This window comes from Schistocerca gregaria, chromosome 4 (assembly GCF_023897955.1).
Source record: "Schistocerca gregaria isolate iqSchGreg1 chromosome 4, iqSchGreg1.2, whole genome shotgun sequence".
Lineage (NCBI taxonomy): Eukaryota > Metazoa > Arthropoda > Insecta > Orthoptera > Acrididae > Schistocerca > Schistocerca gregaria.
This window is the reverse complement of record NC_064923.1, coordinates 239627610-239771788: the sequence shown is the minus strand read 5'-3', so window position 1 is coordinate 239771788 and position 144179 is coordinate 239627610. Positions and strand designations below refer to the sequence as shown.

The 144179-nt window shown below is 42.1% G+C and overlaps 1 protein-coding gene across 1 annotated transcript; it reads left to right on the top strand.

Annotated features, from left to right (window-relative positions):
* Nucleotides 1-75517: 75517 nt before the first annotated feature.
* LOC126266827 (senecionine N-oxygenase-like) lies at nt 75518-123961 on the top strand. Its single transcript, XM_049971381.1, has 7 exons — nt 75518-75805; nt 96198-96336; nt 100888-101006; nt 104019-104196; nt 108881-109031; nt 115059-115222; nt 123289-123961. The coding sequence occupies exons 1-7, from the start codon at nt 75606-75608 to the stop codon at nt 123589-123591; spliced, it is 1254 nt and encodes a 417-aa protein (XP_049827338.1). The 5' UTR covers nt 75518-75605; the 3' UTR covers nt 123592-123961.
* Nucleotides 123962-144179: the final 20218 nt, after the last annotated feature.

The window sequence follows — 144179 nt, the reverse complement described above, 5'->3', positions numbered from 1 at the left end:
ATGGAGGGCATAAACTCTAGACGAAGGCAAGGATTTGAAACGTCCCCTTAGAAAAATTAATGAACTACTGTACTGATAATCCTCTTACATTATTTGATTTGCAAACAGCTGAGCAGAACCGAACGTACTCAGACATTTCGCTCTTTTCCTATTCTGGTCAACACTAAAGTGACACAATATTTTTAGCGCAACGCAATCTGACTTTTAATAATCCCTACAAAAGAATGGACCTGACTAACAATAACTGCCACCTTTCACAAATCACTTACCTCACAAAAATCTTCGTTACTCGAACGAATGCAACACAGCGAGCGCCACTACTGCCAGCTAAATAAAAGATTCAAACTACTAAAGGCACTACCTACTGATAGGAATAGTTAGCAAATGAAAGATTTTGATACAGAACGAACAATGTATTTACCTTAATAGTATTCAAAAGTCATAATATTTATAGCAGTTCATGACATCTACTCTTACAAATGTACTGTGTCTGAGGGACACATGTCCAGATCATCCGCTGTCAAAATTCCGCCATCTCTCTCCCCACATCCACCACTGCTGGCGGCTCACCTCCAACTGCGCAACGCTACGCGCTGTTAACAGCCAACTGCCCAACATTACAATAGCCAACAACAATGCAAACCAGCCAAAGACTACACACAGCACAGCCAGTGATTTTCATACAGAGCTCTACGTGGCGGTGGCGTTACCAATATCAGAACCTAAACAGCCTACTTACAGATTGAAATAATCCATGAAATAATTGAGGACGTAAGTTGTAAGTGGTACGATGAGATGAAGAGATTGGCACAGGAGAGAAATTCGACGCGGGCTGCATCAGACCAACCAGAAGGCTGAAGACAAAAACAAGAAAAGTAAAGTCCCCTTGGTTCATCTGGGCAGACAGATAAGAAGTTATTCAAACGTGTCATCTATGGCCCGTGGCGCACCACAGTTGTCTCACTGCCGGTTTTTGATAGCGCCATTTTGCCATGTCCTGTAGGATACCAGAAGTCAGACGTTGCAAGCTGTGCACGCCAACAGCCATATGTCCGATGGAGCATGAAATGTGATTCATCTGGTAAGGCCACCCACAGTTGCCTCAGCACCAGTTTTGTATAAGGCCATTTTGCCATGCACTGTGTAAGTTGACCGTGGCGGTGCACGAGCAGTTTACAAACTTAGCCATTTCGGAAAGGCTTCCACCATTCGTCCTAAGACCAATGACTTTTTGGACGTCAAATCACTCCGTTTCAGCGTTACAGCAGTGACTCCATTGTCTTCCGCATCCCCCCGCCCTCTTACATACCCTCCACAGCTGGAACTGTGAGTGGGTTTCGCACGTTGACGTCAAACACAGGCGTTGGTCACGTTAATGTGACTGGACCGTATAATTAATGTCGCATTGGCTACAATTTTCTACGTAGGTGTAGATAATAATCGTCGTTTTTGCGTAAGGTCAATGGATGGATAGGGAAATATGGCACCAGCCAGCAAGTAAAGACTGCCCCTTTGTCCTACAACAAGTAATTGAATAGAAAATTGCTAAGTACTAACCGGAAAGTAATATTTCACCCGTAAGATTATCATTTTAAAATGTCTACGTCACATCTAACTATTTGTCAATGACTAGCCATTCTCTTGCATTGCCTAACATTTATTAAAGGACTCAAAACGTGTTGTGCAATATCTGTGAACTGAATACTCAATGAAGAGTAAACTATTCGACATTTAACAAACATGTTTTAGTTATCGCCGTACCAAACTGCCAGAAGAAAATATTATCCGGTGACATGGAATGCGCTAACGATCGCCAACTATAGACTCCTTCACTTCAGAAGAGCTTCTCTCGCTGTCAGTATCTTCATCTACTTTGATAGCGAAAGAGGAAACAATTTTTTGAATTCCACATTCCAGTCAGGAAAGATCTGAATCATATCTTACAGATCGTCATAAACAATAAAACGATTAACTGCAATGGAGAGACATAACATCAGATGATTATTATGACTCAGTTCTTGGGTTATCACTAGTTTCCTTACATACAAGGTGAAGCAGAACCCTACTGGCAAAATTACGGAGGGTATTCATTGATCTTTTTTGAGTATTTTGGAACAAGGGATGCATAGTCTCGTGTGACTCTTTATCAGTTATTGCATTTCGTGTCATTCCTTGAGCACCTTTGTCTTTGTACCTGTATTTCAATGAAAATAACTGTGTTACACAGCAGATGTTTACAGTGTACACGGTCTGTTTGGATGGGAAACACTTATTCCATTTACTCATGGTACTTTCTATTGACAACCTTAAACCCCACTTCATTCTTCGACCTATTTTTTTCTTTCTTTTTTTTCGCTCGGCTTAGTTTACTGTTTTGTATCTATGATACACAGGTAGAGTCGTGCAAGGGTGCTCTGGAATAGCGACGCAAGGACGCTATGCTGAGATGCTCTCCCATTGGCGACAACCCCATCACACTAATTTTGCATATAATTGAGAATTGTTACATTAATCTGGCTTACAGAATTTGTCACTGTTAGGAAGGTGTTTTCCCGTAAGTAAAGCCAACAGGGGTGGTAAGTTGATTTATAACCACATTAGCCTTCAACGAGTCATCAGGGACAATGTGTTCCTTACATCAAAATTCTCAGAAATTATTTCTGAAGAAATTTCTAGATTTTAATATCGGTGGAGTTGTGGCTCACTTAGTACAAGCAACAATTGTTTCATGTTATCTCCTACTACACAAGCTGTACTAGACTACTCATTTCACTAAATAGCCTTAGAGTAAACATTGCTGTTCGTTCCAAGCTAGCTGGACATATGAAAAGAATTAAGATATTCAGTTTCCAGTTCTTACAGCACTGTAACTTTGAAGAAGTAAGGATGAATGAAAGACAAACTGGCTTTTGATCTTTTAGAAGTATGGATAACAGCAGCTTCCAGATCTTGAGTGAATAGAAGCGAAACTCATCCGACGCTGTAGTTCATCCGAAAGATGTTACAAATGATGTCGAGGCGTTGTGCACAGCGGGCAGTAAATTCACATAATTTTCCTCGAATTGCAAGCACCATGCTATGTGGTATATGGACAGGAACATTAATTGTGGTGGTGCAGAGTACGTAATATTCCAAGTCTTGTTGCTGTATAGTTTTTGTGTAATTATGTGCTTTAATTACGTTACTGGGCAGACCTGATAGTTCTGACCTCAAATCAGGAGAAGTAGCTCCAGATAACAACACCACTATCTTCAGTCTTCGCTATCATCACAATACACAGGCGCACACACACACACACACACACACACACACACACACACACACACACATAAGCAAATACCGTAAACCAGGTCCACACCTGAAATCCATTTCCATCACATCCATCATTTACCTGTGACAGAGTTTGGTCATCCATCCCTCCACATTCTCTTCCCTGTCTCCCTACATCTCGATCCTGGGGACAGTTGCCCAGTATTTGTCCCAACAAAATTGCAGGGTAAGTCAACAGGGCTGTACAAAAGGCAGACCTGCGGACCGTCTGTTTATATACTGCGTGCCACAGAGCGACTTAGAAATGCTTCTCATACTGACACAAGGAAAGTAGGCAAAGAGGAATAGAATTATGGCTTTGTAACACTGAGTTGGGTTGTACTTTTACTGTGATGCGATCTGACAAGCCTGGCTATGATTGACTGGCGTGAGATGACTTCCCAAGCTGATTAGCTTTCTTAAATAAACTATGTACACTATGTGGTCAAAAGTATCCGGATGCCTGGCTGAAGATAACTTACAAGTTCGTGGCGCCTTCCATCGGTAATGCTGGTATTCAATATGGTGTTGGCCCAACCGTAGCCTCCATGACAGCTTCCACTCTCGCAGGCATACGTTCAATCAGGTGCTGGAAGGTTTCTTGGGGAATACCAGCCCATTCTTCACAGTGCTGAACTGAGGAGAAGTATCGATGTCGGTCGGTGAGACCTGGTACGTCGGCGCTCCAGAACATCCCAAAGGGGTTCTATAGGATTCATGTCAGGTCTCTGTGCAGGATATCCATTACAGGGACGTTATTGTCCTTTAACCACTTCGCCACAGGCCGTGCATTATGAACAGGTGTTCGATCGTGTTGAAAGATGGAATCCCCATACTCGAATTGCTGTTCAACAGTGGGAGGCAAGAAGGTGCTTAAAACATCATTGTAGGCCTGTGCTGCGATAGTTCCACGCAAAACAACAAGGGGTGCAAGCCCCCTCCATTAAAAACACCACCACACCATAACAACATCGCCTCCGAATTTTACTGTAGGCATTACACACGCTGGCAGATGATGTTCACCGGGCATTCGCCATACCCACACCCTGACATCGGATCGCAACATTATGTACCGTGATTAGTCACTCCACACAAAATTTTTTCCTTTTCAATCGTCCAATGTTTACGTTCCTTACACAAGCGAGGCGTCGTTTGCCATTTACCGGCGTGATGTGTGGCTTATGACCAGCCGCTCGATCATGAAATCCAAATTTTCTCATCTCCCTCCTAACTGTCATAGTACTTGCAGTGGATGCTGATGCAGTTTGGAATTCCTGTGTAATGGTCTGGATAGACGTCTACCGATCACACATCACGACGCCGGCTGGGGTGGCCGAGCGGTTCTAGGCGCTACAGTCTGGACCCACGCGACAGCTACGGTCGCAGGTTCGAATCCTGCCTCGGGCATTGATGTGTGTGATGTCCTGAGGTTAGTTAAGTCCAAGTAGTTCTTAGTTGTAGGGGACTGATGACCTCAGAAGTTAAGCCCCATAGCGCTCAGAGCCATTTTAACCATTTTTAAATCACATTGCTACCCTCTTCAACTGTCGGCGATCTCTGTCAGTCAAAACACAAGGTCGGGCTGTACGCTTTTGTGCTGAACGTGTCCCGTCGCGTTTCTACTTCACCATCACATCGGAAACAGTGGACCTAAGGATGTTTAGGAATGTGGAAGTCTCTGGTACAGACGTTTGACACAAACGATACCCAATCACCCGCCACGTTCGAAGTCTGTGAGTCCCACGGAGCGCCCCATTCTGCTCTCTCACGGTGTCTAATGATTACTGATGTCCCTGATATGGAGTACCTGTCGGTATGTGGCTGCACAATGCACCCAATATGAGAAACGTATGTTTTTGAAGGTGTCTGGATACTTTTGATGACATAGGTTGTGATTAATGGGGTCAAGGCTAACACTAGGATGCTATAAAGGTATTAATCACAAAAATAAGGAAATTGCAAAATGGAATCTGTACAGTTACAACATTCAGTTAATCCGTTTGGCCAGAATAAGATTAAGATTGGGAGAACACCTATCTGCTTTGCAAAATTCGCGGCCATTGTTTTCATGTCAGGAAGAATAAATGCTTGATACTATCTAGCCTCATTGTCAGTAAAAACCTCTACTCTGACAGCATAGTGCTCAGAGAACAATGTAGTTGTAAGGTGTCAGGCAAATCCAACACCTTCCATGAAAACCCTGACATAATAAGCAAATCTAGTAGTATGTCACATAGCTACGAATAAATCGTGACATTAAATTAACCAGAGTAATACGAGTAACGAGTGAGCAAATGGAATACCACAGACTAACACAAGAATGCCTAAATTCATGTCGTACCTTCCCACCGTGAGGCAGACGCAGTTCCGAGGGGAGAAACGAGGACAGAAGCCGAGAGCAGAACTGTGTTAAGCTAGAAGGCCCTACGATAAGGGACAGACACCCACGTCGGCAGCCTTCCTCTAAGTCTACCACACGCACGTTTTAGCATGAGACTTTTTCTCGTCTCAGGTACGTCAAGGACCACCCCCCAGCCCATGTTAAAAGCTAGAGCCCTCCAGAAGAACAGTATAGATCTTACGATAACGCTAAAAGGACCACACCAGCTGCAGGTTTTAGCGTGAGACTTTTTAGCGTCTCTGTGACGTTGCAAACTTTATAAACATTGCCCCACCACGAAAAGTATAACGTTTCTCATTGGATAGACAGAATTTTTGTAGGCGGAGCTTAAGGTTAACATTGAGACCCTGATTGGTCAGATGAAAACATAGCCAGATAGTTTTTTTAAACTAACTTCGGTATAATGTAGTAAGGAGAAGTTAGAGGAGAGTTAGTTCCGAGACGGCTAGCTGGATGGCTGGTGCGCCGGCCGCTGTCGCCCTGACGCTGCCTAAACACCGACAAGGTAATGAACGCACGCGTTGCCTCATTTTTGAGCGCATAAGGCTTCACTCAGAACTGCAGAAGACTCATCTTTCAACCCCTTTTTTGCGTAATACTAGTGTCGATCGTTAATTAAAACTCATGGTGTTTACATTTGCCCCTTGAAGTAAACATCTGAAACGCGATGATTTTTCTGTTATATAGTTATTGAGAAGCCACATCAGCCACTGTAATTTACAAGTTAGATAAGTAACTAAAGATAATTGAGGGTCACTGTAGACCATTTTGATAGTTTTCTCTTTTGTGAAACTTAAATTAAACCTAGATTATAGATGTTATATGGCATAGGTCATCCTTCGATCCATTGTAGAACTTGGAAACCCATTCAGGGAATATTCGTTCACATTTTTGTTGAACGCAGTTGGTTTTTACCATCCTGTATTAAAACATTTCCTTTTATCAATAGTGCAATTTATAAACGATGTTTTGTGAGTAGAATAAAACTATCAATGGTAAGCTTAACTGCTTTTTCTTCGTTATTTTACCAACTAACTCAAAATAGGAAAGCCTTGAACCCTTTCCACTATATTTAGTTAGTATTAAGATTCTTTTACAGGGAGTGCAGTGGAGCTGACGCTGAGATCATTAAGTATTTGGTTATATCATCGCTAGTCTCACTGAACTCTTCTGAATTCTACATGTCATGTGTGGTCTGGCGTCTCCTTACCAGCGACAGGTCCCAGGTTCAAACTAGTCAATTCCCTAAAAAACACTCTCAGAGCGTCGTTGCGCGAAAGTGGTAGGGAGACACGATATAGAAACAGACACCACCATGAATGTTTAGATAGTGGAACTGAATATTTATCGTTATAATAACCTATTTCTCAAGCTGTCACACATTCCTCACCATAAATAATTGAGTGGAGAGCACGCATAGCATGACGGTCTGTGCAAGGCTTCAGTCGCTGTGGAAAAAAAGTATGATGTGCAGATGTGAATTTACGTACTCGGAGAAAGCCTGATTGTACCTACAAGCTCCGGCGTTCGAAGCTACTCAGGTGCAGAGTCAAGACCAACTGCTTGCACACTTGCCAGGAGCAGACAATTGGAATGAAGTGCACGGTCTTATGTGACCACTCTGGAAGGTCTAAAGCTCGAAGAAGAAGCTCCAATTTTTCATCTGCTCAGAGAGAAACAAAATGATGCTGCTTCAAGTGGCACATCGGCACTTTCTCACACTAAGCTTGAGAGTGATCGCAGGATCTTTTGCCAACAATCATCTCAAACAAATTATACACTCTCCAGTGATGTGTGTCGGCTGGGCACATAAAAGTCCCGACACAAATTCTGCCTCAATATTAGTAAATCCCAGTTCAATGATGTGGCCTCTCGACTCAACCAGTGACGACCTTCGATACAACTCGATTTCTACCAATTCTTGCTAGGCTGAAACCTCTGCCAAACCCCAAGCAGTTCATACAATTTATTGAGGAAGTTTCTTGAACGATTTAAAGCAAGATTCACCCAAATGACTTTGATAATCACAAGGCCTCCTGGATACACTGGCGGGAAAGTGCTATTCGGTGTGGGAAGAACTCTTAACTGTTGACACCTAGGAGATGCATTCCAGTAGAGCTGAAAAAACTGCAGGCAAGTCTTTTTAGATAGCTATCTTTACTGCCCCGTTTCAACTTTCGCCCACGCCCATGACAAAGAGAGAAGACACTGGCTGAGGCGCTCCCCACGACGGATTTGTGGCGGACTGTAAAATTCTGCCCTTCAGCCGCTGAGAAAAAAAACTCCCTGCTCGCTCCCAACCTGCCCAAGGTCTGCTACCTCCTCAGACTCTCTCACAAAAATTACTTTGTCAAAGCTTGCAGTACTACAGTTGTTAATTTCAGGCTATCCAATGTCAACCAGTACGATTACTAAACTGATAACCCTACCAATCTGTGTATCGCAAATGATATAAATATGCTAATCTAATCGACGAAATTAATTACGTTAATTAGGAATTAGGGAGGCAAAATTTCGCAGCCTCGTAGTTTCGAAGAACAGTGGTCATTAGAGACTAAGCATAAGTCCGGAACAAAATATGTTAAGCAGTGGACAGTACGATGTATCCATCACGTCAACTGTCTAAAAAGATGCAGAGAATCCACTTAAATATGAGATATCCTTCCCACTTCTCCCGCAAAGAAGCTCGTACTTCCATCAATCAAACTATAAGAAGCTTCACATTGACGTAGTGCATTAATCCTACAAACAGCGATATGGCCTGCTCTCAGTTAACTCACAGTCATGATCTGCCACAAACAAGGGAACACCACCATTGTTTTGACACGACATGGTTTTTAGTACATTCCAGCTACATATTCCTATTGACTAGTCGATTTTCTTCTTCCTGTACTTTTCAAAGAGTCTCTTCTGGACTCTGGACTCCTTGGCGGTCACTTAAGCAATTTGATGAACATTCGCAACAATCTGTTACCATTGTACTCGCTATGTTCATGGCTAGATTATCTAGCTTTTAGTCCTATTAATAAAAAAAAACGAAATTGAAACATTTTATTGCGCCCATCGCTTCTATTTACTTTCCAGTCAGTAAAGATCATTTTCGGTAATCGCTTCGATACACAGCTGTTGAAATTTCGTGTTATTGCCCGCAGAGAAAAACCTGAAATGTGTTGAATCCTGGCGTACTTAATTGATCGCTTTGATAACAATGGCAGGTAAGAAATGTGCATATATGGCTATAACAATGGCAGGTAAGAAATGTACATATATGGCTCTGCTACTTGTCTGTTGCATAACTCATCCACATGTACCATGAGGTCTCACCTTTCAGCCACATTCTATGTCGGATGTTTTCCCCGTGTTCTGAAAAACCCTCACGCAGTTTCGTATTGTTGGTCCACAATAACATATCAGATTGTTTGTTTCACTCTATGTAAGACGACTATGGGTTCCTCCTATACATGTTTCCCAAGACTAAAATCTTTTCTTATTTCGGTCAGCCTGTTTTCAGTTCGCTTCCAGAAATGTCATGAAGACTCTGCAGCTATATTTTGACATTAAAATATGGTTTATCACTAACAACAACTGAATAGCTTTTAAAATCTTCATGAATAACAAAGTTTTCTTTTGGAAGCACTGCCAGATGTTTCTCTTGATACACAGATAAATTCTCCATGGTAAACCTGGTAAGTGCTGCAGTTATAACCTGATTGCTATACACCTTATGGTAAGTAATCTTGATTACATTAAGAACTGTTGTGCACAGAGACTTTTACAAGGAGGAATAGGAACACAGTAATCAGTAGCAGCCCCACTGTTTTTTTTTATTATTCTTGAACATCCAGATTCCAGTAAAAAATAAACATCTTCAGTGCTAAAAGAAAAGGAAATTACATAATTAGATTTTTTTACATCAAACAATAAATAAAACAACACGTTACCCGATAGTAATAATTCATTCTAGTCAACACATCATTTGGGTGAGTTAACATCCAACAACCTCGCAGCAGTACACGTCACCATACGACTTTGTACAGGCAGAAGGAAATTCAGGTGGTTGGTTACAAGTAAAGCAGCCTAAAATTGCGTCGAACAGTATTAGTAATGCCCTGTATATTAAAAAAATACGTAACTAAGGTTCGTTTCAATGTAGTAGTTTAAAACGCCTTCTTAAATAAATAAGGTCAGCAAATACATTTGCCTATTATATTTAAAATTTATCAAGATATGCCGATTTACAATGTGTTTGTCGTATATTAGTGGTGAAGCGATCCGCGAAATGGTGTGCAAAAGATCATTACTACGTTCATTCATCTGTCCCACACAGATTGTTAAATCACATTAGAAAGAAAATAATTTAATAATTTTTTAAGATCGTCTAGATTAAATTCAGTTCCACAACAATTTCAAATTCATCAGAAGATAAACTGTAGCACAGTCAGTTGTATCATAGTTACTAAGTGCTCCACCTAAATAAGTAAGGTGAAAGAAACGTAATGAAGTTTATACAAATGGTTTTCATGAAGCCCTGTTACCTTAAGGTCAACATGAAAGGCTAATTCATCAGGTACATTTAATAGAAGCACACAAATGTCCTCTACTGACGTAAATTTCTAAAGTAACGTATGGAGTTGTTCCAGTTGCTGTCTGCTGCATGCAAAGAACGATATAACAAATTGTCTTGTATCTCGCCTTCACTGTTCTGACATACTATCATGCTTTGTTTCCCATGTCAAAGGAAGGACAAAATTTCGATATTATGAGACACATATTGTGCTGTGTGAATGTTACATGGATTTCTACCCCAGCCATGTTCTATAGTTCCTTTCACATCCTGCAACGCCATGCGCTTGCCTCACTTTCCGCAACCATTTACATTCTCCCACAAGGATTCTTTACCAACGCATCAAATTCCCGTCTCTCCTTATTCACACTCAACACTTATGAACAATATACACTATCCGCAAGCCCGACTCCAGTAATCCTATAGTTTCCGACTTCTTTCAAATCCTGGTATGTTGTCACGCCTTGAGCAACCTACAGCTATTCACTCTCCCCGTACTCTCCCAAAGAAATTTAACCATCTTTGTTTCTCAGATCATGTATTCCACCCCAACGTTTACCCATCTTTCCAGCTATAATTTCTCCCCCTCCCCTCTTCAGAGCTATCTCTCCTTCCCCTTTCCAACCTCTCCACATTTTCTTTCCGCCGTTTTTCTCTGTTTGATTTTCTTTCACCTCCTCCCTTTTCCTTAACAGTTATTAGCCTCACCCATATCTCCCTCTACTCCACCCCTCTTCTGTCTCAACTGTCAATCGTATACCATGGATACAATGCACCAGTCCTCCATCCTTATACCATCCTTATACCATCACATTCCTTCTTTCTTCACTGGCCAACCTCATCCCGTTCAACAACAGACTCCCTATCCCAGGCTAGGTTCTTCCAGTTTAAGTTCCGAGAACGTGCTTCTTTTATTTATCATTATTTTGGCATCATGTTTTAGATGTTTTTATATGTGTTCTTATTTTCTTTCGTTTTACCTTTATTATTACAGTCTTTAACTACAAGTGCGAGAAGTCATATTTCTCACATGTGTAAAAACTTCCATTTTATTTTCACCTTTAGAAGGTCTTAAATTCATAATAATATTTCACCTTTCTGTATCTCGGTTTTCGTCTCATTTAATGTTTATTGTCAGTTGCCAGAAGAACGAGGTTTACTGTACCGCTAACAGCCCCCTACCCGCCCCCTACACGCACTGCCCATAATGGATGTATGAGGTTAAAATAACAATAAAGCCAAAAAATCGATATTAGTCAGCCTAATATTTATCCCTTCTACTCTCTTCACCACCTGCCCCACGTCACATAAGAACTCTTCTCTCCTTCTCCGTCTCCACCCATCCCCTTTCTTCTTGTAACCACTAACCTACCCACCTACCACACCACTCCTCACCCTCTGTATTTCTCAGTCTCTGTATTTCTCACTATCCAGCTCAACTCCTGCCTATCATCTCTTAGTTTTCCTATCTAAGAGAACCCTACCATTTCACCCACACCCCTCAACCCTATGGAACACTTTCACTCCTCCGAAAATACTTCTCATCCAGTGCAGGTTCTTCAGATTTTAAGTTAGCTTTCAGTATTTCAGTGTTGTGTTTTATTTATTTTTTTAGAAGAATTTCACCATTCTGCGATGTGTTTCTAAAATGTTTATACTTACATTTTTAGCTGTGTAGCCTTGATTTTTATTTTAAAATGGAAAGCAGCTGTAATATTTGTTTCTCATTCTATATTTCTTCATTCACTTGACAGAAGAGAAGAATATTTTACCGCTGTGATACCAAACTCCCCCGCCCCCCGCTTCCGCCCCCCCTCCCCCGTCTGTTTGGGGTGAACGGAATGAAATAACAATCTTCTCTTCTTATACGTGATTAGGCCCTGTGGACCGCTCGCTGCTACAAGTTTCCTCCTGCACTATATTCTGTCCATTGCTGCTATCCGTCATCCGCCCACGTGTATTGATGCTTGGTTTAAATCTTCATGGAGGCCATCCCTCCAACGCTTATTGAGTCTCCCTGGGGGTCTGTTTCCTTTAGGTGTGAAATCCAGGAGCTTCCGAGGCCATCCGTGATCTTCCATCTGGGCCACATAGCTGGCATACTGCATTCGTTTGGCTTTAACAGTTATTGCTATGTTGGGCTGCTGGTTGTATCTGATCCTCCATTGTCCTGTATCTGCATCCACAACCGGACCGAAGATCTTCCGAAGCACTTTTCTCTCAAAAACGAGGAGCTTCTGGGAGTCGTGTTTCCAGACACTCCATGCCTCACAGCAATATAGAACAACAGGCTGAACAAGGGTTTTGTATAGTCGAATCGTGAAGTGTCTGGTGAGATATCTGAACCGAAGCAGTTGTGCTAGGCCATGGTAAGATCGGTTTCCTGCTTGTATTCTGGCATTGATCTCTGCTTCACATGACGAGATCTCAGTGAAAAGTTCCCCTAGGTATTTAAATTCAGGCACTCTCTTGTAGAACAGTCTGACTTTCACCACGCGTCGTAACGAGGTACTCTGTCTTGGCTTCGTTTATGTTTAGCACAAATTTGCTGGCAGCCTCCTTTAGTGCTCTGGACACTTGCTCCCAGTCCTCTTCTGACCTATGGAGTAAACAAACGTCGTCGGCATAGGCTATGTATGCCATTCCCTTTCCTACGATTTCAATCCCTTCGTTCTCTAGGAAGGTCTCGCGTACGATCTTCTTGAAGGTAAAGTTGAACAGGACAGAGGACAAAGCATCTCCCTGTCTGAGTCCTGTCACAATTTCAAATTCCTCAGATACACCACTGACCATCTTCACTTTGGCACGTGGTTCGCTCAGACAGATCTATTTCAGATTGATGAGTTTTTCTGCAATGAAATAACAATAAAGGGAAAAAAGGGAAACTTCACTATCAATACAGTCTTGGGTCGTAACGTCTCCTGCCGAAAAGCAGGAGACACTTGAAGAGCCTTCAAAACCGGCTGTTCTTTCCGAACACCTGGCCAACGTGCAAGCGAACATCAGATTACCTCAGATAGCAGTATATCGCAGTCTCCTCCAGGAATTCCATGAATCGGTCTTCTTAGCTTTGTGCAACATCTTGACACCTCACCTCAGAGAGTGGAGGGTGTGTCCACCAGGTGGGCAGGCAAACTGGATCTCTCAACTATACCCCGTTTATATAAACCTACACACTCACCAAACCTCAAGTTTTCTTCCTGTCTGATACAGTACTTTTATTTTATTTTAGGACTGAAGAAAGCTATTTATAGCTACAATCGGGATATGCAGTAATAATAAAAAACAGTGTTACTTCTGGGTTGCTATTCTTCCTTGTATTAAGTATAACATACATTCACTGTTACACTTTCATCACCAGAAACATTTAAATAAAACCATAAAAGAGAATTTTTGTACTCGGTAAAAGTACAGAACAGAATCCTAGCTAATGAAAAGACTCCGATTCAGATAAGTGATTTCTTGAACACATTTATATTAGCATTCTGACTATTTGGCTACCAGAAATCATTTGTTTTGGCATTGAACAGAAAAGAAAATTTCGATTTGTCGGTCATTTTCATATCCAGGTCCCCTTAACATCACTTCAGTGGTCACACAGTGAAAATGATATTGCGATACATCGCACTCTGAAAGAAACCGTGACATATCTCAAAAATACAGTACTTGAGAAAAATCGACTTAAAGAATTCTATAAACCTTATACCGAAATGTGTATACTTCCTTGAAACTTCAAATGAAAATTTTTGGAGGTAAGTCCCATCATATTCTGTACAACAGTAAAATGGACGTGTAGCTATGTTTTCGTCGAATATTAATTAGTTCTTTGAGTTGAGTCACTTTTATTGCTTTTCTAGAAACGTTTTTCTTTTCGTTGAGACTCCCCCTGTAATACTTTTGCCATATTTCCACCACGAATAATACACATTTTCCTTACTTGCAGTAATATAAGACGACAATCAAATATCCATCAGGAAAAATAAGTAGTTTAGGTAGAATGAAGAATTAAAAGCAATTTGAAATTGTATTATTAGACAAAAACCAGATGCAAAATTATAATTTATGAAAATTAATGCAGTTTAATAAATAACACCCATTAGGTACAACTTAAGGAACACAGTTTACGAAAACATGAAATCATAAATGGGTTTATACAGTGTCGGAATACTTTTCATCAGGACAAGGGGTTCAGTATGATTCCTCTTCGAAGCAGAAATCTACATTTTTCCTAGTATGCTGTAACGGGTGAAATATCATAGTGTTTACAACGGTTGTAATCGTCAAAACAATGTCTGTTCCTTCAGAATTCATGCACGTCTGAAGGACATAGTAAAATACAGACATAAAACACAGACACTGTATAAACACAGACACTGTAATAATCAATGATATGATACATTACATTCAACCTACCTTAGACATGAAAAGTGTAACAACTGAGAATGTGCTGCTCTTCTTGCATGACATGCCAGTAGCAACGTTGAAGGGACAGTGCTCTTTCAGTGGCATTCTGTAACACGCCCTGGAGTACTAATAGGGGCGGGGGACACTTAAACTGGTTGTCGTTCCTTGACGTGCATCCTGTCCACACCACTCACCTGATAATCCCGCGGCGGTCGTATTGTCCTGCTCCACACTGCTGCTGGCTTGCCTGAAATTATCTATCGAAATACGCAAGCGAGTTATGGAAGCCAGTCAACATCAAAACACAACACTGTTCTACGTCTGGTATGAACAACTATATTCTGAGACGATAAAAGGAAGTCGCAGGTTGCCCTGTTTACATTCTAATTCAGAATTGTTATCCCAATTAATGGATGATTAACAGTCCGCAATATCACTCAGACTAGCGTACGCGTAACCGACACGACAGGGGTGTTTGTCGACGATGCGGAAGCCGCATGAGCGCACGAAAGTTCTTACGCTTGTCACGCATACACAGATATTTGGTGCCAGTCCTCCTTGACACTAGTAATAATATTTTAACACTGTTCACAAAGTTAAATTTACAGTTGACAGTTCTCGGTTGTACTAGCGTGCTCGTAACCGTTGCGGTGCGGTGGATTATTGATAATGCGCGAACGTGATGATCGAACGCACGTCCTCACGCTCGCTACCAGACACTGGCTCTTAAATGCTCTCTTTCGTGGTAAATAGTATTACTGATTCACATTCGTTCATTCTGGGAGGCCGAACACGGCGGGGATGATTGATACTGTACGGCACGACACGCAACGAGAGGACACACGAATACGTTATCGGTGGCACTGTTCATCTTTTAATTACTTCTTGGCGCACTTTCCTCTGAATCATTTCCACTTTTCATCACCTTGCTGTAGTAGCACTTGCAGCAACACTTCAACTTCCATACTAACAATGCCTCTCACATGCAGATCTATCCACAACAACAGTTCAGTGTCCCGTGCTCGACTCTGCAGACGAGGCTGCCCGAAAAGGTATTCCACAAATAAGCCAGCGATATGACAATACGCTTACAATACGACAAAACTTACACAAATTGCTCTAAAGCTGACAAATTTTGAGATAGAGATGTGACGTTTTTCATGCATGTTGCGACACTTCACACGTATTTTTCAGTGACATTAACTAAAAGTTGCCTTTTTTTTGACTTGCTGCAAAATGTAAACTTTCAAGGCCTTAAATGTCACACTTAAAAAGTTTTGGGCTGTTATGCCGTGGTCAAATGGATTTCACACTTAAGTCCAACGTTTTGTCGCTATCTGCGAAGGACATTTTCTGGGTGGATAGCAGCTTCTTCGAGAGTCCGATTAACAAGACAGGGTGTGAATCGCACACTCGAAGAAGCTACTGTCTACGTTGAAAATGTCCTCCGCAGATGGGGACGAAACAATGAGGTTCAGGGTGAAGTCCACTGGACCACAGCATAATAGCCCAGATCATTTTTTTTGTTTTTCATTTGTTTTCGACTTGATTCGCTTTTCCTACAACGGGTGCGATAATACAACTGGAAACATTCCTTCGAAACAATGGTAGCTCGTCGGTCCCCGAGAAGAGTTGTACGGCAAAACTGCTGTGCTTGCGGAAATAGGGTAGCTATCCACTTAGCGGCAGAATGCTGAGCGCAGATGTAGCAAGGCAGAACGCTTGGGGCATTTTGCAACAGCGAGTCACGGCGCGACGTGGGCGACGGGGAGTGGCCCAGTGGCCATGTTTAGCGCAGGTGAGAGCAGGCGCGAGCAAACAGCGGGCGACGCGACGCGACAACAGCGGCTGGCGGCTGGCGGCTCGCGGGCGGCAGGTAGCGGCGCGCTAATTTCGGGCTTGCGGCCGGGCCGAGTGTTTGGACGACACGGCGCGCAATCAGCGGCGCCGCCCACGCGGTTGCACAGCGCGGTGCCGGCAGGAAATGAAACTGCGCCGGTACACAGCGCCCGGCCCGCTCCTCTCATCCGTTTTTCATTTCGGACAGCGAAATCACATTCCTGCAGCGGCTGCACCGAGCCTCTGTCATAACTTCCCTTTTCGATCCCTGTCGTATACCTTCGGGAAGTACGCATTCGGCGCTCATTTTTTTTTTTTTTTTTTTTTTTGAAAACCTGCTCGCTGCTCGTAATCTAAGTAAAAATTCGGACCGTCCATTATCGTCAGTATTTGTTCCCACTCTGAAGAGGAACAAAACATCTGACTACGTCTCCTGCAGACCTACTTAATATCCAGAACTTCAGGACGAGCCGTCCGAAGTACAAAGTGGAAAAAAATAATTTCTTACTCGTTTAAGACAGACGCTAATGAAAGCTGTTACACCGTCGAGCATTAGAGCTTTATTTATCAAACTATGTGTAGATGTGTTTCTTGTTATTTATTTTCATTTCTTTAGAGCTATCCGTCGTCTGACTGGTCTGATGCGACTTACTCACCTATTAAATTGGAATAAACACAATTTGGAACTCTTAAAACAAGTTAGTTGAGTCATATTTGCTCTTAGAATCATTGAAATCGTTGGGAGAGGCAAATCAGTAAATTGACATATTTTGCATCTATGCATCCAATGAAGTCTTTAGTAAAGAAAGGCTTCTTCATTGCGACGCCGGTCCCCAGCGCGAATCCGCCCGGCGGATTAGTGTCGAGGGCCGGTGTACCGGCCAGTCTGTGGATGGTTTTTAGGCGGTTTGCCATCTGCCCCGACGAATGCGGGCTGGTTCCCCTTATTCTGCCTCAGTTACACTATTCCGGTGATTCTTGTGCAAAACACTTTCTCCATATAAGCGTACACCATCATTAATCTGACATGCAAACATTGGGGTTACACCCGTCTGGTGTGAGATTTCCCCCCCCCCCCCCCCTGGGGGGGGGAGCGTGGGGAGGTGGGGGGGGCGAAGGGTCCACTGGGGGCCGTACCGCAAAGTAACACTAGGTTCGATGTGGGGCGGCGGAGGGTTGAGTGGACTGCTGTAGCCTATTGCGGGGTTCTGTAAGAATAATATGTGTTGGTCACCCACTATCATCTTGCAGACATCAGTTTAAAGAGTTGGGCATTCTGACTACTGCTTCACAGGATATTTATTCCATCATGAAGTTTACTGCAGGATGGAAATGAGCGTGTGGCATTGTTGCCAGGGAGGTCCCATCCGGGGAACTTTGGCCAGCGAGTGCAAGTGTTATTTCAGTCGACGCCACATTGGGTGACCTGCGTGCCGCTGGTAAGGATGAAATGATGATGAGGACAACACAACACCCAGTCCACGAGCAGAAAAAACCTCCAACCCGGCCGAGAACCGAGCGCGGGCTCGCTGCATGGGAGGCAATCGTCTAACTACTCAGCTAAGCAGACAGACTTTCTATTGCAAATAATGCACTACAGGATTTGGAGTAGAATTTAAAATCCAGGGAGAAAAAACAAAAACCTTGAGGTTTGCCGATGACATTGTAATTGTGTCACAGACACCAAAGGACTTGGAAGAGCAGTTGAAAGGAATGGACAGCGTCTTGAAAAGAGAATACTAGATGAATATCAAAACAAAAGAATGAGGATAATGGAGTGTAGTCGAATTAAATCATTTAATGTGGATGGAATCAGATTAGGAAATGAGACACTTAAAGTAATAGACGTGTTTTGCTATTTGGGCAGCAACGTAATTGAGGATGGTCGAAGTAGAGGTGCTATAAATTGTAGACTGGCGATGGCAAGGAAAACGTTTTTGAGGAAGAGAAACTTGTTAACGTCGAGCATAGACTTAAGCGTCAGGAAGTTTTTTCTGAAAGTATTTGTCTGGAGTGAAGCCATCTATGGATGTAAAACATGGACGATAAACAGTTTAGACAAGAAGAGAATAGAAGCTTTTGGAATGTGGTGCTACAGAAGAATGCAGAAGATTAGGTGGGCACATCACGTACTAATGAGGAGGCATTGAACAGAATTGGGGACAAGAGGAATTAGTGGCACAAGTTGACTAGAAGAAGGGATCGGTTAGTATGACACATTCCGTGGCATCAAGGGACCGCCAATTTGGTACTGGACGGAAGTGCGCAGGGTAAAAATCGTAGAGGGAGACCAAGAGATGAATACACGAAGCAGATTCAGAAGGATGTAGGTTGCAGTAGTTAGTCGGAAATGAGGAGGCTTGTACAGGATAGAGTAGTATGAGAAGCTCTTCAAACAAGTCTTTGGACTGTAGACCACAACAACAATGATCCACTACAGATGAAAAGGAACAATGAGGTAGATAATTACAATACCAGAAGGAAAAACGACATTCATTACTCTCCAGTAAGTTGTTTTCAGTACAAAAAATGGTTGTATTACTTTTCAACAAAAATTTTGATCACTTACCTAGTGATATAAAATATCACTGACTGCAAAGTGAAATTTGATAACGAGCTGTAAAAGCCTCTCCTTGACGATTCCTTCTATTCCGTGGAAGAATTTATATTACTCTATTACTGCAGTCCAAGAAAGGTAGTGGGTAGAAATTACTAGCTCACGTCTCTACATTTTTTCTTCTTTTTGAAAAATCAGCCTTAGAAACTTTCAGAATGTAACCGTATGTAGAAATTAATACGCAAAGTGAATGTAAAATGACTCGTTCAACATCATTACGATCCATCGCGCAAAATGATAGATGGGACATGTAACTCACTAACTGTGCCTACCTCTTCGTTATAGAGTACCACTTGAATCATAAGTCCTTAATTATTTGTTCGATGCATTATTATGACTGTAGAACCACATTATTAAGTATTCATCTACCTTTACATACCATTACTGACTTACTCGTTCAACAACACAAAACTCTTTCCCTGTGTCTTCACAGTCAGCCTGTGGTGTCGGCATATATACTCGAACTGTCGTTGTTATCATCGGTTAGATGTCGATTCTCATGAGAACAACCCTATCACCAAACAGCTGACAGTAACTTACTTCCTGCACTACCTTCCTGTTCCTCACGAATCCTACTCCTGGTATACAATTTTCTGCTCCTCCGTACATTCGTTTCATCAGAAATCCTTACGTTGTTCCATTTCACTTCACTGACCTGCATTAAACCGGGAATGAGCCTTTGCATTTCCCTTTTCAGATTATCTAGCTTCTCGAACATATTCAACCGTCCGGTGTGATTAATTCGGAAGCTTCTTTTGCGGTTGAAAGGTTATAACATTTTCTTCAATTAGAGGTCATAGACACAGCCCGATCAGGAATAGGTCAGGGGGCATATCAATTGAAGAGGAATGAATATCTCTAAAAAGGGCAACCACTGAAGCTGGGAAGATACACGTAAGTACAAAGAAGTAACTGCAAAGAAACCATGGGTAACAGGAGAAATATTTCAGCTGATCGATGAAAGAAAGAAGTACAAAAAGGAGTTCAGGGAAATCCAAAACTGCACCAGGTCACTTAAGAATGAAATAAATAGGAAGTGCACCGAGGATAAGGCGAAATTCCTGGATGAAAAATGTGAAGAAATCGTAAAAGAAATTACTGTCGGAGGACTGATTCACCATGTAGAAAAATTAAAAAAAGCAACGGTAGTAACATTAAGAGAGCGACGTGAACTCCACTGTTAAATGCAGAGGAGAGAGGGTAGGTGAAAATAGTACACTGAAGGCCTCAATGAGGGGGAGGATTTGTCTGATAGCATGATAGAAGAAGGAACAGGAGTCGATATGTGCGAAAAGTGGCAGTTGACCCTAAATAACGAAAAGTGTGAGGTCATCCACATGAGTGCTAAAAGGAACTCGTTAAACTTCGGTTACACGATACATCAGTGTAATCTATAAGCCGTAAATTCAACTAAATATCTAGGTATTACTATTACGAACACTTTAAATTGGAAAGAACACATAGAAAATGTTGTGAGGAAGGCTGCGTTTTATTGGCAGGACACTTAGAAAATGTAACGGACCTACTAAGGAGAGTGCCTACACTACGCTTGTCCGTCCTCTTTTAGAATACTGCTGCGCGATGTAGGATCCTTACCAGGTAGGACTGACGGAGTACATCGGAAAAGTTCAAAGAAAGGCAGCGAGTTTTGTATTATCACGAAATATGGGAGAGAGGGTCACAGAAATGATACAGGATTTGGACTGGAAACCATTAAAAGAAAGGCGTTTTTCGTTGTGACGGAATCTTCTCACGAAATTCCAATCACCAACTTCCCCCTCCGAAAGCGAAAATATTTTGTTGACACCCACGTACATAGGGCGGAACGATCGCCACGATAAAATAAGGGAAATCAGAGCTCGTACGGAAAGATATAGGTGTTCATTCTTTCCGCGCGCTATACGAGATTGGAATAATTGAGAATTGTGAAGGTGGTTCTATGAACCCTCTGCCAGGCACTTAAATGTGATTTGCAGGGTATCCATGTAAATGTAGATATAGGTGTAGACGTAGAAGAGATAGGGGTTCCAGTATTAGAATCAAAATTTAGAAGAGCTTTGAAAGACCATCGAATAATGGAAAACGGATAGATAACATTCCATCAGAACTTCTAAACTCACTGGAAGTTGCAACAAAATGACTCTTCAGGTTGGTGTGTAAAATGTATGAGTCTGGCGATATACCATCTGCCTTCAGGAAAAATCCACATACGTCAGAAGATTATAAGAGCTGACAAGTGCGAGAATTATCAGACCATCATCTCAACAAGTTGCTGACAGGAATGGGAAAGGAAGTGAGAATGTCTTAAATGAAGGTTATTTTGGCCTTCAGAAATGTGAAGACACCAGAGAGGCAAATCTGACATTGCGACTATATGGGAGCAAGACTACAGAAGAATCCAGATACGTTCGTAGGATTTGTCGACCTGGAAATGCTGTTCGACAATGTCAAATGGTGCAAGATACTCGAAATCCTCAGATAAATAGTGGTAAGGGATAGGGAAAGTCGTGTGATGTACAATATGCACAAGAGCCAAAAGGGAATAATAAGAGTTGGACACCAAGAACGAAGTGTTCCGATTAAATACGGTGTAAGACAGGGATGCAGCCTTTCGCCAATACCGTTCAATTAAACTTTGAAGAAGCGATGACGGAAATAAAAGAAGGGTTCAAGATTCGAATTAAAATGCAAGGTGAAAGGATATCAATGATAAGATTCTCTGTTGACTCCGGTATCATTGAAAGTGAAGAACAATTACAGGATCTGCTCAATGGAATGAACTCTTTAATGAGTCAGAGCATGGATGATGGTAAATCTAAGAAAGACGAAAGTAATGAGAAGTAGCAGAGAGAGTAGCAGAGAGAATCTTGGTGATCACGCAGTAGATAAAGTTAAGGAAATCTGGTACATGCTCGGCAAAATAACACATGAATAAATAAAATAAAAATTAAAAAAGAACTTGGTGCATGCACTATCCTTAATGCAATGGTCTCCAAGTGCCAGAGACGTAGCTAAATCTTTTTCCATTCCTCCACCCTCTTTAAAGCTGTTGGCAGAAAGTTTGTGACTGCTTATGTCGGAAGTCTTTGGCCGCCGTTGCTAATGCTATATTTTTTGAAAATTTATGTATCTGATGGCTTCAAAGCTTCACGCCAGGACGTGTTGTTATTAGTCAAAGACACAACCCTTTTTTCCTTCTTTTCTTTGATACATTTGGTCTGGGCGGACATCACCTGACATCTCTTCAAGTTTATTGTCGAATACCTAATTCTGTTTTTTTTCTTTTTTTGTTAATTACGGGACCGTTAGACCACAACAAAACATCTGCAACATGTACACATAGCTACTCGTAAGTACGACATTCAATTAAGCTAGTCTCGGAAATGTAATTAATTAAAATACCCTATACATCTTATTCTCCTACTCTATTCATTACTAACAACCAAAAACTGTCTTAGTATCATATCCCTATATTTTCATCATAAAATAACAAAAGATCTTACTCTGAAGCAGACATAGCAGCGTTAGTGTACTAATTGGAGGAATGGGTTCGTCGTATGGATGGAGGACCTGAATAACTTCATTTCCAGCAACGAAAGACCTGTTAAGAAGCACCTATATTAACAGCAAAGTAGTCTTACATCAAGGTCAATAAGAAAATCATTAATCGTGTGCTTTCGCTCAATTTATTAAGATATCGTCGACCACCACATGTACAAGAACTGGGAAACACTGGGAAAATGTGCGTTTTACAGAACATCGATAAGGGCTGTGAAAAACGTACTGACATCAAAGAGCGTAGCGGGTATCGGGAGCGGAACCAACAAGAAAAACCACAATAAATGCATGCTTGAACATAAATGCCTATGCCAGCCAAGCCTGTATGTTGCACTGTGGTATCTGACCACAAACGACACCTGTTCGAAGTTCTCATTACGTTGAAAGTGTCGGCCGTGGTCGAAAGGAGTTCTACGTAGTTGTTGTGACTGAGGAAGTCGGGATGAGGAGTACACTTAGTACGGAACGTCAAGGCCACTCACTATAATGCCACTCCTTAAACACAACAACTACCAAATCAATAAATCCACAATTTAGTCAAAGATAATATTTATAAAACAGCTAAGAGACAATCATGACGTGGCCATCTTTCAGACAATACCAAAATATCACAGATAGTTTGCTTCTCAAAAAAGGTAACAAATTACAATTACGAAAACTGACTTAAAGAGATGAGCCACAGAGATTTCAATACTTAAAGGAACAATAAATTACAATTAGAAAGTGATTTAAAGAAATGTGGCACAGATAATTTATTTAAAGGAGCAATTAATGGCAATATGAAAGCACACCAGTTCGTTAAGGACCCAAACAACACAAGCAGCACAAAATTTACAATTTAATACAATTCATTACCAAGCAAATAAAACACACACACACACACACACATATATATATATATATATATATATATATATATATATATATATATATATATATATATATATATATATATATATGGCCATGACGCCAGGCTGCCCTGGGCGAAAGGTGACTTAAAATGACGGAAGCAGCAGACCAGCCCTCCGAAACAACACCTAAACCCCGGGACCCAAGCGGGAGTCACTTCCCATTCGACGGCACGTCACAGCTTCTGTACACCGAAGCGGAACGTGGCGTCGCTCCCACACACCCCAAGTCGCAGAAAACTGGAACACAAACACAGCGAAGAAGACACGGCAAACACCAACCAAACATCAATTAATATAAGATATCAATAAACAACAAGTAAATGTAGAACCAATGGCTCTTTTACTAATATTGAGTAAGTGCGTCCAAATAAATTCCTACGTACAAGTGATTACCTTTTATAGAATACGAGCCTTTACTAATATCTGAGTGAGTGCTTTCAAATAAGGGTACGAGTATAAGGCTTTACACAATACGAATCCTTACTAATAACTGAGTAAGTGCTTTCAATAGAAGTGACCCAAATTTTACAGCAATATACAAGGTACGTCGATTTGAAGGCAATCAAAATACTCTGAAAATGTCATACAGACGACACATAAACTTCTGGATACTGTTCCCTAAAAACCAAAATATAACACGCACCCTCGAGCTAATCAGCTTCATAATAGTAATCAAACCAGCATATTTTTAAAAAGAAATAGTAGCTCCCGGTCCCCATGCGGTTACACCTTCTGCCGGCTGCTCTTACTTCAACAACACGTACATTAGGGCAACCAAGCAGCAAGTACAGTCGGTGCAACGCAAATCGTTCAACGAATGGAAAGCACCAAACTCACTGACACCTTCGATGGATATCGTTGTTAGAGATGGTCTCCAGGGATGGGTCTCTCCGAGAAAACAGGCACCAAAGCAATGCGACGAACAGCGCCCGGAGTTGAAATCAGGCAGGCTCACCACAAACTAGCGACCGCCTTACGACGTAGACTCGCCGTGGCGCTGCTGGCCAAGCACGCGTGTTTTCTCTTTCGACCACGCGAGCACGTCCTTCGGCCTCGTAGCGAGTGCAACACCAACTGCCACGAGCGCGAAAACACCCACGAGATCACAACAGAGGCAAAGATCCTAGTACAGCCGGGTAAACGATAGTGTCGCGCTAAAGGGCTGGTGTGCCAGAAAAGGCGCAGCACGGCTCAGTTGTGAGTACATTCTGTCTGAGATCAGTGCATTCAATAGTGACCAGGTTGGGTCTCATGTGGTTAATGCTTCCATAACAAAGGTATACCGCATGCAGGTAAAGCGGAAATACATCATCCGCTAAGTCGAAAGTGAGTAATCGTGATGGACGGTAAGTGAAGAGGATTGCGAAAAAAAATAAGAGGACGTCAGCTGTAAAACTGCAGAAGTGAATAATGCACTATAGAATGTCGTCAGCTCTGAAGCAAAACGAAAGAAGATACATAAGCAGAGAATTGCACGCCAAGATGAAATTCCAGAGCCTCTCATCAGTGAGACAAACGTCCGTAATAGGAAAACCTGACACCGAAACCAGAAAACCTGGACTATGGATCAATGGAAGCAACTCAGTTGGTCCGATGAGCCTCGGTTCATACTGTTTCCAACTTGTGGTCGAGTTTACGCTTCGTGTGGAACATGGCGGAGGTTCGTTGACGATTTGGGCAGCCGTATCGTGGAGTTCCATGGGCCTCGTGGTGGTTCCGTAAGGTCGCAATAACGACAGGGATTATGTCACCATTTTAATTGGTTGCTTGGTTAGCTGTTGATTTGGAGGATGGGACCAAACAACGAGGTCATCGGTCCTATGGGGTTAGGGAGCGATGGGGAATGAAAACGGCCGCGTCCTTTCGAAGGAACCATCAAGGCGTTTGCCAGTAGCGATTTAGGGAAATCACGCAAAACCTAAATAAGTATGGCCAGCTGTGTGTTTGAACCGTCGTTCTCCGGAATGTGCGTCCATGTGCTAACCACTCCACCACCTCGCCCGGTGATTACTTTGGCTGATGAAGTCTGTTCCCTGGTATGATGTTTGTTCCCCAGGATGATGCACGGGAAGGCTTCTGTCCAACAGCTCGAATCGTCCAGGACTGGTTTCCTGAGCACGCCGATGAATTTCCGCATTTCACCTGGCCACCACATCGCCACATTTCAGTACTGAGCTTTTGTGGCCCACTTTGGAGAAAAGTGTGCCTGATCGTTAGCCACTTCCTTCATTGTTACCATAACGTGCCACTATCTTGCAGGAAGAATGGTATAAGATGCACTTTAAAACCACAGAGGACCTATATTTATCAGTTCCGAGAGACCAGAAGCCGTTGTGAATGGCAATGATTTTTGTACAAGGTATTAAGAATGGCAATGTCTTGTGTTTTAGTCCACCAAGTGTGTCTGCAAACAGCAGTGTGGGACCAGTAACAGTTCACCGTCCGTTGAAGTGCAGGCAGAGAGTACAAGCTGCCGCACCTGAGGAAGACAACTAGGTCGATCGTCGGAATATCCTGCATAAAACTCAAATGGGTGAGCAGCACATAATTAACCAGTCAAGCGGGGAAAAAGAGGCAGATGTCAAGAAGATCATTGCTACTTTTCCGGAATGAGATTTTCACTATGCAGCGGAGTGTGCGCTGATATGAAACTTCCTGGGAGATTAAAACTGTGTGCCGGACCGAGACTCCAACTCGGGTCCTTTGCCTTTCGCGGGCAAGTGCTCTACCACCTGAGCTACCCAAGCACGACTGACGGCCCGTCCTCATAGCTTCACTTCTGCCAGTATCTCGTCTCCTGCCTTCCAAACTTTACAGAAGCTCTCCTCCGAACCTTGCGGAGACATGGCTTAGCCATCCTCAAGGCTGAGGCTAAGCCATGTCCCCGCAGTTTGGAAGGTAGAAGACGAGATATTGGCAGAAGTAAAGCTGTGAGGACAGGGCGTGAGTGGTGCTTGGGTAGTTCGGTTGGTAGAGCACTTGCCCGCGAAAGCCAAAGGACCCGAGTTCGAATCTCGGTCCGGCACACAGTTTTAATCTGACAGGAAGTTTCAATGTTACTTTTGTTCTCGGAGCCAACATCTACCACTATATAACCACGAGGCGAGAAAAGAAAATACCGAAATTTAAATTAGCTCTGCACTCGTTACAGCCTCAGTCGTCATTGAACACCCCCAACCATATATGCTGAGGTGACAAAGGTCATAGGGTATTTCCTAATATTCTGTCGGACCTCCCTTGAAGCGGAAAGAAATAATTAACACAGATAATGCTTATTGGGAGACGAATTAAAGTTACAAACAATTATTCACACATATTTATAATACTAATGAACTCTATTCGTAAGTAATAATTAACAAATAAATACAATTTCTTAACAGACCTTAGTTTGATATGCGTTTTGCGTCCGCAACCTACAGAAGTCAACCAAACAAAGGTAAAAACAAAGGAAGACAAACGCAGATAATAAAAGGTATTTACAATTATCATTGTCGTTGTATGATATACATCGATATGTCGAATTACATCATAAAATATTATATAAATAATTAATATTTATGATCGCTTTGTTTTATTTCACTGTTTTCCTATTTGTCGAATAGATAATGTTTATAACTAGAATGAGATTTTTACTCTGCAGCTGAGTGTGCGCTGATATGAAACTTCCTGGCAGATTAAAACCTTGTGCTGGACCGAGATTCGAACTCGAGACCTTCGCCTTTCGCGGGCATGTGCTCTACCAGGAGAGCTTCTGTAAAGTTTGGAAAGTAGGAGACGAGGTACTGGCAGAAGTAAGGCTGTGAGGACGGGGCCTGAGTCGTGCTTGGGTAGCTCAGTTGGTAGAGAGCACTTGCCCGCGAAGGCAAAGGTCCCGAGTTCGAGTCTCGGTCCGGCACACAGTTTTAATCTGCCAGAAACTTTCAATGTTTATAACTGTTAGAGGCATAATTTCCTCCGGTCGCACTGTAGCTAAAATTTATCTCGTGGGTGTTACACATACTCGAGCCCTAACATCAGTACTTATGAACTGAAATCGAGACTTATTTGAGCAGGATATGGTTTTCCAGTGGTCTGAGTCCTACCTATATCGTCACGAGTCCAGAAGAGTCACTGCAGGCGATGTCGTACGTCCCTAATTGATTTCTGCGGTTATTTCACTCAGTGCTGCTTGTCGATTAGCGTTGAGAACTCTACGTAAACCCCGCTGCCCTCAGTCGTTAACATAAAGCCGTCGGCCACTGCATTGCCCTTGGTGAGAGGTAACGCCTGAAAGTCGGTATTCCAGGCATGCTTTTGACACTGTAGATCTCAGAGTATTGAACTCTCTAACTTTGTCCGAAATGGACGGTCCTATGCGTCTAGCTTGAACTACCATCCCCCTTTCGTCTGTTAATTCCCTCGTGCGGCCATAATGACGTCAGAAACAATATAGTCACGGAGACATGAAATGAAGTCATTTGCGTAAGTCAGATTAGCTCTGCACTCGCTACCGTCTCACTCGTCATTGAACGTACAAACAATATAGAGCTGCTACCCCATCTCCCTCTGTTTCACTTACAAATAAGCTGTAGCGGATCTTATTTTTCTCATTTGTTACATAATGAAAACATAAAATCGGCAGGTCATTTATTAGCCTGAACGCCACCCGACCACACCAATACCGTGTTGACGTGCGCATTAGACTGGAACGAAATAAGCGGTGATAAATATACCGAAAGAGAGAGAGAGGGCGAGAGATGAAGCCAGAGATGCAACCGCACCGAAATTTTGGCTTTCGCACGCCCGCGGCCGACGCTACTGATATACCGGCTGCGGCGAATTATGTGGACAGTGTATTTAATTAATGCTCGGCGTTATCTGCGGCATCCAGCGGAGAATGCGCGCTATCGGCCGGCCGCGTGTATGCGCGCGCACACGGGGCTTTGCCGCCGCCGCGATAGCGATAACAAATTGCGCGGACCGGCACCAGATGGCTCTCAGATCGCATCTGCCCCGAAATTCGCGCGTCCGCCGCCGCGCGCGGCACCGCATCGCATCGCATCGCGTAGCGGCCGCTGTCACCCTGCCGCAAATGCAGATCGGCTCTTCGGCTTTAACGCGCGAGCCGGTAATCCGCGGGACGCTAAACGCGTCAGCCGCCGTTGTCAAGGGATAAAGGAAGGCAGCCACTTCACTTCACTTTGACACACACGTTTCGGTACGAATGTGTTGCTCCATAAATTCGGAGCCGAAAATAGAAACACTGCTGCTGGTACGTTACGCGCAGGACCGAAGGGCAATATACAGTTTTTCACCATAAACTGATCGAACAACTTAGCCTACAGATCTATTTTATTATTTCATTTTTACTGATTGCCATCAGAATTGTTGCAATTTAACTTGCTTCAAAGACGATACCACTTGCAACACTAAGTTCACTTCGATCGCTCACCGATAGATCTGTACCTACAGATTGGAAAATTGCGCAGTTCGCACCAGTGTTCAAGAAGGGTAGTAGGAGTAATCCATTTAACTACAGACCTATATCATTGACGTCGATTTGCAGTAGGGTTTTGGAGCATATACTGTATTCAAACATTATGAATCACCTCGAAGGGAACGATCTGTTGACACGTAATCAGCATGGCTTCAGAAAACATCGCTCTTGTGCAACGCAGCTAGCTCTTTATTCGCACGAAGTAATGGCCGCTATCGACAGGGGATCTCAAGTTGATTCCGTATATCTAGATTTCCGGAAAGCTTTTGACACCGTTCCTCATAAGCGACTTCTAATCAAGCTGCGGAGCTATGGGGTATCGTCTCAGTTGTGTTACTGGATTCGTGTTTTCCTGTCAGGAAGGTCGCAGTTCGTAGTAATAGACGGCAAATCATCGAGTAAAACTGAAGTGATATCAGGTGTTCCCCAGGGAAGCGTCCTGGGACCTCTACTGTTCCTGATCTATATAAATGACCTGGGTGACAACCTGAGCAGTTCTCTTAGACTGTTCGCAGATGATGCTGTAATTTACCGTCTAGTAAGGTCATCCGAAGACCAGTATCAGCTGCAAAGCGATTTAGAAAAGATTGCTGTATGGTGTGTCAGGTGGCAGTTGACGCTAAATAACGAAAAGTGTGAGATGATCCACATGAGTTCCAAAAGAAATCCGTTGGAATTCGATTACTCGATAAATAGTACAATTCTCAAGGCTGTCAATTCAACTAAGTACCTGGGTGTTAAAATTACGAACAACTTCAGTTGGAAGGACCACATAGATAATATTGTCGGGAAGGCAAGCCAAAGGTTGCGTTTCATTGGCAGGACACTTAGAAGATGCAACAAGTCAACTAAAGAGACAGCTTACACTACACTCGTTCGTCCTCTGTTAGAATATTGCTGCGCGGTGTGGGATCCTTACCAGGTGGGATTGACGGAGGACATCGAGAGGGTGCAAAGAAGGGCAGCTCGTTTTGTATTATCGCGTTATAGGGGAGAGTGTGGCAGATATGATACACGAGTTGGGATGGAAGTCATTACAGCATAGACGTTTTTCGTCGCGGCGAGACCTTTTAACAAAAATATTTTGTTGAGCCCAACCTACATAGGTAGGAATGATCATCAAAATTAAATATGAGAAATCAGAGCTCGAACAGAAAGGTTTAGGTGTTCGTTTTTCACTCTCGCTGTTCGGGAGTGGAATAGTAGAGAGATAGTATGATTGTGGTTCGATGAACCCTCTGCCAAGCACTTAAATGTGAATTGCAGAGTAGTCATGTAGATGTAGATTCCGCCAGTGCGAACGGTATTTGCTTCGTGATACATTACCCGTGTTAAAATGGACCGTTTACCAACTGCGGAAAAGGTCGATATCATGTTGGTGTATCGCTATTATGATCAAAATGCCCAACGGGCGTGTGCTATGTATGCTGCTCGGTATCCTGGACGACATCATCCAAGTGTTCGGACGGTTCGCCGGGTAGTTACGTTATTTAAGAAAACAGGAAGTGTTCGGTCACATGTGAAACGTCCACCACGACCTGCAACAAATGATGATGCCCAAGTAGGTGTTTTAGCTGCTGTCGTGGCTAATCCGCACTTCAGTAGCAAATTGCGCGACAATCGGAAATCTCAAAAACGTCGGTGTTGAGAATGTTACATCAAAATCGACCGCACCCGTACCATATTTCTATGTACCAGGAATTGCATGGTGATGACTTTGAACGTCGTGTACAGATCAGGCACTGGGCATAAGAGAAATTACGGGACGATGACAGATTTTTTGCACGCGTTCTATTTAGCGACGAAGAGTCATTCACCAACTGTGGTAACGTAAAACGACATAATATGCACTGTTGGGCAACGGAAAATCCACGATTGCCGCGACAATTGGAACATCAGCGACCTTGGCGGGTAACTGTATCGTGCGGGATTGTGAGAGGAAGGCTAATTGGCCCCCATTTTATCGATGGCAATCTAAATGCTGCAATGGATGCTGATTTGTTACATAATGGTCTACCGATGTTACTACAAGGTGTTTCACTGCATCACAGAATGGCGATGTGCTTCCAACATGATGGATGTCCGGCACATAGCTCGCGTGTGTTTGAAGTGATATTGAATAGCATATTTCAAGACAGGTGGATTGGTCGTCGAAGCACCATACCATGGCCCGCACGTTCACCGGATCTGACGTCCGCGGAATTCTTTCTGTGGGGAAAGTTGTAGGATATTTTCTTTCGTGATCCATCGACAACGCCTGACAACATGCGTCAGCGTATTGTCACTGCATGTGCGAACAATAGGCAAGGCAATTGAGAGAACTGTCGTTACACGTATTGCAAATGCATTGAGGTAGACGGACACCATTTTGAGCATTTATCGCATTAATGTGGTATTTACAGGTAATCACACTGTAACAGCATGCGTTCTCAGAAATGATAACTGCACAGAGGTACATGTATCACATTGGAACAACCGAAATAAAATGTTCAAACGTACCTACATTCTGTGAACCTACCTGTTACCAACTGTTGGTCTAAAATTGTGAGCCATATGTTTGTGACAACTACAGCGCCATCTATCACAAAGCGAAAAAGGGATCCTACTAAAACATTCATATTTCTTTGCGTACTACATGAATATGTAATAAAAATGGGGGTTCCTATTTAAAAAAAGCAGGTGATATCCGTTTGACCTATGGCAGCGCCATCTAGCGGGCGAACCATAGCGCCACCTGGTTCGTTCTTTGTAGTTTTTTCGTTTGACGCTTATATCGTAAGTTATTTGGCCCGGTCACGATCAATGGACCAATATATATATACACTCCTGGAAATGGAAAAAAGAACACATTGACACCGGTCTGTCAGACCGACCATACTTGCTCCGGACACTGCGAGACGGCTGTACAAGCAATGATCACACGCACGGCACAGCGGACACACCAGCAACCGCGGTGTTGGCCGTCGAATGGCGCTAGCTGCGCAGTATTTGCGCACCGCCGCCGTCAGTGTCAGCCAGTTTGCCGTGGCATACGGAGCTCCATGGCAGTTTTTAACACTGGTAGCATGCCGCGACAGCGTGGACGTGAACCGTATGTGCAGTTGACGGACTTTGAGCGAGGGCGTATAGTGGGCATGCGGGAGGCCGGGTGGACGTACCGCCGAATTGCTCAACACGTGGGGCGTGAGGTCTCCACAGTACATCGATGTTGTCGCCAGTGGTCGGCGGAAGGTGCACGTGCCCGTCGACCTGGGACCGGACCGCAGCGACGCACGGATGCACGCCAAGACCGTAGGATCCTACGCAGTGCCGTAGGGGACCGCACCGCCACTTCCCAGCAAATTAGGGACACTGTTGCTCCTGGGGTATCGGCGAGGACCATTCGCAACCGTCTCCATGAAGCTGGGCTACGGTCCCGCACACCGTTAGGCCGTCTTCCGCTCACGCCCCAACATCGTGCAGCCCGCCTCCAGTGGTGTCGCGACAGGTGTGAATGGAGGGACGAATGGAGACGTGTCGTCTTCAGCGATGAGAGTCGCTTCTGCCTTGGTGCCAATGATGGTCGTATGCGTGTTTGGCGCCGTGCAGGTGAGCGCCACAATCAGGACTGCATACGACCGAGGCACACAGGGCCAACACCCGGCATCATGGTGTGGGGAGCGATCTCCTACACTGGCCGTACACCTCTGGTGATCGTCGAGGGGACACTGAATAGTGCACGGTACATCCAAACCGTCATCGAACCCATCGTTGTACCATTCCTAGACCGGGAAGGGAACTTGCTGTTCCAACAGGACAATGCACGTCCGCATGTATCCCGTGCCACCCAACGTGCTCTAGAAGGTGTAAGTCAACTACCCTGGCCAGCAAGATCTCCGGATCTGTCCCCCATTGAGCATGTTTGGGACTGGATGAAGCGTCGTCTCACGCGGTCTGCACGTCCAGCACGAACGCTGGTCCAACTGAGGCGCCAGGTGGCAATGGCATGGCAAGCCGTTCCACAGGACTACATCCAGCATCTCTACGATCGTCTCCATGGGAGAATAGCAGCCTGCATTGCTGCGAAAGGTGGATATACACTGTACTAGTGCCGACATTGTGCATGCTCTGTTGCCTGTGTCTATGTGCCTGTGGTTCTGTCAGTGTGATCATGTGATGTATCTGACCCCAGGAATGTGTCAATAAAGTTTCCGCTTCCTGGGACAATGAATTCACGGTGTTCTTATTTCAATTTCCAGGAATATATATATATATATATATATATATATATATATATATATATATATATATATATATACTTTTGCCGCAAATATATTTTCTCCACAATTCAGTTAAGTACTTCCATGTTGGTTATTCCATCTACGCATCTAATTATCATGTCGTATCTACCAGTTTGATGAGGAATGGAACCAGGGGGTGTGGGGGATGGGAATGGGGTATGGGAGGAAGTCGAGCATGGTTTTTGTAGAGTAAGGAACATCAAATGGATGTGGGCTGTAGGATATGACGAGCCTTGCAGAGAGACTAGCGTAGAGCACCGCCAAAAAAAAAAAGAGCCGTAAGACCACAACCACAAAAAGTTAAAAAAACAAAACTGTGACTGGATATCAGAGCTGTGCATCCGGGACTTAAACCAGGATCCTCCCGTACGTGTGCCCAGAGTCTCAGCCTTCGCGAAACCTCCTTGGGCGCAAGGGAATAACGCAGATCAAAGAGTTGTCATCCGCCCACTATTTTTACGGCCAGATACATACATGACAAGTGGTTCGCGATGGAACGAATTTGAATGGAAGCGCAAAACGCATTTTGTGAAATACAGGGCATTAACTTGAACGAAACGGCCGCAGGCTTTCATTTATCGCCCGGAAAAGGACTCATCTGCTGACTACACACTTTCCATTGCAAAACACGCCCAAAAAATCAAAGGACCGTTAATGTGCGGCTGTGCCCCACGGCGCAGCCCTCTTTCCATTTCGCTGCGGCACGCAGCACGTGCATGTCGGCCGTTGGCATATTAGTGTTATTCATCGACACCTAATCACGTCGAGGTAAAATCCGTTCCCTCTCGTCGCGAGCATGTTATGGGGCCGTAAATCTGTGTGGTGCCTCATAAAGCCATTGCCCTGATGGACGTTGTAAAAACGAAAGGGCTAAAAAAACTGTAGCGGGTCGAAATTAAAACCCATTACCGGGAAAATTAACTTTCGTAAATGCCTTCGAAAATAAACTGCTTCGTGATTTATGGCCGTGGCACTTCATGAGGTCCCCATCGACAAACATTGCATTCCATCTCCAGCACGGTCACCAGGGAGCAAGATCGGGGTCCTAACTTCGCCCGTGTGAAGTTATTAGCCCAGTTACGGCGTTTCCCTCCCCACGAGCAAAGACCTAAAATGTCTTTCACGTATTCCGAAAGAGTTGTGGAAAATTTTATCGTATTCTGCGGACTATAAGGCACACCTTAATTTTCAAGCAATTTAAAAGAAAACAACGTTTTTACCAGTAGATTGCAAAGTCCGACTAAAAAGAATCTTAGATTATAAAACCTTACTGACCTTTAAAATCTCTCAAAATCGTCTTCTGCACTTTTTTGGTGTGGCCGAGCGCTTCAGTCTGGAACCGAGCGACCGCTACGGTTGCAGGTTCGAATCCTGCCTGGGACATGGATGTGTGTGATGTCCTTAGGTGAGTTAGGTTTAAGTAGTTCTAAGCTCTAGGGGACTGATGACCTCCGATGTTAAGTCCCATAGTCTCAGAGCCATTTGAACCATTTTTTTTAACTTTCTTCTTCTCATTCTCCTGCCTTCTTCTTCGTCTTCTTCCTCATCGACGTCATCGTTGTCTACTCATATAACATGATCTTCATTGCCATCGACAGCATTATTTATGCCTCACTTCTTTACAGATTTAACAACAATGTTTCCTTACGCTCTAGACCACTACTATTTTATCCACTGACCCACTTGTTTGGTTTTAGGTCGTTTTAAAGCTCCGTTCTACGTGAATTCATGTTCGGTTTCATCCATCATCAATTTGTTCCATCCCTCTCTCATATATGCTTTAATTTTTATCGAGACATCAAGAGGTTGCAGTTGTGAAGTAAGTCTTCCCGGAGTAACAGCAAGCTCTGTATTTCCCTGTCTCAATTTCACTTTCACAGAATTTTTCAAATGACTACTAAACTGATCTAGCACAAGAAGAGAACTCTCCTTATATGTAGCACTTTTCCTTTTCTCCCACACTCTGTTAATCGGTAATTCTTACCAGCCTCGTCCATCCAAGACTTGTCATGAACGTGAACAACAACACCTGTCGGCATTTCAGAAAGTTTGGCATTGTTTTACGCTTGAAAATGGTCATTGGATTAAGAATAGTACGTCAGAACCACATGAAAGGACAGCAGTGTAGTGCATTTTTTCCAATCCACTTTTTTTATACTTACAGATTTAGCACGTTTCATGGCAACAGTTCTGTTACTCGGCACATCAAATGTCAGAGGAGTTTAGTCCATATTCGCTATTTTGCTTAGTTCCACACTTGCTTTCTTTCGATGTCGAATAATAAATCAATGGAAAGATAATATATTCTCTTCACACTCTTGTGGAATTTTCTGAGATATTTTGGTGTTCGATCGCATGTTATTGTAAGTTCATGACGCTTCATACACCTGTAACACCAACCAACTCCACCCTTAAAGTCTATCAAATTGCTTCGTAGTTCTCAGAAGTGCCGAGACTCTTTCAGGCTATTCTTGTTACCGCAGTATCACCTTGTGTGGACGTGTATAGGTGTGAAAAGTACATTATACAGAGACAGCATGTCATAAAGTCTTATTGCTGAAACAATGCTGGCTAAAAATATAGTTTGGTAATCACAGAACCCTCCCACTAACCCTAGAACTCTTGCCATGTGTTCATTACTTCAGTTAAAATCACTTTTATGCCTCAGTCCGGATACTACGTGCATAGTTTGTGGTAACTTTGAACCGCTGGCTCTCAGTAATGTACAATGACATCAAAAAAAAGTTTCAAGGTGCCCTGACATCATCTTAAGAACCTATGATAAACATTTAGACTATCTTGGAAGGTTGGAGGAGAGGTACTGCCAGAAGTAAAGCTGTGAGGCCGGGGCGTGAGTCGTGCTTGGGTAGCTCAGTTGGTACAGCAATTGCCCACGAAAGGCAAAGGTCCGAAGTTCGAGTCTCGGTCTGTCACACAGCTTTAATCTGAAGTTTCATCTTACATAGAAATTATAGAAGTGATAATCCCCACAACTGATTCTTTTGTTTCCCAAAACTTATGGTTTTCTGGGTATATCTTGACAACGGATACAAATTTACGAAGAAAGGAAAATGGCGTTTCTAAATGATTATCTAAGAAATGAACAGTTCAAATTTCAGCCTTTTGCTATGATTAGTTGTTGAGATAACTGTAGCCCAGAATAAAGGAAGATTAAAACTTGACGGTTGCGGTTTTCTGCATAGGTAGTGTAGTTATGAAACTCTGTTTCCCAGCAACAGATAGTGATACCGAAACATTTTTCGTAATTCTCTGAGAATATAGTCTCCAGAACGTAGGGTAAAAACTTCGATTATCTGTCAAGAACAGAAATTATATAAATGGCCACCCCAATAATTATTATTTCTTGTTACAAAAATTCGTGGTTTTCCAGAGTGTTCTCACGGTCTGCCCACGAACAAGTGTGGTTTTCTAAGTCATCCTACACCACATCTAATGCAAAAGAACCTACCGATTTGTCCAATTGTCCTGTGTTGGAATGTTTAAATTTCCATGCTATACTGTAGGAGAGCTACAGTTCTCTCAACAGGTGTACAAATGGTTGTCAAACGACGAGCTATCCAAAACACCTGACTCCTTATCTCTGTGATAAATATAACCCAAGATACGAGCCCCCAAAAACGCATTTTCGCGAGCAGTTTTTTTAACGCCCAGTATGTTAATTTTGGTATTTTGTGGCCTTTCAGTCTTGTAATACGTTCATCCCAGTAGCTCCTGTATTCCTTAATCTGTTCATTTCAACTTTTAGCTCCCATTTCTTTTCTGATATCAGCATTCCTCCTCTCGTCCAGCAGTGTGTACGGAGCTACTCAGGAATAACATCTCCCATACCTGTAAGTAGGGTTGCAAGTAGAGTTCTGGTTCAAAATGCTGACTCAGCATCTGTCAGCACTTTTCTTCCAGTGTCATACAACAGCTGAAGGAATTACGTATGTCATATTTTGCTGACATCAACATCAGCACTTACCTATGTGCAAGAGTTACGATCTACTATGTGTCTAGATCAAAAAGTAGATGGCAGAGGAGAACCCTCCCACACACCCTGCACTCCAAAAAAAAAAAAAAAAAATGCCATGATCACCTACATTCTGTACCCAAAAGCAGCAAAATCTCTGAACTACTGAAATTTTTTTTAACCATATTTGCATTACTCGCTTCCAAAAATTCGTTTGAGAACTGGCTGACCAGTCACAATGATTACTTTAATTTAAAGCTACACTCCTGGAAATTGAAATAAGAACACCGTGAATTAATTGTCCCAGGAAGGGGAAACTTTATTGACACATTCCTGGGGTCAGATACATCACATGATCACACTGACAGAACCACAGGCACATAGACACAGGCAACAGAGCATGCACAATGTCGGCACTAGTACAGTGTATATCCACCTTTCGCAGCAATGCAGGCTGCTATTCTCCCATGGAGACGATCGTAGAGATGCTGGACGTAGTCCTGTGGAACGGCTTGCCACGCCATTTCCACCTGGCGCCTCAGTTGGACCAGCATTCGTGCTGGACGTGCAGACCTCGTGAGACGACGCTTCATCCAGTCCCAAACATGCTCAATGGGGGACAGATCCGGAGATCTTGCTGGCCAGGGTAGTTGACTTACACCTTCTAGAGCACGTTGGGTGGCACGGGATACATGCGGACGTGCATTGTCCTGTTGGAACAGCAAGTTCCCTTCCCGGTCTAGGAATGGTACAACGATGGGTTCGATGACGGTTTGGATGTACCGTGCACTATTCAGTGTCTCCTCGACGATCACCAGAGGTGTACGGCCAGTGTAGGAGATCGCTCCCCACACCATGATGCCGGGTGTTGGCCCTGTGTGCCTCGGTCGTATGCAGTCCTGATTGTGGCGCTCACCTGCACGGCGCCAAACACGCATACGACCATCATTGGCACCAAGGCAGAAGCGACTCTCATCGCTGAAGACGACACGTCTCCATACGTCCCTCCATTCACGCCTGTCGCGAGACCACTGGAGGCGGGCTGCACGATGTTGGGGCGTGAGCGGAAGACGGCCTAACGGTGTGCGGGACCGTAGCCCAGCTTCATGGAGACGGTTGCGAATGGTCCTCGCCGATACCCCAGGAGCAATAGTGTCCCTAATTTGCTGGGAAGTGGCAGTGCAGTCCCCTACGGCACTGCGTAGGATCCTACGGTCTTGGCGTGCATCCGTGCGTCGCTGCGGTCCGGTCCCAGGTCGACGGGCACGTGCACCTTCCGCCGACCACTGGCGACAACATCGATGTACTGTGGAGACCTCACGCCCCACGTGTTGAGCAATTCGGCGGTACGTCCACCCGGCCTCCCGCATGCCCACTATACGCCCTCGCTCAAAGTCCGTCAACTGCACATACGGTTCACGTCCACGCTGTCGCGGCATGCTACCAGTGTTAAAGACTGCGATGGAGCTCCTTACGCCACGGCAAACTGGCTGACACTGACGGCGGCGGTGCACATGTGCTGCGCAGCTAGCGCCATTCGACGGCCAACTCCGCGGTTCCTGGTGTGTCCGCTGTGCCGTGCGTGTGATCATTGCTCGTACAGCCCTCTCGCAGTGTCCGGAGCAAGTATGGTGGGTCTGACACACCGGTGTCAATGTGTTCTTTTTTCCATTTCCAGGAGTGTATATATCATTCAATTAGAATACTGGAACGTGCACACAGCGTATTTCTCTTTAAATAATCAAAAACCATTATTTTCTTATAAAATGTAAATAATGAAACAGGAATTCGAATTTATTGAAAATGAGTATTACCTTAAATACTATTTCACAAACATAGAATACACGAAAAACCAGTTGATCAAGTTCTACCTCTAAGTCGCTTCTGTCACCAACAGATAACAACACTGAAAAATCGAGTACAATTCGATCTATGTACCATATCAATAGATGATTCCACTGTTAAAATCACACTTAGTTTGTTTGTTGCATCATGTGGAAGTAGTTCCCATGTTACCAATAGACATCTGTACAGTAAAAAACGCAAAACAGTCGTAAAATAGTTATTTTACACAGCTGAGATGTTAGAGTATTCTAAAATCTCTGAAAAAATACCTTGGTATCACAAAAAGAGGGATGTGTAGATTATTGACTGAGACTCATACATGAAAAAATTCTTGAAGACACAAATAAATTAACTTGACATAACAATATTGCAAAAATATGTCTACAGTGTAAAAGATAATGTGAGCTAATTTCCACATATACACATATCTGCCAAATTAGTGCGCAAAATTCGAAATTACGTATCCTCAATGCTATATTTCAACTGCTTAATAACTGTGCCATATGAGAATGTAGGTCTAATAATTTTATTCTGTAAGCTAATCTCACCAGACTTGTAACTGCAGAAAAACATGTCTTAACTAAAATACTACTTTCTTAAGCAGGCAAATAGACAAACTGTAACGAATCTGGCCTGTTTTAATGAAAGTCACAACACAGTAAAGATAATATGTCATGTTATTCATGAAAAACAACATAAAGGACGCTGCTGACTGCCAATTATTGCTACTACTACAAATGACAGAAGCATGCTGAAGGTTAAGTACAATAACAGTAGTTTGCCGTCAGACCTATGGTGGCAAAGTACAGTAGAGTCGTAAATCAATTATTACCCACATCTACTACATTGAGAAATTCTAGACACTCTATAAAATACGCAGTCAGCACAAAAAGTGCGATGTGTAGCTTCCTAGTTGAGGTTAATTCAATAAAAAGCCGCAATAAAAGTTGAATCAGTTAATGTGATGTCACATACATCTGCAGTGTAGAAGTAAGTACGAGATAATTTCCACACATACATATGCGCACCAAACCAGTGCACAAAATTTTCAAATGTGTTCCCCTACGTTTGACTTTCATGTATAATAACAGCTGACATTTTAGTAGAAGTAATGTCTAATAATCATGTGTCATAAAACTGTTAAGATCAGGCTAAACACTGTATAAAAATACGTGGCAGCTAAGTGGAAATAGACTTAACGTAAATAATTAGGCCTACTCTTGATGTCACCACACACCCTTGGAGAATATATTCTTACATGAAAATTGTTCTCAGGCATCATTTTAGGAGGGACAAAGATATTGCATCACGTTACTCATTAGAAGACGAATGAATGGTGCTATTCATTGGCAGTTATTGCTATTATTACAAGTGACACAGGCCTACTGAAAGCTATGCATAATAATAGATGTACCTAAAAGTTTTATAGACTGTATTTTAGGTTTAACATTTCTCACAATAGTCTAAAAATTCGTCAGCAGCGCGAAAAGTACATGTTCACATTGGAACAGTATCTAAGTACATAAAAGGTGTATTCAGTCTGTGCAGTTGTATTTCCAGAAACTACGGCTTACGACAACAAAAAACTGCAACCAACTGCACCGCCACAAAAATAAACACAACACGTTTGTCTTACTCGGGAAGGCCGGAGTAGGGTGTTTTAATTTCAAAAATACCATGTAAACTACAAAGGGGGATTGATTGTTTGTAAGTTAAACACCCACTCAAAGACAGTAACATTGAGAGATGTGACATTTCCAAGTACAATGTCAGAGTCGGTATCTCAGAAAATAAACAAAACTCACACTTTGCAAGCATAAATTAAGTATTGCAACAACTAAATTGTTCATATAACTCATTATAATGTATTTTTTTATAATACAAGCAAAATCGCTACATAAATACATTTTTGGATACCTTGCAAGGACAATGAGCCATCGACATACGCCTAACACCTAATGAAAGACACTGTATGACAAGCCTCTATTGCTATAAATGCTAAACAAATATTATAAGACATATTAAAGTGAGCTATTATCCATAATGTGTATATATGTAGATACAGATGTAATACCATGCTGTTTACCAAGGAAGACAGTTTCCCATAAGTGCGTGTCTGGAGGGATTATAAAATCCTGAATGGTTACTCATTCCTGGGCTTGTGATCTAACAAACAAATGTATTGTGTAGGTTTTACTCTACAATTGAAGGTCCTTCAATTTAAACAGGCAACCTCAACTGCCATATCGTATAGCTAAGCGTAGGTGTCATGCGTGTTATCTATACGAAAGAAAAAAAAAGCTGAAATGTAGAACCTCGAAGTCAGCTGTTTTACGAAGTCGTACAACTACCCACATCCTGCACACACAATTCAGCCTAAATGGGAGGCTTTTCATGATTTTTTCTGGGCAGCGACTAAGAAAGCATAATATATTCTCAAACACAGTAAATTTGAATACGTGTATACATTTGTGCACACAAATTTTATTTCCTTGTGTAGTTTTAATAACTTCCAGCTTAATTTTAAACTTTAAATTGAAATCTTTATTGGTCTCTCCTAATTATTTCCCTAACTCGCAATTTGAGAGGTACACAGAAGGTATATTCTCGAATTCCAATGCCGATCTAAGTTCTTTCCTGTAAAATATTTCTTTTATGGCTTTGACAATGGCTGCTATTCCTTCCAGCTGTTCTTCTAGGCAAGGGTATTCATGGATTTTAATTTTACCTCTATTTTCCTGCATAACGCAATTGCTGTAACGTTCCACATCTTCCTGGGTGTACGGTAGCAGCTCTTCTGCTGCACATTATTGTCGAATTTCTGTATATAACTTTATGTTTGCAACTTTTACCAACGATTGGTAATTAAATGTTGTTATTCCGATGGTTTTCAGCTCTGAAAACGGTGCTAGATGCACAATATCCAGCCCACCACATTTGTATATAATGTAACCATCCTTTCTATGCGGATCCAATTGGATATGGAGCTTTGAAAACACAGTTTTTGTGTGTTCTTTAATGTAGCAAACACGCCCCAACGTATTTTCTTATGACTTGTGGAATAAAATTGTCTGCGGGTACCAGTCCCAGTTCCGCAATATCCATATCTGGTGATATTGAGGAGAACAATGTCCTGGTTTGAGAGAAATATGCTTTAATATAGCACTTACGCGTATTACTTATGTTGCCGTTATTGGATTCAGTTTTAAGAATCTCCACTTAGTTTACAGGTAGATAACTGAAACTGTATGCATACAGAACAAAGTTTCTTTGTCTTGAGTATCAGGAATGGTTATTTGTACACTAATCAGATTTCGTCTTTTCGTATTATTTCAGCTCACGATAAACGAAACACAAACCTACCTAGTATACTAGATTTTCCAATCATAAAACATCCCTGTTAGAGAACGATCACATTGGTTTTACGAAAGATAAAGGCACCAAAGCGGCAGCTCTGACTTTACTTCAATGACAAAATGCAGAACGTTGTTAAACGCCACACAGCAATTATTTGTTAACTGACACCAAATGAATGTGACTGGAACAGAGTACAGTGGAGCACTTTGTAAATACTGTTCGTTAGAGTTTAAAACACCTAAATAGTCTTGCACACGATCAAACACTCGATCATCTCTGATGTTCTGTATCATTCCCTCGAGTCTGGTAATATCACGTTCTTTAGCCAAATTGGATGTGAAAGGACCTCGAAGTCGCTTGTATGATCACGTTATAAAATCTACAAGGTGATTACCAGTAACTTCGTTCATGCAAGGGTTTGTGATTTGAAATAGAAAATAACTACATATGTTTACCATTGAAAGTTATACACATTAAACAGTCAGTCCCAACTGTCTTACCATTGCCCACAATCACACTGCTGTTTCCCTGGCAGTCTCCATCATGCAGAAGTCGTGGTTGGATATTGTTGTTGTTGTTGTGGTCTTCAGTCCTGAGACTGGTTTGATGCAGCTCTCCATGCTACTCTATTCTGTGTAAGCTTCTTCATCTCCCAGTACCTACTGCAACCTACATCCTTCTGAATCTGCTTAGTGTATTCATCTCTTGGTCTCCCTATACGATATTTACCCTCCACGCTGCCCTCCAGTACCAAATTGGTGATCCTTTGATCCCTTCTTCTAGTCAAGTTGTGCCATAAACTCCTCTTCTCCCCAATTCTATTCAATACCTCCTCATTAGTTATGTGATCTACCCATCTAATCTTCAGCATTTTTCTGTAGCACCACATTTCGAAAGCTATTCTCTTCTTGTCCAAACTATTTACCGTCCATGTTTCACTTCCATACACGGCTACACTCCATACAAATACTTTCAGAAAAGACTTCCAGACAATTAAGTCTATACTCGATGTTAACAAACTTCTCTTCTTCAGAAGTACTTTCCTTGCCATTGCCAGTCTACATTTTATATCCTCTCTACTTCTACCATCATCAGTTATTTTGTTCCCCAAATAGCAAAACTCCTTTACTACTTTAAGTGTCTCATTTCCTAATCTAATTCCCTCAGCATCACACGACTTAATTCGACTACATTCCATTATCCTCGTTTTGCTTTTGTTGACGTTCGGCTTATATCCTCCTTTCAAGACACTGTCCATTCCATTCAACTGCTCTTCCAAGTCCTTTGCTGTCTCTGACAGAATTACAATGTCATCGGCGAACCTCAAAGTTTTTATTAATTCTCCATTGATTTTATTACCTACTCCGAATTTTTCTTTTGTTTCCTTTACTGCTTCCTCAATATACAGATTGAATAACATCGGGGAGAGGCTACCACCCTGTCTTACTCCCTTCCCCACCACTGCTTCCCTTTCATGTCCCTCGACTCTTATAACTGCCATCTGCTTTCTGTACAAATTGTAAATAGCCCTTCTCTCCCTGTATTTTACCCCTGCCACCTTCAGAATTTGAAAGAGAGTATTCCAGTCCACATTGTCAAAAGCTTTCTCTAAGTCTACAAATGCTAGATACCTAGGTTTGCCTTTCCTTAATCCTTCTTCTATGATAAGTCGTAGGGTCAGTATTGCCTCACGTGTTCCAACATTTCTACGGAACCCAAAATGATCTTCCCCGAGGTCGGCTTCTATCAGTTTTTCTATTCGTCTGTAAAGAATTCGCGTTAGTATTTTGCAGCAGTGACTTATTAAACTCATAGTTCGGCAATTTCCACATCTCTCAACACCTGCTTTCTTTGGAATTGGAATTATTATATTCTTCTTGAAGTCTGAGGGTATTTCGCCTGTCTCATACATCTTGCTCACCAGCTGGTAGAGTTTTGTCAGGACTGGCTCTCGCAATGCTGTTAGTAGTTCTAATGGAATATTGTCTACTCCGGGGGCCTTGTTCGACTCAGGTCTTTCAGGGCTCTGTAAAACTCTTCACGCAGTATCATATCCCTCATTTCGTCTTCATCTATATCCTCTTCCATTTCCATAATATTGTCCTCAAGTACATCGCCCTTGTAGAGACCCTCCATATACACCTTCCACCTTTCTGCTTTCCCATCTTTGCTTAGAACTGGGTTTCCAATTGAGCTCTTGATGTTAATACAAGTTCTTCTCTTATCTCCAAAGATCTCTTTAATTTTTCTGTAGGCAGTATCTATCTTACCCCTAGTGAGATAAGCTTCTACATCCTTACATTTGTCCTCTAGACATCCCTGCTTAGCCATTTTGCACTTCGTGTCGATCTCATTTTTGAGACGTTTGTATTCCGTTTTGCCTGCTTCATTTATTGCATTTTTATATTTTCTCCTTTCATCAGTTAAATTCAATATTTCTTCTGTTACCCAAGGTTTTCTACTAGCCCTCGTCTTTTACCTACTTGATCCTCTGCTGCCTTCACTATTTCATCTCTCAAAGCTACCCATTCTTCTTCTACTGTATATCTTTCCCCCATTCCTGTCAACTGTTCCCTTATGCTCTCCCTGAAACTCTGTACAACCTCTGCTTTAGTCAGTTTATCCAGGTCCCATCTCCTCAAATTCCCACCTTTTTGCAGTTTCTTCAGTTTTAATCTACAGGTCGTAACCAATAGATGTGGTCAGTGTCCACATCTGCCCCTGGAAATGTCTTACAATTTAAAACATGGTTCCTAAATCTCTGTCTTACCATTATATAAGCTATCTGATACCTTTTAGTATCTCCAGGGTTCTTCCATGTATACAACCTTCGTTCATGATTCTTAAACCAAGTGTTAGCTATGATTAAGTTGTGCTCTGTTCAAAATTCTACCAGGCGGCTTCCTCTTTCATTTCTTAGCCCCAATCCATATACACCTACTATGTTTCCTTCTCTCCCTTTTCCTACTGTCGAATTCCAGTCACCCATGACTATTAAATTTTCATCTCCCTTCACTATCTGAATAACTTCTTTTATTTCATCTTACATTTCTTCAATTTCTTCGTCATCTGCAGAGCTAGTTGGCATATAAGCTTGTACTACTGTGGTAGGTGTGGGCTTCGTATCTATCTTGGCCACAATAATGCCTTCACTATGCTGTTTGTAGTAGATTACCCGCATTCCTATTTTCCTATTCATTACTAAACCTACTCCAGCATTACCCCTATTTGATTTTGTGTTTATAACCCTGTAGCCACCTGACCAGAAGTCTTGTTCCTCCTGCCACCGAACTTCACTTATCCCACTGTATCTAACGTTAACCTATTCATTTGCCTTTTTAAATTTTCTAACCTACCTGCCCGATTAAGGGATCTGACATTCCACGCTCCGATCCATAGAACGCCAGTTTTCTTTCTCCTGATAACGACATCCTCTTGGGTAGTCCCCGCCCGGAGATCCGAATGGTGGACTATTTTACCTCCGGAATATTTTACCCAATATGACGCCATCATCATTTGACCATACAGTAAAGCTGCATGCCCTCGGGAAAATTTACGGCCGTAGTTTCCCCTAGCTTTCAGCCGTTCGCACTACCAGCACAGCAAGGCCGTATTGGTTAATGTTGCAAGGCCAGATCAGTCAATCATCCAGACTGTTACCCTTGCAACTACTGAAAAGGCTGCTGCCCCTCTTCAGGAACCACAAGTTTACCGCTGAGGCACTCAAGCCTCGTCACCAACAGCAAGGTCCATGGTTCATGGGGGGGGGGGGGGGGGGGAGGGGGCGGGGGGGTTGGGTATTAGGTTATCACAAATCTCCATTTATTAGAAATTCCAGCATAATCTTGGGTTATGTCGAAATCCAAAGGTAATATTCATCCACACATAGCTGCTGGAATATTCCTAACAACTCTTTCATTAGAACATCGTATTTAACGTTGGCTAGTTCCACTTTATACGGTATAGCCATAGCTTGTTTATATTTCTACAGAATGGTTTCCACTGCTACCTTGCCAATTTTGCCAGTATTTCTCTTGCTGTCACACTGTTGTTCCCGTGTAAGAGAAAAAGTAGCTTTGCCTGACATCATGTATCACAGTGACGAACTTGGAGAACCTACTACGAAGATAATACTTAATTGGTCCACCCATCACTTTCTCTACTTGATCCTGATGATCCACCGACCATAGATTTAGACATTTGGCAACCATTATGTTATAGCAAAACGGTTCTGTAATTGGTCTAAGCCCTCTTGAATTCTTCCTTCTACGAAGTGGGCCATTTTTTGTATGACTTATACTGCCAATATCCATAACACTATTGTCCAGGTTCTCCAGTAATAACCACAAACCAAAGCATTCGTTGCTTGATATCGTCTTCTTCCCCAGGAGCTGAAAGATGTTAACACATACTATCCCACTACCACAGAAGACTGTTCGGTTTCGACCACCAAGCTTTCTTTAACACTCTAAAAATCAAAGATGTCTTAAGTTCTGACCATATGATCTTCCACTCTTTACTTCCAAATTTACTTGTTCTTAAAGTGAAACTGTAAACTCTTAGTTCAATTGCACTATCGTGTGTGCGCATGTGTCAGTTCCTCACAGAGCTGTCAGGCATCGAGTGTTGGGAATCATGCATTACGCGTCAAGCGTCGTTCTTCATGTGTCAGACATTTGGCGTCAGTCAGTCAGCAGACCCGATCGAATGTATTTTCTGTCAATGGCAGACAGTGAGGCAACAATTCATCCTAGCATGTTAGTACAGCACGTTATAACCAAAGGTGCAGCAACATAAGCGTAAAGTGGCCAGAGAGGGAAAGCATCGGACGTCACTCACAGGTAGGCAGAGCTACCTAGGGAATTTGAAGTTAATGACAACGTGATCAGCTTAGTATTAGATACATTGTAGTTCGTAAGGCTCGGGATAAAGAAGACGGCATCTATCTGTAACATACGTTTATAGCCATAATTATGGGAACAGGTCAAAACACAAGTGTACTTTCAAAAATGAAAATGTATTAAACAACGTGGCCGGGTTCAATCACGATCACTGTTTATTTTTTGTTATTTTGATACACACCCGATGATGTTCTTGCTATAAGATGTACTACCACAACTGTAGACGTCCCAGCTACATGGTAGTTCGTGATTTGTCTTCAGTAGAAACATGGGCGCAAGACCTGAGACCTGGTCTAACTGCAAAAAAAGTCACAAGTAAAATTAGTACTCCATGTCCACCTCGAGAGCTAAGTGGCCATCGTGGCAGGATGCCGTGCAAACAGGGGCCCGGGTTCGATTCCCGGCTAGGTCGGAGGTTTTCTCCGCTCACGGACTGGGAGTAGTGTTGCGTTCATCATCATCATATCATCCCCATCGAAAAACAAATGGCCGAAGTGGCATCAACTAAAAAGACTTGCCCGAGGTGACCGGTCTACCCGACGGGAGGCCCTCGCCACACGACATTCCATTTCAGTACCCCATAAGAAGGTAATAAGTTCGATATACCGCGAAAAATTACCTTCTGTCTTGCTGGACGGTAATTTAACCAAGTATCAGAAGTAGTGTAAAACTTGGGTGAATAATTTTGGATGAGTATCCCAAACAAAGCAGAAATTACTGTTGCTATGTGTCCCGCAGCTCGTGGTCTAGGGGCTAACGTTGCTGCCTCTACATCACGGGGTCCCGTGTTAGATTCACGGCCAAGTTTGGATTGTGAAAAGAAAATCGACTGTGTAAAACTGGAACTTTGTAGAGGCGCTGATGATCGCGGAGTTGAGCACCCCACAAACGAAACATCATCGTCACTGTTGCTATGTGCAAGAAGACTTTCATTTGCCTCTGTGTCCTCAAAATGTTTCGGAACATATTTCCGCATTATGTGAATGTTAACTTGTGCAATCACTCGTTCTTCCGAAGAGTCACTATTGTGGTTATTCAACAAGACGTTACTAGTTAAAAGAGTAGATGGTTTGAAATAACCAGGAATGCTTGTATGCTTGACAACATTCGCCTGTATACGAGATTAGTACCTCATACTCACAATTGGGAGCGTTGCGGCCAGATAAGTTACGTGACTAGCTTATGCTGTATCTACAGAGATTGGAATATATCCAGCAAATAAATGAGAGAAAGAGTTTAGCACAGGACAGCATTCAGTCAGAAGACTGATGACTCAAAACAAAAATCTTCTTTATCGACTCTTCAGTGCTCAGAACGGCTAGTAATTCGCGCCGGAGATTAAATAAAATACCTGTTAGCTCATGATAAACGAAATACGAACTTACCTACTGTGCTATCTTTTACCTTTCATAAGACATCCCTGTTAGAGGACGATCAGTTTGGTTTTACGAAAGATGAAGGCACCAAAGAGGCAGCTCTGACTATACCTTTGGTAATGGAAGCAAGACTGGAGAAAAATCCAGATGCGTTTATAAGATATGTGGAATAGAAAAAGCGTTCGACAGTGTGGAATGGTACACGACGGTACACGATGCTCGTAATTATGAGAAAAAATGTGAGTAAATCGTTGGGAAAGACGGATGATATACAGTACGTACAAGAACCGAGACGGGGCAATAAGACTGGAAAACAAAGAACGAAATGCTCAGATTAATAAGGGAGTAAGACAGGGTGCAGTATTTCATCTTACTGTTCAATCTACACATCCAACAAGTAATGACAAAAATAAAACAAATGTTCATTAGTGTAAATAAAAATCAGTGTGAAAGAACATCAATGATAACATTAGATGATCATACTGCTGTCGTCAGTGAAACTGAAGAATCGAAGGATCTGTGGAATGGAATGAACGTTCTAGTGAGTGCAGAATGTGGACTATGACAGGAAAAAGACAACAATAATGAGAAGTAGCAGGAGCGACAGAAACGAGTTCAACATCAAAATGATTGATTACAAAGTAGACGAAGATAGGGAAATCTGCTGCCAAAGAAGCACCCCATGATGAACGAACTAGGAGATCGTAAGAAGACTAACCCGGTCAAATAGGGCATTTTTGGCCAAGAGAAGTCTACTGGTGTCAAACATAGGCCTCAAACTGAGGAAGAAATTTCTGAGAATCCTCGTTTGCAGCACATCATTGTATAGTAGTGTACCACGGATATTGAGAAAGACGGAACAGAAGACAATCGAAGCGTACTGGATAGGGTGCTGCAGGAAAATGTTGAAAAATCAGGTGGACCGATAAGGGATGAGAGAGTTCTCTGCAGACTCGGCGAAGCAAGGAGCGTAAGGGAAACACTGACAAGGTGAAGGGACAGGCTGACAGGACATAAGGTAAGGGATCAATTCGCTGTTGCTTTTAAGAAGGAGCTGTTTCTGTCGTTACTAACATTATCCCATCATTACAAAGAGCTTTTAACTTCTCCATGTCCGAATAGTTACATAAAATCGTTTGGTAATATGGGTAATGTGTTCTCCTGGTAACGTGTCGTTTGCGTTTTCCTTTAAATGGTGTACTATGTGTACAGTTCAACACTGTATTCTGTCGTCATACTAATTTCATCCGATTACCTGGCTAGTGGAATGTCACGCAAACCCAGCGTAAAAGCCAGTTTAGTTTTCACACTTTTCGAGTTTCGTCGTCGTAATTTATGATGGAGATTTTCAAAGGTTTCTGAATAATTTTGTTTGGTTCGTATATTCTGTATCAGTTTTTTGTGTGAAAGATTTCAAACTTCCTCAGCCTGCACTTTACTGTTGTTGATTAATTAAACAACATATATGATCCACTACATCGTCAGAAGTATCTGAGACACTAATCACATTTATGACAGCTAATTTTCTACATCTACATTCATACTCCGCAAGCCACCTGACGGTGTGTGGCGGAGGGTACCTTGAGTACCTCTATCGGTTCTCCCTTCTATTCCAGTCTCGTATTGTTCGTGGAAAGAAGGATTGTCGGTATGACTCTGTGTGGGCTCTAATCTCTCTGATTTTATCCTCATGGTCTCTTCGCGAGATATACGTAGGAGGGAGCAATGTACTGCTTGACTCTTCGGTGAAGGTATGTTCTCGAAACTTCAACAACAGCCCGTACCGAGCTACTGAGCGTCTCTCCTGCAGAGTCTTCCACTGGAGTTTATCCATCATCTCCGTAACGCTTCCACGATTACTAAATGATCCTGTAACGAAGCGCGCTGCTCTCCGTTGGATCTTCTCTATCTCTTCTATCAACCCTATCTGGTACGGATCCCACACTGCTAAGCAATATTCAAGCAGTGGGCGAACAAGCGTACTGTGACCTACTTCCTTTGTTTTCGGATTGCATTTTCTTAGGACTCTTCCAATGAATCTCAGTCTGGCATCTGCTTTACCGACGATCAACTTTATATGATCATTCCATTTTAAATCACTCCTAAGGCGTACTCCCAGATAATTTATGTAATTAACTGCTTCCAGTTGCTGACCTGCTATATTGTAGCTAAATGATGAAGGATGTTTCTTTCTGAAAATTCGCAGCACATTACACTTGTCTACATTGACATTCAATTGCCATTCCCTGCACCATGCGTCAATTCGCTGCAGATCTTCCAGAATTTCAGTTGAATTTTCCATTATTACAACCTCTCGATACACCACAGCATCATCCGCAAAAAGCCTCAGTGAACTTCCGATGTCATCCACAAGGTCATTTATGTATATTGTGAATAGCTGCGGTCCTACGACACTCCCTCGCGGCACACCTGAAATCACTCTCACTTCCTTGTGTAGTTGCGGATAACCACTGATATCCTGACGTACCACTTCATGTATGAAACTATTATTCCTGGCAAGCTACAAGCTCTGGTTTCTCTTAGATTTCTTATTTTTCGAAAAGATATTAAAAACTTTCCTGAAAATTTTAAATTACTCTACCTACTGGTTAAAGTAGCATGGCAGGGTACTAGTGATTATTGGCTATCCACACAAGGAGCCACTTTATTGGATCTGGCACAACGCCTGACAAAAAAATAAATAAATAAAATAAAATAAAAACTGAACCACCCAAAGGGGCAGTAGAAACGAAATTGAACTTTACAGGTTGACAGACTAAGTAATATTATTTCAGTGATTACAAAAAGACTTCAAATTTACAAAGAAGTTGGCAGTATGATCCTGCCTATTAATACGCGTTGCACCTCCTCTGGCCGGGTGCATGCACTGAATCTGTTGGGAAGGGTGTCACGAAGACGTTTTATCTACTTCTGAGGCAAGCGGACTCACAACTGCTGTCTCTGGCACTTGACGTCATGGGCACTGGCCTCACATTAGCATGTTCTATCGCTGACAGATCTGGGATCTTGGTGGCCACAGGAGTACCTCAACACCCTGCAGACAATTCATAGAGACATCTCTGATGTGTGAACCAGAATTGTCCTGTCGAAAAACGGCATCGAGACTCTCGCATGAGAAGTAACCAATTAAAACGTAGCACGTATTTGACTCATCATCAAGTGGTCAGAGTCTCCTCTGTTACCAACAGTCGTGGGCTGCAGTCTTCTCGGGTGCCTCCCGCCACCATGACACCACGAGTAACATCACTGTTCCCCTATAAAACAATGGAAGAATTAAAGGTACCCCAGGTCGTCTCCATCGTGGCAGTGCTTCTCAGCTACGGAACTGCATCCGTTTGTGTTGTAGTCTTATGCATGGGACGGTAATTGCTTAGTCCAGCTGCTCCCGGTCTCAGAGCAACGCTGCTGGGCGACACAGAATGTTGGTGGAACCCATCACAATGCAGATGTGAACGGGGTAACGAGGAACCTAGTGCACAATACGGTGACTCTCCATTGTGGTGGTCCCATGTGGTAGCTTGACTACGATTCACAGGCAGTCCATGATTGAGCTACTAACAATCGAAAGTCACTTAACAGTGGAAAGATAACGACACTCCTGGAAATGGAAAAAAGAACACATTGACACCGGTGTGTCAGACCCACCATACTTGCTCCGGACACTGCGAGACGGCTGTACAAGCAATGATCACACGCACGGCACAGCGGACACACCAGGAACCGCGGTGTTGGCCGTCGAATGGCGCTTGCTGCGCGGTATTTGTGCACCGCCGCCGTCAGTGTCAGCCAGTTTGCCGTGGCATAAGGAGCTCCATCGCAGTCTTTAACACTGGTAGCATGCCGCGACAGCGTGGACGTGAACCGTATGTGCAGTTGACGGACTTTGAGCGAGGGCGTATAGTGGGCATGCGGGAGGCCGGGTGGACGTACCGCCCAATTGCTCAACACGTGGGGCGTGAGGTCTCCACAGTACATCGATGTTGTCGCCAGTGGTCGGCGGAAGGTGCACGTGCCCGTCGACCTGGGACCGGACCGCAGCGACGCACGGATGCACGCCAAGACCGTAGGATCCTACGCAGTGCCGTAGGGGACTGCACTGCCACTTCCCAGCAAATTAGGGACACTATTGCTCCTGGGGTATCGGCGAGGACCATTCGCAACCGTCTCCATGAAGCTGGGCTACGGTCCCGCACACCGTTAGGCAGTCTTCCGCTCACGCCCCAACATCGTGCAGCCCGCCTCCAGTGGTGTCGCGACAGGCGTGAATGGAGGGACGAATGAAGACGAGTCGTCTTCAGCGATGAGAGTCGCTTCTGCCTTGGTGCCAATGATGGTCGTATGCGTGTTTGGTGCCGTGCAGGTGAGCGCCACAATCAGGACTGCATACGACCGAGGCACACAGGGCCAACACCCGGCATCATGGTGTGGGGAGCGATCTCCTACACTGGCCGTACACCTCTGGTGATCGTCGAGGGGACACTGAATAGTGCACGGTACATCCAAACCGTCATCGAACCCATCGTTGTACCATTCCTAGACCGGGAAGGGAACTTGCTGTTCCAACAGGACAATGCACGTCCGCATGTATCCCGTGCCACCCAACGTGCTCTAGAAGGTGTAAGTCAACTACCCTGGCCAGCAAGATCTCCGGATCTGTCCCCCATTGAGCATGTTTGGGACTGGATGAAGCGTCGTCTCACGCGGTCTGCACGTCCAGCACGAACGCTGGTCCAACTGAGGCGCCAGGTGGAAATGGCATGGCAAGCCGTTCCACGGGACTACATCCAGCATCTCTACGATCGTCTCCATGGGAGAATAGCAGCCTGCATTGCTGCGAAAGATGGATATACACTGTACTAGTGCCGACATTGTGCATGCTCTGTTGCCTGTGTCTATGTGCCTGTGGTTCTGTCAGTGTGATCATGTGATGTATCTGACCCCAGGAATGTGTCAATAAAGTTTCCGCTTCCTGGGACAATGAATTCACGGTGTTCTTATTTCAATTTCCAGGAGTGTATAAGATTCTACAAAGATTAACCGAAAGATCTTGCTCCCTTCTTGCAGTAATTTTTGCAGAGCGCTTCAGCAACGAAGGGTACTGAGGGACTAGAAGACAGCGAAGGTCTGTCCAGTTTTTAAGAAGGGCCGTAGGACAGATACACAAATTTACAGACCTACACCACTGACGTCAACTTGTCGTAGAATTATGGAACATTTTTTGTGATATTCTTGGAGAAGGAAAATCTCGACTATTATAATCAGCATGGTTTCCGCAAACAGAGACCCTGCGGAAGTCAGCTCACTCTGTTCCTCCATGAGGTCCACAGCGCCGTAGACTCCGGCGCTGAGACTAATGTTGTGTTCCTTGACTTCAGGAAGTCATTAGACACCGTCCAGTACTGCCATTTAGTCGAAAGGATACGAGCTTATAAAAAGTATCGGAGGATATTTGCGACTGGATTCAAGACTTCGTTGAAGACAGAAATCAACACGTCACTCTTAACGGAACAAAATCGACAGATTTAAAGGCAATTTTCGGAGTGCCCCAAAGAATTGTGACAGGACCATTATATAAATAATATAGTAAACAGCGTCACATGCTCTCTAGGGATTCTCGCAGATGATGAGGATGTCTATAAGAAGTAGCAACCCCGAAAGATAGTAACGATTTGCTGCCGGCCGATGTGGCCGAGTGGTTCTAGACGCTAACACTGCCACCTGAAATAACTTTGGAGAACAAAATATATCCACAAACGATTTTCACCATCGTATTACTGCGCCGTGTGCGGCAATATCTGTAGAAACCCGACAATCTGTGAAACACTCTCTCATTAACCGTCTGCAAACGTGTATTGATACAAACTGAGGGCACTTCGAACGTATGTCGACATGACACAATTTCATTGGTCAGGATGTGGCTATATTTTCTATGTCGGATGTAATGAATGGACAACAATACAGTTTATGTAGGCGACAGGGCGGTAGTAAATGTGTTTAGCTAAGTGAATTCAAGTGGTTTATCTCTAATTATAGCTCTAGTTGTCATTTCGCTCGAATAAACATACATTTACAATTTGAAAAAAACGTAACTTTGCTTTGGACGTGTTATTTGTTTCTTTTTGTGGATTGTGCATACCTTCCCATTGTGTGAGCCCCTGTCACAGGCAGCGTGAGGAGCACGCTTGAGTCTCAGATCGTACACTAGCTGTGCGCTTCGTTTATTTCAACGTCAACTTCGCAATTCTTTGGGATGTAATTGACGTATTGGGATGCAACCGAAGAGATTATTTTTGTGATTTTTCATGCTATTGATTCCATACGAAATAAAATTAGGGTGCTCATTTAAAAATACACAGGTTTATGTTGAAAATAGTATTTGTTTACGTTTTAAAATTTCGTATAGTATTTGGTTTCCTGCCGTGCGTCCACGCTCGTGAAAACAGTTTTTGAATATCTGTTGTTGTTCCAGAGATATTTGAGGTGTCAGAGTTAGGTGAGACACCCTGTATATTAGCTTCAGATGAAGTCGTGAGTAGATGGGATACCTTATATGGTTTGCATGGCCAACGACCGTAGAATGGCAGCACACTGCAAAAGGCCAAAACTGTAGCAGTCAATACAGACTGTATTATACAGAGCACGCTCTCGGGAACATTTAGTGTAGCTGTGATGACTTGAAATGAGCACGCCACTGCAAGAGGCGAGGAACACCGTCAAATCAACCAAAAAACTGAAAAAATAGTGTTCCGTTAATCAGGAACGATAGCCAAATGCTTAACGACCTTATTGAGCAATAAAGCTCACATTAACTCTAATTGTCTCTCTTTGTGCTCTGCTATGGGATGATCAGATTATGCAAATTTTATGAAGGAATAGTATACCACAATAATCATTAATGAACTAGCCAATCGTTAAATAATTCTTCCGTTTCTGGGTTCATGTTTTTTTTTTCCTTTTTTCTTCTAATGTTCGGAGATTACCGGTGGTTACTTCATTTGAAACTGTTCGGCAACCTTCAGACTCTCTGGAGCAAATTTCTTTAAAAAAAATCTTCCATTTGCGTAATGGCCACTGATAACATTCATTTGTATTCAGGCAATTTATGAAGAAAGCTTCACTGAACTTTTCCGATAAGAGAAATTACGGTAGCCGTCTTCACATTTGAACACTGACCTACTGCAATGAAGCTTGTCGTTTGCACATCCCCTACACTCGGACCTGACATTCATACCATCAATGATACACGGAATTGTGTAATTTCCGCGCCGACCGGTGTGGCCGAGCGGTTCCAGGCGCTTCAGTCTGGAACCGCGCGAATGCTACGGTCGCAGGTTCGAATCCTGCCTCGGGCATGGATGTGTGTGATGTCCTTAGGTTAGTTAGGTTTAAGTAGTTCTAAGTTCTAGGGCACTGATGACCTCAGATGTTAAGTCCCATAGCGCTCAGAGCAATTTGAACCATTTTTTTTTTGTAATTTCCGCAACACTTTTCAGAATCCACAAAGGTACTTAAATGCCTCACAGACTTTGTCGTCTTCCACTGTTAGCAACTTCTCCCCAGCCTTCTCCTGCCCTTGCCTTTGTATTTCCGCAAAAGACGACAGTCGTCCCTTCACGTGATTGGAATAAATTATTTTCTTTCATTCATCACTGGCTGACAGTCGCCTTATATAGGCAGTCGATAACATGTGGTATAACCTGCCGAGTCCAGTTCTGTGAGGTGGCTGTAACAATTTTAATTGAAAATGTGTTGTATATTATTATGATCCCACCTGTATCAAGAGCGTAGGTCAGAACGAATTGACGGAGGCTACGGGACCCATTATGGTGCAAAATGTAGGCTATTAACTTCAACTGTGTTTTATCATAAAGATAACAAAACTTCCATTTTTTGCAAATTTAATTTATTCTTGAGGGTCAGACATGTTTCGCTTAGTTATGTCATACGTCCTCAGTGGTCTACAGTACATATAAAATTACTTAATTATTCTTATTTTTAAGTGACTTTTGTAGTGATTCTTTGGAAGACTGTTTCGATCTGGCTATATCTGTTTCCAATTATATGTTTCTGTTTTTTACCTCATTCATGTCTGTGTCCTGTTCAGGCAGCCATGCGTCGTTCTATACGTGCAAACTGCGCATGGATCCGTGTTCCTTCAGTAAATATTTCTTGGCAAACCATCTATATTGTAGATATATATATATATATATATATATATATATATATATATATATATATATATATATATATATATATATTCTGACGCATCGGCCGGCCGCTGTGGTCGAGAGGTTCTAGGTGCTTCAGTCCGGAACCACACCGATGCTACGGTCGCAGGTTCGAATTCTGCCTCGGGCATGGATGTGTGTAACGTCCTTAGGTTAGTTAGGTTTAAGTAGTTCTAAATCTAGCGAACTGATGACCTCAGATGTTATGTCCCATAGTGCTTAAAGCCATTTGAACCACTAGCGCATCACCCACCATTCCTCCATTCCCTCAGTCCAACAACCCACTCGAGACTCCCACGATCCCTCAGTTAGTTCTAAATCAAGTGACCAAAGGCTGTGGAACCATATGCTGTTTTCTACAGTGGTGTTATTTGCAAAGAAATATTTACTGGAAGAAACTAATATTTTCTGGAAGGAAACGATAGCTTGTGAATTTAGCATATATAGAGGAACGAATGGATGCATGAACAAGATACAAAAATGAACGTAACTAAAAAACATAAATTTAAAACTGTAAACAGAAATAGCTAAATCCAAACAAACTCCCAAAGAACCACTGCAAGTCCCACATCAAAAAATGTATAATTAAGTAAACGTGCTCCACCACGGAAGATGCTTAACTTGATTAGGCGAAACTTGTCTGGTACTCAAGAATAAATTTTAGTTTCAGAAGACGGAAGTTTTCTTATTTTTGTGATGAAACGTAATTGAAGTTATTAACGAAACTGTATGCAAATGTTAATAATTATACTAGTCATTGGTTGCTACATGTGTCATGTGAGATCAGAGATAAACATTTTTATACTCTAAAAGAGCATTATAGACGTAGATGGGGTGGTCATACAGATTTCACACACTGCTTTTAGGGGCATTATTACTGTGGCCAAAGTGGAATCCTAGGAAACCTCTGCGTGGGAGCCACACACTTGCATTAAATATTAGTGCGTGATATTAGCGACTCCTAGATTAGCGCCGTACCTCCAGGAAAGCGCCCTTGTTGAAATATGTATACAGATTGTTATGAAACTCATTACGGCAACATCAACAAATTACAGGGTAATCCCCGTGATCCTCTCACCGGCCGCCTCTGGCTCACGCAACGCGGCCCACCACCAGAGCGCAGCACAGTAGCCGCAGCACACGTCGCATCCACGTGCGGCGCAAGTCTGCAAAGCAAGCAAAACTTCACGTGCCACAAAAGTCACCGTATAACGTCCGAAAAAAGGATAAAATTGCAAGAAATGTAAAACTGAAAGTATAGCTACTAGCGCCAACCTATTTACTGTTTCATTTTTATGTGTTGTTCATACGACACATTGTGTTTCTGCGCTAACCACATCCTCCTGTTTCCTCCAGAATGCCGATGAGAGCCTCCCCCGACGCCCTAAATTGATGCAGCCTGCCACGAATCCCTCTCCTGTGCCAACCTCTTCGTCTCAACCTATGCCATCAATTATTTGGTGGCTATATTCAAAGCTCTGCCTTCCTCTACAGTTATTACCCTCTACAACTCGCTTTAGTGCCATGAAAGTTATTCGGTGATGTCTTTTCGGATGTTCTAGCATCCTCTCCCTTCATCTTCTCGGTGTTTTCGGTATATTTCTTTGCTTGCAGACTCTGCAGAGAACCCTCTCATTTCTTACCTTATCAGTCCACCCAATTTTCAATGTTTGTCCGTAACATTGCGTCTCAAATGCTTCGATTCTTTTCTGTTCCCGTTTTCCCGAGTCCATGTTTCACTACCATATAATGCAGTGCTCCAAACGTACATTCTCAGAAATCTCTTCCTTAAATGGAGGCCTATGTTTGACACTAGTAGACTTCCCTTTGCTACGAAAGCCCTCTTTTCCTGTGCTAGTCTGCCTCTTACGTCCTCTTTTCTTCGTTCGCCATCGACTGTTTTGGTTCGAAGGTAGCAAATTTCCTTAACTGCGTGTACTTCGTAACTATCCATTTTCATGTTAAGCTTCTCGCTGTTCTCATTTCTCCTACTTCTCAGTACTTTCATCTTTCTTCGATTTATACTCAATCCATTTTGTCTACTCATTCCCTTCAATAGGTCCTGGGATTCTTCTTCACTTTCACTGAAAACAGCAGTGTATCACCAAATCCTGTCACTGATACCCTTTCATCACGAATGTTCCTCTAATTTTTGAACATTTCAGTCTAATTCTTGAACATTTCTTTTATTTCTGTCAGTGCTTCTTTGATGTGCAGATTGAACAGCACGGGCAAAAGACTGCATACTTGTCTAACACCCTTTTTAATTCCACCACTTCGTCCTTAGTCTTCCACTATCATTGTTCCCTCTTGGCTCTTATACATACTGAATATTACCAGTCTTTCCCTATAGTTTACCCCCTATTGTTCCCAGAATTTCGAAGATCTTGCACCATTTTATGTTGTAGAACGCTGTTTCCATGTATACAAGCCCTATGAAAGTATCTTTATTTTTCTTTAGTCTTGCTTCCATTATCCACTGCCCCATAAGAAAGGCCTGTTTGGCGCCTTTTCTTTTTCATTCTTCTGTATACTATTCTTGTCAGCAACTTGGATGCTCTTGCAGTCTTTAAAGTTATGTGGATGATGTTTTTCCGAAAACCAGATGCTATATCGCCAGACTAATAGATTCTACACAACACTGGACTCGCATTCGGGAGGACGATGGTTGAAGAGCGCATCTGGCCATTCAGATTTAGGTTTCACGCAAATGCCTGGATGGTTCCTTTGAAAGTACACGTCCGACTTCCTTCCCCATCCTTCCCTAATCCAATGGGACCGTTGAGTGGCTGCTTGGTTCCTTCCCACAAATCAGCCAACCAACCAACGAGTCTACACACCAACCCGAAGTCGCTCTGTTGACATTTCCCCAATGGTATTAGAAATTATGATGAAATGTTATCTATCCCTTCTACCTTATTTGCTCTTAAGTCTTCCAAAGTTCTTTTAATCCTGTTTCTTCTTCTCTCACGTCATCAGACCAGTCTTCCTCTCTCAAAGAGGCCTTCAGTGAACTCTTTCCGGCTAACTGCTCACTCCCCTGCATTTAACGGAGGAATTCCCATTACGCTCTTAATGTTACCCTCCTACCTTTTAATTTCACTAAAGCTTGTTTTGACATTTTCTATGCTGTGGCTGCCCTTCCAAAAATCACATCTTTGTGCAATTTTGTCATATGATGGCATGGTTGGAGACCGGGGCTGTTATTTGAAGACAAATGTTGATGGTGTTGGGACAGCAACCATATATTTTTCGATTTCTTCACATTTTACATGCAGCATGTCGTCTTAGCTTCCCTCCACTTCTGATTTATTTCATTACTAAGTGACTTGTATTTCTGTTTTCCTGAATTTCCCTAAGCATTTTTATACTTCCTTATTTCGTCAATCAAACGAAGTATTTCTTCTCTTACCTTCTTAGTCCCTATGTTCTATTTCCAATTTCTGTGATTGCTCTCTTTAGAGATATGGTTTCCCCTTCAGCTGAACTACCTACTGAGCTATTGCTTACCACAGTATCTACAGCCTTAGCGTGGTACGCCAGGAATTCTATCAAGCCAACCTCTTCATTTTAGATTACTCCTTGGACGCTACGTCCTCAACTATTTGTTCGATGTATTTAGATCTCTCTGTTACCCAACAGTTTTTACCCAATAAAGTTCCCCCTAGTATCATGTAAGTTATTCGCTGATGTCTTCAGACATGTCCTACCATCTTGTTCCTTCTTCTTGTCACTATTTTCATATGTTACTTTAATCGACGATTCTATGGAGAATCTACTCATTTCTTACCAGCCCACCAAATTTTCAACGTCTTCCTTTAGCACCACACTCCAGTCGCTTCCATTATCTTCTTCTCCAGTTTTCCCACAGCGAAAACTCACTGCCACTCTGTGATACAAACATACGCTCTCATAAATTTCTTGCTGAAATTAAAGCCAAAGTTTAATGGTAGTATACTTATTTTAGCCAAAAATGCCCTCTTATCATGTGATACCATTTATTTTATGTGCTTATTGCTTCTTTGCTTCGTCCGTTACGTGTCAATTCACTTCCAAAGGCGATTCGCAATTTAACTTATTTTAAATCACTACTTTTTATGTCAAGTTTATTGCTAATATCCTTTATGTTACTCCTCCTAACTTTCTCCGGTTTACCTGCAATACATATCCTGTACTCATCAGACTGTTCAATCCATTCAACAGGTCCCGTACTTCTTCTGAAGTTTCGTCTCACTTAAGAACATTTCTTCTATTTTCGTCACTCCTTTTTAGGCGTATAGACTGAACAGTAGTGGCGAAAGATTGTAACATTTTGTGAATAAAATCGTCTCGATGCTACTTAAATTTTCTTTATTTAATATGACGTTTAGGCTACTGCCATCTTCAGTATATGCCGTTATGATCACAGGAATATAAAGAACGACAGGAGTCTGATATACAACGATCTACAAACGATTAACAGTTTTAAAAAGATTAATGAATTCTACAGCAGCAAACTGGTGCTATCTCAAAAGCTAATTTCATGAGTAAGTAGATATACTCATATAAACAAAGATTTAAATTTTTACGTTGACATTTAAATTTTTAAGACCAGCTGTGTTTTTATAAGTATGAAGATAGACAAAAATATGAATAATAAAATGAAATTTGAAGATAACGTCCACTACACTGGCGCCACAGATTTTTGAGCCAACTGTTGGTTGACACCTTGATTAATAACAGTTTTTAATACTGTAACTTTGCTCTGTAAGTTTCAAGGTTTTCACGTGAGTGTCATTTTAAAACTCTTTTTTCTTAATGTTTTCGTTTTCATCGTTTATAGTTTTTGTTGCATAGCAAAGGCCTGGCTTGATTGCAGATGTTCGGTGATGACAAGTGCCGAAAGGTCGCGGACTCATACAGGAGACTCATTTCCCCTATTAATTAGCCAGCATCTTCGTCCTACTCCCATTTAAATACGAAACAAAGAAGACAGTGAAATTCATCCCTATATTTATCAATCCTATCATCTCTGAAGCTTTTCTTCCTATCCCACCGCTCGTCAAGGCTCCTCTTTCCATCTGCATCTCCTCTTTACCATACTCCCTGACTGTTACGTCTCCTACTGCACCACTGTTACTCAGTCTCCAACTGATCATTCGCCCATACACCCATCCTCTTCTCCACATTTACACTCCACCGGAGTTTCTTGTTTCTGCGAATACTCATAGACCCTTCAGAAAGTATAACATATTCCGTTCTCAGCTATCCTTTTCCAGTGCAGCTTCTGCTGCCTGTTTAAGGCATCGCTTTAATATCTTATACAATAGATCTATATGTTTTACTTAATTAAAAAGATGGAAATTCCAGTCTAAACTGTTTCTAGTGCCAACTATGAAAGTCATTCCTTTAACAATCTGAAAAAAATACATCTGTAAATATTTTTGACTTTATGTCTATTTAAACCTACTGGCTGAAGATTGAGATGATATTTCGGTAAAGCCCACAAGCGGCTAAGTTAGTAAAACAAACATGAAAAATAAAAATTGTATTTACGCCCCTGACAATAGCTACACATGTTCAAATTCCCTCCTTACATGTGGCCAATCGTAAGTAAGGCACATTGCAGACTGAGTTTATCTGGGAACATACAGTCACTCTGGAAAAGGAGTCTGTTGACAAATTAATTGTGCATCCTACCTTATAATATTGTTCAAGAGTGTGGAACCCATTCTATATAGGACTAAAAATAGAAAAGGTATTTAAGGAAGGGAGGCACGAAAAGTCGCAGGTTTATTTGGTGCAACAGAGAGCGCCACATAAGTGAACAACCTGAAAACCACTACAAGACAGATGACGATCATCCCGTGGCATATTTACAAATTCAAAGAACAGTATTCAATGAAGGATATGGAGACCTATTGGGAAGAACCTGTAGTCTATTGGGTGAGCCGGTAGCTCAGCGTGTTCGGTCAGAGATCTGGCTGGTCTCTGTAATAAAAAAAATTGATTGAAGGGATCAACAACTAACTTCAACGGATGTCATGTGACGGCCACTACGACTAAATAAAAAAAAAGGTCAGATCATTGATCAGTGATCAAAATAATGTCGGCCCTGGGTTCGAAATCCACCACCGCTTCAATTTTGGTTATTAATCGGGACTGTCGACCGAAGACTTCTGGCATAAGAAATCGCCCTTATTCTGTCCACGGCCTTGTAAAAGAGGGCAGAGAAGGGAAAGATTTCTTGTCCTAGTGGTCGAAAACTGCTCCTAAAGCGAAAGAATCAGCAATGATCAACGGCATGAGGATGTAGAAAGCAATGTAAATCACTGCATTAAAAACACATAATGTTCATCTACAGAACATGTGACCTGTAACTGAAAAAGTGTCAAGAGGATCTCTTCATCGGTTAAAGATGCCTGAATAATTCCCCATGCGGATCTCCGGGAGGGGACTGCCAAAGCGGGAGGTGAGCATAAGAAAAAAATTGCAAAACCAGAAGAAGGATAACATTCCACGAATCAGGACGTGAATGTCAGAAGCTTGAACGTAGTATGGAAGCTAGAAAATCTGTAAAGGGAAATGCGAAACCTCAATCTAGATGCAGTAGGAGTCAGTAAAGTCAAATAGAAAGAGGTCAAGGGCTGCGAAGAAAGCAAGGGTAACAGAAGAAATACTTCAGTTGATCAATGAAAGGAGAAGGTATAAAAATATTCCTGGAAATCCTGAAATACACGTCGTTGAGGAATGAAATAAATAGGAAGGGCAGTGAAGGTAAGACGGAATGGCTGCAGGAATAATGTGAAAAAATAAAAAAAAAATGTTTGTCGGAAGACGGGCTCCGCACATAAGAAAGTCAAATCAACCTTCTGTGGAATTAAATTAAGGACGGTCACACTAAGAGTGCAATGTAAATGACACTGTTAAATGCAGAGGAGAGAACGGTTTGGACGAATGTGTACATTGAAGGCATTTATGAGACGGAAGTTTCATCTGATGTGATAGAAGAAGAAACAGGAGTCGAGTTAGAAGAGATAGGGGATCCAGTATTAGAATCATAATTTGAGAGAGGTCTTAAGATGAAATAAAGAAGATGGGATAGATAACATACCATCAGAACTTCTAAAAATATTAGGGGAAACAAAACGACTATTCACGTTGATGAGTAGAATGTATCAGCGTGTGGACACATCATCTCACTTCCGGAAAAATATCATCCACACAATTCCTAAGGCTGCAAGAGCTGAGAAATGTAAGAATTATCGTACAGACAGCTTAACATCTCATTCATCAAAAAAAAAAAAAAAGGTTCAAATGGCTCTGAGCACTATGGGCCTCAACTACTGTGGTCATTAGTCCCCTAGAACTTAGAACTACTTAAACCTAACTAACCTAAGGACATGACACACATTCATGCCCGAGGCAGGATTCGAACCTGCGACCGTAGCAGTCGCACGGTTCCGGACTGCGCGCCTAGAACCGCGAGACCACCGCGGCCGGCTCGTTCATCAAAGTCATTTACAGGAATAATATACAGAAGAGTGGAAAAGAAAATTGAGAATGTGTTAGATGACGATCAGTTTGCCTTTAGGAAAGGTGAAGACACAAGAATGACAATTCTTACGTTGAAATTGATATTGGAAGCAAGACTGAAAAAAAAATTAAGACATGTTCACAGGATTTTCGACCTGGAAAAAGAGTAATTCAAGTGGTGCAAGATGTTCGAAATTCTGAGAAAAGTTGGGATAAGCTATAGGGAGAGGCGGGTAATACATAATACGCATAAGAGCTAAGAGGGAATAATAAGTGTTGACGACCAAGAGCGAAGCGCTCTGATTAAAGAAGGTGTAAGACAGGGATGTAGCCATTCGCCCCTAATGTTCAATTTATACATTGAAGAAGTAATGTTGAAAATAAAAGACAGGTTCAGGGATGGAATTAAACTTCACGGTTAACGGGAAATACTATTCACAGCAGTATCCTTTCTCCCGTCAAAACCTGCGGCTTCCCGAAAAATCCCATCAATTACAACCTAATAATTTCGCTACTATCTAGCAGTCAATCACGCTAAAACCCAAGTACTAACGAAAGGATGAACTACTCATTGTACCCAAATATCTCGGAGTAATATTCGACTAAATAATCACCCGCACGAAAGCCGTACTAGATTAAAACTATGAACTATACTAACTCGCTGAACATGGGTATAGCACCTTCAAGTACACCTAAATATGCTTCATCCGAACTGGTCTTACCATTGGATGTTTTTGGATTTCCATTAAACATTACAGAACTTGTGAAAATATTAAGCTCTTACCTCTCTCAAATTCTTGGAACGCTTCCCAAAATCATATACCACATTCGAGTTGCACATGTGATTCCAACACAATTGGTCGTAAAAAAATGAACGGGCCACATACAACTACAACGAAAAATTAAATATATAGCGAGGCAGAAACTCTGAATTTTCAGGAACAGTGCGGTCGCCATCCTGATAGGCAACAAGTGCATGGTAGCAGAGTAACAGCACAAACCACTATCTTCATTAGATGCAGTAATTTTAATTTAAGGGAAATCCATTCCACATGTAAAAAATGACTTTAAACTATATAGTAATTATGCACTGTACAGGTGAGTAATGCTAAATGCGGCGTCGTAGCTACGCTGATTCTTTTAGCAACACCCTTACACGTATCATATAACAGATTATCTCAGCCAGACAATTGAAACATGAAAATAGTCAATATTCGGTAGGGTAAGTACCAGGTCTGTATCATGCATTCTTTTTCACTTGAGCAACCGTAAGTTCTATGAATAAGATTAGTAGAGAGCTGTTTTTGTAATTTAATGAATTTTGTAGTCTTTTCGACGTACGAAATAAAAGTCCAGAATCTAGTCGTATGTATGTGTGTGGATAGTAAGATCTGTTTCCTAATGAAAACAGGTGATTTGGTTCGCATAACTTTACATTTCCATGTAGAAAATTTAGCGATCATTTTTAGATATTTGGTGAGAAAACAGTTCGTACAAGTATAAAATTTTACCTCAAAATTTCCTGAAAATGTTTCTTTATCTTCATTTCAATCTTCAATATATTGCAGTAACTAGACAGCGGGAGGTCATTAATATCTAAACATGAAAATAGTAAATTTTTTTTTTTTTTTTTTTTTTTTTTTTTTTTTTTTTTTTTTTTTTTTTTTTTTTTTTGAGTAATCAGCCCGCCACGAGTTTCTTCCTGTACCAACCTCTTCATTTCATACTAGAGACATCATACGGCGTCCTCAATTATTTGGTGGATGTATTCCGATCTCTGTCTTCCTCTACTGTTTTTGCCCTCTACAGATCCCTCTAGCATCATGGAGGTTATGCCCTAATGTCAGAACAGATGTTCTATCATCCTGACTCTTCCGCTTGTCAGTGTTTTCCATATATTCCTTTCCTTTCCAACACTGTGCAGACTCTTCATACTTACCTTATCAGTCAACTTAATTTCCAACATTCGTCTCTAGCACCACATCTCAAATACCTCACTTCTCTTCTGTTCTTGTTTTCCCACAGTCCATATTTCACTACCATACAATTCTGTTCTCCAAACGTACATTGTCAGAAATTCCTTCTTCAAATTAAGGCCTATATTTTATACTAGCAGCTGTCTCTTGGTCAGGAATGCTCTTTTTGCCAGTCCTAGGAGGTTTTGGTTGTTCTCCTGGCTCTGTATGTTACTGGGTATTTTGCTGCCTAAGTAGTAGAATTCCTTAACTTCTACTTTGTGACCATTAATCCTGATGTTACGTTTCTCGCAGTTCTAATTTCTCCTACTTCTCATTATTTTCGTCTTTCTTCTGTTTACTCTCAGTCCGTATTCAGTACTCATGAAACTGTTAATTCTATTCAGCAGATCGTGTAATTCTTTTTAACTTTCACTCGGGATAGCAATGTGATCATCGAATCGTGTCATTGATATCTTCTGATCTTGAATTTTAATTCCATCCCTGAAACTTTCTTTTATTTCCATCATTGCTTCTTCAGTGTACATATTAGACAGTAGGGGTGAAAGACAACATACCTGTCTTACACATTTTTAATCCGAGCACTTCATTCTTGGTCGCCCACTCTTATTATTCCCTCTTGGCTCTTGTACACATTGTATACTACCCGTCTATCCCTATAACTGACCCCTATCTTCCTCATAATTTCGAAGACTTTTCGGCATTTGACATCTTCGAACGCTTTTTCCAGTCGATAAAGCCCTTGAACGTGTCTCGATTTTTCTTTAGTTGCTTCCTATATCAACCGCATCAGCAGAATTGCCACTCTGGAGCCTTTGCGTTTCCTAAAGCCAAACTGATCACTATCTAACAGATCCTCAATTCTCTTTTCCATTCTTATGTAAAATTATATCTGTTAGCAACTTTGATGCCAGAGCTGTTAAAATGAATGTGCAATAAATCTCGCACTTGTCGGGTCTTGTAATCTTCGAAAATGTGTGGATGACGTTTTACTGCAAGTCACATGTTCTATAGCCACTCTACACTTCATGATGAATAATCGTTTTGTTCTCACTTCCCCGAATGATTTTAGAAATTGTGATGGAATTTTGTCCATCCCTTGAGCTTTATTTGATGTAAATCTACTGAAGCTCCTTAAGTTTATATTTCTATTATTTGATCTTCTGTCTCTTCTTCTTCTAACGTGTAATCAGACATGTCTTTTCCCTGATGGAACCCATCAACGTGCTCTTCCCACCTACCCGCTTTCTCCCCTGAATTTAACAGTGGAATTTCCATTGCGCGCTTAATGTTTCCACCCTTGCTTTTAAGTTCACCGAAGGTTGTTTTTACTTTCCTATATGCTGAGTCACTCTTCTGAAAATCATATTTTTTTCGATTTCTTCACATTTTTCATACACCCATTTCGTCTTAGCTTCCCTGGACTTTCTGTCTATTTCGTTCCTCAGCGACTTGTATTTCTGTCTTCCTGAATTTCCCTGAACATTTTTGAACTCCCTCCTTTCATCAATCAACTGAAGTATTTCGTCCGTTAACCATGGTTTATCCACATTTATCTTCTATGTACCTATGTTTTCATCCCAACCTCCGTGTTTACACATTTTAGAGATGCCCAGTCCTCTTCAGCCGAACTGTCTTATTTCGAAACCTATGGCCTTAGAGAACATCAAGTGTACCTCTTCATACCTTGTTAGATATGTACCTCACTTCTTTACTTATTGATTATTCCTGACTTGTCTCTTATGCTTCAGCCTACTACACATCATTGTAAATTGTGATATGAGTCTGTGTCGGCTGCTGGCCTTAGAATCCAGTATCTGATTTCGGAATCTCAGTCTGACCATGATGTAATCTAACTGAAATCTTCCCGTATGTCCCAGCCTTTTATAAGTATACCTCCAACCTCTTCCTTTCCTATTATTAGAGTATGCCCTATTACTTGCTGAATTGTTTTGCAAAAATCAATCAGTCTTTCTCATCTCTCATTCCTAGTACCAAGTCCATATTCTTTCGTCAGCAGTCGTCCATGAAAGCATTCCAGTCACCATTTAAGTACTGAACAAGCCGTTCAGTATCCTCATATACTTTCGGCATGTCTTCATTCGCTGTTGGAGACGTCGGTGCGCATACGTGAACTATAGATGTCGCTGTTGGTTTGCTGTTGATTGTGATAAGAAGAACCTTATTACTGAGCTGTTCACTGTAACGCATTCTCTGCCACATGTTCTTATTCACAAAGGATCCTAGCATTTTCTGCTGCTGGTGGTATTACCCTGTACTCGTCTGACCAGCAATCCTTCTCAGCTTCCCATTCCCTTCACTGACCCTAGATTGAGCCTTTGCATTTCCCTTTCCAGATTTACAAGCTTCCCTACCACGTTAAAACTTCTGATATTCCACGACCAACTCGTAGAACGTTGTCCTTTCGTGGTTTCTTCAATCTTTCTCTCATGGTCACATACCCCTTGACATTGCTCTCCCGGAGATCCGAGCGGGGGGCTGCCAATAGATAAGGTCTCATAATTTATTGAAACCAACAGTAAAAACAGTCGTTTCATGCCAGGTACTGATCTACTACTGTTGAGTAGCTGCATCCGAAATAGACTAGCTGTTTGCTGACACTGTGAAGCTCCAACACGCACAAGTACCACAGTCGCGCTACTTTTTCTATAACTTAATGCCGCCTAGTTGAGACAAATTGCCGGCACCCTGATGGAGCAGGACCACCAGGTCTGTCTCAGTCACCGTGGCAGGGCAGCTATCTGACTCCGGCCCGCCTGTTCGTCTGTTCTTACAGCCAGCTCCGTGGCGCGACACTAGTACTTCCATGTCGCTTTCTGCTACCGATTCTGTCGTTTGCACAACTAACAGAGAGTTTGCAGATATTATTCCTCTTCCACGTTTTGTTTTTATTTGAAAAATGGCTCTGAGCACTATGCGACTTAACTTCTGAGGTCATCAGTCACCCAGAACTTAGAATTAAACCTAACTAACCTAAGGACAGCGCACACATCCATGCCCGAGGCAGGATTCGAACCTTCGACCGTAGCGCTCGCTCGGCTCAAAACTGTAGCGCCCAGAACCGCACGGCCACTCCATCCGGCTTTTATTTGAAAAGTTTACTCAATAACTAACTGTATGGATACTGGAAGAGACAGTGTTTTAGCTCAAGCACGATAAGAATAACTGCCTCTGGCTCGACGCCAGCTGTAAAGTTTTCAAATGGACGCCACTTCCACTAGTTGTGTGTCATTGATCTATTCGATTTATCCAACCAGAGACCTACGGTCTCGTAGCAGTGCCTGGCTAACGTCAGAGGAAGTACGGTGTTTCGTTACTATCCTCTTTGTTTAGGTTCGTGTGTGAAATGTTTCGGCATTTTGCAGTCAATGAGCATTAGGAAAAGCATACCCCCGAAATCTTTATAATTTGATAATTGTAAGTAAGACTTAGTAGTGATTCTGATGTCTTTGGTAAGCTGCGGGGAAGTAAGTTCATCTCCTGGACACAGATTTGCATCTAAATGGCGCGTAACTTTACAATCCCATACAGCGTTTATGTACGTCGTTTGATTTTCCGCTGTACATACGCAAGGGCGACTGGTGTATTATGGGAGACCAGTATTAGATTCCGATGCACCACTGCATGTTTACTGTAACCCTTGGACCTTCACATTGACGATGAAACACAGAAATTGAGTGGGGATTGATTATAAAATGCACAATACCGACTTATGTCCAGGGGGAGTGACGCTTCAAACAGTCTGTGCTTCGAACCTTTCCTGGGAGTCCAGTAGACGATTCCGATGCACCACTGCAGGTTTACTGTAACCCTTGGCCTTCACATTGACGATGAGCACAGAATTTGCATGGGGATTGAATACAAAAGGCACAATGCCGACTTCTGTCCAGGGGGAGTAACGCTTCGAATGGTATCCTGTAAATCATGGGGGAGGGCCAGAAGGAAGGTTCCTTATTGCTAGATTCCTGGAAAGGCTTTGACGTAGTGTTCTACTGCAGGCTGTTACCGGAGATCCGAACGTACAGAATAGTTTCTCAGATATGTAAGTATCTCGATGAAGTATTATCGAACAGAAGCCAGTACTTAGTCCTGTGCGAGTGTTCATCAGAGACAACGATTTCGCCAGGAGCTCCCTAAGGAGTGCGATAGACCCCGCTCCTGTTCTCTATATACAGTACATAAACGATGTGATGGATAGGGACCAGTCTACAACAGTTTACTGATGACACTGCAGTTTACGTGAAAGTATCGTCATCCAGTGACTATAGGAGTATCGGAATGACCTAGACTGAATTTGTTTTAGTTGTGATGAATGGTGCTTGCTTCTAATGTAGAAAAATTTAAGTTACTCCAGATGAGTAAAAGAAATTCCATTAATATTCTAATGTGATATTAGTGACGTGATACTTGACACAGTCACGTCGATTAAATACACTCCAAGACAAAAAAAGGAAAAAAAAAAACAAAAACCGGACGCAACGGAAAGAAATTAGCAGAAACGAACGGTAATTAATGGGTAGTATGATGTACATGTTTGTTGAAGACAAAGGTTTCACAAACTGAGGAAGTCAACAATGCGTTGGTCCACCTCTGACCCATATGCAAGTTGTTAGCCGGCCGCGGTGGCCGAGCGGTTCTAGGTGCTTTAGTCCGGAACCACGAGACTGCTGCGGTCACTGGTTCGAATCTTGCCACGGGAAGGGATGTGTGTGATGTCCTTAGGTTAGTTAGATTTAAGTAGTTCTAAGTTCTAGGGGACTGATGACCTCCGACGTTAAGTCCCATAGTGCTCAGAGCCATTTGAACCATTTTTCCAAGTAGTTATTCGGCTTGGCATCGATTGATACAGTAACTGGATGTCCTTTTGAGGGATATCGTCTCGCATTCTCTTCAATTGGCATGTTAGATCGTCAAAATCCCGAATTGGTTGGATGGCCCTGCCCATAATTTTCAAAACGTTGCCAACTCCGGAGAGATCCAGTGACATTGCTGCGCAAGGAAATATTTGGTAAGCACGAAGACAAGCAGTAGAAACTCTCTCTGGCAATATCTTGCTGGAATGTAAGGGTACCAGAGGGGTCCTGCTATGAAAAGAAATGGCACGCCAAACCACCACTTCGGACTTTCCGATCGTATGGCAGGTAACAGTCGGGTTGGCATTCCACCGCTCTCCAGGGCGTCTCCAGCGAAATCTTCGCTGTTCATCGAGGTGCAGTTTGAACCAAAACTCATTACTGAAGACAATTCTACTCCAGTAAATGAGATTGCAGGCTGAAGACGTGCCAAGAGACGCCATGGACAGCGATGGGATAGCAAACTAAATGCCGGTCGGAGTGGCCGAGCGGTTCTAGGCGCTACAGTCTGGAACCGCGTGACCGCTACGGTCGCAGGTTCGCATCCTGCCTCGGGCATGGATGTGTGTGATGTCCTTAGGTTAGTTAGGTTTAAGTAGATCCAATTTCTAGGGACTGATGACCACAGAAGTTAAGTCCCGTAGTGCTCAGAGCCTTTTGAACCAACCAAACTAAATGTCACCCGTCCTTCCCTCCCTAAAGCCCGACAACCAGAAATTATGGTTTGGAGTGCTTTGCATAGCAGGATCCCATGGCCTACTTACAGCACAGCGGTACGCCGGCGATATTCTATGACCCATTTTGTTGGCTTTCATGGCATGCCATTATGGCCTTAGATTTCAGTAAGACAATGACCACCCGCAAAAGGTTAGAGCACGTTTATTTACGTGCTTGAAAGGTCATCGGATCTCTCCACAACTGAGAACGTATGGAGCATTACAGGCAGGACCCTCTAATCTGCTCTGGCTTTTGATGTTCTAATAGGCCAAATGGACAGAATTTCGCACGATGTCCCTCAGAAGGACACCCAACAACTGTATCAATCGATGCCGAGCCGAATAATTAACTCCGTAAATGACAGAGTGGACCAATGCGTTACTGACTTGCTCATTTTGTGAAGCTCTTTCTGTTAAATAAATGATCCAGTTTTTCTTGCAATTTTAATGATCTGTTTGTCCACACATTTACGTTACATCTATAGGTTTTCGTCCCGTTCGGATAATTCCTTCGTAGTGAGTCTTCCGGTTTTGTTAATTTATTTTTGTGTTGGAGTGTACCTAGGCACACGATGTCCATGTACGTTCGTACACGGATACACCATCAGCAAATCTGTAAATGATAAAAGTATCAGTCGTCCATGACAGGTGGAGCTACCACTAGAGAGCATTACTGTTGTCCGTGTTTAGTGTCTTTAGCACGTCTGGTATATACGACGCTTGTACAGCGTGTGCTGAATGAAGACTGTGAGGGATAAGGGGCTGTCACGTAATCCTGTAAGACAGTGTTATCGGCACCTGACATTCGAAAAGGGTCTCACTGTGAGTCACCATTTGGCTGGCTGGTCGAGTAGCACAATATCAAGATTTGTGGGGCATTCGATGTTACAGTGGCCCTATGGACTGCCTGGGTATGTAAGGGCAGGCATACTTGTCTGCAGCGTCTGACGACCTGAGGGGGGCTTCGTCGTGTTGTGCACCAAGCTCATGATAACCCTCCACATCTGCTGCTGCCATACGAGAACAAGAAATGGACTCCCTGCAATATTTTGTGTCATTTCGCACGACTGGTCAGAGACTAGCAACAGCTGGACTACGGAATTACCGCTCCATGCATAGGATGCCCTTAACACTACAACACAAACGGCTGAGTATGGAGTTGTCCCATGAACGAGAATCATGGGCAGCTGACGAATGGTATGTCACTGTATTGAGCAATGAGTCGCGATTCTGCACTGCCCCACATGACCATCGTCCGAAAGTACAGAGGTGGCACTGAGAGAGAATCCATTCTTACAATTATTTGAAGAGGATCAGCAGTATTAGACCTGACATTATGGAATGGGGAGTCATAGTATATGACTTTAGGTCGCTGCTAGCTGTGACTAAGGCAACGGTATTTTCTCTGTCGTCATATGGTACCTCTCATGTGAAGTATTGCGGTGCAATCTTTCAACAGGACAATGCTCGTCCACAAATGGCAAGTGTCTCTACGAAACGTCTGTTTGATGTTGAGGTACTCCCGTGAATAGCAATATCCCCAGATCAGCCCCCGATAGAACATGTGTGGCACCAGCTCGAACTCAGTCTCAGCGTCAGTATATAGGATATTAAAGGACCAGTTACAACAGTAGTCGGCCAGCTTGCCTCCGGAGAGGGTACAACTGCTTCATGATACCCTTCCCAACCTAATCAGTGCATGCATCCAGCCCAGAGCGGGTACAATGTAATACGGATAAGTGGGCTCATACTGTCAAGTTCTACTCGATATCGCAACCACTGAAGTAACAACACATATCTTGTCAAACTGTGAAGTTTCATTTCGTTTCCTCCTATACTTGAGGGTAGTTAGTTCCAAGCAGTGTAGAACGTTCACGCGAGGTCTGTTCAGGGGAAGGCAGATTTCGGACTTTTGCTTATTGGAAGAAACGTAAGAAGTGTAACGTATCTGCAGAGCATAAAAACTAGTGTGACAAAGTCTGAAGAACTAATCGTCTGTTTGAAACTCACACCATGTTGGATTAAAGAAAGTAAGAGAAGTAATTCACAGGAGTGCTTCTGGAATTGTACCTGTTAGATTCGATCTACACAGGAGTGTTGCGGAAGTGCCCCGTGGACTCAAATGGGAATCCCTGGACGAAAGCGATACTGTTAAAAGTTAGATAATGAGCTTTTGCTGATGACTGCTGAAGGATTCTATTGCCGTCAATCTACATTTCGCTTAAGGACGGCGAAGACAAATAATAGAAATTAGGGCTTTTACAGTCGCTTTCCCCCTCACTTAATTAGCGAGTGTAACAGGAAAGGGAATGTTTAATTGTGGCAGAAGGTATCCACCGCCGTGTACCGTACGCACGTTTGCGAACTATGTATGTAGATAAAAATGTAGGTCTATACAGGGTGTTACAAAAAGGTACTGCCAAACTCTCAGGAAACATTCCTCAGACACAAATAAAGAAAAGATGTTATGTGGACATGTGTCCGGAAACGCTTAATTTCCATGTTAGAGCTCATTTTATTCTCGTCAGTATGTACTGTAGTTCCTCGATTTACCTCCATGATTTCACACGGGATACTCTACCTGTGCTGCTAGAACATGTGCCTTTACAAGTACGACACAACATGTGACTCATGCACGATGGAGCTCCTGCACATTTCAGTCGAAGTGTTCGTAAGCATCTCAACAACAGATTCGGTGACCGATGGAATGGTAGAGGCGGACGAATTCCATGGCCTCCACGCTCTCCTGACCTCAACCCTCTTGATTTTTATTTGTGGGGGCACTTGAAAGCTCTTGTCTACGCAACCCCGGTACCAAATGTAGAGACTCTTCGTGCTCGTATTGTGGACGGGTGTGATACAATACGCCATTCTCCAGGGCTGCATCAGCGCATCAGGGATTCCATGCGACGGAGGGTGGATGCATGTATCGTCGCTAACGGAGGACATTTTGAACATTTCCTGTAACAAAGTGTTTGAAGTCACGCTGGTACGTTCTGTTACTGTGTGTTTCCATTCCATGATTAATGTGATTTGAAGAGAAGGAATAAAATGAGCTCTAACATGGAAAGTAAGCGTTTCCGGACACATGTCCACATAATATATTTCCTTTCTTTGTGTGTCAGGAATGGTTCCTTAAAGTTTGACCGTACCTTTTTGTAACACCCTGTGTAAACAATTATGATAAAAAACAGCGTCTTGGAACTAGCAGTGCAAGTGTTTGATTTAAACTTCTGGTTTGCTACAGCGGACTTTTGAATTCATTCTATAATTGTATTACGTGAGCATACTTATTGGAACTCGATAACCTCTGGTGACGCTCTAGTGCCAGTGGAAATAGGTCTGTCGCTGGCCTGTGTGATAACAGGCGAAGCTGTAGTGTTGCGTCAGCCACGACTTTTTATAACACGATAACCCCGGGGAATTAGCGTGCAGCTTGTTTAACAGTTGGAGCGCAACGTCGGATGAAGATGCAGGTGGCGGTGATTGGCGCTGGAGCCTCCGGGTTGGCGGCGGCCAGGCACCTGCTGGAGTCTCCGCGGGGTCACAGCGTCACCGTCTTCGAGCGAGGCGACCAGCTGGGTGGCACGTGGGTCTTCACGGAGAAGACGGGAATCGACGTGGACGGCCGACCGGTCCACAGCAGCATGTACCGCAGCCTCGAGTGAGTTAGGTCGCCAGCAAGAGGCCTCGTTTTACCATTCTCACCAAAGTTCATCACATCAAAGGCGAGGGGCATTCAACAAGTAATGCAACATCCATTTCTTCTGAAAGCAGTTTGGTTCAATTCAGGATTCCAATACACTGTACAATTCCCGGCTCTTCTGGTTACTCTAATGCGCTGCAGTCATGGACTGTGCGGCTGGTCCCAGCGGAGGTTCGAGTCCTCCCTCGGGTATGGGTGTGTGTGTTTGTCCTTACGATAATTTAAGATCAGTAGTGTGTAAACTTAGGGACCGATGAACTTAGCAGTTAAGGCCCATAATATTTCACACTTTTTTTTATTTTGCTACAAAACAATATTTTTCATCATATTCTCTCTATTCTCTCTCTCCTTTCAGAGCGACGATCTTACTCGACCTTACTTGGAGGGGGGATGTGTGTTCGCGTGGTAGAACTCTACCGGTCGACGTAGGGGCGAATGTCTTGCTGCATCAATAAATCTCCCCGTAATTCACATACAGTTTCTCGCAGAGAGTGTACCCTACATTGGACCAAACAGTTGGAAGTCAGAAGTTGCTAAATCTGGTCTGTATGGGTGGATGAGGAAGAACAGTTCAAATGGTTCAAATGGCTCTGAGCACTATGGGACTTAACTTCTAAGGTCATCAGTCCCCTAGAACTAACTAAACCTAACTAACCTAAGGACATCACACACATTCATGCCCGAGGCAGGATTCGAACCTGCGACCGTAGTGGTAGCGCTGTTCCAGACTGAAGTTCCTACAGCCGCTCGGTCACCCCGGCCGCCGGAAGAACAGTCATTGACAAGAATTTCGTTTCTTTTTTGTGGCGAGGACCACGCTGAAATCGTTTCTTCAGTTTCCTGAACGTAGCGTAGTACAGTTCAGGGTTGACCGTTGTACTGTGATGTAGGACGTCAACAGAATATCACCTTCAGAGTTCCACGACTTTACTTTCTTAGCGTGGGGCTCTGAACTTTATCTTCGGAGGAGAGGTGATCTGGCGCCGCTCCTTGGATTGCCGTTTCGTTTCGTGGCCGAAGTGATGAGACTATCTTTCATCGTCTATGCCGGTATTCGACACGATTAGCCTCGTAACAATACCGCAAACACTGCGCTTCGCTTCTCTTTGTGATCTTTGGTTGTGAGGAATCCAACAGGCACACTCCTTTGATTTCACCAATTGGTAAATGAGTGTGACAGCACTATCATCAGAGATGTCCAGTTGTGCCGACAGATGTTTGACTGTGACCTTTTGACCACCTCGAATGAATGTGCAGTAGTCACAGCTGTGTGCGGCCGCCACACGGGAGATAGGCCAGTGTTGTGATCATGGCAGCCCCTTCGCCCAACGTCTCAATGTGCTTTTGTTCGCTGGCAGATCTCCGTAGCCATTCGGAAAAAAAATTTATTACCAGTTCTCTGCTTGGAGCGCAACTCCGTTACAGTCGTAATTTTGAAGACTACATATTGCACCGTCACATATCGGAATTTCATGAAAATATAGGGACTGAAGCGGGAATATTCCGCGATGTCGTGGGACATTGGCTGCGAAATAAAAATGTTGCGGTGCTTATTGAACGCGCCTCGCATTATTCATCCCACTTGTCCTGCGAACTGTATGGATTATATGGATCTTCGCCACAGATGTGTAGTTCTGTACATGTCACCGTACTTGTATCGAATCATTACAGTTTTTTTTATGTCGTATGACTAGGGCCTCCCGTCGGGTAGACCGTTAGCCGGGTGCAAGTCTTTCGATTTAACGCGACTTCAGCGACTAGGGGATAAACTGACGACGATTAGGACAACACAACACCTAGTCTCTCAGTGGAGAAAATCGCCGACTCAGCCGGGAATCGAACTCGGGCCTTAGGATTGGCATTCTGTTGAGCTGACCACTCAGCTACCAGGGGGCGGACATCACCAGAGTAAAATGGGTGGACGTAGAGACGCTTTTGAATGACAAAAAGAAAAAAAGAGGTATCGCGGGTTTACTTGCTGATTATCGTACTGTGAGTGAAACTGCCCGATTTTTCGGGGGATTATGACGCACTCTCCACCGTGTCTACAAGTAATGGTGCACAACATGCAGAAATGTAGCACGGAGTAAAAACAGTGGTCGTTAAAGGTTCCTCATCAACAGCGACCAGGGATACATGTCACGCTGTGTCAGTGGCAATCGGTTTCAAACCCAACAGGAGATAATCAAATATAAAATTATTATAACTTAAAAAAACTTTGTATAAAACATCTCAAAATTTTCAATGTATTGTCATACTGGTATTTAAAATTAAAAATTTGTGCAAAGTGATGACCAGGTTCGAGAGATTACCTACCATCGTCAGACCATGTAGTGTTATAAATGCAACTAGCAAAGCACAACGCCGTTGCCGATCATCCATAACATTCGTATTTTAAAGCCTCACATAAAGTCGCTTATATTCTGCCACGTTATCTGTGACAGCAATTGAAACATGGAGGATGTACAGAGTTGTAAGAAAACTTTGTACACAATGAAACGTCTGTGTGACTATTTTCGTTAAAATCAGTCTGCAAAAAGAGATTTGCCGTGAAACCTGTACTTGAAGAAAAATACAACATTTTACTACAAGCACAGCTTAAACGGCGAATCTCTGAAGTTATTGACCGTAACGATAAAAACTATATAGACGTACAATGTATAAAATTTTTAAGACGCTGTACGGGCTCTATGTGTCAGTTGATGTCACAAATAGCGTGGCAGTGCATTAACAAGTTTTACCGGATGACTTAAAATGAGAAAACTTCTGAGACTCAAAATTTAAATAGTTTTGTGGCATAATAAAGACTCCATAGCCAGCTTACCGAGAGAGGTGACACAGTGGTTAGCACAATGGACTCCCACTGGGGAGGATGACAGTTCGTACCCGTGTCCGGCCTCCTGATACAGATTTTCCGTGATTTCCCTGAAACTGCTTCAGGCAAATGCCCGGATGGTTCCTTCGAAAGGGCACGGTCTACCGCCTTCCTCATCCTTCTCGAATCCGATGGGTCCTATAACCTCCCTATTTGGTTCCCTTCCCCGAATCAACCGACCAACCACAACCTGTCTTCGTTTAATATAATGAGTAGCTTCCGTAGCTCCTTGGAAGTGAAGGCAGAAGTAGCCAATCATTGGGTCTTTCTTGATCACTCCCTCAAACGCTATGGATAATGGATACTGCGCTCACCGGCAAAAGAAATTACAATAGAGTTTGGCCAAGACGTAAGGCTAGAATCCCTGTACCAACTAAGCTCTCACACCTGTGGCAATTATTTTCTACCCACATGATGAAGCTCAACATTTAAAACTTAACGATATGGTAGTGAACAAACAAATAACACTTCGTAAAATGACTAGCATGTACAGAACAACATAATTTTAAAAAGCACCCTCCCATCTCGGTGTTTCATATTTAACAGGCATGTTAATAAACAACCTAAAATAACACACCACAAAATAACTAGGAGGTGGAGCTCCATTTTATTTTCGAAACACGAAGGCAACATAGGATATCACACTTCTTGAAACATGTAATTAATAACGACAACGAAGTATTTGTGTGGTTTAAATACTTAATAGAGCACCCCTGTGGTCCAGAATTACAGTAAGCTTAAATAGCAAGTACCAGGTTAAATCTTGAGTCAATACATCACTTCTTACAAATGTGCCATGAACCACTTATGCACAACGCTCTCTACAGCCATGAGCTTCGTCAACACTGATCGTAGTGATCACGAGCTGCGTCCGTAACGAAGGTAACCAATCCGATGGGGCGCCTCTTGCGAGATCTGATCTATCATTTTGAACAAGAAAAACACCATGAGTCAAAAAACTAAGTCTCGGAATACTCTCCCAAGACCACATGTTATGAGTGGACACACTTGAAACCCGGTCTACAACTAAGCAGCCATCTGTATACAAAAGGCAGAAAGCACCGTTTGCATTGTAAATTTAGTCGTGTAGAGTGCACCTATTCACAATATGCACCCTTCTGGAAATTCGACTATTGACAGATGGGTCAAAGTTTGATTGAGAAGCCTGGTTTCGCATACAAACAGCACCAGGATGGTAATCCAAATTCCAGGACAGATGAAAACTAGCGGCGTGCTTCAGATACCGCTATGGTGGTCCACTTCATGCAAAGTAAAATAACACACAGAGTTCACACTGTTATCCTCTGCATTTAAGCCACCGGCAAAAGGGACGAGTTATCTAAAGTTGAAATGGATATTTACGAGTCCTGAGAAGTCACTTCCTACTATTTCTCGTTGACGAGCCATTTCCTCACGTGAAGCACTAAATAAGCTTTACGATATTGCAGTAGCGTTCCACGTAGAGTAGGACCAATAAGAAACAAGAACGCTCCCAGAGTCACAAGCAGAAAGCAAGACGCCATACTAATGTATTTGTCGGTTTCAGCAGAAGCCCATATTCGGTGGATTTTATGTTATACGTTACACCCTATGAATAAGTGCTGTTTCTTAGCACCAGCACATTGAATGACTCGAAAACGATCGTTATTGGTACGATTTGTTGTAATAAAAGGACGGGAAGCGTCATATTGGTGCTTAAATAATTTCAAATAATTTTCGTATTTGGTTATTTTCGCTGTATACCTCGCATATTATGATGGCAAACCATTTTAAGGCAATGACCCACTAAAGATGTCGTTCTTTTTAGGGTTTGTTACAATTAAATGTGAATAACGTTTAAGCGATTAAATCCTTAGAAAACTATAACTTGAAATATGAAGTCAGTGGTAGCAGAGACGGCCGTGGTGGCCGAGCGGTTCTACGCGCTTCAGTTCGGAACCGCGCGACTGCTACGGTCGCAGGTTCGAATCTTACCTCGGGCATGGATGTGTGCGATGTCATTAAGTTTAAGTAGTTCTAAGTTCCAGGGGACTGATGATCTCAGATGTTACGTGGAATAGTGCTCAGAGGCATTTGAGCCATTTGAGTGGTAGCAGAGCACACCGTCATTAGCTAAGGCGCCACATTACGAAACTGAAAGTAGACCAGTAGATGAATCATATCCTGCTGCATACAATTACTTTTTCCACGTTAGCATTTTGTAAAAGTTGTGGAAGTTTCCCAAGAAATTAGTAGAAATAATTTCTGTGATATTTGATGTTACGTAAATATAAGTGTGCACAATGTCAGGAGTGAGTTTGCTCTATTTGATGAACTTTTGCAAACTGATGTCCTTCCTGAGTGGAGACGTATCTTTTATTTTTGTCTTATTACATGTTTACGGTTGTTAAAGTTTTTATTTACATATACCACAGACAGAGCAACACAACGAGCATTTAGTCAAGAAAGGAAATGTGCATTTAAATAGAGCTAACGTAGGAATTTTACGTGCTTCCATTTCCATGAACAAACCGTGTGGTTTTCAAGCCAAATAATGTCGATAATTGCGGCTGGAGAGCGCTGAGAATACAAAACAGCATTAACCAGCTCATGCCGCGTGCCGCCGGCGCTGTGACTCGCGTCATTAGCTATCCCATTTTCGTTCATTGACCCATGTGCTGACAGCTTTAACTTACTGCTCCTCCAGATAACCTTCCTGTTCGTCGAATCACACAGGAGATGCCACAGCACAGAGCCAAACCTCACAACAGTTCACATTAACGACAATGTGTCGCCAAGTGACAGGAATGAGTTCCATGTCAACCAATGCCCGAACGAACATAGCGAACTGAACTGCATCTTGCTGATATTTGGAATCACGTAGCTCGCAAAAGTTCATGATGACAATGGCACATAAAGCGGCACATCACGACTCGAAAATTGGTCACTATGAGACGTCCACTTTGAACAATTATACATGACTGTGCTTAAACTGACACACATTATTTTTAGCGCAACGCAATCTGAATTTAAAAAATTCTTACAAAAGAGTGGCCCTGACTAACATTAACCTATACGATTCACAAATCACTTACCTCACAAAATCTTCGTTACTCGAACTACTGCCATACAGCGAGCTCCACTACTGCCAGCTAAATAAAAGATTCAAACTACTGAAGGCACTAGCTACTGATAGGCATAGTTAGCAAATGTAAGATTTTGATAGAGAACAAAAAATGTATTTACCTCAATAGTGTTCAAAAGTCATAATGTATATAGCAGTTCATGACATCCAGTCTTACAAATTTCAAAACTCCGCCATCTCTCTCCCCACATCCACCACTACTGGCGGCTCTCCTCCAACTGCGCAACGCTACGCGCTGTTAACAGCCAACTGCCCAACACTACAATGGCGAGTATTACAACAATGGCGACCAGCCACAGACTGCACACAGCATAGCCAGTGATTTTCAGAGCGCTACATGGCGTTACCAATATAAAAACCTAAATAACCTACTTACATGGCCCCCATGCCCCCTACAAAAAATTTTACAAATTGTTTTGCGCACTGGCCAATACAGATTTGAAATTTTTTTAATAGTTACAGTAAGAAAGATATCAAAGGCACACAGTTATTAATACAATGTTTGTCAAAAGCTAAAATTTTTTCACAGTCCATAAAGATAGTCCTGATCATTCATCACAGTAAAATTGCAGTGCTTTTTTTTCTCAATGTGTGAGCAGTAAAAGACAATGCACATGGAAGTAGTGGATTTCCACTTCTTGACGAAGTAGTGTTGTCCTTCCAACGGAAAGACAGTGCTGACTCTTGACATGCAGACAGGTAATGGGCCACAACAGAGCAAACCCACAGCAGAGCCATTCGAAGTTTTGAAGAATATTGGTAGGTAGGTCATCACAGAGTAGACCCATTGTAGTCCTGGTAGAGATTACGGTATTGGTGGGCCATCAAAAATGCGGACACACTATACTCCTTGTATAGATAATGGTATTGGTGGGCCATCAAAGATGCATACCAAATGTAGTCCATGTAGAGACGGCCAGCAACCATTTGTTGCGACTGTGCAGGTGCACAATCACCATCGAAGAGTCTTGCAGACAATATAGCCAGTCCATAAACCACCACTTGTGCACGCACAAAGTTTTTGGAATGGTCCTTAGAACCAGAAATGCTGTTATCCAGTCCCTTGCTGAATTATTAACACACGTGCAAACACTATCAGTCCCTACGTCTCACATATTGTCCATATACTATGACCAACAGAAACGGGTGCATTGAAATGTAACTTACAAGTTACTTAAGTTGATGAACTGGTGTCAATTACAATTTTATAACATAAGAATACAATAACAAAGGTACAAAATACATCATTAAAGAACATAACAATACAGATAACATTTGCAGTAAAACAGGCTTTACAAAAGAATATAAATAAACATGTAAATCAGTGTTACAAGAATTATGACATAAGTACACACATAAAAGATCAGAATAATTTTTGAAACATAAACTTCACACATGAGCATTAAAATAAAAACAGAATAAATAATGTCTAAGCATCTTTAGAAGGTAAATAACATATAATAACATAATTCTACAACATAAATCTCATTAGCTAAACACATACAGAGAAGAAAAACACAAATTCACATAGCCTAATAATACAAAAATACAGGACAGGGTTTGTTTTCAGTGTAACATTTGATACTGCAGTCCAACCCAAAACTTCATTCCATAGATCTTTCGTCTTATTTCAACATTTGTTTCCACCAAAAAAATCCTATCCAATCATGATTTCTGTATTTATATGTTCACATATTTCTTACCTCATTATTTATTTTACATTATCTTACCTCATCATTTATTTCCAAGAAAATCTTACCTAAACTGGTTGTCCCTAAACCCTACTTTTTTTGTTCATATCCTCTTTCAAAATACTTTTGTGCATTTCCTTATAGCTTCTCAATGCATTCCTTCCAATTCATCGCAACTCATTCTCTTATATAGTCTACCCCCTCTTAAGCTAACTTAAATCTACTGAGCTGAGATGCTAAAATCAATGCAGCAGCACAAAAAATTAACACAAAGAGCAATGACAAAAAAATGGAAATTGGCAAAGCAAGCAGCAGAAAGTGCAATAACTTATATCTAAACATGACAAAGCTCAAGCAGAAAAAATATTTCAGTAATAATGGCCATGTTTAATACCTATGTCACATCTTAACACTAGGGTGATGCATCACAAGAACTTACACTAGCAGATAAGTTACCAAATCATAAAAAAAAGTATTTATGTAATTCTGGTGAAGGGAAATGTCTATTTATGTGCCCTCGTTTTCTTGGAAGTAGATCATAAATTTATTATTGACTGGATCTGTAGGCATAAAATAACTATATTAGTAAATCCATAAAAAATTTCATTTTAACCAATGTTGCAGTGCAGCTAGAAACTAGATATTAAACAAAATGAGTAAATAAATACATAAAGCAAGCCATATGGCATTTCTCTCAACTAGCAAGACCATAGCCATGAAATGTTTCTCATCATTTCATTAGGCATTTTAGTAAATATCACAAATTATGAGCTCCACAGTATAATCATATGTTTTCAAGTTTGAGCATGTCGTATTTGAAATGCTTTCTACAAAGAAATGTCAATAGCGAGGATAATGGCCTCTTTTTTTTCCTCCACCTGTGCCTCTGAAAGGCACACACTAATGCTTTTCTCCAGGTGACTGCCGTGCAGCTGGGTGCCCACGACGCATTACCAGCAGGTGGTCACTTAACTTTCTTACCGAAATATTTACGACACCAGTTTGCACTAAAGTGACAGTTCGAGAATTTGCGTTGCAAATCTGTAGAAACAAAATCCTACAAATATAACAGTGTCCAAAAAATATTCGCCAGCAGGCTGGCCGCGGTGGTCTAGCGGTTCTAGGCGCTCAGTCCGGAACCGCGCGACTGCTACGATCGCAGGTTCGAATCCTGCCTCGGGCATGGATGTGTATGATGTCCTTAGGTTAGTTAGGTTTAAGTAGTTCTAAGTTCTAGGCGACTGATGACCACAGATGTTAAGTCCCATAGTGCTCAGAGCCATTTGAACCATTTTTTTTCGCCAGCATAGTGATACATTCATGCATATACACACATTTCATAACTCTTAAAGTATGATTCTTGGTTTCCAACATCCTTATATTCGCCGACACGTCAATCTTGCGGCGACACTTCAATATCTCATCATAATATATACATAGCATAATCAAATTCCTCATATAGCATCAGCTTATTGATCATAAACATACCTCAAAAGCATAATACACATCGCCTTCGTAAAAATAACACCATAACGCCTCATCCAAATCTCAAAAACGTCGTAGCTTTCTGTAAAAATTTCAAAACCTAAAAAAAATCTCTGCTTATTTCAATAGAGTCATCTACCTCAAACTTACTTTAAAAATCATGACCCCATACCAAATGCAACATTCAAAGCTCTCATAGTATCACAATGGTTCCAAAAAAAAATATGAACAGTTCACAAAGTACAGACAAAATAGTTTCATAAGTGTGAAGTTATCCAACTGTGTAATTGCGTAAACATCTGTCACTGACATAGTAAAAAAAAAATGTTTGTCTCTCTCAGTTAAATGATGAGATAGCCGTGTAATTTATGTGTTAGAGAAATATGGTACCGATGTGTAAAGTTGTATAAGCAAATACCATATTAGCTAGGGCTCCTTGTCCTTGCCAAAGACATGGTACACAACCCCTTGAGGATTAATGTAATTATATTCTCAGGTGTTACAGATTACAGCAATGGAATGAAATGTTTCACAGAAAACCTTTGTATCATTTTACTTCAAATATCTTTAAAAATAAATGTTTTAAGTACAAAATTAATCACTCAAATACGTGTACTGTAGCGCTAAACTGTGCATCTTGTTGTAAGATAATCTTTGTGGAAGTGTCGTAGTTGTCGTCCTCCGAAAGCTAAGTTCTGCAGAAGTCAATGTACTTACCTCATGATAAAAAAAAGTAAAATGCTATGCGTATAGATATTGTAGTTATTACGTACCTTATCGTGATCAAGAAAGTACTATAATGTAACGTATTGTTGTGCTACGGAAAAGGCTGTCTCATTGTAACTATACCACAAAAGTTACTAGTAAAACATATTTTACTTTCCAGAATAATTCAGAAAAACTGTGCAGATATAAAACAGATACACCGCAAAAGCAACATTGTAAATTGTCACTCATTAGTAGCGTCCTGATATAATCGTGTAGCTGTCACATATGCCGTACAGAAGATACCGTCGCCGTTCTAAACAGACAGTGTACAAAACGATCGAGAACATTGAGTTTGCTACAACATCTGGAGACAAGAAGAATCGTATACCAGTCAAGTCTGTTGCTGCTCAAGCCTTGCTGGACGGACCTTCTGTTTTCTGTGGGTGCCGACTTAATTTTAGTTTAGATATTAATGATTCATTTGGTCATGGTAACGGATGGTACTGTGTCATCTGGTATCTCACAGAAAGTACTTCAAATCCAGAATGTATTTTCAAGTAAACCAAAATGTTGCATTAAAATCTCTTTAGCAGTAAATGTTCTAAGTATGTGAGCCTTATAGACGTTACGTAATCGTGCAACTAACAAGCAAGAATGTACACACACAATAACACTGTGTCGTCTGTTCACAATAACAATGCATTCGTTATTTCTGTTTAAATAAGTTCTCTTGGTTCTTGACTGGATATTTAACTTCAAACATTGTTGCATGTTAGCACATTCTAAGTCTGATAAAGCATACTAGTAATGTAAAGTGAAAAGTTATATGGCAAAGACAAAGTTAAAAAGCAGATTATCTCTCAATAAACGGTTTTACATGTAAAATGTGGTGCAATCCTTTACACTTCATAGTACTCAGAGTTTCAGCTAGAACGCAATTATCATGCAGTATGTGTCGGTAAATAATACTGGAATATTTCTCAAGGTTAGCAGCGTCTATGTTATTTTTCTCTGAGCCAGCCGGCGCACGCGGCTGCCTGCTGTGCGAGTCATTGTCTGTCTCTTTGTTGGCGTGCGTCATTATTAGGATTAGGAGACCTAACTTCTACAAATTCACCTTGTCGAGAGGGCCCTGCTCTGTTGGAATCCCGCCAGTTCTGATGCAATTCAGGTCTGTCGTTACGATCATATCGTCTGTCGTCATGTCGGTAGATTCCATAGTTTCTTTCTTGTCGGTTAAGTGGTGGAAAATTTCTCCCTGAATTATCACTGCACGGTGGATCGTTGGGTCTGACATTATTCTGTCTCCCGTGATAATAATAGTTCTGGTTGCCATATTGTCTGTTTCTATGATTGTCTCTGTCAAATTCATTACTACAGAAACGCGATCTTTCTCTGTAACTATCACTCTGCCAGTGGTTGTCATACGGGTGGTGTCTGTTTTGGTCACGATTTACGTTGTAAGAATAGCCTTGTCGTGTCCAGTTATTACTTCTTTCATCGCGGAATTGCGACGGATGTGACCTGTAATTGTTGAGTTCCTGTTTTCGCTTTCCGCGATTGTCAGTGTCAATTTCTAATTATTGTAAGAGTCCCTGAAAAGCTTCAATGACGTCTTTGCAACGTCCTACCAAACAAATATGTCATAAATGTTCAGGTAATTTGGTTAAGCAAATGCGGGAGTTATGAGGGGCTGTATGGATCTGATAGGTACTGATTCTGGTGCAACATTTCTTCAAAATATTTCACAAGACTGGAAAATTCAGATTGTTCGAAATGTTTCATCATTATGATGCTATGTTTTACTCGGTCTTGTGTAGCTTGAGACCAATACGCTGAGAGGAAGGCATGAGAAAATTCTCCTTCACTGTGATAATCGTGAATGACCGATCGCATTCTTACAGCTGGTTCATTCTCCAAGTAGCCACACATAAATTCTAACCTATGCTCCAATGACCAGTTGGGAGGAAAACAATGAGAGAATTGATGAAGCCATCCTTGTGGATGAATGTCGTTGTCAGAATTCTTAAATGTTTTGAATTTACGTGTAGTAATGAACAGCTTATAGTCAAAATCATCGTGTCGGCGAGTCGCATATCGGTCTTTGTTACATCGTGTCGGCGATTCCATCTCAAAATTCGGTGCACCTTGCCAATTTCTTTCATAATTTCCGAAATGCCCGGCGTTATTATTTTGTGGCTTTTCCGTATTTCTAAATCCCTCTTGCCGTTTTGTAGCGCGAGTGTCCTCTGAAATATGTAATTTTTGTATTACCTGCGTCAACTGATCTTGTACTTCCCGGATTTCTCTTTTGTACTGTGTATTGATTTGGTTTGATTTTGTTTGAATTTTCTAATTTGTTCATACTCTTCTGTGTCAGTGAAGGCTACTGGTCTTGTGTCACTCAGATCATCATCTACCTTTGTAGATAAGTTAGTGAACTAATCCGAAAGTTGTGCTACTTTCTTCGATAGTGAACACATTTTCTCAGTGTGTTTTTCTGAACCACGTTTCAGAGTGTCCATTTGTGTTGAAATCGAATCTAATGTGTCCTTTAAGTTTTCCTGAGTTTTTGCAAGTTGCGTAAGCGAATCGGTGGATGCAACTGAGTCCACATTGCTTTCGTCTCCACTGTAATTTCTCAGTTTACTTTGGAGCCTAGTATTACGTTATTACGTTTTTCACACGCCATTATTGTCTCAATATTTCACACGACAACACAGAATAGCACAATTTGAAGAGCAAAAATAAGAGAACACATTAACATAGCACTGAAAATAATATCTAGTTAACTGCAAGGGCAGCTGTGAAATACTTGGTGCAAATCTACATGCATGCCACAACTGTTCTACTATACAACAATGAAAGACTGCCACTACAAAGGAGATTCTCTCTACAATTACGCGCTAGCAATAAACAAAAGTTACACTAATTACACAAACTACAAGAAAAAATCAGAAGATTCCAGTGACGTATCCTCGGCTAAGGGTCGACATATGAGACGTCCCCTTAGAAAAATTATACATGACTGTGCTTAAACTGACACACATTATTTTTAGCGCAACGCAATCTGACTTTCAAAAATCCCTACAAGAGGATGGCCCTGACTAACATTAACCTATACGTTTCACAAATCACTTACCTCACATAAATCTTCGTTACTCGAACTACTGCAATACAGCGAGCGCCACTACTGCCAGCTAAATAAAAGATTCAAACTACTGAAGGCACTAGCTACTGATAGGCATGGTTAGCAAATGAAAGATTTTGATAGAGAACAAACAATGTCTTACCCCAATAGTGTTCAAAACTCATAATGTATATAGCAGTTTATGACATCCTGTCTTACAAATTTCAAAACCCCGCCATCTCTCTCCCCACATCCACCACTACTGGCGGCTCACCTCCAACTGCGCAACGCTACGCGCTGTTAACAGCCAACTGTCCAACACTACAATGGCGAGTATTACAACAATTGCAACCAGCCACAGACTGCACACAGCACAGCCAGTGATTTTTAGAGCGCTACATGGCGTTACCAATATAAAAACCTAAACAACCTACTTACAACTATCTGACTGCAGCTGTGTACTGTGGTTTTTCGAGTTAGATTTTGCCTGTTTTCAAATGATGCAAGGCGTTGATTCCAGAGATGGCTAAATGAGGTGTTCAACTTGCAGAGTGTAGAGTGCACTGTTGAGGCTGGAGATGGTTCTGTGATGTTTAGCGGAGTGTTTTTCGTACCACCGAAGTTGCCATCTCCGTCGGGGAGGACATCACGCCGGCCGCGGTGGTCTCGCGGTTCTAGGCGAGCAGTCCGGAACTGTGGGGCTGCTACGGTCGCAGGTTCGAATCCTGCCTCGGGCATGGATGTGCGTGATGTCCTTAGGTTAGTTAGGTTTAAGTAGTTCTAAGTTCTAGGGGACTGATGACCACAGCAGTTGACTTCCATAGTGCTCAGAGCCATTTGAACTATTTGAGGACATCACTCATGAAGGGATGGAGGTGGTGTGTAATAATATTCACGTCATTGTGTTACCTGTTGCTGCCACATCTCCCATGGAATTCCAGGTGACAGTCCCCCAAAGTATATTTCGATACCCACAGGACTGCGTAGGTGGAAGTATGCATGTTTCGAGCCGCCTTTCGGCCAGATGACTACATGTCAAAGAGACAATCGAAATGTTGTAACAAGAAATGCCATTCATGCGATTAGGTGACATGTAGTATATTCCACGGTCCAATCTCGTTGATCCCATAACCATTATAACCGTAACTTACGATGCCGCTGGGTCAAAATGAGAACACGTAGGGCTGCAAACTCTTGAGCTCGAACCAGCACTGTGCCCTGTCGACAGGCCTGCCACATACCGTTGGTTATCCTTATTTACAGTGCGGACAAGTCTGCAACCTCCACACTCTATGATGACACGTGAACGTCCAACGCCTTGTCCACTTTCTCGTGTTTTCACTGTCCTTCATCCATTTGTCTTAGATGTTAACTACAGTAAGTACACCTTACTGTCGACTGGTTGGTCGGCTAGTTTTGCCGTTTCCGAAATGTTCGTTCCCTAGCGCCGGGCCATAACAAACTACCCTTTGTCAAACTCACCCTAGTCAGTGAGGTTCCCAACTTGTGGCCCGTATCGTAGCTGGAACGATTTTCCATGCGCCGCAAACTTTCTTTATCGCGTCAGCTGCCCGAAACGCCCGCAGCAGTGACTCTCGCGCTGGGCAGTGGTCTTAATGTCTTGGCTCACCAACGTAGATGTAAATGTTATAAGCGGTCCTACCACAACACACTGGCATCGTAGTTCTGTAAGGTGGTTTGTCCGTAGGAAAGTGTGAGAGTAAAAGGTGAAAATGGTTAGGTGCTCCAAACTCGAAGAATCTGCTAACGGAAATTTCTACTGAGTTATGAAATTTTCCCAGCTGGGTTTAAATATTCTGTACGAATAACAGGACGCTCCATGACTTTGTGATACTGACTTCTTCTTCATGCAACGTTTTTTCTGTTTTAAGACTTCCCTCACCCCCCCCCCCCCTCCCCATGAACCATGGACCTTGCCGTTGGTGGGGAGGCTTGCGTGCCTCAGCGATACAGATGGCCGTACCGTAGGTGCAACCACAACGGAGGGGTATCTGTTGAGAGGCCAGACAAACGTGTGGTTCCTGAAGAGGGGCAGCAGCCTTTTCAGTAGTTGCAAGGGCAACAGTCTGGATGATTGACTGATCTGGCCTTGCAACAATAACCAAAACGGCTTTGCTGTGCTGGTACTGCGAACGGCTGAAAGCAAGGGGAAACTACGACCATAATTTTTCCAGAGGGCATGCAGCTTTACTGTATGATTAAATGATGATGGCGTCTCTTGGGTAAAATATTCCGGAGGTAAAATAGTGCACCATTCGGATCTCCGGGCGGGGACTACTCAAGAGGATGTCGTTATCAGGAGAAAGAAAACTGGCGTTCTACGGATCGGAGCGTGGAATGTCAGATCCCTTAATTGGGCAGGTAGGTTAGAAATGTTAAAAAGGGAAATGGATCGTTTAAACTTAGATATAGTGGAATTAGTGAAGTTCGGTGGCAGGAGGAACAAGACTTCTGGTCAGGTGACTACAGGGTTATAAACACAAAATCAAATAGGGGTAATGTAGGAGTCGGTTTAATAATGAATAGGAAAATAGGAATGCGGGTAAGCTACTACAAACAGCATAGTGAACGCATTATTGTGGCCAAGATAGATACGAAGCCCATACCTACTACAGTAGTACAAGTTTATATGCCAACTAGCTCTGCAGATGACGAAGAAATTGAAGAAATGTATGATGAAATAAAAGAAATTATTTAGATAGTGAAGGGAGACGAAAATTTAATAGTCATGGGTGACTGGAATTCGAGTGTAGGAAAAGGGAGAGAAGGAAACATAGTAGGTGAATATGAATTGGGGGTATGAAATGAAAGAGGATGCCGCCTGGTAGAATTTTGCACAGAGCACAACTTAATCATAGCTAACAATTGGTTTAAGAATCATGAAAGAAGGTTGTATACATGGAAGAACCCTGGAGATACTAAAAGGTATCAGATAGATTATATAATGGTAATACAGAGATTTAGGGACCATGTTTTAAATTGTAAGACATTTCCAGGGGCAGATGTGGACACTGACCACAACCAATTAGTTATGAGCTGAGGATTAAAACTGAAGAAATTGCAAAAAGGTTGGATTTTATGGAGATGGGATCTGGATAAACTGAAAGAACCAGAGGTTGTACAAAGTTTCAGAGAGACCATAAGGGAACAATTGACAGGAATGGGGAAAGAAATACAGTAGAAGAAGAATGGGTAGCTTTGAGGGATGAAGTAGTGAAGGCAGAAGAGGATCAAGTAGGTAAAAAGACGAGGGCTAGTAGAAATCCTTGGGTAACAGAAGAAATATTGAATTTAACTGATGAAAGGAAAAAATATAAAAATGCAATAAATGAAGCAGGCAAAACGGAATACAAACGTCTCAAAAATGAGATCGACAGGAAGTGCAAAATGGCTAAGCAGGGATGTCTAGAGGACAAATGTAAGAATGTAGAAGCTTATCTCACTAGGGGTAAGATAGATACTGCCTACAGAAAAATTAAAGAGACCTTCGGAGAGAAGAGAACCACTAGTATGAACATCAAGAGCTCAGATGGAAACCCAGTTCTAAGCAAAGATGGGAAAGCAGAAAGGTGGGAGGAGTATATAGAGGGTCTATACAAGGGCGATGTACTTGAGGACAATATTATGGAAATGGAAGAGGATGTAGATGAAGGTGAAATAGGAGATACCATACTGCGTGAAGAGTTTTACAGAGTACTGAAAGACCTGAGTCGAAACAAGGCCCCCGGAGTAGACAACATTCCATTAGAACTACTGACGGCCTTGGGAGAGTTAGTCCTGACAAAACTCTACCATCTGGTGAGCAAGATGTTTGAAACAGGCGAAATACCCTCAGACTTCAAGAAGAATATAATAATTCCAATCCCAAAGAACGCAGGTGTTGGCAGATGTGAAAATTACCGAACAATCAGTTAATAAGCCACAGCTGCAAAATACTAACACGAATTCTTTACAGACGAATGGAAAAACTAGTAGAAGCCGACCTCGGGGAAGATCAGTTTGGATTCCGTAGAAACACTGGAACACGTGAGGCAGTACTGACCCTACGACTTATCTTAGAAGAAAGATTAAGGAAAGGCAAAGCTACATTTCTAGAATTTGTAGACTTAGAGACAGCTTTTGACAATATTGACTGGAATACTCTCTTTCAAATTCGGAAGGTGGCAGGGGTAAAATACAGGGAGCGATAGTCTATGTACAATTTGTACAGAAACCAGATGGCAGTTATAAGAGTCGAGGGACATGAAAGGGAAGCAGTGGTCGGGAAGGGAGTAAGACAGGGTTGTAGCCTCTCCCCGATGTTATTCAATCTGTGTATTGAGCAAGCAGTAAAGGAAACAAAAGAAAAATTCGGAATAGGTATAAAATCCACGGAGAAGAAATAAAATCTTTGAGGTTTGCCGATGACATTGTAATTCTGTCAGAGACAGCAAAGGACTTGGAAGAGCAGTTGAATGGAATGGACAGTGTCTTGAAAGGAGGATATAAGATGAACATCAACAAAAGCAAAACGAGGATAATGGAATGTAGTCGAATGAAGTCCGGTGATGCTGAGGGAATTAGATTAGGAAATGAGACACTGAAAGTAGTAAAGGAGTTTTGTTATTTGGGGAACAAAATAACTGATGATGGTCGAAGTAGAGAGGATATAAAAGGTAGACTGGCAATGGCAAGGAAAGCGTTTCTGAAGAAGAGAAATTTGTTAACATCGAGTATAGATTCAGGTATCAGGAAGTCATTTCTGAAAGTATTTGTGTGGAGTGTAGCCATGTATAGAAATGAAACATGGACGATAAATAGTTTGGACAAGAAGAGAATAGAAGCTTTCGAAATGTGGTGCTACAGAAGAATGCTGAAGATTAGATGGGTAGATCACATAACTAATGAGGAAGTATTGAATAGGATTGGGGAGAAGAGAAGTTTATGGCACAACTTGACCAGAAGAAGGGATCGGTTGATAGGACATGAGGCATCAAGGGGTTACCAATTTGGTATTGGAGGGCAGCGTGGAGGGTAAAAATCGTATAGGGAGACCAAGAGATGAATACACTAAGCCGATTGAGAAGGATGTAGGTTGCAGTAGGTACTGGGAGATGAAGAAGCTTGCACAGGATAGAGTAGCATGGAGAGCTGCATCAAACCAGTCTCAGGACTGAAGACCGCAACAACAACAACAACAACAACAAAACTTCCCTTCTACGATTTATGGGATCTGGTTATACTTGTTATAAGCGATGTGCTTTGCGTGGAGTCGTTCTTGAATTTACCTAATTATACAGAGTTATGGTCAGTGTAACAGCAGCGGCTGCACCGGTAGCATGTTCCAGCCAGCAAAGCCGCGGGAGTTGTACGAAGTATCTGCTGAAAGCTTCTGCTGGTGCCACGGTCTTCGTAGAAGTCGTTATAGAATCTAACTTGTGAATCTCCGTAGTATGGACTCGTGTCAGATTCCATTGTTTTCACAAAGCACTCAGTGCTCCACAGAGAAGCACACAAAATGACCCCGGTGTGCATCTTGATCTTGAGGTAAAATATGTTTTGCTGACAGACATATTGCCTGCCTTGTTTCAATTTAGCACATTTCGATCCGTTCGATCCTGCCTTACTCATCCATAGGATTTTTCCTTTTTTGTATAAACTGACAACAAAGGTAACTAAGTTAATTTACCGCTAACTACGTGATAACTTTTAAATTATGTTGACTGTAATGCTTAATCAGTTGGTTCTAGTGGGAAAATGGGGCTGTGCGAGGTGAATGGAGCATAGGAGGGTGAAAACATAGCGACTAATAGTGTGAGCTGCCGTTGCTGCGTGGGGCTCGGCGTTCTGAGCCTTACATCTCGACATCAGATACAATAACCGCGAAATTAACACTATTTGACGTCGCTTTCTAAACTCTCCACTCTAACTCCTCATCATCGTCACAAAAGAATCACTTGCGTAAATATGTTTCGCATAATGAATACTAGATTAGCAACTTTTCGATACGTGTACGACAAAACCCGATGATAGACAATGCATGATCCAAACCAGTCGCACTGTATTAAAATTAAACAACATTAACAGTATGACAGGTGGAAGAATAAATAATTTGTTCCTAACAATCACAGTATGTGCACTTATTAACAACAGATCCTGTTAAATTGGTGTGTGTTTATAAAACAGTATTATCTGCAGACAGAATGACAAACAAGTTTGACAACTTTTACGCACTTTGTAAGCTGTTTCTACTTCAGATAGCCCGACATCCTGTGGCTCATGAGACATCATTTTCCATCTTTCGCTGCTGTACTTGCAGCCTCTACGCTGCATATTCGATTATATAACATTACTGACGATGTCACAGCCACGATCTGAAGCACATTACGTGCATACCACTAATAACAATGGTCCAACAATGAAACTGCTGTTTCCCTTCAAGTACTAGTACAATGTAAACATTAAAATGACAAGTGATTATAGAATGAAATTTCGAAAGAATTCTTTTGAAATCGTAAATGCGGTCCTGGCGTTAGCCTTCAAAGCGCTCAGGCACAGTTACCGAACACTGGACCATGCTGACAAGGGCAAGAGGCTATCTATTGGTGATACAATCTTCTAAATCTGTAACATATGGTACAGACCTTGGTAAATATAACTGCTTTTTAGTAACTGACGTTCATTAATTCTCCACCATCACGTGCCTAATTTAAAAACAGGAATGGATTGTCACACTGCACACCAGTGAACGTATCATCGCACCATGTTATCAACATTTGCATGATCCTAATTCGTTCACCACTGTAGTCATCGCTTTATAAATAAGTGACTTTTAACCAGTCACCTTCCCCTCTAGGTTGGTGAGTTCTTACAGTAAGGACAGATTTTAATTTCTCTTGTTTTATGACGAGCAGGTGTGATAACGTTCTGCGATTTACCGTCACAGTGTGCGTTAAAATCCTTCCTTGTATGCTAGTATGCTTCTCTGTTTTGCCAGTTATCAACTGTTCCGCCGAGATACAACACTAGATACTATTCCTCTTTGTGAATAAGACAGCCTATATGGGATAATAATATCTTCAATTTCGAAGTTTTTAGTATATATCTTGCCAGAATTAATAGTAATAATATACGAGATTTTAAGAATTTTTACGAAGACATACATTTTTCAAATGTGATAATTACATAACACTTTGGGAAATTGCTTCAGATTAGTTATATTAGGTCCGGTTTCAGTAAATGTTATTAATTATGGACGAAGTCGCCCACATAAAAGATTCAATTATTATACAGAAAATGCTTCACATACTCGTAGTTACAGTTGTTTGATGTTGCAGGACGAATCTGCCCAAGGAGGTAATGGCATTTCCAGATTACCCTTTTCCTGAGGGCGAGCAATCCTATCTACCGGCTGGCGATGTACTGAAATACCTCAACGCATATGCAGATCACTTTGGACTTCGTCGTTGCATTAAGGTAAGCATATCACCACGTCCATCTTTGTACGCGCGGGCAGGTGTGTGTGTGTGTGTGTGTGTGTGTGTGAGTGTGTGTGTGTGTGTGTGTGTGTGCGTGTGTGTGTTCAAATGTGCAAATGTGTGTGAAATCTTATGGGACTTAACACCTAAGGTCATCAGTCCCTAAGGTTACACACTACTTAACCTAAATTATCCTAAGGACAAACACACACACCCATGCCCGAGGGAGGACTCGAACCTCCGCCGGGACCAGTGTGTGTGTGTGTGTGTGTGTGTGTGTGTGTGTGTGTGTGTGTGTGTGTGTTTGTGTGTGTTCTAGAATAAGCAAATGCGACCGAAATTACCTCAGAAATGATTTACACCCCTAGCACACCGACGAGTTGAAGGTGAGAGTAGAAATTATGTTCTGAAATGATAATTGTCTCTCTGTACACAAGTGTGCAAACATCCGCATTTATGTTTAGAGGATTAAAGGATGGAATGAAGTGGCTGTAATCAAGTAACGTAGGTAGCCAGCAGCTCCAGGGTTAGTTCAATAAGTAATAAATGAAACGAATACATTGATCAGTAACAACAAGTGAATAATCCAAGTGTTCAAATAACTTCTACTCAAGTTGTGTTTCACAGGTACGTTCCTTACAGCAGTCTAGCTACTCTACACAGTCCGGCCAACAAAATGTTACCAACATGTTGACGAATGTTGGCAACATATTTGTTGGACGTAGCAATTTGCATCTGCATACATGTTGTTAACGATGTTGCACGTGCAAACCAAACCCAGTGTTGGGTACAGGATGGAAGAGATTGTAATTGCTGTTGTAAGTGCTACTTTTATCATAATAACTGCCCATGCCCAGAAAAAAAAACGAAGGTGGTGTCAGAGAGAAATTTTTGAAAAGAGGGACAACCTATGGCGAATAATTAATGTCTGAACGATGGTAGCTCGTTCCTCAATTTCGTCAGGTTAACAAAACCTGATTTCGGAGAACTTCTTTGTTTGGTAGCCCGTAACATCTCCAGGAAGAACATAAACAACCTTGCTGCTATTCCACCATCAATAAGACTGGCGGTTACTCTGCGATACTTAGTTACAGGTGATTTGTTTGGTAGTCTGAAAAGTTTGTTTCAATTACCGAAACGCTCAGTTCCCTTAACTGTACCCGAAGCGAGCGAAGCCACCATTGACGGTCTTAAAGGACGCTGCCAAGTAAGCATACAACCAAAATACAAATTACATATTACTAAATATTGTACAAAGAATTTATTGACTTCAGGTGATTGTATTGTAGTGGAAAAAATGAAATATTATACTCATATGGTTTGATATTGAGATTTCCCTTGAAGAAAGAGGTGCTCGTGAAGGTCTGTTATTACCAAAATAAAGCGATATTATGGTATACGTTTGTCATTGCAGAGATATATACTGTGGCTGAGGCTGTTGAGTTTCAAGAGTATTTAAACATTATTGCTACAAAGACTTCTGCGATTGAGGCTGTTGATTTTCTGGCGTATTATAATATGAACGTGGTTGTGAAAACACTTCTGTCTGAGATTCTGAATTACAAGTTTTAGGTCTTGACGGATATTTTGGTTGAGCCGTAGGAAAAGAGCGCATTTACTGACTTGCCGTCAACAGTGACCGATAGGGTGCTGAGTTATTATTATAGATGACGGCAGTGAAGCTGAAGACGCTGTAACTAATGCTGCAGGAGAATAGCAAACTTCTGAATGATGTCTATAGTCTTTGTTCCACTGATAACTTGGAAACTGATCGCAGGTGACCTTTAAGGATTAGACGTTATCAATTCATGCGCTGTAAATTCACCCGTTACCCGTAGGAAGAGAAAATTACCTGTGCGAGTTTTTGTTGTACATTGTTTTGAGCCCCGCATTCCACTGGCTACGTTTTCACCGTTAACGGCAAAACAACATTTTGATTTCACGTTTTCTTGAATACGTCGCATAAATTTGTCGGCTTTGTTAACCATGGCATCACCATTTGTTTTTATTTTGGGTTTTTTGACAGCTGAACGTGTAGGTTGAGCCGTTGTAGCTTGAGATGTTATAGATGCGAATGATTTATTTGCAATGAAATCATCACTCTCCTTTTGTGTTCCATCTTTCCTGTCTTGTTCGGTGAATGAAACAAAGGCGCCATCACTGTCATCATCGTAGTTTGCATCTGCTTCCTCGTCTTCCTAAAATGCGTCATTATTATCATTTATTTATTTAACACACAACACGTGGAAATTGTGTTTAGCAACAAGTTTCGTCAGCAAAGAAGAGGATCTACCTAAATCTGTTGTACCAGGACGTATGTATTCTGTACTGTTTGCAGACCCCACGTTGAGGAAGAATGAAGAGAAATTGCAAACAGATTTAATTTAAAATGGAATTTTCCCCGCTGCATTTGCCCAGTTGATGAGAATCATGTACTGACTGAAGTACCAGGAAACAGAGGAAGCATATATTACAACTATCATGGAACATACATGTTAAAGATTCTGACTACAGAATTCGGTATGCCTGTGTGGGATCCAAGTGGAGAATCTCATACTGTGGTGTTTTCGGGAATAAAACATTTTATAAGAAGTTTATTAAAAATAACTGTAACATCCACAACTTATGTTTATATCAGTGAAAAGTCAAGCGATTATTCCTTTTGTGTTAGTAGTAGATAAAGCATTTGCACTATGCCAGAACCTCACGATAAACTACCGAGGCCCATATATAAAGGGTTCCCTAGAAAGGACTTTTAATTATCTCATTAACGGGAATGTATCAGGCTTGCTGGCAATTTTTGTCAGAGTGTTTGGAACTCCTGTTTCATTACATCCAAGAACAGTTGAAAATGTGGTACTTGCTTGCGTTTCTCCACAAAACCGTCTTAGACGAAAAGCAAAATCAGTACTGACATACACACCGCCTCGTAATTTTACAGGGAAGATTTAGACACTGGTACAGTGACGACGGGTTTGTGAGGGTTTCCTGGAACTGCAGCAAATCCCTAGAAATGAATCTCAGGAAGCAAGAAAAATCAGGAAAATATTCGCCTTACATTTTGTTTCAGAATAAAGGGAAATACCGTGGCAAAATAAATTTGCCTACTTTTCTTTGCCTTTTTAAATTTTACATCATTACTACTTTTTGCCTTTGTTGATTTGAAATAAAAGTAAATATCTGCGTGATTACAGCTTTTAGTGATCGTCTGTGCAGTATGTAGTTGCGTCTAATAGAATAACACAATTGTTGTGGCATTACTTCTTTTTAAACCTAAGTCAATGAAATAAATAAATAGGTGCCTCAATAGTACCGCCCTTTCTACGAGAAATAGCATCATATTATATATAAGCCATATACTGTCTTCAGAAATAGTACCAGTTCCACTTTTTCTTTTCTCCTGTATTTTCTTCCGTTCCAGGAAATACGAAATACAGAGTTCTCATGAACTTAGTTTTCCTGGATATTTCTCACGCATTTGTTTTAAAGTGCGAACATGTTTTCGACGTTTCATCGTATTTTCGATTTCTAGTCTGGTATTCCTTGGACTTAATGTCTCACAATCCGTGACCAGCTCTCAGCATTTCGATGAGCTCTATAATTAGGTCTTTCGTCCACATCATGACTAGTTCACGTCGTCACAAACCAAGGTTATATTCAACCTTTAGCGAAGGCAAAGTTGAAACATGTTGCTGAATGGCAGTCCAAGTCAAGAACTACATAACACAAATAATAAAATATGCTCAAATAATAACGTACCTGCTATCCTGCTGAAACTGTACTTTCGCCACGTCTGCACTGGACGATGTTTCGCATTTGAAATGGAAGACTTGGGTACATGCAACAGTAAACGGATTTCTTTGATCTTATACCGCCTCATGTTGACGAGTATCTGTGACCTCATTGCTAGTTGACGGTATACATGTTGCTAGCAGCCACGTCTTGCTATTAATTTGATGTCCAGTTTGTACTAGGCTTAAGGACGAAACTATATGTCTACTGCCTAACTACTCTACCGGAGCTGCTTTTAACCAAAGTATCGCGGGGACACAACTTTAAATATTCTTTCTATCATGGGATCATATCAAATCCATTGTACCTTAGTAACAATGAGGGAACCAAGGTAGACTATAAATGAATATTCCAGAAATTCAATTAAATTTCGAATAACGTATCACGTTACGTGAATGATGTGTTTCCTGAGTGATTGCCTCTACAACAAAAATACATACATACATGTTTATTTACTAGAAATATACTTTATTCCTGCTCTCAGAGGAGAGTTACAAAATATTCATAAACAAAAGTTTGTGTCAACGTATAAATAAACTAATGTCATAGAGAGGTTGCGAAAGATTTTACTTTAGTTTGTTTATAGACATTTAGATGAAATTACTTTGATTTTACACTACTGACGGTTTTCATTCGATTTCTGTCTAATAAAAGATTCGATCATGTATGTGACCCATCAGTGAGGTCAATCAGATACAACAGATAAATAAAAACAACAATAATAATAGATAATTAGAAGAACGATCTATTTCCGCAGTTCCGGCAGCATGTGGAACGAGTGCAGCCACGTGGCTCTGTGTGGGAAGTGTCAACTACAAATGTGGATACAGCTGAAGTCACCACTTACCAGTTTGACTCTGTAATGGTGTGCAGTGGGTAAGTCATGTTAATTTAGCATTGTTACAGTTTATGTATTGATTCACGATGGTTTTCTGTCGGAAGGCAATTAAGTGAAGAAACTATTTGTAGGCAAGTTTGCCATCAGAATTACTTTTTATTGTCCGGTTTCGACAGGTAAGACATGTCGACAATGGCTAGTAAAATGTAGTTTTGAACGCGTTATTGGCTATAAGAAATTCTTTGAAGTACATACAGATGGCTTCTTTTCATTTCTCATTATGAGAAATTTTAATCCAAGTACCTACATGAATATCGCTGAAGGCTTTATGACAAGTGACATTTAACTAATGATAGCAGAAACCAAAAAGTACAACCGAAAAGTACTATCTTCAGTCCGAAGACTGACTTGATGCCACTCTCCAAGCTAGTCTGCCCTGTACAAGTCTTCCCTTCATCGCTGCACAATAACTGCAACCTACATCCATTTCAACTTACCACTGCACTCAAACTGTGCTCTACAGTTTTCAGTTTTCACACCCACGGCCCCTTCCCCCCCAACGACGATACTTCCCTTAGTTACCAAACTCACAATTTTTTGATGCCTTAGGATATGTCCTATCAATTGAACCCTTCTTTTAGTGACGTTGTTCCATAAACGTCTGTTTTGCTCACTTCTGTACAAAACCTCATCATCGATCCCATCAACCCATCTATTCTACAACAAACTTCTGCGGCAGCAGATTTCATTTAGAGATAAGAGTACGAGGTTGAGTGAAATGAAAACCTTAAATAAGTTTCTGCATGCGATTTGCTCAACAAAGGTGTGACGAAAGGGTATCGTTTTCGATATAGTCTCCATGACGTTCAACACAATTCCTCCAACGCAGGAAAAGGTACGGAATCCTCTGGAAAAAAATAATTATTGTGGGCATGTGAGCTGCCTTTCGAGTATCACATGGCGCACCTCTTCATCGAAATGAAATTCGTTTCCTCCCATCCCCTGTCAGGGTGGACCAGACACGTGATAATTACTTGGTACGAGGTCTGTCGAAAATGGCGGATGTGGGTATGAAATCGCATGTCAGTGATGCACGAGCAGTATGAGGACAATCATTGTCATCTAGCAAAATCACAACTATAGTCACAGGTTCAAGTTGAAATGATCACATTTGAGTCCGAAGATGAATCCAACAATTCGAAATGTGAAGTTCTGTGAATGGTGCTTCGCCTAGGCCTATTGTTTTCCGACATAAAGGCCATTTCAACCCAAAAGAGAGTCTGTAAAACTCTTCCTAATTGTAGAATGAATTTTCTCTCTACAGCGGAGTGTGTACCGATATGGAACTTCCTGTCAGATTAAAACTGTGTCACGGACCGAGACTCGAACTCAGGAACTTTGCCTTTCGGGGGCAAGTGCTCGACTTAGATACCCAAGCACGACTCACGCCCCTTCCTCACAGCTTTATTTCCGCCAGTACCTCGTCTCCTACCTTCCAAACTTCACAGAAGCTCTCCTGCGAATCCTGCAGAACTAGCACTCCTGGAAGAAAGAAAGTTTCATTCCAGAAACATCCCCCAGGCTGTGGATAAGCCATGTCTCCGCAATATCCTTTCTTCCAGGAAAGCTATTTCTGCAGGGTTCGCAGGAGAGCTTCTGTGAAGTCTGGAAGGTAGGAGATGAGGTACTGGCGGAATTAAAGCAGTGAGGAGGGGGCGTGAGTCATGCTTGGGTAGCTCAGTCGGTAGAGCACTTGCCCGCGACAGGCAAAGTTCCCGAGTTCGAGTCTCGGTCCGGCACACAGTTTTAATCTGCCAGGAAGTTTCTTCCTAATTGTCTTTACGCCAATAATTACTTGGTTTTTGACGGTGGGAAATGATGCCATTCCATGCTTGCTCTCTTAGAGTTGGTAGTAGTTAACCTGGGTCTCGCCTCCTGGAACGATTTTCGCAAGGAAGCAATGACATACAGCTTCACAGCGCCTCAGAAGTTCTTTATAGACGTCAACGCGTTACTGTTTCAGTTCTGGAGTGAGATGCCGTAGCATCTGCCTTGCAAACACACTGCAAAACCCAAGCACGCCACGAACAGTATTGTGTGTTCAGTTACGGCGAATTTTACGATCTGCGGCTATTTCATCCATCATCACACGGCGATTGCCCATCACAGTGTCGTCAGCTCTGATGTCCGGAAGCGGTTTACTTGCCCTAAGCGGAGACCATCCGCCACCCAAGTCACGACGTTTCTGAACTTCCCGTTCCTATCATGCTCTTGCTGCACTGATAAATATGTCTGACAGTATTATCATAAAAAAATTTCAATATGTTTCGAACGTTCACAGTCCAGAAAACTTATAACAGTATATTGTTCTTCGTTGATGTCTATCGCAAGCAAGCAGTCACTGCAAACTGCTATTGTGGCAGTGTTTCGCTTGCCTACAGTATCCTGCCTCCTGCTGAAAGTCCTTTGAAGCACATGTAAAAACACTACCAATGTACAGAACAATAGCGCAGGAAGTCGAATGTTTATGACCGTTTTAAGGTTTTCATTTCAGAACCCCCGTATCTCCAAATAAAATTGTACAGTTCTACAAGAATTGATTCGCTTCGTGACAGTTTAGTAATGGTATTAGACTGATTAACCCTTCAACTGCTCTCGACGTGTTAACGAGCGCGCCCTTGTACCTGCGCGTAGCCGTGTTCAGACTACCAGGTAGAAGGACTAAAAAAGTGTATGAAATCTTGTGGGACTTAACTGCTAAGGTCATCAGTCCCTAAGTTTACACTCTACTTAACCTAAATTATGCTAAGGATAAACAAACACACACACTCATGCCCGAGGGAGGACTCGAACCTCCGCCGGGATCTGCCGCACAGTCTACGACTGCAGCGCTCGGCTAATCCCGTGCGGCCTGGCACGCATAAACACGTTCAGAGCACACGGGGACAGGCACAAATGCACGCGCCGCTTAACTCGTCCAGAGCAGTTAAAGGGTTAATAACGTTCATCTACGACTTAATAGCTGAAAATGCCGTTACGAACTCGTACAGGCACTACTGGAAGGAGAAGAGGCCACAGCTGAGGGGTTCGCGAGAGTTCCGCGGCCGGCAGAGCCACGCCCACAACTACCGCCACCCAGACGCCTACAGGGGGCGGAGAGTGCTCCTTATCGGCTCCGGGCCTTCTGGCATGGACCTAGCGCTGGAAGTCGCATCTGTCGCTCAGCAGGTAGGCCGCACTGCAGGCGACGGTAAATTTTTCGTAACATAAAAATAGTTTCAATCAAATAACAAATGAAAAGACTGCCTCTGTAGCCAACATCGCTAACATGTGCAGGGCGCTCGACACCAAAGTAAGTCGATTCGAATCCTTGTTGTGGATGAAATTCTCACTGTAAGTATTTCTCCAGCAAGTGGAGCAGATGTGATGAAGCAAGGTTCCCGCAATTTTACGTCAGTGTCGTAGCCATGTGATACTGTTGATGGTGATCTGTCCATTGGTTGTGAACATTAAGCTCGCCGGCGCCCTGGTGTTATTCTATAATAATACACAATGTGCTGGCACCAGATTCCACCCTCTCCGTCATTGACATCATACAACACAAACTTAATATTACACTACACACTATCCATTGCACTCACCTACACTCTACAAACACGCGTACGACACAGCTCTCAACATCCACAATAAAATGGACCAATGTTCGCGGAGGAAGACCACGATTTACGATAGGTGACTGAATCCACGCGTTGGGATATCCCAACAAATAAAGCAATACATAACAATATGTATAAGAGTGAAAATACGAGGGCCTGAATTTAATGGTGGCAACACTGCTGCAGAATATCAGTCAATATGAGAACACTGTTGCACTGCAGCGAGGCCTGTATTAGACGAGCACAAAGGAAAAGTAGCTTTAATTTCGTCTGCGTCGTTCAGCGTCTATAAAGCACCGGTCACTCTGAAAACCCAGATGTCATTCGTCAGTCGAGATAAACTAGGAATGCTTCTTCTTTATGGAGAATTCACTAGGTGCGTGAAGAGTACTGTTGAGTTGTACGCACAAAATTATCCCGGTAGACGATGGACAACAAGTGATAATTCAGCGGACTTATAAAATTTTTGTTATTGGAAGACAACTGAAATACTTTCCAGAGGGTAAGGAGCAAGTCTACTACAAGCAGAGCGAACATAATTGATGATCTGGTAGCTGTTGTTCATAATTCACACGTTAGTTCGGAGATATTGGGACTGTTTCTGAAGTAAGTCAGTCAATCGGAGTTCACATTTGGTCGCAGGTAGCTGCCATCCATGTCATGCGTCACTTCGCCACCAGATTATTCAGCAGGATTCATGGATTTCAGTCGACTCTCAAGCGACATCAGGACAATAAGATAAGTTCTTTCTTCAAAGAAACCTCTTTACTGATGAAGCTTCCCTTATATATCACTGACACTTGAAGGTAAGAAATGTACATTACTAGAATGGTTAGGACGAACCTGGCCCAAGTTATTTACATTCGTAACGTGACTTATTAAAGGACAGTGACTGTCAATGAGCCTCGTCAGTGCTTTTTCAATAATTCGATCATTCTACTACAACCTAAGCAAATCGAAAAATCGTCTGTATTAATTACGAAAACACAGATGGCGCTACTGATCTAACATATAGGTGAAATTGCACTTGCGAAGCACTGACTTATGCTGTGACGTAGTGGAAATAATGGTAATGTCAATGAAATAAAATGCTAAACTACTGTCATACACATTCATATAAACAATAAATAAAGATTGTTTCACATTCATCTATACATCTAACAACTTTCCGAAGGCACCCAGTTGCTATAGCATCTCCGTGCTAGAACATAATCTTGCAGTAAGAAAGATTTCTTCTGCTGATTATGCTGACATACAACAACACATTGGAAACTAGATGCCACTTTGAACCAACACATCGTTATTTCACAACAAAATTATAACACATTGCACAATATATCTTTCTTTTATAGCAAAATTGTAATGAATCGTCCTGTTAAACCAAAATAGCAACAAATAAACCAATACATAGCAAGGTTATAGTAAAATAGTAACAAATTGCCCCATATATTGACATATTATAACAAAACTGCACGAGATTGCTACATACATCATCATGTTACAGTAAAATTGTTGCGATTTGTCCCTGTTACATCAAAACAATATCGAATTCCCCTGATACATCAAATTTGTAACATATCGTACTACATAACCATGTTGCACATAAGCTTCAAGTACCATTGTCTATCGCTCATGCTAACTACCATTACCACAAATATATAGTGATAGTATGTGATAACCTGACAGTTGGGTCAGCTTCTGGATATCAAATATTTTGTACCATGAACACACTGGCTAAGGCAAGCCTAAGATCAAAATGTCAGTATCTTTATTTATTTTCATAAATATTACAGACAAGTTACATATGGAATTAACATTGTAGCAATTGATTTAATGGTTCACAGTTATGTTTTTAAGGCATCAAATTAGTCATTAATTGCACTCTTCCAGTAGCTAGCAGTTACAGAATAGTTATTCGGACTGCCTGTTTGTTTGAATCAACTATCACTGCTTGCAAGCTTGGGATAGCACTTAAGAAAATTGCAGCGAAATGCAGGAAGGTCTGTAGCGTATAGGCACTTGGTGCAGGGAGTGGCAACTTACCCTTAGCAAAGAGAAATGTAATGTATTGCGAATACAGAGAAAGAAGAATCCTTTAATGTATGATTATATGATAGCGGAACCAACACTGGTAGCAGTTACTTGAGTATTGCTCATCAGTGTGGGATCCGTACCAGGTCGGGTTGACAGAGAAGATAGAGAAGATCCAAAGATGAGCGGCGCGTTTCGTCACAATGTTATTTAGTTAAGTGTGATAGCGTTACGGATATGTTTAGCAAACTCAAGTGGCAGACTCTGCAAGAGTGGCGCTCTGCATCGCGGTGTAGCTTGTTGCCCAGGTTTCGAGAGGGTGCGTTTCTGGATGAGGCATCGAATAAACAGCTTCCCCCTACTTATACATCCCCAGGAGATCAAGAATTTAAAATTAGAGAAATTCGCGAGCTCACGGAGGCTTCCCAGCAGTCGTTCTTCCCGTGAACCATACTCGACTGGAACAGGAAAGGGAAGTTATGACAGTGGCACGTAAAGTGCCCTCCACGACACACCCTACGGTGGCTTGCGGATTATAAATGTAGATGTAGATGTAGAAACCAATATCTGTTTTTCACAGTTACAGGCTTAACCAGCTTCTTTTTTGCACAGAGCCTCATTTAGGCATAAAACGAAGAGTCAGCTGCCTTTTTGACGTGTTATTATTAGCCATAAGTGTATTGTACTATTATAGAACAATTCAAATAGGGAAATAGCATTGTAGAACTTAATTTGAGAGTCTACAATCATGTTTTAGGCAGCAACTGTAAGTTAGACATTAACTACAATTTTTCCATAGCTTACACTTATAAAACAGAAATTCAGAATGCCTATTTGTTTGTGTTACCTATCACTTTTTGCCTTTTCAGCGTAGAATTGTAGCCAACATTCGTTTTGTACAATTATAGGCTTTGTAATATGTTTTTTTATATGTCAAAATTGTTCAAATGGCTCTGAGCACTATGGGAGTTAACTGCTGAGGTCATCAGTCCCCTAGAACTACTTAAGCCTAACTAACCTATGGACATCACACACATCCATGCCCGAGGCAGGATTCGAACCTGCGGCCGTAGCGGTCTCGCGGTTCCAGACTGTAGCGCCTAGAACCGCTCGGCCACCCCAGCCGGCTTTGATCCATCCTCTCGTTTAGGCCTAAGATGACGTGTCAGTTGCCTGCTAATGTGTTATGCACTGGCGGAGAAAGTAATAATTGCAGAGTGAGAAGAAATTTACTGATGAGTCAATATGATTTTTGACATAAACATTTCTACTGAAGAACAAAACAGAGACAGGGAAATAAAGTTACGGACAGGGCAGTACAGTATTTCACATAATAAATATGACAGAGTTGGAACATTATGCTATGTCTACGTATATATTTATGAATAAATAGGGCAGAGTCTTCCGATGCCTTTGAACGTGGCCAAGATGGTGACTACATACTGAATCTTTTATGTTATTAGCTGGTAAAATAGTGCACTGTGATTGACTTTTTATATCAATGCCTAATAAAATGCTGCACTATAATTTCCTGTTTTGCAGGGGTGTAGCTCAAGACGTCATTGTGATGATGATGGTATCATAGATAACTGATTATTTGCTTTGTAGTAAGTGGGTGTATCTCATGACGTCATTTTGACGATTATGATGTCATAGATGACAGGCCATTGTTTTGGAGTTTCACTTGGTGATAAGTGGGCTGGATAGTAAGTAACCACATCAATTACTAACTAACTAACTGTCGGTAGTTAAAAGGCCTAATGAGCTGCGTTCATGAAATGGATACTCGCTTAAACAATTTATTTAAATGAATCTCCCGCCATCAGAACCTCCATCTGAACATATCCAATTAGGTTCAGGATGTGGTAGGCACCGCTAAAACTTAGGACGTTTCTAGCTCCTAATTAAAACTGAAAGAAATTGGACTTAAATAGACATGTAATCTGTGGTTTAAATACATGTACTACATGACTTAAAAAGTTTATGTTGTGTATAAAATATTATAAATCGTTCTTGTAACTCTATAGAAAATAGCTAAATAATTTATGTCCACAACTCTGCAGAAAAAGTAACGTAACCTACGTTGAACTTTTGAAATAAATTTTCTGTTCACAAAAATCTTACCTGAATCATGCATTGTGTATTCGTTCAAGTATTAATTTTAATGACAATACAGAAAACATCACTAAAACATTCTTAACAGATTTTATTTGGTGATTCTACAGGTCATTCTTAGTCATCATCTTGATAAGTCCATTGGTCATTTGTTTCCATCGAACGTGATTGAAAAGCCAGATGTGACATCGATCACAGAGACGGGTGCTAACTTCAGAGATGGTACATTCTGTGAGGTGGACGACATTTGTTACTGCACAGGTAACCTTCTCAATTAATTTACTGGCTCTGTGGATTTTATTCACGGTTTATCGACATAGCTATGAATATGCCATTGATATTCAAAAGTAACATATTTTACGTCAGTATATAATGGCTTCAGCCCACATCTGTGTAAGTGACTTGCACTTTCATTTACACGTAGCAAGGTGTTCAATTTAAGATCGTCTACCAAGGATAGAAGTACTGCATTTTTTTAGTGATAAGCAGTGTTGCCAATCTGTCCACATAATTACGGCTGTGACAACGTCTGCCTGGGATGGAAGAAATTAAAATAATTCGGAAATATGAGGTTTTTATTTGTTTTTGTAGTCAGTTATTGCTCATAACGAACCAGATTTTAAAATTTAAACGCAATTAAAGTTAATTTGTATCACTGGAATTCTCGATTTAATATGGGATTGTGACATAAAAAATATGAGACACACATAAAATAAGTTACTGTTATGATGTAATGAGCGAAGTGAAGTTGCACCATGAGCAACATAGGAAATCCAGATTAAATGTGTCTTCTATTTGAAAACGTTATTACTCCACTCGAAGTTGCGACGCCATCTCTAGACTTATTTATTTTCTATTACTCCGTCTGCATTTAGCTACGAAGTTTGGGTTGGGAGTTGGGTTGTTTGAGGGAGAAAACCAGACAGCGAGGTTATCGGTCTCACCGGATTAGGGAAGGACAGGGAAGGAAGTTGGCCGTGCCCTTTCAAAGGAACCATCCCAGCATTTGCCTGGAGCGATTTAGAGAAATCACGCAAAACCTAAATCAGGATGGTCGGACGCGGGATTCAACCGTCGTCGTCCCGAATGCGAGTCCAGTGTGGTAGCCACTGTACGAAAGTTGAGACTCGGCTCATAACCAAATCTAAATGTAAATATTGTTGTTTACTTTTTTGGCTGCTTTTACAAGAAATAATGCAAACAACATTTCGTTAGTTTTTCTCTGTTTTTTCAACAGCTAACGTAAACAACAACAAAAACTTTATGTAAATACGAAGAACCCTCTGAAGAGCAACCATCGGTTCGAACTCAGTAACGATGCTATTTATGTAAATAAGTAGCACTGCTAACAGTGGCTGGTTGCAGCTGTATTTTGTAGGCAACCACGGTCTAAAAAATGTCAGGTTTCGACAAAACAGTGGGAAGAAAATTTTGGCTTCAAGTGCCATTAATATTGAGACACTCGTTTTATTTGTCACAATCTAAGTACAGAAATACGGCCTCGGGTTTTTTACAAGCTGAATTGTAGTCAACAAAAATCACTTTTCATATCCTTCAAATTTTGTAAATACGAAGGGAAGTCTGCCATCTACTGATGCATGTCTCAAAGACTTTCCTTACGGTTTAACACCTGAATGAAATCAAGGGACATGCAACAGAGAACCGAGAACACAACAGAACTGAAAACACCATATTAGGAAAAATTGCCACTGACAATGCAATGCTTTCCATTCCACTCTACATTTTCTCCAAGTAACTCTACACTTATAGGCCCTGCACTACGAAGTTAAACATGCTGAGCAAGAAATTTTTTAACTGTTTGCTGTCGAATCTTGAGAGAGAGGTAGAACTGTGAGAATATCAAACTCTTATGCAGAAAAGCTATGGTTTAAACGTTTCTCGTTGTCAAAAACCGGGCAATTATGTGGTTGCTATCGAATATCAAAAGTGAAGTACTCACGACAACTCTCACACAAGAAAGGTGCGAGTCTAAAATTAGACACGTTGTCGGAATAAACCCGAAATCAGCACTGTTGCACTTACATTCGTCTTTCTCTAACAACGCTATACCAACTGTGCCATCCAAATGCGACTAACGAATGAACACTGTCGGTCTACAAAGATCTCTCGTACGTCTCAGTTCGGAAACAATTCTTACGCTCTGGTAATGATATCTCCAACATACCCATTCCTCCGTGGTTGCACGTCCAAAAGATCCGCACGAACATGTCAGAAGACGTTACTCGTAAGTTGAGTCTCTGAATCGCGTAGTCGAAACCCCACCTGACAGAGTGATGGCCATATTACTTCCTCTGTGTGTAACACAGCTTTGTACTTTATCATGTCTTATAGCGAACGTAGCTCAATGTTTACTTTACTGCAGACCTAATATTGCTATATGATATAAATGTATACATACCTTTGTTGATTTTGCCGTCGAACCTTTTACCACATTCTTTCATCTTTTTCGTTTTGTACGTCTTAAATAGTAGAACATAATTTTTTGTGTATCAAACAAAGCTAGTGTACCTGATACGGGACATATATGACAGAGACGAAATACACTCATAATCAAAAAGAGTGATTGCAGTTCCAAAGAAGGCACATTTTGACAGGCGTGAATGCTACCGAAACATCAATTTAATAATGCATGGTTGAAAAAAGCTGACACGAAATATTTGCAGGGAGGAAACCAAGAAACACCAGTCTGAGTTCCGAAGAGCTGCAGGAATAAGTTAGGCGATACTGACACTAGGACTTCCTGTAGAATATTTATTAAATTGTGGCAAACGTAAACTTATAGTATTTGCACGTTTAGACAAATCTATTTACAGCTTTGTCAGGAATACAATGTCTGAAACTCTTATCTTAGCAGGGCTAAAATACAAGGAGCGTAAGATTATTCACAACTTTTACAGAAATCACACTGCAGTTATAAAACTCTCAGAACATGAAAGGGAATCCTAGCCCTGATGTTATTCAGTCTGCACATTGAGAAAGCTATAACGGAAACCAAAATAAATTTGGAAGGGAAATTAAGTTCATGAAACAGAAATTAAAACTTCTAAGATTTCCTGTGAAATAATTCCCCCAGGACTGCAAAGGACATACAACGAATAGTGTCATTAAACCGGTTTTCAAGGCGAACATCAACAAAATTAAAACACGAGTAATGGATTGTAGTCGAATTAGATCAGTCGATTAAAATGTTACAAGTAAAATTGGTGGATGACTCTTGCTTCTTGAGCAGCAAAATGTCTGACTACGGCGAAGGTAGAGAGGAAATAACATGCATACACCAACAGCAAGAAAACCATTCCTGAAGAACATACATTTTGCTGACACTATATGTAAATTTAAGTGTTAAAAACTATTTCATGAAAGTGTTTGTCAGGAGTGTAGCCTACTGCGGAAGAAACGTGGGTGATAAATTGCTCAATTAAGACAATAGAATCTTTTGATAGTTAGTTCTACAAAAGAAAGCTGCTGATTAGGTGGATGGATGGAGCAATTAAAGAGATGAAGAAAATAAATTTATGGCAGTTGATAGAAACAGGACGATACAGAGTGCACCCTCAGGCATCAATAAATGGTCAAATTTGTGGAGGGAGGATGTAGGAGGGACGGAGGACTAGCATGATATCATTCGAACCATGGATGAAGGGTATCAGACGGAAAGCGTTTGACTCGGCGCACCACTGCAGACTCCTAACTAAGGTACGAGCATATGGGGTTTGTTCCCAAGTATGTGAGTGGCTCGAACACTTCTTCAGTAATAGAACCCAGTATGTTCTCCTCGATGGTGAGTGTTCATCGCAGGTGAGGGTATCATCTGGAGTGCCCCAGGGAAGTGTGGTAGGTCCACTGTTGTTTTCTATCTACATAAATGATCTTTTGGATAGGGTGGATAGCGATGTTCGGCTGTTTGCTGATGATGCTGTGGTGTACGGGAAGGTGTTGTCGTTGAGTGACTGTAGGAGGATACAAGATGACTTGGATACGATTTGTGATTGGTGTAAAGAATGGCAGCTAACTCTAAATATACACTCCTGGAAATTGAAATAAGAACACCGTGAATTCATTGTCCCAGGAAGGGGAAACTTTATTGACACATTCCTGGGGTCAGATACATCACTGACAGAACCTCAGGCACATAGACACAGGCAACATAGCATGCACAATGTCGGCACTAGTACAGTGTATATCCACCTTTCGCAGCAATGCAGGCTGCTATTCTCCCATGCAGACGATCGTAGAGATGCTGGATGTAGTCCTGTGGAACGGCTTGCCATGCCATTTCCACCTGGCGCCTCACTTGGACCAGCGTTCGTGCTGGACGTGCAGACCGCGTGAGACGACGCTTCATCCAGTCCCAAACATGCTCAATGGGGGACAGATCGGGAGATCTTGCTGGACAGGTTAGTTGACTTACAACTTCTAGAGCACGTTGGGTGGCACGGGATACATGCGGACGTGCATTGTCCTGTTGGAACAGCAAGTTCCCTTACCTGTCTAGGAATGGTAGAACGATGGGTTCGATGACGGTTTGGATGTACCGTGCACTATTCAGTGTCCCCTCGACGATCACCAGAGGTGTACGGCCAGTGTAGGAGATCGCTCCCCACACCATGATGACGGGTGTTGCCCCTGTGTGCCTCGGTCGTATGCAGTCCTGATTGTGGCGCACACCTGCTCGGCGCCAAACACGCATACGACCATCATTGGCACCAAGGCAGAAGCGACTCTCATCGCTGAAGACGACACGTCTCCATTCGTCCCTCCATTCACGCCTGTCGCGACACCACTGGAGGCGGGCTGCACGATGTTGGGGCGTGAGCGGAAGAAGGCCTAACGGTGTGCGGGACCGTCGCCCAGCTTCATGGAGACGGTTGCGAATGGTCCTCGCCGATACCCCAAGAGCAACAGTGTCCCTAATTTACTGGGAAGTGGCGGTGCGGTCCCCTACGGCACTGCGTAGGATCCTACGGTCTTGGTGTGCATCCGTGCGTCGCTGCGGTCCGGTCCCAGGTCGACGGGCACGTGCACCTTCCGCCGACCACTGGCGACAACATCGATGTACTGTGGAGACCTCACGCCCCACGTGTTGAGCAATTGGCGGTACGTCCACCCGGCCTCCCGCATGCCCACTATACGCCCTCGCTCAAAGTCCGTCAACTGCACATACGGTTCACGTCCACACTGTCGCGGCATGCTACCAGTGTTAAAGACTGCGATGGAGCTCCGTATGCCACGGCAAACTGGCTGACACTGACGGCGGCGGTGCACAAATGCTGCGCAGCTAGCGCCATTCGACGGCCAACACCGCGGTTCCTGGTGTGTCCGCTGTGCCGTGCGTGTGATCATTGCTTGTACAGCCCTCTCGCAGTGTCCGGAGCAAGTATGGTGGGTCTGACACACCGGTGTCAATGTGTTCTTTTTTCCATTTCCAGGAGTGTAGATAAATGTACATTAATGCAGATGAATAGGAAGAAGAATCCCATAGTGTTTGAATACACCATTAGTGGTGTAGCGCTTGACACAGTCACGTCGATTTAATATTTGGGCGTAACATTGCACAGTGATATGAAGTGGGGCAAGCACGTAATGGCAGTTGTGGGGAAGGCGGGTAGTCGTCTTCGGTTCATTGGTAGAATTTTGGGAAGATGTGGTTCATCTGTAAAGGAGACCGCATATAAAACACTAATACGACCTATTCTTGAGTACTGCTCGAGCGTTTGGGATCCCTATCAGGTCGGATTAAGGGAGGACATTTAAGCAATTCACAGGCGGGTTGCTAGATTTGTTACTGGTAGGTTTGATCATCACGCGAGTGTTACGGAAATGCTTCAGGAACTCGGGTGGGAGTCTCTGGAGGAAAGGAGGCGTTCTTTTCGTGAATCGTTACTGAGGAAATTTAGAGAATCAGCATTTGAGAATGACTGCAGTACAACTGGATTGCCACCAACTTATATTTCCCTCGTTCTGTTAGGGAGTGAAACAGGGAGAGAAGATGCTAGTTGTGGTGCGAGTACCGTCCGCTACGCACTCTATGGTGGATTGCGGAGTATGTATGTAGATGTAGATGTAGACATGCTGAGTAGTTGCCTCACGCCAGTCTTCCGACTAAAGAACACAAAAAACAGGAGACTGAAATGCGAGCTACAGCCTGCTGCGTTGATAACACTTACTTTCTTGTCATTGTTTTCCCTTATGTACAGTTTTTTGCATTGTTTTGGACGCTCTGCCAGCTCACTCTTCGCCCCTGTGGTTTCTGTTCTCCCGGCGCAGGCTACAGCTACTCGTTCCCGTTCCTGGCGCCGGACTGCGGCGTCCAGGTGGAGGCGGACGAGGTGCACCCGCTGCTGATGCACGTGGTCAGTGTGGAGCGGCCCACGCTGGCCTTCATCGGCCTCCCCTTCATCGTCTGCCCGTTCGCTCTCTTCGACCTGCAGGTGAGCGGTGGCGTGTTGTCTGCCTTTCCCTCAAGTAGTGACCAGTGTACGCCAAGAACAGATTTCATTTGCAGCCGAATGCATCCCTTTAAAATGATTCAGCACAGCAATCAGTCGTCTTCTCCTTTCAGACTTTACTAGGCAAATTACATTTCGGCTAGTGTCTAGCCATTACCAGTGTACTATTTCATAGTCTCAATGCATGTCCTGGGATTGTCAGTCCCCTGTTGTTCGGGCTTCTGTCACAGTTTGTTGAAGACGTCTCGAACAAAGTGTGACAGAAGCCCGCACAACATAGAACTGATGTACTAGGACGCACATTGATACTGTGAAATAGTGCGTTGATAATGGCTAGGTGCAAGCCAAAATCTAGATTTGCTTAATAAAATCTGAAAGGAAAGAACGATTTATTTCTGTGCTCTATCGTTTGAAAGTCACTTCACGGTAATTGAGCACACCCACATTCCTAATGGAAAGTAGTTCGATAAACGTGACTCTGTCGATGGTTTTCTTTAATACTCTCATCTTCCGTATTCCAACAGCAACTTTGATTTCTCTGCCGAAAAAGAAGTCGTTTCACCATCAGTGATACTTTCAGTGACATTATCGTTAACTTCCATTTTCATTTTTGCCTTTATTCGTACTACTACATACTATATTAACCCTTGCTGTTGTTGTGGTCTTCAGTCCGCAGACTGGTTTGATGCAGCTCCCCATGATCCCTATCATGTGCAAGCCTCTTCATCTCCCAGTACCTACTGCAGCCTACATCCTTCTGAATCTGTTTAGTATATTCATCTTTTGGTCTCCCTTTTCGATTTTTCCCCTGCGCGCTGCCCTCGAATACTAATTTGGTGATCCCTTGATGCCTCAGAATATGTGTTACCAACCGATCTCTTCTTCTAGTAAAATTGGGCCACAAATTTCTCTTCTGCTCAATTCTATTTTCAATACCTCCTCATTAGTTATGTGATCTACCCATCTAATCTTCAGCATTCTTCTGTAGCACAGCATTTACAAAGCTTCTATTCTCTTTTTGTCTAAACTATTTATTGTCCACGTTTCACTTCCATACATGGCTACACTCCATACAAATACTTTCAGAAAAGACTTCCTGACACTTAAATCTATGCTCGATGTTAACAAATTTCTCTTCTTCAGAAATGCTTTCCTTGCCATTTCCAGTCTTCATTTTATATCCTCTCTACTTCGACCATCATCAGCTCTGTTGCTCCCTAAATAACGAAACTCATTTACTACTTTAAGCGTCTCATTTCCTAATCTATTTCCCGCAGCATCGCCCGATTTAATTCGATTACATTCCATTATCCTCGTTTAGCTTTTGTTGATGTTCATCTTATATACTCCTTTCAAGACACTCTCCATTCTGTTCAACTGCTCTTACAAGTCCTTTGCTGTCTCTAACAGAATTACAATGTCATCGGTGAACCTCAAAGTTTAAATTTCTTCTCCATGGATTTTAATTCCTACTCCGAATTTTTCTTTTATTTCCTTCACTGCTTGCTCAACATACAGATTGAATAACATCGGGGATAGGCTACAACCGTGCCCCACTCCCTTCCCAAGCAGTGCTTCCCTTTGATGCCCCTCGACTTTTACATCTGCCATCTGGTTTCTGTACAAATAGTAAATAGCCTTTCGCACCTTGTATTTTACCCCTGCCATCTTCAGAATTTGAAAGATAGTATTCCAGTCACCATTGTCAAAAGCTGAAATTTATATTCGATGTTACCAAATTTCGGTTTTTGAGAAATGTGTATTATGCTATAGTAACTCTGTAATTTATCTCCTCTTAATTTTGACCGCACTCAATTGTTTCTCAAAATCTACAAATGTAGAGCGGAAATAAATAACAGGTTAGATGCCGAAAAAATATTTTTAAGTAAGAACCAAAAAACCAAGCTAAGTTCTGTTGAAAACAACCTGAAAAGCAACGACCATTTGTAGCAGTGCATATAAGGCCCGAAGGATAACATGAGCAGTTTGCGACGGTCGACCAGTGAGACTAATGATGGATAAGTGCCACAAAGTTTTGTAGTAGTTTGCAGCGTGTGACAGAGATTTTGCCCAGATTGAAAAACGTAAGAGGCTGGGAGAATGTTGGAATGTCACGTTCCTAAGGAACTTGTGAATCTTACGGAGAATACGACACCAACCAACCCATTTGTCATTACTATGCTCCCGCCTGTCGACAACTTTATTTTACATAATCACTCGATACACATATTGACACAACGAAAATAAATACTTACAAATGCAGTTTGATTCAAGTTGCAAAAAAAAATGCACCTGGTGAAGTCGAGACGAGAATCATGTTTAACGAATTTGAAAACTGGAGCACTTACAAGAATTTCAAGAAAGGAATTAGTACTGACATAATAAAGAACTTAATTTTACCGTCGCTACAATGCAGAAACAACTTGTCAGCTGGAAAGAAAAAGGATATCTGCGACAGATGCTGACGTATTTGAAAGTCGCTAATAGAACATTTTTCGAACAGTTAATGAATTAAACTTGCTCTGTGCCCTATGAAATTAAAAGAAGAATAAAAAACTACTGAATTGCGAGGCACTGTATCAGTAAGATCTGCATAATGTTTATTACTAAAAGAAACTGACAATTGCTTGAGATTTCTTTCATTGGCACTGACCTCGTTTTTGCAGATACCCGTATGGCACGAAGCACATTCTGTGTTTTTGATAATACAATATTTATTTTCATTGATAACAGGAAAGAAACATAAAAAAATTGCAGTATTTGTGTTGCTCTTACTGTAGACAAATAAAAACGTATTGTTAAGGTTTCTTCATTAAAATATTTTTGTCAAAACAAAAAAAGCTTGATAATTCGAAACAGTTGTTTAGCACTTAGTCCGTTCTTGATTTCCATTCTACAAATATGCTTTACTGATAGTAATATCCATCTTGCAGTGTGGGTAATATCTATAAGGAGAGATAGGTGAGAATAGCCGGCCGCGGTGGCCGAGAAGTTCTAGGCGCTTAGGTGCAAAATCTCCCGACTGCTACTGTAGCAGGTTCGAATCTTGCGTTGGATGTGTGTGAGGTCCTTAGGTTAGTTAGGTTTAAGTAGTTCTAAGTTCTAGGTGACTGATGACCTCAGATGTTAAGTCCTATAGTGCTCAAAGCCATTTGAATCATTTTTGGGTGAGAATAATTTATTGAGTTAGCTGTCCAATCTGTTGCCACTTCCCCGTCAGCAGATAAAAGACATCTGATCTGCAGATCTGTGCTCTGACAATGGCAGCTTCTGAGGTCGAACCTACAACAGGTGTTTCCTCCAGAAATAGTTATATAATAAAGGACAGGTGGAAGGCCACAAACTAGCTATATACGAACAGTAAATCAATGTAATAATTACATACTCAACGTTTAAAACAATTCTGAATGCGAGGTAGCTTTGCTACAGCATGGGAAGACACCACTCCAAATTTCTGGGTTACTAGCTTGTTGCACAGCCACGCACAGGAATGTTGTCCAGACCACTTAGAGTCCTAACCAGTGGAACTTGAGAAACCGTTATGGGAAAAGGGTACGAGAGATTGTTGTTGACATTGGAATAGCAACGACGCTAATCGTGGCAACAGTCACCCCATTAGCATCGATGACTTGTTTGCGGACAGTTTGCAAAGCAAGCTGTGTACACGTTTTATTAGACAGTTGTGGAAGATGACGTGCATACTCTAGCGCTGCAAGCGGATTCCTATCGCTAGATTTTACAAAAAAGTGATTCTAAAGAAATGGAAGCCCGTTCTAGCTAACTAAAGATCACCTACTTCTTCATTAACGAGTTAAAAACACTTTCGAATAAAAACAGCGGAGAATGGGAATTGCTAAGGAGTACATAAGGAGTACAAGGAGTACATAAGGAGTACATAACTATGCAGAGCTTCTGAAACGTGTCATAACAGGTGATGTAGTATGGGTTTACGCGTATGACAGCCAAACTAAGACTAAATGCTCTCAGTGCAAGATCGAAAACAGCTTGACGGATGCTGTAAGATGAAGGTTACGCGCACTGTGTTCTTCGTTTCTGACACAAGACTGTAACAGTCTGTCGTGTGTATGTAATCCGTTACGCTAGGTCTAGCGCTGAAGATGAGCATCTCTTCCGGAGAGAGGTGTGTGCGCACCTAGTGGGATGGGATCCTCCAGCGCCTCAGCGAGCGGAAAGTCCAGAATGCTTCCCAAATGATAACAGTTTAATCATTGCTTCCATCCAGGAAGTCGGGGTCGACGACATCGCTCAGGAGCCACCGCTTAGCGCGCGTCGACTGTATTCACAAAGGCAGCAGACTGAAGCCGCCGCGAAACAGCAGCCGGTGCCGTGTATAGCCTTCAAATGTGATGTATGCGTATGGAATTTCTGGCTGGGAGTCCCGTTCCGGGGAGTTCATCCACCTGGTGTAAGTAGTCTTATTTGTCACCACTTCCGCGACATGCGCATAGATGGTGATGATGATGGCCTCGCATGCCAGAGGAGGATCGTTCAAACACGTTTCCGGCCATCCAGTTAGGTTTCCGTGATTTTCCTAAATGACTCGACGGAAATGCTGGGACGGTTCCTTTGAAAGGGGAAGGTCGATTTACTTCACCATCCTTGACACAATGTGTGCTTGTGCTCCATCTCTAATGGCATCGATGTTGGTGGCTCTCGATCTTCCAGCATAACCGAGTCCATCAACATCAGGTAGCAAATATGAGGTAGCCAAGGAGGTGGAAACGTGGGTTCTACAATGCCAAGACTGCTTGGTAGATACAACAAGAAAACACAATTAATTAGCAAGAGTACAAAATAAGAAATTATTTACTACTTAACTTTGTTGTAGTCCGTCATCTGTTGGTTGACAATTACAGAGGATGCGACTAGACTAAGCGTCTGTAGAATGACATAATTTACAAGTCACAAAATCTTACAGTGACGAATTAATCTCTCGTAATCTTGAATGTCGAATCTGGTGAATCTGAAGACTAACTGGGAACTAGGCTACAATGACTTGATTGCAGCAATGACTGAGCTGCAGACGATGACTGACTAACATCAGCGTTGGCCGATCACTGAGGGCGGCTACGAACTCTAGACTGGCACAACTGCAGTATACCCCTGCTACACATGAAGTGACGTAGCGGCGCTTCGCGGCGAGCATAAGCACTGCAACTGGCTGTGTACTGTTTGGCTAACACAGCCGTTCTTCTGTTCCGTTTATCGAGAGAATCGTATCCGTCGGATCGATCTCTCAGGCAGCGGTGTGGTCGTATGACTGACGACATCATAGATGTCGAACAGACGTTAAGCCCAGTCTTACTTCCTTTTGGCGCAAGACTGGAGTGAGCTCGGCAGCGAGTAGCTGATGCCTGGACACACGTTTACAGCTAGTAACCCCAGGCCGCTGGTAGGGGTGTGCAGACGCCACACGGTGAACCCAGGATCCTCAGAGACTGACTAGTGTATCAGAAAATGGCACCCAATGGACGACCTAGCCTTGGAAGTACCATCCTGGAACAATCAGGGCTAGCTGGTGGCTCTTACACCAGAGGCTTCACCTGCTTGAGGAGGCTGCTCCAAGTGTCTCTAACTGCTTGGTCAAACACGCTGAGACACAGTCGTAGCCAGAAGTGCTGCTAATGACTGAGTGCGAAGCATTTACACTTTCTCCAACTGGTTGTGTGTGGCAGGTGCCCACTTCTCGTCACATAACCAGCTAGGAAATCGCAGATTAGTCCCGTAATTTGTAGCAATTTAGGCCACTGCTGATGGTACAAAGCTTTGTTGCCGAAGGCTATGCGAGCATTAGAGTGAGGTGACAAAAAGTCATGGGATAGCAATATGCACATGCACAGATGATGATAGCATCACGTACAGAAGGTATAAAAGGACAGTGCATTTTTAGAGCTGCATATTCCGGTGTACCACGTGAAAAGCTTGCCGACGTGTGTCTGATGTTCCTAGCTAGGCATACGTGACAAGGCTGGAAAAGACTTTATTTTGTTTTTGAGTTAGCTGCTCTAAATTCTTTTCATTGCTTTCTAGCAATGTACGAGGGTCGGTCAAAAAGTAATGCCTCCCATTTTTTTTCTACTTAAAAAAATTAAGTTAAGTGAAAAACTTGAATTTGGCGCCATTCCTCAAACCTTCTTCTGCAATCCACTGCAGTAGTAACTTTCTGTGTCAACAGGTGGCAGCACCGCAGAAGTTTGTAAGATGGCCGACATCGATGTTCGTTTGAGACAGCGTTGTGTGACTGAATTCTTGAATGCAGAAGGTGAAACGCCCATACGCATTCATGAAAGACTGAAGAAGGTGTATGGTGTTGTGACAGTGGATGTCAGCACTGTTAGACGATGGGTTCGTCGTTGTAAGGAAGCTGAAGGGCAAACACCGTTGACTGACGAAAAGCGGAGCGGCAGGCCGGTGAGTGCAGTGACTCCACACAACATTCAGCAAGTTGATGACATCATTCGTGGTGACCGTCGGGTGACTGCAGATGAAGTGTGTCGCATTATTTCTCTCAGTAAAGGCAGTGTGATCACGATTATTAAACAATTGGGATACTCAAAAGTTTGTGCACGGTGGGTTCCAAGAATGTTAACCGATCAGAATAAAGAGGCAAGGAAAACAATAGCCTCCCAACATTTGCAGCGCTTCCGTTTCGAGGGAGATGAGTTTCTGAAAAAAAATGGTGACCGGGGACGAAACATGGGTGCATTTTTTTGAACCCGAATCAAAGAGGCAGTCAATGGAGTGGCGTCACACAAGCTCGCCGAGGAAGAAAAAATTCAAAACTGTGCGATCGGCAGGGAAAGTTATGGCAACAGTTTTCTGGGATGCAGAGGGTGTGATTCTGGTTGATTTTTTGGAGCAGGGATGCACAATAAATTCTGTTCAATACGTCACAACCCTCAAAAAACTTAAAGCACGTCTTCAGCGAGTTCGCCCAACAAAATCAATGGCAGATGTTCTTCTTTTGCATGACAATGCAAGACCACGCACCAGTCGTCACACCTCTGACGAGATTGTCAAAATTGGATGGGAAGTTTTGCCTCATCCCCCATACAGCCCTGACCTGGCACCATCAGACTTCCATCTGTTCGGGCCACTAAAAGAAGCTCATCGTGGGATTCATTTTGAAGATGAGGAGGCCGTCAAAACATCCGTGCGTCAGTGGCTTAGGAAGCAGAGCTGTGATTTTTACCGTGCTGGGATACATGCCCTTGTTCAAAGATGGACCAAAACTATAGAGATGGGCGGAGATTACATTGAAAAATGACAAAATGATCCTCAATGTTGTGGTTTTCAACCTATGTAATTGCATTTAAATTTCCTGACAATTAAACGTAGAAAAAAAAATAGGAGGCATTACTTTTTGACTGACCCTCGTAGTTACGGTTTCTCACAATTTCGTACTGATGAAGCCACCACTAGTAGGTGTCGAAACCTAGGTTAGTGTACCAAATAGTTATTTGCAACCGGTTGGCTGTATAATACCTGTGTTTGAAAAATTATACACGGTTTCTGAGAAACAGCATGATTAAAACTTTAAAACTTCCAAACAACAAAAATTGACTTTTCTTTAATACTTCGTACAGATTAAAACTGTGTGCCGGACGGAGACTCGAACTCGGGACCTTTGCCTTTCGCGGGCAAGTGCTCTATCACCTGAGCTACCCAAGCACGACTCACGCCCCGTCCTCACAGCAGGAGAGCTTCTGTTAAGTTTGGTAGGTAGGAGGCAAGGTACTGGCAGAAGTAAAGCTGTGCGGACGGGGCGTGAGTCGTGCTTGGGTAGCTCAGTTGCTAGAGCACTTGCCCGCGAAAGGCAAAGGTCCTGACTTCGAGTCTCAGTCTGGGGCACAGTTTTAATCTGCCAGGAAGTTTCATATCAGCGCACACCCCTCTGCAGAGTGAAAATCTCATTCTGAATACTTCGTACAGTTTGTCAAGTGGCAATGCAGCTTGCTTCCCCGCCGAAGAAAGTGGAGCACTGAATTTGCGGTACATTTCTGCTCATTCGGCGCCCTCTGTTACAGTCGCGGTTCTTCGTTGCGGTGCTGGACGGTCGCTGCAGCCTGCCCGACACCGACACTTTGAGACGCGACGCCGAGGCGGAGAGGCGTCGCCGCCGAGAGGAGGGCATACGGCCTCACTACCTGGGGCAGGAGCAGGTGCCCTACCTCAACCGACTGGCAGACCTGGCTGGGGCGCGGCGCCTGCCGCCGGTGGTGTTTAAGCTCTTCGAGACCGTCGCCTACCGGCTGTACGAGGACCTGGCCAACTACCGCCGTCATAATTTCCGAATAGTAGACAGCGAAACTTTCCAAGAGATTGCTTGATTATAAGCGCCTGTAGATTTTCTTAGATATTAGTTCATTTTTTGCATGTCATGAAAGCTGTAACAGTCTGACAATGTGCCTGATGTTAACTGAATTCTGAGATACAAGTGGAGGTACAGGTGTATAGCCGCTGAAGTGGTAGGCCTCCAAGGAGAAGATATCAGTTTACACAAATTTACGTTCTGAAAACGACGCGAGAAACGTTGTTACTTACGAAATAAATATAACTAGATGACAAACATGAAACATTAAATTTCGAAAACTTGTAAAGGGGCATTTTGTTAAACGAAAATCCATGAAGCTAGGTGAATGTACCAATACTGCGAATTGATTGTTGGCTTATCTGAAATAAAAGTTACAGAACTTTGAAGTAATCAGTGTCTACGGTAATGCACTGCTGAGAATGGCTGTGTAAGTCCTGGAAACTCTCATCTTAGTTGTCTTTAGAGTACCTCTCAGTTGCTCGACGGCCCACACCATTCCTTCATTCTAAAACGCGCTAGTTACACACGAGAAGCACTCTCACAGTGCCGCCACTCGATAACTTGCTCAGAAAAGACCTTCACAAGGTGGGATTCGGCGGTGAAGCATTCTGATGACCATGAACAGGAAGAGGTCACTTATCATAACTACTAGATAGAGACTGAATTTTGTCATATGTCAAAAACAGTACATCGTATTTAAATGCAAGACTTCGTGGCTCCTTCCCATCAAAGTACACTATTTCGATTTTATTGGGAACATCCATTCTGAAGGCAGAGCTCAGACGATGCAAAGTAACTTCACTTCAGTACAGAGTGACTAAATAAAAAGAATATAACCATTATACCCACACCATGAGAGTATTTCAGGATTTGTTTTCAATAAATGCAAATATTTTCCTTCTGGTCATCAATTAAAACTACAACTCAGATTCTTAAGTGGCTCTGGTCAACTTAACCCACCAGCTAACATGAAGAAGTATTGAGAAATGAATCTCTGAAGTCTACGCACTTGGCAGTCAACAATAACCCACAAGCTTACAGCTTACATTCTCACATGACTGTAAAATGTAGGTGCAGACTTCGATACGCAGGCTCCTTTTTCGTTATCAGTCAGAATCATAAAATTCTCCATTTTGTGGTAAATGTGTTGTTGAATATTGTTGATTGTGGACTATAATGCTGGCTGAGTTCAGTAGCAATCCAAATAATTGTTTTCTTTGCTATAACGATTACGGTTTTAAAGTTCTGAAACATATTCTTTCGTAAAGCCTAGGAGTCTATGAAATCTCTGATGAGCCCACATTTAAAACCGATGATTTTTCTGGAATATTACTGTTACGACGAGCCATTTCTTTTTCATTGTACTCCCATGCAGACTATCTGAGTAATAACTGGGAAGACAATAAAAGAGATCTCCACTGAAGACATAATTTTTACACACGAAGACTATGGGACGCTTGCAGTGAAATGTGTTGCTATTAACCACTGGTGTGAGACGGGAATATCGTTTTTCAGTCGCTATGACTTTCTTTATAACAGCGCTTCTCTGTCGTCAGTAAATGCCACCTCGAAAAACTAACTTTTGTATTACAACTTAGTTTCATCTTTTTTAGACATATTCACATGCTTCAGTAGCACACCATTGTGTGAAGCCCTTAGGTTTGATAGGTTTAGCAGAATTGTTGAGTCGAGAAATTTTCACATTTACTGCTCTTTCGTACACGTTCTGCTCACTATGGTTACTCCTCGCTCATTCGCTCATTAAACTGAGTGTTAATATGCAGGTATATTTACGGCTAGTATTTTACGAATATACGTTCTCATTATACAGTCAGTGTTGTTCTAATGCAGACATGGAATCATATAACTTCAGCGCTCGCACTGTCATGTTCTAATTTCAGTAAATTAGGAAGCAGTAGCTCGGGAGAAACTAAGGTATTTGAGAGAGAAGCAAAGCATTTTGTGGCCGAAGTAGTACACTGCAAACGTAATACACGCAATCCGCTTGCATCATCTGTATATTACAGACAAATGTCTAGGAACAGGAGGGTGGTTCCTGCTGCGAGAAGAGTGAATTGGATCAAACAGCATCCATGTATCATACGCCGCCCGAAATATGGAACCCATTCATCAAACATCCTTCAATCTAAGTCGCGTCTGTATCTGGAGATCGATTACATCCACATTTCCCCATCTGGACTGACAATAATCATATACTTAGGATATATTTTTGACGTTTCTGAATATCTGTGCATTAGGTGACTATTTAATACTAGAGGAAGGTTAACATCTGTCTCAGATGTCGATGGTTATTTTCCGCAATAATATATTCAGTATCTGAAATGCTCAGCTCGCTAACTCAACCTCATTATCCATAGAGTGTGTCCAGGATTATCTTAATCTTGGGTGCCTTCTTACAGTCCACATCCGTTTCCTATGAGCTCTGGGAACAGATCTATAGAAAGAACTTCGTTTAATATGTATGAAACTCACAAGCACGTTGTCACTAGGATTCTGTACGTGACGGTTTTCTGTTCAGAATAATCCTTTAAGAGATTAGTCCCGCCACGCCAAATGAATGTACTAATCATCCCGTGTAGGCTTTCACGGCCGGCGTCTTCATCAGTAAACACTTCCAGGCTAAATTGCCATGTCGATCTGTAGAACTTCTTCTCCCTACTAACACGCATTGCCTACAGAAATCAAACAGTTGTTGAAGCTAATATGAGATAATGTCAGTCTGGGTTCTGAAGAAATGTAAGAACTCTTGAGGCAATATTGATTCTACAATTTATCTTAGACGACTGGTTGGAGCAAGGGAAAGCTGCATTTATAGGATATTTACAGGGTCTGCAGATCTCGAGAAAGATTGTGACCATTTGTCAGGAATTCATTCTGAAATTCTGAGGATGGGGCATAAATACGAAGGACCGATATATTTACTACAACTTATGCTGAATCCATACTGCAGTTCTAAAAGGCGAAGCACATGAGACGGACCGTTAATTGAGAGGGGAGTGAGAGAGTACTGATAGCTACTCCCTTGCCACTCAGTCTGAACCTGAAACAGACAGCAATGGTAACGACGAAGAAATATGGAAAAGGGATAAAATGCGGTGAGAAGAAACACAAGCTCTATGTTTTGCTGATGACAGTGTAATTCCTCCAGAGACAGTAAAGGACTTGAAATGGATACTGTCTTGAAAAGAAACTATAAAAAGTAAATCAGCTAAACTAAAGCACGAATAATGACATTTAGCCGAATTGTATCATAAGATGTTATGATGTTGAGGGAATTCGACGCTTAGGAAATGAGCCACAGTGTTGTAGAAGAGATATGTTATTTGGGGAGCTAATCTATTAATGCTAATAAAAGTAAAGTAAAAATAAAAAACAGACTGTAAAAAAATTTGTTTTTTTTTAAAACGAAGGGCTGTTTTTTATAAAACAATTTTTGGGCTTAGGACGTATTTTCCGAAGGTATTTGTCTGCAATGCTGATTTTTATGAGTTTCAAACGCAGATGGCAAATAGTACGCACAAGAAAGGAACGGAAGCTTTTAACGAGTGGTGGTAGAGGATGCTGAAGATTATATGGTCTATTGGAAAACTAATGAAAAGGTACTCAGTCGATTCGGGGAGAACATAAATTTGTGGCACAACCTGGTTAAAAGGAAAGATCGATTCATAGAACACTTCATGGGGTATCAAGCAATAGTTCATTCGTTACCGCATGAAGGTACTGGATGGTAAAAATTGTAGAGGGATACCACACTTGAATAGAGTAAGATGGTTCAACTGAATGTGTAGTTTGTAACTAAAACCGTTCCGATCCGTAATTAAATATATTTATTCATTTATTACGCTATCTCGAGGACTGCCACATCTGACATCAAAAAACTTTGAACTCGCGAAAATAGATTCAGTGTCAATATTACAGCCTATGCCTAATCGGGCCTGATTGTAGGCCCATACAGGAAGTTTATTTCGTTTATATACATCAGTTGGATGTATGTTGCAACAGTTATGTGGAGTCGAGAAGTTTTTCACACGATAGGTCAGAGTGAAGAATTGCACCAACCATTTTCTGGAATAAAGGCCATAAACGAAAAAATTCATCTTCTTTCATCGTTGTGACATAAATTAAACGTATCTTAGAAACAATTAGTACAGTTAATATAGCTATATTTATTCAAGTCACAACCACACTGAAGTCCAATTCCGAGAGTAGGGAAGTCAGTGAAATGGAACCCTTAGCACTGAAAGACTCTATATTACGAGCACCAAAGTACAAACACAACAGAACTGAACTTCTGAACGGAGATTGTTGCTATTCATACAAATGTAGAATGTTCCACAACGCTGATATTTACACAGACATCTAACGCTCCAGACTATCAAACATCACTTCCAGAAATGATTACTACTAACACGTCGGCACACGGGACGAGTTAGCTTGTGCTGAGTGGCGCTCTGCGTGTTTTCTTACATCACTTCCCGCAAATTCATGTTGAGGTACCATTTCCTCAAATGAAACACAAAATAAGTTCTGCGATATTTCTGCAACGTCTCATGTAAAGTAGAACCAATATGAAGCCAGAACATTCTCTGAGTTACATGCAGAAACATTAACGTCGAGGAGCCGATTCACCGCTGTCAAATATTTGTAAACTTTATTGTATATGCCAATCAACTGTTTATTTTTATCCTCATTGCTACCGGTTTCTTTTCAAAAGACCATTATCAAGCCGAAGCAAAGCGTAACCAGCTTGTCAGTACAAAATTTGAAGTGAACATCTTTGATGTTGGTTAAAATAACATAGCTGTTGTTACAATAAATAATAAACAGTTGATGGTCATCTACATTGAAGTTTCACAAGCAGAAAGCTTGAGGCCAGCGGGAAGCAAGATATCATATTGTATTTGTAGTATCCGCTAGAAGTACATATTAGAGTTGCTTTAAATTATGCCTTATACCCCACGAGCACATTGAATCGTTAAATGTCCGTTAAATGTCCGATTTGTTGTAAGAAATCGGCTGAAAACTTTATATTGTTGGTTAAACAATGTTCGTATTTAGTTACCATAGCATTCTAACACGCGTGTTATAAGAGTAAGCTGTTTTAAGGCAATGGCATATTGAAGATTCATAAGAAACCTGTCGTTGTTACTTGCACCTGTTACCATTAAATGTAATTTAAGAAATTGAAGGCTATAAATGACTATAACATTAAATTCTAAGTTGCTTAACACGAAGCCTTGTGTAACAGGCAGAAGCATCACATTACAGAACAGACAGTAGGTAGACAGAATCCTTCTCTGTCTAAATTCTTTTCCTCCTTCGCGTTTTCTAAAAGCTTGTGGGACTTTCTTACGAAATTAATAGAACCAAATTCTGTGACACTTGATATTATGTAAATACAAGTACAACCTCTATGAGGAGGCGTTTGTTCGATCTGGTGAACTTCTATAAGCTGATGTCTTTACTGAATGGATATGTAGCTTTCCTTTTTTTTGTCTTATTGCCTGTTCATGGATATTGAAGTTTTTATTTATGTATATCACAGACAGAACAACATGATGTGCATATGCACAAGTGAGGAAATCTGCGTTTTAATAGAGTTGACGTAGAAATTTTAAACTCGTCAATGTTTGTCGACGAACTTTATTGTTTGCAAGCCAAATAAAGCTGACAATTGCCGCTGGAGAGAGCTGAGAGCGGAAAATGACACTGACCACACCATCCCGCGTGCGATGGCACTGTGTCTCATGACATAGGACATGCCATATGTGTGCACGTCTGCATTAGCTGCGGCCTTAAGTCACACACAATTTTCTCTTTTTCTCTTCATTTTTTGTAATTTTGTTGTAAGTTCCTATGGGACCAAACCGCTGAGGTCATCAGTCCCTGGGTTTACACACTACTTAACCTAACTTAAACTAAATTATGCAACGGACAACTCACACACCCATGTCCGAGGGAGGACTCGAACTTCCTACTGGGACTGTGCCTGAATTGCACTGATTTAATATTTGCACTATGTGCTGAAATGGAGGATAGGACTCTTTCAAAATCTATTCTCTAAGTTTGACATCAATTATACTGTACACAATCGCATCGCGCAACATAATACCTGAATATAAAGCAGCGCAAACACATACGAATTTCAATTTGCTCATCATACCCTAGAATCATTTAGCAACTCGCGATAAATTTGTTCTGACCGTTTCTTGCAGTTAAAGAATTGATACATAGCTACATGTCGGGCTCCCGCATCGTCCCCTGCGCTCTTCGGTAGTAAGGGACCTCATCATCATCACGTAGCTGCTAACACATTCACTTGTTGGTCATAATAGTTAGTCATTGAATCTTCAACCTGATCATAAGGAAGTTCACTCGGAGTTGTATTAGGGAACACTGCGCTTCCCACAACTGGCAGTAAATAATGGAGTTTCACAGTCCCTTCTACCTTGCGAGCAATTACTTGGGCTTCATACTGTTGCAACCACTCGAGCCATTACTCTTGTTGTTCATTAAACTGGAGAAAAGGCGCTATGGCACTCAGAGATACTGTAGGTGCTTGCTGCACTGCATTGGTAGCTTGAGGGGTGAGTAGCTGCCGTAATGTATTTAGTAGTGTTGCACTTTGTTGACTCTGAAACTGAACCATCTGTGTTAGCTGCACTGCATCTATCGCTTGCAGCTGTGGCGCCTGAGCAGGTTCATTGTGAGAGAGGCAAATGCAATAAACAGATAAGGCAAGCAATAAAAGTAAGTTGAAAAGCAAGCAAACAAAAAGAAAAAAAGAAAAAACCTCAACGTCAACCTGCAAACTCTGATTGGCAAAAATACTATAAGAAACACTATTACAGCAAGGAAACACACCCATGCAAAGAAAAAAAAGTAGTATTAAGGCGCCAGAAAACCACAATATTCCACAACAAAACAAAATAGAGAATCAGTGGTTGCCCTAGACCCTGGATTCTTTCGATAACTCGTCGCCAATGTTGTATCCTGCCTACTTGTCAAAGAGGAGGTACTGGGAAAACTGCTTCTTGGATCACTAGGCAACAGTTCAAGCAAATCGTACTAAAGAGTTTTATTATGAAATGAATCAATGACAATACTTCAATTTGACAATAACACAGAAGTGCCGCATGCAAATAAGAAATCTCTTCAGTATATACAATTCCTCATACAAGTGAAGTAATGCAGTTCACGCCTCTGTCCGGATCGCGGGTCTTGACGCTTCTGTAGAACTGGCTGTGGTCAGTCGGGTGCAGCACTATTGTTGTCTTCACACAGAGGGCGCTGCGTCGCGTTGTCGTCCTGGAGAGAGGTCAGTCAGCGTGCAATTGGCTGACGTCTTGTCCACAGCCTTCTGTGGTCTAACGTTCCAGGCTGGCGTACCGGCGCTTGACTTTACGCCGTAACATTGATCTTGTCAGTGGTCCTGTATAGAAGCACTAGCGCATCCTCGCATTCCAGTCATGACTTGACATGTTCTTCACTAGGAAAAGTATCAAAGGTAGCCTTTCCCGTTGAAGCTTCGCGATCGTCGAGTGGATCTACAGTTTCGGTGAACCCCCATCGTCTAGCAGCGCTTCTGGACTGCAGTAGGACTTAATGCACAGAAAGAGAACGACGTGTCTGCAGTTTTGCCTTCTTCATGAATTCGTAATCTTCAATGTAATAAGCGACATCCAACAAGCGATGAAGAAAGTGATGAAGTTCAAAGTAGCGTTTTAGGAACTTTTCCGGCAAACCGACTTTCTATACAGATGCGTAGAAACGTACCAAGTCTGTCAGGCCGTATCTCACTTGCTGGTGTCAGGTGTTATAGCACCCTTCGGCTTTTCTCATGGGCGTTTAGGGTCTGCTTTGCTTCTTTTGACTTAGTGGTGATGTTTTTATGTAGTCATCCTGTTTAACATCCAGCTGCAACGGTGACAGTGTATCCGTTATCGCTTGGGTCTCATGACCGTGGAACAGAAAGAACAATGTGAAGGCTGCAGTGTCGGGATTCGCTGCGTTATATGCGAATGTCGCGGTGGGCAGTATTTTATCCAAACGTCTGGATCTGTAATGGATACTCCTGAAGGCGTAACGCTTCAAAACAACTATGATATGTGGCTAATGAAGTATTTTGATGTTAAATTAACTGATTTTGTGGGATAGTGAGGCACATTGTCGTACATGTAAAAAAGTTAATACACACCTTAGCTTATATAATACTTCAGACATAAGATAAACAGTTAATTTTGTAGTAACAATGTCAGTACAAGAGCATCTAGTAACTATCAAAAGACCTCTACTAAATCAATACATAAACCAGGAGAGTAATAGATGAATACAACTTGAAAGCATTATAATGTAGTAATTAAATCACACCTGTGTGATTAAGACGTCAGCTTCCAGTAGACGTATGCAGTGGAACCTATACCCATGTGCACGACAGGTAGCTATGAGAAAGATGCCAACGCACAACAGGCACTTCTGTAAACGTGCGATATGAAGTGAAAAAAAAAAAATGAGGCATCTTGTGTGCCTGAACGTAGCAGTCTAAGTCCTCAAGAACTCGTACATGAATAAAGCAAGCGGACTAGGATCAGCACTACTAGAATCAGTACTCCCTCCTTCAGAGTAGCTTTCCGTTACCTAAATAAATAGCAACAACAGACTAAAGTCAGTAGAATATATTTGCAATTACCTGCATCCTTCTGACAATCGTCCTTAAAGACTTATTTCCATTGCATATTCTGTATACAAACTCATCGATTCAATCAAGCTTGTTAGTCATGATGAGGCTGTCACCATAAACCAGCTTGTCCTATAATTCTCATTGCTTATGTCCCAGAGCAATTTTTATTTCATTCCACTTAAAAAAATTGTTACTACGTAGCAGGACTTTGCCAGCATGTGGTATGTTAATAATGATTTATTACTGGAAATATCCTCAAGAACTGGGGAGACAATTAATGAAAGATTATTAGAGTAGTTTAAGAACAAATGCACACATTATCGTCCTGTGTTGAATGCTCAACATACCTGTAGGTAATGGTGTGTTTTTCTCTTATCGAATTGCATTGCTTCCACCGGCAAGATAGTGATAATTGTGAACTTGGTATACTTGGCTGGTTGCTATCTCATTTAATGGTCAGAGAGCAAGCGAGGCGTGAAGGGTAATTTCCGAGAATACCTCAGACGCCTTTCTTCATCTACCAGATGCCTAGGCGATTTTGGCAGTAGCTGGACGGTGGAGCTAAAGCGTGTGGTGCCTGCTACTTGGGTCCTGTATGCTATTATCAAGAGTTCAGTTTCTGCCGTAGGTGGCGGGCAGCATTATATGCTAAGCTCCATGCGGAAACGTGTGGGCCTTCCATTTACTCCTATCTAGTTTTCGTGGTGCTGGTATTTATAGCTTACAGCGGATATTTACTTATGTGTTGCGAGCAAATTTTTTCCAACGTTATTTACAGGTCTGCTACAATCCTGCAGTGTCACGTTCCTCTAGGGCAACTTTATACTGATGTGATTGTTTTGTGACACAGTAATAATACAAGAGTGAGCTCCTCGTAGACCACCGGGCGCTGTGGCCGAGCGGTTCTAGGCGCTTCAGTCTGGAACCACGCATGCCTCCGGCATGGATGTGTGTGATGTCCTTACGTTAGTTAGGTTTAAGTAGTTCTAAGTTCTAGGGGACTGATGACCACAAGTGTTAATTCCCATAGTGCTCAGAGCCATTTGAACCAGTTTTTCCTCGTTGACTTAGTAAGTATTTGTTGCAGTGTGTTATATGTTTAATGTGGGATATGGGTATGCCTGTTAAGATATTATGTTGCGCTATTTGTTCAATCCCATACTGACTTGAGCCTTTGAGTGGTGATCTTAAAAATTGGGAAAAACTAGTCAAAATATAGATAGCGATAGGAGGTGCTCATATGTTGGAGTTCATCAGAAAACATTGTGACATAATTAATTTATAGTAATTCAGCCACGTCACAGTCACACAGTGTTATTGGTAAATTCTGTTAATACTTGTTTTCGAATGCATTCTTTTTATTCTTGCTGGAGATGGTGACCACAACATGTTCCTACTTTGTAAAACCCTTGCACAATGATCCTACATCCTCTATCACTTGGCTAAGACATGCACTGGGCTTGAAAATATTTGTAATCTGGTACCACCTCTTTAAAAACTAAGTTCTACATTTTGCGCTCAAGTGGATATCGAAATAGTTATGGCCTTCGACACAGTTCTTAATGCAGGGAAATTGCAAAATAAATATCTGACTCTGACTAACGTTATATCACTGGAGTAACATGTCGATTATGATTTTGACCTGATTGCTATTATCTTCCTCGACACAGAATACAAAAAAGCCTACAGCTTAAAGTGAATGGGTCAGACAGAAAAAATTATTAAATGCAGAACCCCCATTTACTCGTAAACACAATTGCGGAATCAACAAAGAAGTTGAATAATCAAAAACCTCTGACAATTATATGTATCCAAATTTGAAGATTAAATGGAAAGCCGTAGCACTCCCCTATCAGTTAATGTACATCTTGGCCAGTTAAGACTGTACTGTCTCCCAAGTTCACATCTTTTTAATACTGTAATTCTGAATTGGAAAATTGACTGGAAGTTAGTGACAAAAACCCAATAGTCCACACATTTATTACCAGTGCAAAAGAAGACAGACAGGCGGTCGTCCTGGATTCCAAAAGTTTGAAATGAAATGGAACTACTCTACCGGTGTGGTGACGTATGCTCATCATAAGTATGACTGTGGCGCCGAGCTGTGTGCTGCAGACGTGCTGATCGATTCACGATGGCAGGGTCGTCAAACCCTTTGTGGAACTCCCAAGATGTCGCTTCCGTTGTCGCTGTGCTACACCAAGTCGATCAGGACACGACAGCTTGCTATGGTGAATTTGATGTGAACACTCTCCCACCCTACACACATCTGCTCCCCTCAATGCGCCCGCTTGCGCCCACCGTACTGCCTGCCGCCATAGGGTGCCAGTTACCAATCGCAAAATTACGAACCACAGTGGTCCAGTCATGAGAATGCCGTCCAACAGAGAATCCCACGAAAAATAGTGCGTCATTTTCAAACTCTAATGACAACGTGAAACTCTCTCTTCCCCACTACGAAACAAAACTATTATTACAGCGCTGCGATCTGATGTCTTTACGTCGACTGCAAGTTCTCACACGACAATGTCCACAGCCTCATGACTGGGTCTCATAAATTCAGAGAGGACAGCTACTAGGATAGAGTGACCCTTGCTTTCTATAAATCTGTACAGTCATTTTATTTATACTGCTGTACTTACATTTGTGTCAGGGTAACCTATGGTGCACAAAATTGTTCAAATGGCTCTGAGCACTATGGGACTTAACATCTGAGGTCATCAGTCCTCTAGAAAGAACTACTTAAACCTAACTAACCTAAGGACATCACACACATCCATTCCCGAGGCAGGATTCGAACCTGCAACCATACCGATCGCATGGTTCCAGACTGAAGCGCCTACAACAGCTCGGTCACAGCGGCCGGCTGCACTGCACGAACCGCGATTACGCTCACCGGAGAAATTGGGGAAACAATGAATATTGCTACGTACCGGAATTGTAGTTAACGCCGAAGTTTTCATGTGCATGATTTTGTAATGTGTCTATTGCAAATAAAACTGGTTTACAATCGTAAACAGTTCTCTGTCATCAAACAATTTCTTTGTTTACCAAGCATATCTGTTTTTATAAGAGCGTGCGAATGAAAAAAGATGGGCAAGTGCCAGAAGGACACGAGTACCAAGGGTTCCGCACAAACCTAATTATGTATATAGTTCATCTGTCCTGCGAATCGAGATTCTTAAGTATTTTTCTTGAGGGTATTTTTGTTCCGTCGTTGCAACTACAAAAAAAGCGTAATTTTTTCACTGGACGCGTTTTTGTTTGTTGAGGTAAAGCATCACCAGTGGTCTGTAAGTAAGTTATTTACATTTTGATTTGTTTTAAGACCCTCCATCAGTAATGCTGGAATTCAATACGGTGTTGGCCCACCCTTAGCCTTCATGACAGCTTCCATTCTCGCAGGCATACGTTCACTCAGTGCTGTCAGGTTTCTTGGGGTGTGGCAGCTAATTCTTCACAGAGTGCTGCACTGAGGAGAGGTATCGATGTCGGTCGGTGAGGCCTGGAACGAAGTCGGTGTTCCAAAACATCCCAAAGGTGTTCTGTAACATTCAGGTCAGGACCCTGTGCAGGTCAATTCATTACAGGGATATTACTTTCGAGTAACCAGTTCGTCAAAGGCCGTGCGTTATGAACAAGTGCTGGATCGTAGTGAAAGATGCAATTGCCATCCCCGAATTGCTCTTCAACAGTGGGAAGCAAGTAGGTGCTTATGCTTAGAACATCAATGTGGGTTAGCCGAGCGGTCTAAGGCGCTGCAGTCATGGATTGTGCGGCTGGTTCCAGCGGAGGTTCGAGTCTTCCCTCGGGCGTGGGTGTGTGTGTTTTTCCTTAGAATAATTTAGGTTAAGTAGTGTGTAAGCTTAGGGACTGATGACCTTAGGAGTCAAGTGCCATAAGATTTCACACACATGTTTTGAACATCAATGAAGGCCTGCGTTGTGGTAGTACCACGCAAAACAACAAGGGGTGCATGCCCCCTCCGTAAAAAACACCACCATACCATAACACCACCGCCTCTGAATTTCCTGTTGGCGCTACACACGCTAGCAGATGACGTTCACCGGCCATACGCTATACCTGCACCCTGCCTTCGGATCGCCATATTGTGTACCGCGAATCGTCACTCCACACAACGTTTTACACTGTTCAATCGTCGAATGTTTAAGCTCCTTAGGTGTCGTTTGGCATTTACCGGCGTGACGTTTGGCTTATGAGCAGCCTCTCGACCATGGATTCCAAGTTTTCTCACCTCCCGTGTAACTGTTATAATACTTTCAGTGGATCCTGGTGCAGTTTGGAATTTCTCCTTGATGGTCTGGATAGATGTCTGCCCATTACACATTACGACCCTCTTCAACTGTCGGAGGCCTCTGTTAGTCAACAGGCGAGGTCGACCTGTACGCTTTTGTGCTGCACGTGTTCCTTCATGTTTCCATTTCACCTTTCCTATCACTATCACGTAGGAAACAGTGAACTTAGGGATGTTTAGGAGTGTGGAAATGTCGCGTACAGACCTATGACACAAGTGACACTCAATCACCTGACCATGTTTGAAGTCGTCAGTTCCGCGGAGCGCCCCATTCTTCTCTCTCACGATGTCTAATGACTACTGAGGTCGCTGATATGGAGTAACTGGCAGTAGGTGGCAGTACAATGCACATAATACGAAAAACGTATGTTTTCGGGGGTGTCTGGATACTTTTGATCACGCAGTGTATGTGACACAAATTCGAGCTTGTTAACGTGTAGTCGTTCCTGAGAAAATGGGTTCTTAACATACGGGTAGGCAGACAGACAATAGAGATATCCCATAAGGATTCCGTTTCTACAGATTGAGGCATGGAACCCTAAAAAGAGTATCGGCAGTGGGATTTGATCCACAGACTTCGCTTTTATGAAATCAAGCGCTCGCTCGTTCAACTTCGAAATCGTCTAACAGTCGCGACCATACGAGGTACGCAACCACGCCCAAATTTTGAAATTCGATTTTCTTTAAACTCGGAGACAGTTTCGCCTTCTTGCTTACATAAGCTACTCGTGCCCCACACACTCTGCCAATATTATTCAAATTGTTGAGGGGTAGTGTAGTGGGACGTGAAATTGAAGCGTCAACCATCCACCAGTGTCAGTCCGGTTTGCAGGTGAATGTAAGTTTAATTTAGTGTTTCTTTTAGGTATTTTGTAATATTTATAATTGTTGTGAATTATCTAAAGTTTTTTATTTATTTTTATGTTTCATGTACGGAGAGGGCGGCGCAACGAACGGAGATAGCATCTTCGCTGCCAGGACCAGAAAGAAAATTGCTGGCCACTATACGTCGTGGGTCGACAGCCAAAGAGCAACAGAAGATCCTGAAACCGAGATGTTGCGTCGTGCTTCTAAAAACTGAAAAAATAAGAATTTGTATGGTTCTACAACAATGACGTCCTAGAAAGTTTAATCACGTTGTAAATGTTCAGTCATATCTTGTCAAGGCTCAGGTTCACGTCTATATGTAGTATATAGGAAGATAATAAACTAGTGTGTACTACTAAAGTTTAAATACGTGTTCCGAGAATTTATTTATGAAGAATTATTGATTTATTTGACAAGATTATTAATTTTGACAAGGTTCATCGCAAGTTTGAGTCTTAAAAGTTTATTCAATGTGGTTTTAATATTTATTAAAGCTGATTCTTGCGTTAATATCATGTCTGAGAAAAAACAAATGATATCTAAATTGAAAAAGTTTGCTCTAAGCAATTGGACTGAGTGACGTAATTATGCGCATACGACTCAAATGATGATGTTTTAATTACAGTGTTGTTCAAGAACCATTCAGCGACCACTTATAAAAAGAGTTAAATAATTCTGAAGTGTTTTGTGACTGACATTGGTGACGAAGTCTGCACATGGTCATATGTCACAAGAAAATCATTTATACAAAACTTACGTCGTTACACTACAGTAGCTCAGACGGTCCCCTTGAGACTGTTCCTGTAGTGACGGCAACCACCACACAGTACCTCTGCGTTGGGCTGATAGCTGTCACATCACTCTGGGTTTCCTGTTATACGCTGTGGTGATAACATATTAATGGCTTCACCACTTTTATAGAGGTATCTTCACGGAAACAAAATATCTTGGAGTAACGAATCGAATAAATCGTAATTCCGTAACTACTCTGTACGGAGCTTCCGGAGACCGGTGTCACTTATACCAAATCTCTCATAGAACACCTCTGTACAAACTCAGAAATACAGTCAGTGAAGTTAAGGTTTATCGAGTATATTCGGATCCTTTTTTAATATACCGTCCGGCTATCTGTCTTTCGGTAGCGAATGGATTCTATAGCATACCATGCTGTTTCGTCACAATATCGGAAGCATATTTATTCCAATTCGTATTTCAGGCCTCATAAAACTGAAGATTCACTGGCACCGAGGACTGGACAATGGAATCAGTGTGCTGGACAATTGGCAATTTATAACCCTGGGTGTTATCAATAGTTGAAATGGCAGTGTTAAAGGTGGAATCGCTTCCTATATTTACGTACTGCTCCGGTCTCACCACTATTTTATTCACAAATATATTTAGTGAAAGTTTTATCACTGACCGAATACGAAATAATTTGCATTTGAACGATGAACTATGGTGTCCTCACATATTCGCACAAGTCTCTCAGCATTGCGATGATTATGGTTACAGAAGTGTCTTTGCAGTCTGTCTTAATGTTAATGTATGTCTCACTTCTGTATTTTAGGGACGAGTTCAAACCAATACGTTTAATATTCATCCATTAACACCGCATGCAAAGGAGACAAAACTAATTTTTGTCTGTGGTTCCTGAGGTCTTGATTGGAACCAGTGATCGGTGACAGCGTCGTCCTCGGGCTGCTGTTGATAGCTGGGCCTCCAGCTGCTTTTTGTTGCGTATTATTCGGTACGTTTTAACACGCGTACTTTAACACTCTTCGTATAACGTAGCGATTAATTATTGCCATTATTGTGAGGGGTGTGCCGCTATTATTCTGAAAGAACACATTACAGTATCTACGTGTACGAGGGGGTGCTGAAGGGTAATGCTTCCGAATTTTTGATGTGAAAACTCAAAGCTTTTTAAATAATACAAACATTTTCAACATCTTTAACCTTCATCTCTACATCTTTGCAGCTCTGTGCCACTAGAGGGGTCCGCATTGTAGCATGTAACATGACTGTGCGTAACATATATACATCGGTGCGTGAGGAACAGCTTACTGTAAACGAATTTCGAATTCGTAGAGTTTGTCCACAGGTGGAACGCTCTCTCCTTCAGACTATCAATTCCAGACGTTTTGACATCTGCAACAATAAGAAGCCTTGACTTCACTGTCATCGATCATCCACCATACAGTCCCGACTTGGCCCCATCCAATTTTCTTAAACATCACCTTCGAGGACTGCACTTTGGTAGTGATGAAGCAGTGCAAGCAGTCAAACATTATATAGTGGCGATACTAACATATTGCTCTTACGTTGAGAAATATGTGCTCGTGGCCTGAGAACTAAAATGTAAGCATACAGAATTAAGATGTAGTATGTTAATAATGTTTATTTCATTTAAAAAGCCTTAAGGAATTTGACACAAAAAATTCTGAGGCATGAATTTTGAGCACGTTCGTACATGCATATTTATCATTCGAAAGCCTATTTTTACTCATCTGGTTTTAGTGAAAGGGGCTGGTGATTTCTCGCAGCATGATTCGGTATAGCCTGCAGGTTATCCTACGTTTTACACTAGTAATAACAGATTATGTTATCAAATGGCTCAAAGCACTAAGGAAGAGACTTAACATCTCAGGTCATCAGTCCACTAGACTTAAAACTATTTTAACCTAACTAACCTAAGGGCATCGCACGCATCCATGCCCGAGACAGGATTCGAACTTCCGACCGTAGCAACAGCGCAGTTCCGGACTGAAGCACCTAGAACCGTTCGGCCACAGTGGCCGGCCTCGCACTAAGTCATATATTGTAATATATCAACTATTTTCATACGGAAGTCGATAGGTCCTTGCACAAACTTACCCTGAAACCTTGTACTCAGTGACGTAGTATGTAAGAAGGCTGTTAAGGTTTTTATGTTGGTAAAGCCACGTAGCGCTAAACTGTACGTCTCGCTGTAAGATAATTCTGTGGTGTGGAAGTCTCGTAGTTATCGTCCTCCGTAAGCAAAGTTCTACAGAATTCAATGTACTTACCTTGTCATAAACAAAAGTGAAATGCTTTGCGTATAGGTATCGTAGTTGAAACATGGCTCTGAGCACTATGGGACTTAACTTCTGAGGTCATCAGTCCCCTACTATTTTGAACTACTTAAACCTAACTAACCTAAGGACATTACACACGCCCATGCCCGAGGCAGGATTCGAACCTGCGACCGTAGCAGTAGCGCTGTTCCAGATTGTAGCGCCTAGAACAGGTCGGCCACCCCGGCCGGCGATATTGTAGTTATTATGTACATTAACGTGATCAAAAAAGTACTGTACTGTAAAGTTTTGTTGTGTAACGCCTGTCGCATTGTAGCTATACCACAACAGTTGCTGCTAAAACATGTTTTACTTACCAGAAGAATTCAGAAAAGCTGTGTACATATAAAACAGATACAGCACAAAAGCAATAATATAAATTGTGTCACTCATTAGTAGCGTCGTGATATAATCATGTAGCTGTCAAACGAAACAAATACTAAGTCATCTGTAATCTCACAAAAGTACTTTAAATCCAGATTGTATTTTCTAGTAAACCAAAATCTTGCATTAAAATCTCATTAGCAATACCGGTATAAGTTAAAAGTATGTAAGTCTTATAGTCGTTACGTAATCGTGCAACGAACAGTTAAGAATGTACACACAGTAACACTGCGTAGTCTGTTCACTATAACAATGTATTCGTAATTGCTGTCTAAAAAGGTTCTCTATTTTCTTGACTCGATAGTTAATTTCAAACATTGTTGTATGTTAACAGTTTCTAAGTGTGACAAAACGTACTAGTAACATGAAGTGAAAAATTTTATGATGAAGACTAGGCTAAAAAGCAGATTATCTCTCAATAAACGATGTTACATGTGAAATGTGGTGTAACCTTTACTATTCCTAGTACGCAGAGTTTCAGCTTGAACGCAATTATCATGTGATGTATATCGGTAAAGAATGCTGAAATTTTTCTCAAGGTTAGCATATAAGTCATGGTCTGTTGTTAAGATTATATCGCCTGTCGCCATGTCGAAAGTTTCTGTAATTTCTTTCTTGTCGGTCACGTGGTGGAGAACTTCTCCCTGAATCGTAACTGTGCGGTGGACCGTTGCGTCTGAAGCTATTCTGTCTCCCTTGATAATAATTATGTTGGTTCCCATATTTTCTGTTTCTCTGATTGTCTCTGTTATAGTCATTACCGCAGAGAGGTGATCTTTCCTTGTAATTATTATTACTCTGCCAAAGGTTGTCATACGGGTAGTGTTTATTTTGGTGACGATTTGCGTTATAAGAATAGCCTTGTCGTGTCCAGTTATTATTTCTGTCATCGCGGAATTATGTTGGATAAGACCTGTAATTGTTGTGTTCCTGTTTTCGGGTCCTGGAACTGTCAGTGTCAATTCCTAATTCTTGTAACAGCCCTTAAAATCTTCGATGTCGTCTTTGCAACGTCCTGCCAAAATAATATGTTGTAAAAGTTCAGGCAAGCTAATTAAGCAAATGCAGGAAGTTCGGAGGGGCTCTATGGGTTTGACAGGTACTGATTCTTATGTAACATGTCTTCAAATTATTTGACAAGACTAGAGAATTCAGACTGTTCGAAATGTTTCATCATTACGATGCTATGGTTTACACGATCTTGAGTAGCTTGAGACCAATAAGCTGAGAGGAAGGCATGATAAAATTCTTCTTCGCTGTGACAATCGTGACTGACCGATCGCATTCTTACAGCTGGTTCATTATCTAAGTAGCCGCCACATAAATCCTAGTCTGTGCTCTAACTACCAGTTGCGAGGAAACCAATGAGAGAATTGATGAAGTCACGCCTGTTGATGAATGTCGTTGCCAGAATTCTTAAATACCCTCCTGGAAATGGAAAAAAGAACACATTGACACCGGTGTGTCAGACCCACCATACTTGCTCCGGACACTGCGACAGGGCTGTACAAGCAATGATCACATGCACGGCACAGCTGACACACCAGGAACCGCGGTGTTAGCCGTCGAATGGCGCTAGCTGCGCAGCATTTGTGCACCGCCGCCGTCAGTGTCAGCCAGTTTGCCGTGGCATACGGAGCTCCATCGCAGTCTTTAACACTGGTAGCATGCCGCGACAGCGTGGACGTGAACCGTATGGGCAGTTGACGGACTTTGAGCGAGGGCGTATAGTAGGCATGCGGGAGGCCGGGTGGACGTACCGCCGAATTGCCCAACACGTGGGGCGTGAGGGCACCGCCACTTCCCAGCAAATTAGGAACACTGTTGCTCCTGGGGTATCGGCGAGGACCATTCGCAACCGTCTCCATGAAGCTGGGCTACGGTCCCGCACACCGTTAGGCCGTCTTCCGCTCACGCCCCAAGATCGTGCAGCCCGCCTCCAGTGGTGTCGCGACAGACGTGAATGGAGGGACGAATGGAGACGTGTCGTCTTCAGCGATGAGAGTCGCTTCTGCCTTGGTGCCAATGATGGTCATATGCGTGTTTGGCGCCGTGCAGGTGAGCGCCACAATCAGGACTGCATACGACCGAGGCACACAGGGCCAACACCCGGCATCATGGTGTGGGGAGCGATATCTTACACACAACTCTGGTGATCGTCGAGTGGACACAGAATAGTGCACGGTACATCCAAACCGTCATCGAACCCATCGTTCTACCATTCCTAGACCGGCAAGGGAACTTGCTGTTCCAACAGGACAATGCACGTCCGCATGTATCCCGTGCCACCCAACGTGCTCTAGAAGGTGTAAGTCAACTACCCTGGCCAGCAAGATCTCCGGATCTGTCCCCCATTGAGCATGTTTGGGACTGGATGATGCGCCGTCTCACGCGGTCTGCACGTCCAGCACGAACGCTGGTCCAACTGAGCGCCAGGTGGAAATGGCATGGCAAGCCGTTCCACAGGACTACATCCAGCATCTCTATGATCGTCTCCATGGGAGAATAGCAGCCTGCATTGCTGCGAAAGGTGGATATACACTGTACTAGTGCCGACATTGTGCATGCTCTGTTGCCTGTGTCTATGTGCCTGTGGTTCTGTCAGTGTGATCATGTGATGTATCTGACCCCAGGAATGAGTCAATAAAGTTTCCCCTTCCTGAGACAATGAATTCACGGTGTTCTTATTTCAATTTCCAGGAGTGTATTTTAAATTTACGTGTCGGCGAGTCGCATATCGGTCATTGTTAAGTCTTTCGGCGCTTCCATCTAAAAATTCGGGGCACCTTGCCAATTTCTTTCATAATTTCCGAAATGCCCTGTGTTATTATTTTGCGGCTTTTCCGTATTTCTAAGTCCCTCTTCTCGTGTTGGAGCTCGAGTCTCGTCTGAAATATGTAATTCTTGTATTACTTGTGCCAACTGATCTTGTACTTCCCGTATTTCTACCGGTCTTGTGTCATTCAGATTATCATCTACCTTCGTAAATAAATTATTTAACTGTTCCGAAAGTTCGACTACTTTCTCTGATAATGAACTGATTTCCTCCATGTGTCTTTCTGAACCCATTTTCAGAGTATCTGCTGTGTCCTTTAAGATTTACACTTTTCATGGCTCACCAATACCATTAGTTCTACAAGGACTGCAAGGGGTCTGCACCTCTGGTGGCCCACCAATAAGATAAACTCTACCAGGACTACAGTGGATCTGCTCTGTGATGACATACCTACCAATATTTTTCA

Excerpts from the sequence above, each read along its gene's own strand:
- LOC126266827 (XM_049971381.1), top strand. The coding sequence starts at position 75,606 with ATGAAGATGCAGGTGGCGGTGATTGGCGCTGGAGCCTCCGGGTTGGCG. Across the intron at positions 101,007-104,018 it reads TCTGTAATGGTGTGCAGTGG|GCACTACTGGAAGGAGAAGA; the intron begins GTAAGTCATGTT and ends GAACTCGTACAG. Across the intron at positions 109,032-115,058 it reads CGACATTTGTTACTGCACAG|GCTACAGCTACTCGTTCCCG; the intron begins GTAACCTTCTCA and ends CTCCCGGCGCAG.